Genomic DNA, 136,717 nt, shown 5'->3' with positions numbered 1-136,717 from the left:
ATTTAAAGCAGCTTGAATCTCCAACTTTTCCGTTTCTGTCTACTTCCGTCTAATTCATATTACCATAAAATATCATCAGATTGCTATTAGAAATATCTGGGTATTCACATTTTGATGAGAAGAAAAATTTGGCTCTTCTCCCACTTAAGCACAAACTCAGCATATTTGTTAAGTCACCTTTAACAATCTGATATAACCCTTCCTATTAATGCTTAACAGTAAATCCATCTCACCCACACACTGGGAATGTGAAAAAAGTTACTTTTAGACATGCGTTATATGCCGAGGTTAAAGTGACTTAGTAGATTCTGTGCACTCGAGTCAAAACAACCAATCAGAGAAGGAGCAGACGAGAAAATTAGATTTTATAGATGCAGTTATGGTGAACCAGACTGGTTTTCTTTTACCCAGAAAAAGAACCGGTTTCACAAAATCACATCTAATCTATATTTAGGCATTTTAGTGGATTTCAGCGGATTTGGTAGTCAGTGTGAAATTGTTTCTCCTACGGCTCCTTCACTTTTTCAGTCCTCGCACTGCGTGATGCTTCGGGCCGAGGTGTCAGCTCCCATCAAAAGAAACACATGTTGTCTGACACAAATAGAAAACACCACCAGATGAAAGAGTGACTGCTCGTGGTCAAGTCACGTCACTTCATTTTCAAATCACTGTCCTCTAACAGATCCTCTGCACTGATCCCTCACCGGAAACTTGGGCTTACGTTTTTCATCCCTTTGGTTCCTCAATTAGATGATTATGTTAGATAAAGCTTTAACCATTCCTGGAAAAGTCCAGGGAATCCTGTGTGTTTCTGATGTATATGCCCCTTCTTCTCAATGTGGATGAAAATACTAGCATAAGGTACATTTTAAACAGAGTTTACTGTGAGAACAACGTTTTAAAAAAAACTACATAAAGTAATTGGCTCACAGCACAAGATTCATTAGTTGCTCATTTCCTACTTGTGCTTTCTGACAAGAAGGGGACAAGTGCCTTTCACTGGGCTGGGGCTTGGACATCATTTCACATTGAATTTTTTTCAAACCTCTGCTTGACTTTGACCAAAGAATGACAGAAATGAAGTGGGAATAATCATAGGGACTGCAGAGCCCACAGTGTGACGACGACTGACTGACCTCAGCTCCACAGCTCAGGTGTTCCTCTGCTTTACTGAAATAACCTTTTATTTAAAAAAAATCAGCTCTTTTATAGACAAAGATTTTACCGAAGCGCCACATAAAAACAGCATTTAATGTTTAAAATTGACTTAAAAAGCTGGCAGACAAACCAAAGATTAGTCATGGCGGAAAGATCCCAATAATCTTCAGGATAAACAAATCTAATGCATGAGCAGGAGACGATCGAGTGGTCAACAAACCCATTGATTAATTGATGCTGAATGCTGCTCCTTGCAGACTTAACAAAGAGATATGTGGTTATGCATATTTCAGGGACTGACAATGGGAAAAATTAAAGTTAAGCAGCGTGCATTAACCCAGCAATAAAAAGTGTCCAAAGCCCTTTTTATGCATACCAAGCTAAGACTTGTACACACACTGGTGTCATCACACAATGCCTTTGAGATTATTTATCGCAAAAGTAAAAAAAAAAATAATGACGCTTTTTAATACAAAATAACTTTTGGTCAAGTAAGAACTTGGGATTTGCTGAAGTATCAAGAGAAAGACAACTAAGTCTGCGTTTTAGTCTGGATGCTGGAATTCTGCTGCATAGTTAATGAGTACAAAATCTAAATTATTCACCCGTGTGTGTACCTGTCTAGATGAATAAATTGAGTTCAAACCCATGGCATGGTTTGAAAAGCGGTGAGACAAAACGTTGTTTACTTTTATTTAAAAGTTTCTTGCTTTGTGTTTTTATTGTACCATTACATCTAATGTGAGCACATGGGTTTTTTAAAGACTTGTGCATGAACAGACAGGTGGATGGACAATATCCTCCTTTTTTATAGCAGAAAACACTAAAGAAGCAGGTTTGTGTTGCTGTCAGTCTGTGTCCTTCCTTCCCATTGTGAGCTTGTTTGTTTCCATGAAGACATAAATCTTCTAAAACGGGTCTCAAACAGACGGTTTTGTCTTTGTTAAGGGCTCAATAATTTTCTGGAGCAGCTGGGCTCTGTATATTTAAGTAAAGGTTACTCAACGTCGCACTTGTTCAAGACAATATTGTCATCGTTTATGGTGTCTGCGCAGAAGGCCATGTCCATTTTGAAGAACGAGCAGAGCAAAAGCGAGGCTTTGTGCAATATTTCATGTTTTCTCACACCCTGTCATAAAGGCACACGATTTATATCATTGTGTTTGAATAATGGCCAGACTTTCAGGTCAGCCAATCATCAATTATAGTAATTTCAGGTAGTCAGACATTATAATTACATTATTTTGTTCTTATTTGGAAGTGAAGATTTGGAATAAACCAAAGCTTTCATTGGTGAACTGCAGCATTGTAATACAATAAATGCAAAACACTCCAAAATGTCTTTTGAGAACTCTTCATTTTAGATGTTATATTTCTCAGAACAAATTTATTTTGCCCTAAACTAATAATTTAATGCCCATAGGTTTTCAATCTGTTAAGAGAGTTATGGTTTTGTTCATTAGAATGATTTTTTGTAAAACATAAACTGTAGGAGTGATGTTAAACTTAAAGAGAGCAAGTCAGAAGCACATGGTTCAGAGGGAGAACAATTGGCGTTTCAGTTAAAATCTGGGGCAAAGCCATTTGCAACCCAGTTTTTCTTCTTTGAAAAAAACATTTTTGACAATCATTTTAACATCAATAATCTGAATTTTCATTGCAGATTCTCCTTTCCCCTGGTACTGCTCAGCTTGGATTTCATTTGTTTCTGCGGTAGAAGCCGTGTCTCAAAATAACTCATTCAGAATGATTGACACATATCACATGAATTGATGCTTACAGACAACATATGGCCAAAGTGACGAGAAATTCAAGAAAAAGAGACTATTTAAGAAGCTTTCTTGATTCAAAACAGAGGTTGTCTTTGAGCAACAGACAGCCTAATATGTTGTCGGCGTCAGCCCTCAGTTCTGTGCAAAAATCCGATGCGTGAAAGCTGAAATAATTGAGTGGTTTTCCTCCTCCTGTCGGTGTGAATGTCTGTCACTGCAGCCTCCTCAGACATTTATGTAAGGTAAAAAAGTTAAGAGGAAACTAAAAGTTGGGTCAACTGAAATGATTAAGCCTGAAGGTTTTTTTACGTGCAACTAAAAATTTTCACCACTTGTGTGTTTTTTTTAGATAATCTCTGAACTAAAAATATATTTTTGCAAATATATTAAGACACAAAAAGAAACATTTTAATGTGCAATTGGGCACTCTTGTGTTTACGGCTTACTTTAAGACTAAAAGAAATGCATCAAAAAACGGCCATTTCATTTTCACATTTCAAAATTAGCATTGGAGATCAATCAGTTTGCGTTGCACGTTTTGTCTGTTGAGGATCAAAGTTTTGCTCCTCTTATAATGCTCTGTCTTCATGGAGCTGACTGCAAGTTCCCAGAAGAGCATTGTTCTGTACAGACAAAGAACAGGCTCCTGCTTCCTTTTCATGTTGTGCACAAAAGCCCAAAGTCCTCTAGCATCACACAGCTTGGACCATTTGCCTCACAGCACATATCAACATGAAGGCTGGCCACTGCATTAGACAGGAGGGAGCCAGCAAAGATGGGATGAAGTCTGCTGTAAAAACAGCAAGCATTGTGGGAATGTGCATAATGAGGATAAACTGACAGAGCAGCAAACTAGGTCAAAACGTGTTTCCTAGCCTCTTGTAAAGCCAGAAAAACACAATTTTGATTTCGGGTGTTTATTTCATTATGTTGGAGTGTCTGGGCAGTGAACTAACTTTGAGAATTTCCCCTCCAGTAAATCCAGTGACTCATCCTGTGTGTTTTGTTCTTTTATGAAATCGGCTGAGAGATTTCAGTCAGATGAGAAGTGTACCCCTCTGCTAATTGTTTGTGTAGGTGTCAATATGTCCTCTTTGATTTCTCTCACACCCTTGATGTGATGCTTACACTCTACTCCTCACATCCAATCAGACAAAAAGTTCCGATATGAAGAGATGCAAACTCTTTCGAGAAACAGGACTAAAGAAGACAAGCAAACTAATTACGGCTGGAAATTTAGCCCCAGTTATGCTGCTCGTCTCAAAGTGTGTTTTCACCTTTTGTTCTTCTGTAATGAATAATATGTTTTTAATAAATACGTTGCCATGTTGAGAGCATTAACTGTGTCAGAGCATCATCGCCACAGAGTGAACCTTGTTCTTTGTGATTAATTCAATTGAGTGGCTGTAATTTAAAAGCTTCCAGAGCTCAGCATCAATCTACTGTAACCCAGTTGAATAAAACTAATGTAATGAATCAATCAGCAGAGATAAGCACATTAATCTGGAGCGCACCTCTGTCAGAAGCCTTTCAGCACCAGGCTTAACCCTGTCAAGTATAGCAGAAGAGTGAATATACAGCAGGGATCCTTGGCTAAGAGGAGATCCTGGTTCAGTATGACAAGCAGATGAACATACATGCAAGTCTTGCTGAATAAATTTATCAGTGTGAGTGATTGGCTTTGTGAGCTGAAATTTCTTGGGGGTTAAAAATCTTAGAAGCAGCTTTCAGGCAGGGGGGAGTCCTGCCAGGGACTGCACTGTCCTTCACTGCTTCCTCTTTTCTTCAGCACTGATGGGAGGTCATCCAAGCATTTAGCAATATGGCAGATTTGATGTAAGTGTCCGTCGTGAGGCTAATGCGGGCAGAAAACGCCTCCTCTGCCGTAAGCAGAGGGAAAAAGGTAAGCGGGGATGACGTCTTGAAGATGACGTCAAGAAACGTTTCTGTCAGCGTCCGTAGAGGTTAGGAGTCACTGGAAAACGAGGAAGCATTCCAACACAACTACACAGATTAAAAATAGAAATGCATTCATCCTCTTTTACTTTTTCACTGGAGAACAACGTAATCTGACACTTTTCATGGCATAAACATAACATTGTAAAATAAATTTAGGAGCAATGATGGCTACAAAGGTTGGGCCAAGTGGCTCTGCTCTGCCTTCAAGTCAAGGAAACACAGTCAATTCTAAAAATCACTTAAACTTTGAAAAAACATTTTACAACAAACTGCTCTCAATATTACTAGTAGATAATTGCAACATCTAAAAAGCGTGTAATAAATCAAAAGCACAGAAAGAAAAAAAATGGACTTCTAAAAAGGCAAAGCCTCCAGGCTGAGGATATGGCTACTCGGTCTGCAGGGTCGCCATTGTGATTCCCCTTTTCCGGATTGTCAGGGGGCAAGCCCTGCTTCTGGATCCAGCCTGCATTGATCTTTGTGGTTTTTGTTCGAATCAAACCAGGAAGCATCAAATATCGCAGTTCCTCAAAAGACCACTAGAGGCATGTTGCAAAAGGGAGCAATTTCCAAATAATTCTGATGATAAAAAGTCTGCATTGCAGCAAAAGTCCACCTATGTACTGTTTCATTTTAAAATATCAATATTTCTGTACATGACAGCACTGAGAGAGTTAGTGTTTCCGCTGTTCAATTTTATTAGAGCCTTGAAAGGATGCACGGTGGCATAGTGCATGGCACTCTGAAGGGCCCTGTTCAAATTCCGGCAGGGACCTTTCTGTGTGGAGTTTGCATGTTCTCCTCGTGCATGCATGGGTTTTCTCCAGGCACTTCCTCCCACAGTCCAAACATGCTTCGTAGGTTAATTGGTGTCTATAAATTGGCTCTTGGTGTGAATGTGAGTGTGTGGCCCTGCAATAGACTGGTGACTTGTTCAGGGTCCACTCAGCCTTCATCTAACAGTAGCTGGGTTGGCCCCAGCAACATCGTGAGTGAGAATCTGAAGATGGAAGGATGGATGGAAGAATAGAGCTTTGATTTGTGCATTCAAACCTAATGTTATATTTGTTTTTTTAGTGAAGAAAGCAGAAACTAAAAGGTCAGAGTTTATGTTTTTGAGAGTAGAAATAAGATTTTAATCAAATCTCTAAAAAAATGAAATACTTGTGAAAACTCTAAAGCTATTAGTTTTTGGTCCCGCTTGAAAACTGTTTACGTTTGTTTTTTTTAACCCACTTTTGGTTCAAGCCCCTTTTGTATTCAAAAAACATTATGATTAAAATTTGACTTAAATTAAATTGCCACTGCAAAAAAACAAAATAATTAACTTAAAATATATTTTCAATAACCATGATAAAGCTGTTTCAGGAGATGGGATGTAGGCGAAACAAAAAAACTTTTTTGTTATCATTTTCAGGCAAGACTGGACTGAAAAGAACCACAAACAGTCTCTCAGTTAAAACTCAAACCTCAAGTGAACTACTGCATTTCTGTGACATCACGTATAAAAAAAACTCATATTTGTTTGTCTCAAAAAGTATTTTTAAACAGTTTGCTTTTTTTAAAGTTAGGTCAGGTTAGTTCATCTTCTGTCTCTGCCTGAGCTGGTTCCATAATACAGACTTCTACAGTTCAGTTGTGATTTTACTCCATGCGTCACATGTTCAAGTTCTTTAAATGTATGTTTCTACGACTTTAGCTTTAGATTTCCTTTAGCTTGCTCCATTGAAGTTGTGTAATTTTGAATCCTCTCTGTTTAAATTTAGCACTTTCTGTTAATGCAGTTCTCTCCTTAAGCTTCTTAACATTTCCCTCCTCACCCTCTAAATCTGCTATGTTGACTTCAAAAGATGCAGATTACACTCTTTTCTTCATCTTTTCAAATTCTTTTGGAGTTTAAAAAAATTTTTAAACTTGCAATTTTTTTAATTGCTTAAAGGTTTATTCCGGCTTCCCACTCATTCTTTTGAATGGATATTTAATAATTAAAATGTTTTTATTTTGACTTATTACAGGGAGAAGGGGTTTTTTAACAATACAATTTAACAACACTTTATTCTTGTCAGTCAGAAGCTAATACGACTGTTTTGTCAGAAGAAATTAAAAAGTAAGAAAAATGGGATTTAAGAACATAGAATGCAAGTCTAAAATAAACCTTAAAAATGCTCACTTTAGAGGAGGATGTGAGCCATCATGAATTTAATATTACATTTTTTGGAAAAAATAATTTTATTTCTTTATACCTGATGTTTTAGTCATAAAGTTTGTAGTGAGACAAGATGTTTACATCTAAACCTGATAGCCTTTTAGAAAATGGGGCCACTGAAGGGGCCCACAATTCAACATCTTTGCAAATCTTTTGCAAACTCACTAAACTAAGTTCATCATCAAGTTTTCTTCTGCACAGTAACCAGCATGGAAAAGACCCACTCTGATGAAAAAGGTGTTTTTGGTGTCATTTCCTCCCAATCTACGCAATACTGACTCTCTGCTACTGTTCAAGGCCAAACTCATCTCTTCAAACAGTCATACAGTTAATCCATTCAGTTAACACAACTTCATTTGTCTGTTTTTCTATCCTGTTTTTATGCCTTATTGATGTTTATCTTTATGTTTATTCATGTTTTACTCTGTTCAAATGGTGTTTGCAGTGGCAAACACCATTTGGTTCCATTGCTGATACCACCTCATCTCGTTTATCAGGTCAAACTTATCATGGAGTCTGTCAGGACTCTCTATTTTGAAAAAGAAGGATCATTAGTAAGTGAATAATTGTTTCCTTTGAAAGGGAAGCTCAAATTCAGCCAATAAAAAGAGGTCCGCTGCTTCTTTTATATTGACAACATAAACCAGGTTTTGCTTTCCTAAAATAGTAATAAGACAGTCAGAGTTCTTTGCAACTGAAAGAATAAAAGCAAATCAATAATTGATTCTTTACAATTATAGATGAGAAACATCATGGTCCTGCCAACTGACATCTGAACATCTTTAATTATAAAAATGAATATGTAATCGTTTTTTATGGATGAGCCTTACAGCCATTTACTGAACTTGTCTGATAGTTATTTGTTATTTAACATTGTTTGGAGCTTCCCAATGAGTTCTGAGTTGCGCAATTTTTTTTTTTTTTTGCAAGTTTGTATGGCCAAGAGGTAAAAGTAATTTTAAAGGCCACTTTTGCCTAATTGTAGCTAAACTTGCAAAGATATCAATCTATGCTTAGTTGCAGCACACCGCAAAAACTGTAAGGATTCTGGGCTTTAGTTTGGATTTTCAGCTGTGCTCTCTGTTTTGGTCATCTTCTGTTTTATCTCCGTCAGCTGCACCAGGTTTAGGTTGCCAATCATTCACAACTGTCTTGATTTGTGTTAATGATCCTGAGAGTATTTAAGTTTCTAGTATTCAGTTCATCTTCGGGTTAATTTTTCTGTTCTGTCCCCTTTTGGTCTCTCTCTTCTCGCCATGGTTTTTGTCCTATTTAAGTTTATTTTTTTTAATGTTTAAGTATCTGCAAGTCTCCTGGATATTGGGTCCTACACCACCATGTGCTGGCAAAAACTGAATCTTTAAGTAAAAAGACTTTTATTTTAAAAAGGTCAAGAAAAAGAAAAAAATCTTATCAATACACTTTTTCAATAGCAAATAATTTTAAAGAAAATATGTCCTCGTGACAATAAGAATTCTTGGTAAGACATTTTCTTCTACCCCATTCTCGTGCTTGGAAGTTTGACTCATTTCTGTTTGCAAATTAAAGACACATTTTCTGCTGATCCATATGTTATATATAACTTAAAAACAGGACAAAGATCCTTATGTGCTCAACTGAGAGCAGGAGTGCTCCCCCTACAGGTGGAAGTAGGGCGTTTTAAAGGCATTCCTGAGGAGGAAAGACTCTGTGAGGTCTGAGCTGCGAGTGGTGGATGAATTTCATTTTTTGATTTATTGCCCTTTGTATGAGAAACAGAGACTTTGTATGTATGACGTCATAGAAAAGAAATGTCCAGATTTGTTTTGGTTATCTGAAGACAAAATTTTACGTTGACTTTTTGAAAATGAAATCTTTTGTTTGGCGAATTTTGTGTCAAATACATGGACAATAAGAATGGACACTATGTATTCTGTTAGACTCTGATTAGGGGGTTATTGGTTATTGGATTCCTTTTTCTTTTTGTGATGGGGATGTATCTTTATGTATTGTGTATTTTGTTTTGTTTTTCAGTGTCATATAAGCCCGTGTGGGCTGGGCACATTAGTGCATGACACTTAAATAAATCAATCAATCAAAAAATGTTGCTGTCCATTTACATTATTTCTGTAAATGCACAGATCTCCTTTTTCTGTGGGCATTGAATTCCTCCTGTCTCACATCCTTTGACCCCATTACATATGCTACTGATGTCAGGAAAAAAAAAAATTTCTTGAATGCTCCTGTGGTGATGGAAATACAATCTACCTGTTCCCCAAGCATCTCTGCCTTGTTTGCTGTTGGGGCAGGTGTGTTCAATTGAATAGAATCTATTCCAGTTCATCTGCAGCAAATTTATAGGGCAAAAACAAACAAAAGTGTTAGCTTTCGAGATTCAGGGTTTTTTTTCTAGTTTAACTTGAGATTCACTGATGATTTTAAGTTACAGTTTGACATTTGGGGTTCAAATCTGCTCCTTAGTAACAAGATTCGTAGTTTTGAGGTTGTGTTTTAGCAAGAAAATTCGATACCGAATTTCAGATATGCTCACAAAATCTCAGCTGTTTTTATTGACCAGTCATCTAAGACACAGAGATGATTATAGAAGTGGTTGATTTCTGTTATGCAGCCGCTTTACTGATAATGAAGGAACACAAGAAGCAGCCGTGGTGATTCTGATTCAAAACAGATGTGAAGAGAACGAGACAGCACAAAAATGTGTAACAAATAAAAAATTTTTTTTTTAAATGTAAAAAAGCAATTTAACAATTAATTTGAAAACTATTTCTTCTTATTTATTTAAAAATTTTCACCAACAGGCCAAAGCTCATAAATAAGCGAATTTAAAGACTAAAAAAACTAAAAAAATAACATTTTCATGTGAATATACCAAATAAATAATAAAACATTTTTACCTAAAGGATGAAACAGAGGAAACAGAAATTAAGTCCCAGATTTTTGCTGTATCTTTCTAAAATGTTTAAATCGCATCAAATATGTGAGTGGATGAGTTAATTTCCAAGTAAAGAAGATGTTTTCACTAGAATCTTTAAGATTTGCTGAATTCCTTGATGATAATTAAACAGATTATTTTGTTTGCTTGATTATTTATGTCCACATGAGCAAAAATTAACACTTATTCTATAATTTTTTCTATTTATTAAGGCATTTTTTAATCTTGTAATTTTTTCATTAGTTTGGATTGGAGTTTTTTTATAAAAACAGGAAAATTAGTTTCAAATAATATTGAAAGTTGTGAAAATGAAATATTTTCCTTAGATCAGTGTGTCTATAATTATTTTTTTAGCAGATGGTCATTTGCATATTGTTATAAATTATCATGATGCCATTTAGACAAAACAGCATCATGATAACCTTTTGATCTTGACCTTTATTCTGTAGTACAGCCAACAAGAAATATATATGTATGAATGTATTTCTTCTCCAGTTTTAGTATTAATTGGGACTTTCTTTTGTAACAAAATAATGGTTTGCTTTCATGACAGTGCGTCTCAAAGAATTGCTGTGAATATTTCTGTTAAATGACAAAACATGAATGTAGCCAATGAAAACGATGCCCTATTAGCTTATTTGAAAGTAGCAAATGTCACATCATGGAAAAGGTTGCTTTAACTATGCAGATGTGTCATTTGCATTTGTTTTCATGACTTTTTTGCAATTAAACATCAGATATAAAGCATCAACCCCTGAGTAAGGAAGATGTTTTTTCTGGGGCAAAATTATGTTAAAAGACAAAAATAATTGAATCTCCGGTTATTGTAATTTTGAGTATCTGCATTTAAGAAAATTGCTTATTTCTCTCAAGTGAAATAAGCATAATGCGGCTTTAATTGCCTTTCCTTGATCTAATGCCATTTATCTTTGTGGATTTAGTATTTTTATCCATTAATAAATTAGGGCATTTTGAGACATGCAAATAACTGGAATTAGCCCAAAGTTTTGGAACTTTCAGAGAACTTTGATTTCCCAGTTGCTCTCTGACCAGTGTCTGATAATTAGGTGGCTGTTTTTTCCTGACCACTCTCAATCCCTCCCAATGTATCCGGCTCACTGGTCTGTGCATGCAACTCCCATACAGGCGGTTGTCAACTCAGATCGGCTTCCCCAAGCTCCTTGACCCCTTTCAACATGGGTTAGCATGAATTTCATTACCTGCAGTTATGTAAACATTAATTAGATAAGAGATTTGGTGACTGGCACCACACCAACCTTTCACTCTGGGAAGCTGGAAGCCCCTAATGTTCAAGTTAGATGAAACAACTAAAGGTGGGAAACATCACATTTTGCTGGCTGAAAATTATGCTTTGTTCTATCTTAGTAGGAGTAGGTTTCAATGACAAAACAGGAATCATAGAATTGAAATGCAAATGCCAAGAATCTTTTTTTTTAATTAAAATAATGCTATTCACTATAATAACACCAAAGTGTTATTACTCATCTTTGTTTCTGTGATGAGGTGAACAAGTTGGAATATTCATGTTTAAATTTGTTTTTATTGGGGAAAAAAAGAAAGAATATCAGATATTGACAAGAATGTGATCATTGCTGACTCTTAAAATTATTCAAAATAACGAATAAAGGAAAAAAATCTTTAAATTAAAAAATAAATTTTTCTCCTTTCTTTCGCTTTTACCTTCTTATTTTAAAGTCAGTGTTGCATTTTGGTGTACACATAGTTCTGCAATGACCTTTATTGTTGCACAAATGATGTGCGACAATAAAGGCCACAACTTAATAAATGCAGAAATCTGCCTGACTGGCTTGTTTGGTTTAACACCAAGCCTCCGGTTGGGGAAAGCTCAGTTAAACTTGGGTTGGCAATGACTTTGTAACAGCCTAACTAAGCACACATAAAATGTGTAAAGCCTGGAGGGGGTTTGTGCAACAAAAGTGTTGTGATGCAGCTGTGCACTTCCACAAAACGTGAGAAGTCATAAGTTGGATCTGTAGCTTTCTGGAAACCCGTGTCACTCATTCATCTCGTTTTATTATGCAGCACCTACAGGATCGAGGCTTTTGCATGTCCCTCTGCATAAATCTCAACTGACACCCTGTTGACAGGTAACAAGCAAAGAAACTGTATGACATATCCACAAATCCTTCCCCTGAAAAAGTATTTAAAAACAAACACACACACATTATTGCAGGAGTTGTTACAATCTTTTGCTTTTGTGGCACTCCCTTGAGGACAAAGTGCAAAAGTCAAAGCACAAAATCTTCTCAGAACTTCAATGTCAATTTGATCCCATCTCAGTTCAGTAACTTGCCTCACTTTCTGCAGAATCCAAAATGGCAGCAGAACGGCAGGAATCCTGCATTTCAAAAGCCCAGCGCAACCTCTGAGCCTGGGCGGCACGGTCAAAATAACACAGCGAATAAAATCCAGTACCTGGGAGGGAGCTGCGTCACACTTGGCTTTGAAAGCAAATTCTAACCTGTTTTAAGATGCTACCTAGGTCTGAAGTTGTGTTGATGCAAAAGAAGAATTGCCATCTTTGAAGGATGAAGAAGGAGAAAATCTGCTTTGCATGCTAATATCTGAAACTCCCCTGAAGCTTGGCTGTTCAGTGCTGAAGGGTGCCGATTTTCAGCTTATTGGTGGCTTCTCTTCTTTTCTGCAGGCGTTAAAAGTACCATGTGAAATACCCCTTTCTTACATTTATCTTTGTCGACTGAAGTTCAAACCAGTCGTTCTCTTGGGAACAACTCAAATGTTTGCTTTGTCTTCTGGTATAGAGAATGCAGCACATTTCGAACCCTTGAAGACCCACTCCGATCATCTTTTGATTCCTTTTAAAAGTGCTCCCAGTGGTCTTTTAATTAGGATTATACAGTTTTTAGCCAAAAAATTTAAATTTAACATTTTCTGGGACATAGTTTCTGCAGAGCTCCAGGAGTTCATTTGTGGGCAGAACAGTTGGTGCTGAGTAAGCCCATTCCCCAAATCCATCTGTTTACACTCTTTCCCACAAGCTTATAGCTCCTCAAACCCCAACCCAACATCAAAATGCAACCAAAAAATGCGACAAAATGGAGAACAATATTGGAGCTATTCAGCAAAACCGTTTTAAGCCAGATTCCAGCTCAGACGAGGAAAACGTTAACGCACATGGATCTAGTCGTCTACAAGGATACGTCAGAATGGAACGGATTAGGGAGTTTGTGGCTTTTTTAGTAGCTTCTACGCCACACCGACAAGCTTTTTCCAACGACATTTTTTCATCTGCTCCTGATTGACAACAATATAAATAAATAAATACTCATAATGTAATTTCAACCTGAATTTTCTCTATACATGTCTTCCATCATGAGAAAAATGCCACAAGAACATGTTAAAAACATGATTTTCATCTGAGTGGGTCCATTTAGTTCCAACAGTCCACTTGTGATGATGCTTGCCAATGTGTTCCAACCACAAAAACTACCAGTTTTTTCTCTTTTTGTTTACCATTTAAAAAAGACGCTGAGTGTTATTGTAACTTGAGACACTTGTGTGCAACTTCTTTTCACTTACTCGACTATAGAGCACTGCTGGGATAGAGGCTCTGATAAATTTGCATATCAAAGCATGCAAAGTGAGGCTTAAGGGCCCCATCATAGAAAACTGTGATCCTTATTATTTATAGCTCAGGAGCGTCCCCTGAGATCACGATGCTGCTCGGCCTCTGTCATGCTACAACACAGGGCAGTTGGGGAAATGCAGCTTGCAAACCAAACCCAACGGCGGCAGGAAGCGACACTTAACCGAGACGCTGAACAGACACTTTTTGGAAGAATAAAGCAAAAGAGGATAATTTGCAAGTATACAAGTATAGGTCAAGAAGGGCTCTCTTCTCCAGCATAAATCTGATCATACGGCAATTATTAGCATGCCAGTGACACACTGACACGGCAATAAGTGACAGAAGCCCTGAGGGTGAGTGGGGCAAGGTGACTTCTGCCCTTTAGCTAATGAGCAACTCTTGTCTTTCTCACCCAGCAGCAGCAGCATTGACTGATCTGTGAGATTTTGTGTTGAATGGCGCAGGAACAAAGTTACAAGTCTCAAGTGGATCTGTTGGAATCTGTTCAGATAGTGATGCCTTGCAGTGTTTCAAATGAGCACTCCAGAAGCATCCCATCATGCACTGCAGATGGTATGAAGAATTAATAGATGGTCCAATCAGAAAGTAAACTAGTGCTCCTTGATTCCCAGTCTGGCACAAGTTACAGATAACTTGTATGTGGTATTTAAAAGTAATCCCTTACTTTACACTACAACTGTCATTGAATTGTAATGCATTACATTTCCTGCTTTACTTTTTGGAAACTTTCCTTATGATCCTTATGACAGTATAATACAAGATTATAAAGTCTCAAATGTACCACAAAGTATTTTACACTTAAGAGTATCTGGGTATAACTATTCATATTAACAATGATTTGATTCATATCATAGTTAGGTAATGATATTGGTTCCTTTTGAACGATCCGATTCACTGACCTAAAAATTGATCCAGCCAAAACTTCAACCAGTGTGACTCAGATTAATACCTGGGCATTGAACAGTGCGGGTGAGGTTTTCCAGATTCCTTGTATTTATTGCAAGATGATCATGTCTAAATTCAATATGTAAACAAACAAACAAACAAGTAAACAAAACTAAACAAATCTATATACATTTTAGTTTCACAAAGTTCAGACCACTGTTTTTTTTTTCACCAAGAAAAAAATCCAAAAGGAAGAAAATTCAATCACTCTGTGTGTGTGTGTGTATATATATATCATGCCCCTCTCACCCTCCGCGGGTGGTTTCTCCTCCAAGCTCGGGTCCTCAACCAGAGGCCTGGGAGCTTGAGGGTCCTACGCAGTATCTTAGCTGTTCCTAGCACTGCGCTTTTCTGGACTGAGAGGTCTGAGGTCTTTCCAGGTATCTGTTGTAGCCACTCCTCCAGCTTGGGGGTTACTGCCCCAAGTGCTCCAATTACCACAGGCACCACTGTCACCTTTACTTTCCATGCTTTCTCCAGTTCTTCTCTGAGTCCCTGGTATTTCTCCAGTTTCTCGTGTTCCTTCTTCCTGATGTTCCCATCGCTTGGCACTGCCACATCCACCACAATGGCTTTCCTCTGTTCTTTATCCACCACTACAATGTCTGGTTGGTTCTCCATTACCATCCTATCAGTCTGGATCTGGAAGTCCCACAGGGTCTTTGCCCTCTCATTCTCTACCACCTTCGGAGGTGTTTCCCATTTTGACCTTGGGGTTTCCAGTTCATATTCTGCACACATGTTCCTGTATATTATTCCAGCCACTTGATTGTGGCGCTCCATGTATGCTTTCCCTGCCAGCATCTTACACCCTGCAGTTATGTGCTGGATTGTTTCAGGGGCCTCTTTGCACAGCCTACACCTTGGGTCTTGTCTGGTGTGGTAGATCTGAGCCTCTATCGCTCTGGTGCTCAGGGCTTGTTCCTGGGCTGCCAGGATGAGTGCTTCAGTGCTGTCCTGTAGGCCAGCCCTTTCTAGCCATTGGTAGGACTTCTTGATATCAGCCACTTCAGTTATGGTCCGGTGGTACATCCCATGCAGGGGTTTGTCCTCCCATGAGGATCTGTCCTCCAGCACTGTATCCTCTGCTCTCCATTGCCTGAGACATTCACTGAGCACACTGTCAGTTGGGGCCTTGAGCTTGATGTACTCATGGATCTTGGATGTTTCATCCTGGATAGTGGCTTCTACGCTCACTAGTCCTCGGCCTCCTTCCTTGCGGCTAGCATACAGTCTCAGGGTGCTGGATTTGGGAGGGAACCCTCCATGCATGGTAAGGAGCTTTCGTGTCTTAACATCCATTTTTTCATTTCATTCATTCATTCATTTTCTTGACCGTTTTTCCCTTTCGGGGTCACGGAGCTGCCGGAGCCTATCCCGGCCACTTGTGGGCGAAGGCAGGGGACAACCTGGACAGGTCGCCAGTCTGTCGCAGGGTAGAATGTCCACAAACACACACCCATTCACTCTCACTCTCACACCTAGGGACAATTTAGAGTTGCCAATTAACCTATGAAGCATGTTTTTGGACAGTGGGAGGAAGCCGGAGACCCCGGAGAAAACCCACGCATACACGGGGAGAACATGCAAACTCCACACAGAAAGGTCCCCCATTGATCTTGTGTTTTTTCATGTCCCCCAGCCGGGACTTGAACCGGAGGCCTTCTTGCTGTGAGGCAAGAGCGCTAACCACTGCGCCACCGTGCAGCCCCTTAACATCCGTCTTAACATCCGTGGTCTGTATCTCTTCCTTTGGCCATCTTATTATTCCTGCAGGGTATCTGATAACTGGCAGTGCGTAGCTGTTTATTGCCCGGGTCTTATTTTTGCCATTGAGCTGGCTTCTCAGGACTTGCCTTACTCGTTGGAGGTATTTAGCTGTTGCAGCTTTCCTTGTTGCCTGCTCCAGGTTGCCATTTGCCTGTGGAATTCCAAGGTACCTGTAACTGTCCTCGATGTCTGCTATTGTTCCTTCTGGGAGTGAGACCCCTACTGTGTGGACTACCTTGCCTCTCTTTGTCACCATCCGGCTGCATTTCTCGAGCCCGAATGACATCCCAATGTCAGTACTGTAGATCCTGGTGGTGTGGATCAGGGAGTCAATGTCACGCTCGCTCTTGGCATATATATATATATATATATATATATATATATATATATATATATATATATATATATATATATATATATATATATATATATATATATATATATATATATATATATATATATATATATATATATATAGCACATTTTAAACAGAACATTTTGAAGTTTTTATTTTTAAACTTGCTGCGTTCATGGGCTGTTGGGATGCCTGTCCGACTCAGAAAGCACATGTATGTCAGAGAAACAACAAATCTTCTAACACCGCATGAATGCAGAATAACTTTCTGCACCTAAACAAAAGTCGGTGTTTCTGTAATGAACCATCTTTGGGGAGGAAATCTGAAATACAGGGAAAATAAAACAATAATTAGGATTATCATTATAATTTATTCTAGTTTGGCAGGCCAGATTAAATAGTTTAATGGGCTGCATATGGCCCCCAAGGTTTTATTTTTTGCCCATCTTAAATGCAGATCGGGGCTGCATTCTTAATATTTCACGCTCCTAAAATTGCTCATAAGCATTTTTTTTTTAATATATATTAAAAAAAATCTGTTATGTTTGACATCCTTGCTAAAAGAAAAATTACAGTCGCTCTGCACGAATTAAGTTCAGGATTAGTCCAATTAGAAGCTAATTTTTCCCTATGAGGATCGTTAGCAGAGAATCAATAAGGTTTTTGGATTCTCCTCGATGCTGCAGCAGAGCTCGGGTCTCTAAAAAGGTTGTTTTTTTCAGCACTACAGGAGTGGATGACACATGAAGCTTCAAGTTTAAAAAAAGACGTTTCTTCTGTGCGCTGGAGGAGCTAATTGTATTATAAAGTTGAGAAAATACCGGAGGCTGTTTGAGGGATGAAAAGCTATTTAAAGATACTGTACGACTCATGAAGCCAAGTGGAGACTGGATTGTAATGTAAAAGAATGGAGGCCCCTGACAGCACAGATGGATGATACGTTAGCACAGCAGGTGAGGCATAACCATCTGGTTAAGGCTGGTGAATTTTCAAAAAGAAATAACTAAAATGTACTCCTGTGTCGGCTGCAAACTCACTAAATATCTGGTATGCTTTAAGGATGCACTTGATTCAGCGTTTACATCTGGAGAAGTGAGAGCTTCATTGACAGATTGTGTTTGAGGGAGCTTTTCAAATGAAACTTCTTTCATCGCAGCTCTGTGACACATCCAGCTTTTAATACCAACCTTTGAAAGATCCAGTCCCAAAGCTTGGGCACAGTTTAAGCTATATCAGCGATTTCTTGGAGAGCTTAGAGCCCAAAAATGCATTTATGCTGAGCTGATGCTCTCTGGTTAACAGATTAATTTGTTGTAGGCTTTTATTTTTGGATACAATTGACCACAATGAGGTAAAAACACTCAGGCTTCATTTGTGCTCATTAGATTTAGCCTTTTCACATATAAAAGTGGTGCTAATGCAGGAAATTGAAGCAAATAGGGTATTTGTTGTCATTACAGCCACTTTTGTGAGCCCTTGATTTAAAATATAAACAGCACAATTTGTACACTCAAAAATTACTCTGCTAAACATCGCAAGTGAGATGCTTATGTTTTTTTACAACAATTTTAGGAGCTTTTTACAACATTTTTAAATAATTATGTAACAAAAAAGGACTAAAATCAGAGTTGCAGCTTTCTAGGATTTCTCCAAAACGTCAGTGGAGGATAATAGTCTGGAAATAACAGATTTGTGCTTTGAAGGAAATTTCAAATATCCAGAGAATAATAAATTGAAATAGAAAGTGAGAGTCGATTTAGAAAAGGAAAAACAAGATCTCTTCTTATTTTAAAATACTGCCTACACCCACCAACTTCTGCTTTTTTGTTCTCCAATGAAAGGGTGCAATTTGCATTTAAAATTTTAAGTCTAATGACTTTCTCGCAGTAACTGGTATTTGTGAGGCTATTGGAATTGTCAGCGCTACCAGTTCTTAATAACAAAGTCTGCAAGGATGGAACCAGTGGGTGGAAACGCGAATGCGTACTTGTGCAACTCAAAATAATGACAGGAAGGGAATTAGTCCATAACAATGAATGAGGTAGTATTCGCCTATGGAGTAGTTTCCAGTAATGAAACAGTTATAAGATAGGGTGTAGATTGGAAAATATTTCCAAATCTGTTGTCAATTAAACAGTCAGGTAACATATGGAGTGACTGAACTGGTTCTCTCAAGCTTTCCTTCAAACAAAATTAGCTACCATTTTAACCCTTTTTCAGCAGAGATGTCGCTGAATAATAATAACCATGCACCTGAATAATAAGCGCTCTTTGACCTACTGTAACTCCTCAACTGTTCACACGATCACTGTGAATCAGCTGATTCTGGAAAACGGCTTTTCATAAAGGCTATATGCCGATATGCAACACATGAACGTAAAGTGTTGGATATCAGGACACATCCAACAAGCGCATCTAAGGGACAATTTAGAATCATAAATTAACCTATGAGGCATGTTTTTGAACTATGGGTGGGAACATGCATGAGGAGTACATGCAAACTCCACCCAGAAAGAACCCAGATGGATTGAAACCAGGGCCTTTTTACTGTGAGGCGAGATTGCTATAAAGATTTACAAAATTTACAATAGACGGCAATGACCAACTTTACCCAGAGTTTCTATTCTAAATTATCCTATGTGAAATACACAGCGTACCCTGTCTTACCTGTCCATAAAAGCCTTCCACTCACTCCAGCACAAGCAACACTTTGCTGCTCACAGACACTATTGGCACATAAGAGGAGGATCATGAGGAGCATTCCCAGTACTTCCCCAGAATCTGGTGATTTGTCAGCTCGCCAGGCTTCCACCAGGTGCCTTCAGTTACGTAATCGAGGAAAGAATGCAGGTGAGACACAAACACATTAACAAAACAAAAAAAGGATCCACAAAAAGCATGTAACATGCACCATATCACCAAAGATCTTTAACCCAGAGGACAGTCAGGTCACCAGCACAAATGGCCCATTTGAACAAAACTGAACATTTGGTCTTAGTCTTTTTTGCAAGTCTTAGTCCACAGGACTTGATGTTGCTCTAATACAATGTTGAAATGTAGCTTTTTGTATTGTGTGATAGCATTTTAGTTTGCAGCTTCGGGGCATATACAGGAGTGTTGTTTACCCAGTTTTGCCCAAGTGAGCAGCCATCATTGGTATGCCCGAAGACTAAATAAAAACTTCACCCTTGTCCGCAGCACACAGAGATTTCTCTAAATCTCTGGCGACATTATAAACCGAAAATCATGGTATTTGAGAAACATCTTTAATTTTATGTTGATTAAGTTTTTTAGAATATTCCACAATCATGTAAGCACAAATTAAAAGAGGTCTTCTATGTGGTAATTTAAGATGTTTACCAATCAGAAAAGACCCAGTGTCAGAGGAGGCGGGGCATCCTCAAAAACAGCTTAAAACTGTCACAGTGGGGAAGGAAGACCTGTGTAAGCAAATACATCAGAATAAGATGGTAAATAATATTGACACCGCTAAAATATCTACGGATTCTGGAGTTCATGCTCCACTCTTAAAGAATGCTCCCATAATTCAATCCAACATCACTCCTCCAATCACTTAGTGTGGACTCTCTGGATAATGAAGTTAAACTGAGCGCCTGACAGGTGCATCATGGCACGGATGCCAAGGAACACCTTATGTATATTGGAGAAGTTTGGAAACTTTGATGACACGGTTCCACAGCATCCGTTTCATAAAGTTTATTATTTAGAAAACTGCACCATACTTTCCTAATGATGAAATGCCTCAAATGTGTTTTTTTATAACACTGCTGTAGATTGTAAAATTTACTTTAACGCTGCAAATTTTTTTACGATTTTTTAATGTTTTTGTGAATTCGCTTTCATGCAATTTTGAAAAGACAACACTTGAGAGTCACTGTCTGCATTTCAGGAAAATCCCTGTCTCGGTTTAATATTTAAAAAGTTTTTTGGAGCATATTTCGAAATAAGGGATACACCAACATTAAACAATATTAAAGATGACAACTCTCAAAAGCTTTTAGCGGAATGAAACAGGGAGAAAAGTTGAATTTACCCCCAAAAAAATCTTGATTTGGGACAAATGTTGTTTAGCATAGAAGGAGGACAGAAGCTGAGGCCAAGTTTTAACAGCATTTCAGCTTATTGTTTGCTCAGAGTTCCTTTTTGGGATGCTGGAGCTAAACTGCAGGTTACAATGAGATTTCTGGATACAAGCTCAAAAAGAAGAAGAAGAAGTATATCAAACTTTTTGTAGATTCTGGCAGGATTTAGTGATCTGAGGGGAGTGAATGGACGTTATAAAGACGTGAGCTGGGCAGGTAACTTTTTGCCTGGTAAATAAAAACTTTAAAGCATGATGAAATAACGAAAAATTAAAAATATGACATTAAAAATGTATGTAACAATGTTTATTTTACGAGAACGTTTATTTCTATTGATACAGAAAGATCAAAAGCAAAATAATTTTAGTTCAAGAAAACATTTCTTAGGGACTAGAACTTTGTTTTCTAATAGTTAGATTTCTTTAGCAAAACCATTGTTCTTACCCCATTAGCAGATCTTTTAGCTAATTTAAAGAAAGTTTGCCAATGGAGCACCAATGTTTTACTTATTTTAGAGGCCTTATTTTGCAGTACATCCATCCTCTTAACCTGCTTAAGTTCTATACAGGGTCATGGGGTACTGAAGCCTACCAAGCAAATGAAGGGCATTAGTGGGGTACACCCTGGACGGACTGCCAGTCCATCGCAGGGCTACAAAAAGACCCAACCAAACTCTTTCATACATAAAGGACATCTTAGAGTCACCCAAATCATGTTTTTGTACCCAGAGGAAAGTACCACATTCCTCTTAAAAGTGATTAGATTAGACAACATGACGGAGGCTGTGCTCATGAGACAAACTGATGATGTCACCACCACAAGCTTCCAAAGAGCTGCTGAACAAACTGAGGGACGACCTCTGTAAGCCGCCATGACACCAGGCACTACCAAGCTCCATTTGCTTCCAGCAAACAGCATGGAGCCACTCCAGCACACCCACACTCCCACCAACACATGCTGCAGCTCATAGGCTCACACCACCTCCCGCACACACACACACACACACACACCTACAGTTACAGTCTGGTTGGAATGATAACTCAAGGACTCTCCACGCCATGCTGGGTCCAGGAAGTCAGCCAGGTTCTTTGGGAGCTGCACTGTTTCACTCATGTCAACTTCTTGGAGACAACCTGGACCTCCAGGAGACCAGAGCTCTGGGTCCTGCTCCTCTGCAAATTGCAGGAAAGCTGTTTCTGAGGTCCAAAACAACAACTTTGGTCATGTTTTAATAGAAAATGTGTTGCCCTGATGTCAGCTGCCCCTCCAATGGAAAAAGTACTGAGGCCAAACCGTGCAGTTTATCCTCTGGCCTCTCAGAAACCACGCAGGGCGGTCGATAGTTTAGCAGCAGGTATCTGTGAGGCATTGCTGCACGCCAAATGCTGTTTCTGTCCTAAATACAGCAGGTGAATAAAAGCTCTGACCTCAACTGTCAGCCAACAAAACTCCGCTCACAAGGGGACACTGGGTTCCTGATGGCAAGGAAGCAGATATAGGGAGTACAATTTAAAAGATTATTTACGCTCCACTTTTATTTTTTTTTGTTTTATTTTGGTTTGCATGAGCAGATTGGATGGAGAAAAACACGCCCTGTTTCAAATTCCTGCTTGAAAAATAACATCAAGCTGGGATTTACCTTGATACAACACACTGTTAATGCACAAAAGTAGCTTTACTTTCTTTTGCAGAGAAAAAAAGGACATTTTTCTAGAAACTACACTGTTCTTAAAACATGTTAATCTCCGTTTTGACAAAATATATAGGCAAAAATAATTTCTGCCCTCCAGCCATATAGGTCAACAAACTTCATGTAATAACTCAACAACTAAGTACACAAACAGCGAACTGTCAGCGGCTAATCGTGTCTGATTTATGCCAGAACGGTGCTGATAAGATTATTTTGCTCTCCTGAGTCAGGGCCTCCAGCGCGTTCATCTCTTTGATGCTAACAGGTCAACTTTTGAAAGAAGAAGGTTTCGTGCCTCGGGCTGGTTTTTGCATGATTGAAGGTTCTTTCTGCTCCAGCGAGATGTGTGAATCCTGGTGACTACCAGAAGACTTTCTTTCTGCCTTCACAAACGGCTTCTCTTCGAATAGATGAACAACAGAAAAACCACTTTGAAAAAAAAAAAAAACTTTAAATACTTCACATAAACAGAAAAATGAAACATTTTGAATGCACATGCATTCAGTAGATGGGATGGCGCTACAACGTGCAGCTCGAGCGAGCGCTGAAGCCCTCTGCATAATTCAAAACACTGATCCTGTTAGGGGTTTGTCCCTGCCTGCTGAACCATTCACCACTTGTATTCATTCATAAAAATCTGAGTTCTGCAAAGCCGCTTAAAGTCTTTATTTTTATCACAGGCATTCTCTTACATGAAAGGGCATTTTTCGCAGATGCTAACAATTAACTATTGCCTTGATTTCAAATTCTTGAGGCTATGTTTATAAAGAAGCATTAGGATGAGCACATTTTGCTTTTCCACATGACATTTATGGTATTTTTATATCACACAGAGATTACACTTAAACAGGCTTGCACCTGCAAATTAATCATCGGCACGTTGCAGGAGGTACAATAATAGATCAGGCAGACTGAAAAAGAAAAAAAACATGGAAGTTTGTGTAATTTAATTTTTGTGCTCATCTGAGAAGGAGAAATAAATTCACATTTGCAGCAGCTTAAAGTGTCAGACGTTTCACACTTTAATAAAATCATAAAGGGAAAAAATAAGCATGAATCTACAATATAAACAGTATCAACTGTCATTTTCAATAGTTTTGAAAGTACCAAACCAGTAAAAAAATATTTAAATAAACCCCTGATGAAGGGTCCTACAAATATATGTTCCAGCCAGATGTAAACAGAAAAGGGAGGCTTTAATTATGCACAAGTTTTAAAAATTAAAAGACAAAAATCAAAGCGTTCAACAACTAGGGATTGTTTCCAAGACTGTGATCAATAAACCAAGAGCTGCTTTTTTACTAAAGAAACTTTATTTTCTGCTTCCTCTCACTCTTTTTCAAACAAATAATTAAACTCTTTTTGACAGACTTCACATGTAATGGATTTAACATGTCATGTACTGTATGTATAAGTACAAATATGTCCATTTATGATTACAAATAACTGTAATTGCATCATTTAAATGTGTAGGTGGATGTATTTATGGATATCTTTCTTCTTTTAATTATTTTTTTCCGATTCCCCGACCAGTCATCCATAGTTTGACATATCCATGTACAGATGTGTGTTTCCTTTCTCTTCTTTCTGCTTTTATTGCTTGAAATAAACCGATTTCACATTTATGCTGAATAATTGGGTTTTTTGTGCTTTTATTTCCCTGCATTTATCTATAAAGTCCAAATATTATTGGGTTAATTTTGGCTCCCTGGAAATGAAATGTACATTTCAAGACTTATTTTCCGGTTGGAAAATTTTAATTAAACGCTACATCATAACTGTTGTTATTGTGGCATTTTTATGGGTTCCGTTTCCACTCCCAACACGTCAAACCACACGTCACGCGCTCTTGAAGTGAAATATTCAAACAATTATAATATCTTATATCTTGTAAGGTGCTTTTACTCAATTAAGGGGCCTGAATCTTTTTCGTAGCTTCCATTAATCATATTTGCATTCATCCCACGGGAAGCTCAGGTAGGATTTGGCGTCTTGCATAATACCAAACACTCCTGCAAAGTCTGCAATATCTTCTTTTTCTGGGACACAACGAAGGATTGAGCTCTTCGGGCTGAAACTAAATATATATAAAAAAGAAAAGCTAAATCTGCAAAGGGTTTGCACTTGAAAGCAGTAATATGCTATGAAGAAAACTGCTTCTGAGTCTTATCCTCTAAGCACATTTAAAGGCTGCGGAGATGCACAAACTGGAAGTGGGAATATATCTCTGCTTCATGGTCAAAGCTCATGGAGAACTTTATCCTGTCTGCACTGTGTATTTTTTCTTACAGGAAAAAAATGGGAACCATGGAAAAGTAATCCTGTTTGGCTGAATTCTCCTTGGATCAAAAGTCAGCAAGAAATGACACAAAGCAGACAGCTAACAAGTGGACTAGGTTTAAACTGAACGATGTTAGAAGAAACAAGTCCACGTCAGTGAGGACCTTATAGCCCTCACTAAATCATGTCGGGGCTTTGAGCCACTAATTACGCTTTCCTGCTCACATTTCCAAACACAGTATCACTTGTGACCTTATCTCTGTGCTTGTCAGCGTTAGCATTTTGATGGCAAGTGTGGCGCTGAATGTAATTACTGGAACCCAAAATAATAACGCCGTGGTCTTCCAGCCTGCCAGTCGATGAAGAACACAACCCTTCCTCTTCCAAATTAGACAAGACGAGGATCAAAATAGAGTCATTACAGACCCGGGTTGATGGGATGGGTTACAGAGAGTTTTGTGTAATTAATATTTCAGGAGATTTAATCTCTCGTGCAAACACTTGTGCTTCAATCCTATTACAGTTTATTACATCTCCAGAAGTTGTGTGCAGATGCTAAAGGAGTCACAGCACGGAAGCCTGCAGAAAAGGAACGTGAAGACTATGATATATTACTAAACTCTTTAAATAATGCATCCTCAAAAAAAGGGTTAGGGTAAACATTTCTTTTTACAGCTCCCACATGGCTTTGTCTCTGATTGTTAGCTGTTCCAACAAGAGTGTGTTAGCACAGACAAATTACTACGAGTTCTTGTTAAATTATTTACCTTTCCTTCTATCATGTTCACCACGAGGAAGTGAAATACCCTGACATTTTAGCCATTCAGTGTGCAAACATTTCCCATGATAGGATGAAGGCAGAGCTTTTTCTTTTTTTTTTTCCTCTTTTTTTTTTAAGAACTTCATTTACAAGAGAAAAGAATTGACATTAAAAGGTCATTTGTGTTTCTTCAAAAACCACCAAGTGCTAGTTCTTCAGTTATTGATGGGATCTAATCAATCATCTGAGATATATGCCACCTACTGTTTTCAATGTAAATATTTCCTGGACCAAAAGCCTGGAAAAAGCTGCAGGTGTGAAAAAGAGTAGGCATGAGTGCATTAGCTTTATAGATCGGTGTGCAGATTGTGTTGAATGGAAAAACACAAACATTTTATAAAGTTTTTTGTTTTTTGCTGTTCCGGTGTAATTCAGTATTATTCTTTTTTTTTAGGTCAAAGGTTAAAATGTGGGCATGTTTTTGTTGTTTACCGTCACTCACAAAAACTCAAACAATCTTCCAAATAAATTAAAAGCCCTTCGATTGTTCCAAAATGAACAGACAAAAGCCATTTGTATCATTTAATTTGTAATTGTAAAAGTGTGTCCTTACACATTGACTACAGAATGTTGAAATTTTCACTTTAATACACTTTGCTGTAGTGTTATTGAGCATTGTTGCATTTCCCTTTTATTTTTTTTATATCTGTGCAACAAAAGTTTTAAATACTTTTAAAACTTATTAGTAATTAACTGTCACTGATCCACTAACCTGTCCAGGGTATATCCCACATTCAACCAAAAGTCCCGTTGTGACCCCCAAATTGGATGAGGCAGGTTTGGAAGATGGATGGATGGATTTGGCCCAATAATTAAAATGCAACAGACATGTCTTTGAGATGAGGCAGTAGTTTGTTAGAAATCTACCTCTTAGTTGTGGGCGAAACCATTGGTGCACCCCCACATCCCATCATTTCTCTGTTTCCACTCTCTACCACTATCTTACAGCCCCTCCCAAGCCCAACCTAGTATTAGCAGTGCAACAGAAATGGCGAGCAATCTTAGATCTATCTAGCCATACAGTTTGGAGCCAGATGCCAGCTCCGGCGAGGAAAACTAAGACGTACATGGATTTGGTCGTCCAAGGTGGGATGTATCGGAATGGAGCTTGTGGCCCGCCGATTATAGCTTCTACGTTACACCTACGAGCTTTTTAACACTGCATTTTTTTGTCTGCTCCTGTTTCACAGCAACTTGAATAAAGAAATGCTCAGAAATGCAATGGTACGCTTAATTTTCTTTATATAAGTCCTTCATCATGACCCCAAAAACACAATTTGAGACATCATTTGTGTCTCTTTGGAGGAAATATATCCGAATGATCCATGCACATTCAGTTTTTTGGGGGGATTTTCAAGTTTTATTAAAAACATTAAATAAGTTGGCCTAGTTGTTGTAGAGTTCTGGACCTGTTACATCACAAACACAGATCGTCTCCAAACTTTCCATTTTTCCAACAGATGTGCTGCATCTGTTGCGTGATGTGTTCATCTTGTTTTTATAGCTTGTTTTTCACTGTCTCTTATACTTGAGGGAGCATGAATTAATGAACATCTTTGAACTTTGAAGACTTCAGGCACATGAATATGACGGATACTCCATGATTTCCATGTTAAGCTGCGGAAACAAACTGTTTGCTACTTCTGCTCATTGCAAACGTGCCGAAATACATTACATTACATGTTAAAAAGTCATCTTTCACTTTCACAAAATATTCAAACATTTTAATCTGTGTACAATAAACTGAGCTGTAAAGTTATGATATGAGGAAAATTTAAAGTAAACTGTTGTAAAAATCCCTGATTTAAAAAAGAATATCTAGTACCTATTTCGAATTGTTCTCCTTAAATCCAACCTCCTTAAATCCAGTTTCTAATGAGCAAACAACATCTGTTGCACTGGACAATTACTCTCTGACATCAGGATTTTGAACTGCAAAAATGAAATCCAAAATGTGTCTGCCACATCAACTGCACCAACCCGCTAACAACATTTTGAAACTTAGCAATTGATGAAGAGTTTTGCAAAGTCAACAAGAAAACAAGCCCCTCATAATAAACAAATCCCCCCCTAGGATGTTTGAAATGCAACTAGAACAAATAAATGTTGAAAAGCTTTTCTTAATCAGGCTGCACACAGTTTATTTTAGTGTAAATTTGAACTCTTTAACATGGAAGTAGATGGACAGTTGCTCCCTTCTGTGCAACCAGTCTCCAGTGGTCTTTTGAGGAACTGCAACACTTCCTGCTTCAGATGTGGGAAGGAAATTGGAGGCTTGGTAACACCTTAACCATGCATAGACACTATTGGCTCCATGAAAAATGCCCCTACTAAACATATCAATCCCATCAGTCTGTCTCCATCAAAGTGCCAATCTGTCTCCATCAGTTTCCAGACAATCACTCCAATTAGAAAGGATTATTGTTTCCTAAAGATGGATTGATAAGATATTATGGAAAACAGTTCTCTCATGTGTGATTTTTTTCTAGACTAAATTTAGCTATATAAAACTTTTTTTGAGGATATAAAAAATCCGATTGACCTCTGATTGAAGGATCATATTCAGTTCCCGCACTAAACTCCACATTGTTCCTGGTGGTTAGACTTGGTTTGGCGCCATGTATGTAGCAGAGGCAGCACCAGTGTGGGAATGTGAGTGTGTATGCGACTATAAAGCGCTTTACACTTCAATTAAGGTAGTGAAGCATCATATGATGAGCACCATTTATCATGACAGTTATTGTAAGAAGGTGTTTGCAAAAGTGTCCTGCGACAGACTGGCGACCTGTCCTGGGTGTGTCCCACCTTCGTTCAACAGTGGCAGGGTTAGGCTACGGCATCCCCATGACCCAGAAAGGGTTAAAGCAAGAAAAAGAATGGATGGCTAGATGTGTAAAATTATTTTTTGATATTAATATTGGCAAGAAAAGTCATAGAAGTTTTACCTTTTTTCTGAGAACAAGTATTCCCTTAGTCAGGTGTGTATTGTAGCCATTTGGCTAACATTATATATTGTATTTATATTCCATGCATGGATGCTCCTGTCCTGCCTTGGTCATTTAGCCATTTGAGTTCCCTGTTGATGGGTGCATTTTGGAGATTGCCATGTCTTTATTAACATGCGTTTGGATTTTAGAACTTTGGAAGCATGACATTATATTATTCTTAGGCCATGTTCAGACTTTTGAATGCTATTTTGGGGGGTTTTATTGTAATTTTTCACTGTTTGAGTTCACAAAATATTTGACAAAAAAGGAAGAACATTGACCGTTTCTTATGAAGCAAGCATCAGATACGAGGCAGTTCCTGTTCCCCAAAACACCTGAATGACAGCAGTTATAGTGTTTTGTAACCTACAAAAAATATTGAGGGATAAATTAGGCTTATATTTTTTAAAAGATTAATATTTTAAGCTCTGCCAGGTGACACAACTGAAGGAAACCAAAATTATCGATGCCAACTCACTTTAAATGTGTATTTAAATAAATATCACAACTGAATGTCCATAAAATTCAAAAACAAGTATTGCAAACATGGTTTTATTTTGAAAAATTTTGCATATTTCTTAGCTTGACTGTATTTTGACACATAGAGTTGAAATTTTGTTGAACTGTCACCGATGAACTGTAACTGACTTTTTACCCCAAAAAAAATGCGTTTACATGTTTTTTTCTGTCTAGTTTAGCTAAATATATATCTTTTTAAATAATGTATATACACCCATCTGGAGCTTCTGTGACTGTCATCATCTGTGGTTTGATGTCTGTAGTCCACCTGTTGAAGCGCCCTAAGGCTACAGACTGAACTTAAACTTGACCCTAGTGTTCATTGGTGTGAAAAAGAGAAAAGAGCTTAAAAATGTTGCATGAATGTGGCATGAATTTAGATTTTTTTTATTAATATAGTGTATTTTATGTGTGTGTTATTATAACAAGTTGTATACATTGCATTAATTTGTTTGTTTTTTATTCAAATTTAAATGTCAAATTAGTGGAACAACATTGCCCTCTGGCAGCCAAATTCTGTATTATACAAGAAAATAAAACAACACTTCCCCCTGATGGTTACCGGTGGGAATTAGGCAACACTGCCTCGTGCGGTGAGACAATGAACTACACCGTGACCCGGAAGAAGACTCCTGTTGTTGCCCCACGTGTGTAGTGGTCGAAATCATGGCTGCGTGCAGCGTGGAGGAGCTGTTAGCGAAAGCCGAACAGGAGGAGGCTGAAAAACTGAAGACCATCTCCGTCCAGAAGGAGCTGGATTTGGACTTTGACGTGGGAAACCTGCTAGCTTGTGACAAAAACCGCATCGAGTCCAGGGACTTCAAAGAGCAGAATAAGGAAGACTTTCTCCGGTCGCTGGCCCGCGACAACACGCAGCTTCTTATCAACGAAATCTGGAAGGTGCCGACCGAGAGGGTCGAGGAGGCGATCGTAGCCAAACTACCGGAGCCGACGACCCGGTTGCCCAGAGAGAAACCTCCTCCGAAGCCCAAACCCCCGACGAAATGGGAGCAGTTCGCCAAACTGAAAGGCATCCAGAAGAAGAAGAAGACGAACCTGGTGTGGGATGAAACGGCCAAGGAGTGGAGGAGGCGCTGGGGCTACAAGAGGGCCAACGACGACACCAAAGACTGGCTGATCGAGGTTCCGCAGACCTCCGACCCGAACGAGGACCAGTTCGCCAAACGCGCCCATGCCAAGAAGGAGAGGGTGGCAAAGAACGAGTTCAACAGACTGAAGAACGTCGCCAGATCTCAGAAAATAAAAAACCCCGGTGTGGGGCTGCTACCCCGAGCCAAGCAATCCAAAGACGAGCTGAGCAAAGCTGTGAGCGTGGCCAAAACCTCCACGGCATCCGTGGGCAGGTTCCAGGATCGCCTCCCAAAGGAGAAGCCCCCCAAGAACGCAGGCAAGAGGAGGAAGTTTGAGCCCCTCATCGGGGACTTCTCCAGCGAGAAGCACAAGCAGCTGGAGCTCCTGAAGGTCATGGACAGCAAGAGGCCCAAGCTGGACATCACCAAAGCCGTCAACAAACAGATGAGAGAGGAGGACAGGGAGGAGGCTGCGTCCAGGAAGAAGGGAGGCAAAGGGGGAGCCACCCGGAGGCCCAAGGGGAAGGGGGGCAAAGGAAAAGGAGGCAAAGCTGGAGGAGGGAAGAGGAGAGGGAAACCTGGGAAGCGCTGAAGAAATTCTCTACATCCTGCTGCTGCAGAGCTGAACTCTGAGGACCGATTCCTGCTCCCCATAGCTTTTTGACTGTACTGTTGACAGAAAAGCAAATATATTCTACAATTTAAATACAAAAGTCTGCCGTTTCAGTTTTTTTTTACCTCCAATAAATGTCATATGGTTTTCAAAAAAAACTTATTTCCAATGAAAAGCTAATTTTAAGATTAAAAGAAATTCTGTTGCATTTTTCTCATGATGGAGGACATAAATAAAGAAATTTTAGATTAAAACTGCATTATTGAGTATTTCTTTATTCAGATCCTTGTGAATCAGGAGCAGACAGAAAATGCTGTTTGATAAATCCCTCAGTTGTAACGTAGAAACTGAACTGGGCAGACCAAAGTCTCCCTGCTCCGCCTCCACTTGCACACAAAGATGTAGAGAAATGTGAGGCGCTGTAATCTAGTGGGAGAGCGTGTAAACATGGATGACGGAAAGTGGGGGTGGACATACTCTGCAGCAATAGTTCCACCTACTGATGAACTGCTGCTCTGCACAAATTCTTCTCTAGAAAACAGCATTTGATTTTTCTATTTAGCCTAAAAACGGCATAGTCATAGTTGAAAAGACCGCTAGGAACACCCTGACAAAAGCGGATTGGAGTGGGAATTTAAAATCAAACTGGAATAGAATTGCTTTCTTTTTTTATCGTAAATTGTCTCAAGAAGGCTGCCTATTTTTCTTTTGAAAAGTACATATTTGCAGTTCTTTTTTTAAATATCTGAAAATTTTTATTTAATCTTGATTGTTTTTATTTATTTCCAGAGAGATCCTGTAGTAGATTTGTTTTCACAAGTCTGAAAATTATTTTCTTTTGTTTTTTAAAAAGAAAAACAAGCATTTTATTATTTATTTTTTTTTAAAAAGCATGGAGTGGCAACACAAGTGGGTGTCATCTGGCCCATAGCATAAACCAGTCATGTCCAAAGTCCGGCCCGTGTTTCAGTTTCCCCTCATAAAATCAATAATATGCAGCCCCCAGCATTCTCTAAACAATATGATTTCTTGATGGTGAATCACAATACTTAATTTATCTCAGAGGAAATTGTATTTTCAGCAGAACAACATGCACAAACAAGGAAAAGCTAATATACAAAAAACAGTGCAGTGCAAACTTAGAAGTGTGTAAAATAAACAATGTAATACTGTCAGGTGGTTCTAAGAAGAAAATTTCACCTTTCCAAATCTGGCCCTATGCAAATAGTATGGACACCCCTGTTATAAACCATAAAGTAAAAAAAATTATAATAAATATCTTTAGTTTTTAATGACACCACATGATGCCATTTCAAGCTTGGCACACATGAAAACATCTAAATATGGAACAGATTTCCTGTAGCATTTCGTAATAAGCTTCTCTGTCTTCTGCATCATGTCTGAACGATCCATGCAGTGATTTTCTGACTAACAAATGTTCTGAGCTAGCGGATGGGATCTCTTTGCACACTTTGAATGATTTCCGATTTCGGAGAGGGAAGCCTAATTTCATATCCTTTTATGGATCATCAGGTTTGTTTTGTTTTGTTTTTTTATAATCATGCAGTCCTGAGCCTTCTTCCTGAACAAAGTTTATTCCTTACCCTTGTCCATTGAATGCAGTCATATCTGAGTTTTTCTTATATGCTTCTTTTTTTCCAGACAAAATTGGGTGAGAGAGCCCCGGTTCAAATACCTGCTGGGATTCTTTTTGTGTGGAACTCTTCCTGTGCATGAATAGGGTTTTTTTTGGACACTTCATCTTCCTCCCACAGTCCAAAACATGTTTCATAAGTTAATTGGTGAGTCTAAATTGTCCCTGTGATAGCGTGGTCCTGCTACAGACTTGTGACATCAGGGAGTGATCTGCCTTTGCCCAGCAGTAGCTGGGTTGGTTCCAGCAACCCTGTGATCCCGAAAGGGATTCAGCCGGTTCAGAAGATTCTACTTTATTTATTAATAGACCTCTTTTCCTGTTGCAGAACACCTTAAAGTGCTTTACATGAAATAAATGATGTCTAAAAAAAAAACAATAGTAATTAGAATAAAAGCCCCCAACACACTTACAGATTCTACTAGTACAAACAGGGAAAACAGTTTATAAAATCATATCAAAACATAAGGAAATGTAAAAACTTCTTAAAAACTTATGTCTAAAATGATCAATTCTTTCTTAAAAACCTCCACAGTGGAATTAGGCCTTACATCCTCACGCAGGTCATTCCACAGGAGAGGCTTACATTCCTGGAATGACTGTGGACTTCTGGGACCACTAGCATATCTGCATCATAAAATAAAAATAATTCTGATAAAAAATGGATGGTTAGATTCCATTAAGACATTTATAAACTAATTAAAGGATCTTGAAATCGATTCTAAAGCTGACTGGGAGCCAGTTTCTAAAATGGAGTAATGTGCTCCTTTTTTCCTGATTAAGAGATGCACAGCTGAGTTTTGAACAAGATGCTGCCAATGAAATTAGATTTTTCTTAACACCAGAAAGAACCATAATCTATTTTAAAAATGATAAAACCATGAGTTTATATTTCAGCATTGGCTCTGGAGGGGAAGGGTCTCACTCTGACCATATTTCTGAGATGATAAAATGCAGTCTGTGTAACTTGGCTTGCGTCTGCTTCAAAAGGTAAGATCTGCATTTAAAATCTCGCCTTACTTTCATTTGATATGTAAAATTTGACCCTCTCTCTCTCTTTTAGATTCAAGACCAACAAATAAAAAATCGTTGTTTTGTCTTGATTGAACTTCAAAATGTTTTTTTATCAATGCCTAAAATATAACCTAAAAGGTTCCATGTCAGCAGGAGACACAGCCACACATAAAAACCTTTCCAAAAAATCTTGAACATTATAAAGTGTGTTTATTTTCATAATTCCATTGAAAAAATTAAACTTCTGCAGAATATAAATTCAGGTCCCACTGTTTGATTGATTTCAAGTATTTATTTTACATAAATTCCAATGTGATGGGTTTCATGGGCTGGAACCCAGATTTATGTAAAAAATCAATCAATAAATCAAACTGAAGCCATATTCTACTGACATTTAATTTTTTGAATGGAATCATGGAAATGAATACACGTTTTTCTGAAAGAGTCTGTAATTGAGTGTCATCAGGATAGTTGTGAAAACTCATGCCATGTTTCCTGATGACATCACTAAACAGAAGCGTGCACAGGATATGAATTGTGGGACCTTGTGGCATGGATAGATGGAACAAAACTGGAGCAGCTGTGTTCTAGTACAAAATGAAGCTGCACTCATGAATCGCTTGAGCTGCTCCGTTTATCTGCTTCAAACTGAGCATCAGAGTGTTTTAACTCAAGAGGCTTTATGTTGGTTTTTGGTCATGTAAAGACTCGGCTTTGGTTTTCTTTAGTCAAGAATTGAGGCATGAATCAAAAGTAGAGGGTAAACTCCTGGGATTTACACCATCATGAAATTCTTTTTTTCTTCACAAATCTGCTCCATCATGTCCTGTACTTGTGTTCTGAAGAACTCCAGCCACATAAAATGAGTTTCAGTCATTTACAGGAGTCTTCCAAACCTTTTTCCTGCTAAATTCTCACCAATCTTGGGAGGATTTTGTGGTCTTTGTTGGAGTTCCCGTGCAGACCGCTTTTCTTCTCATGTTTGCATGACCTCCGATATGATTGTTTGGCTGAGTGATTGTCCTGGTGTACATTTAGGGATGCTGTTTAATCTCTGACACAGCCAACTCTCCATACCAGAGAGGGGAGGTGGAGGAGCTTCAATCACAATCTGTTGAGCTCCCCCCACGTTCATGTTCGTCTGCTGGACTGAGAAACGGGATAGTACTTCCATGTAAACCCTGCTAGATGAGGTGAAATGAAGAATGATCATCCATGTAATGTCATGATCTAGAAGTTTTTTTTAAGACGGTTAAAGATTGATTAAAAACTTATTGATCTGACAAATGATTGATAAAATTGTGTTACTTTTAATCTCACAAATAAATTCAAATTCTATGCATTTTCTCCCATAAAATGGGTGTGTTTGTGTGCATGCGCTGCTGCAGCCAGTGCTGCAGTGGATTAGTCAGCTGCTTCTCTTCAAAGGAAGTGCAGCGAGAGTCTCCTTCAGTGGGTCAGTCATTTTCAAGATGCAGCGTATCTACGTGCGCAGCAATGAACACTTTGAGGTTTTCACCACTGTCCTTGCTCCTCAAGGTGAGTGGAATCAAACCTCCAGACATTTGTTAGGTTATTTAAAGTAGGGCGTTGTTGTTCTGCCTTCACAGACGAATGCAGTTGAAGTGATGCATGTGCATGCAAATGTCTTCTGGGACTACTTTGCAGATTGTTTAAGCTTTTTATGCTGATTCATGATTACTGTGTTTGGTTAACAGGAAGGTATCGATACAGGGTAGAAGCTGAAAAGGCAAGCATGTTTTTGTTTTTTTCACCTAGATAGTCATCATGTGTTCTGATTAATCAGACCATAAACATATATAATAAAAAGTGAAGAACACCTGTGTGGAATCAGTGCACCATTCTTTTTTTCTCTGCATTTTTACAATAGATCTGGTTTATTTGCTAAGGAATGGGGGTGGACCAGGTTAAAATACAAGTACAAAATTCAGGGTTTTTTATTTCCCTACTCAGTTATTCTCATCTCAAAACACTTTTTTTCCCACTCTTGCAGCTCTTCATGGAAACGTGCTCTTTACGCCTGATTAGAAGCTGTGTGAATTAATAAAAATTCTAATCTAAAAATACTTTAAAATAGTTTGCTTTCATTGTTTTTTTTTAAAACACATTTTGAAGATTTATTTTTAAAAATAACGCAGTGCTCTCCCTGTCCTGTAGATGGTAGCGGTGCACAGATACAGGCCTCATTGGCCAGATGAGCTGGAGTTGTTTCCAGGTGACGTCATCCTGGTGCAGTCCAAACATGAGGAGAGGTGGTTCGGGCGGCTGCAGGATGGACAGCAGGGATACTTCCCCGCCTCCTGTGTGATGGAGCTCAGCCAGGTGGGAGGGCTACCTGCATGTCTGAAGTGACTGACTATGTTGAAGGGATGCAGTGACCTAGAAACCTTTTTGTACTGCTTTCTTAGGGGTATTTCCTTACATTAATGGGATGATGATATTACCACGATGTGTCACATAAGAGAAGAAAGCTTGAAGTTAGAATGTTTTTTTTTTTAGTATTCTGGTCTGTCTTTAGCTTTTTAAAAGGGATATTTGTATTAGTTTCTTTTCAACTTCACTGAATGTTGAAACACTGCAGAGAACCTGGTTGATTTAAAAACTCTTTATCCCTTGTGCTATCTTAAATGACCCCACCCTTGCATTGACGTGTTCTCCCTACCATGGCAAAGGTGGATAAAGGTGGAAAAATTTCATGTAATCCATGGACACCAGTGAAGATCACAAATCATTGAAGAAAAAAGGTACAGCGCACTGTCTAGTGGGTCTAGATGACCCAAACTCCCAATGTTAAAGTGCCTAGGATAGCACAAGGGTCAATGAGTGTGGTTCACATTCAGTTTGAAGTCTCCTTGGAGTCCAAATCCCTTTCAGATGGTTATTTAACGTTCTCTAAGAATAAAGCTGAATTCATTAAAGAAATAGAATTTTTGTATTTAAAAGAAAATTTTCAGAAAAGTACTTGAAATACTTATTCAGAAAATATCCAAGGGTTTGCTAACATTAGTTGTTATGGGCAAACCTGAAGTATTATTAACTTTGAACTCTGGAAAAATTGGACAACTAGAAATAAGCCAAAAGAATTTATATTTGAAAACGTTTCTTTAAATAAGCAAAAAAAAAAGTTATAACTCCAAATGAAGTATTACCAAGATTATTTCGCTTTTAAAATCTTTATAGATAAGATTATTTTTCTTGCAAGACAGAAAATAAGAAATTTTTTCTTGAATCTTTCTTAAGATTCACTTTTTGCTGTGCCTACTGCAGTCAAAAATCCAGAATTTTAAATAACTATTTTTAGTTGCGGTCAGGTATTCTATTTTATATTCAGACATTGCTGCTTCTTTTCTCCCTGACATTTAAAACATTTATCCGCTGGTGTTTTACTGAGACACACTGACCTAGTTCATTTTTCTGAAACCTTTGTATGTATTTTGAAAAGGTTTTCTTATTGTTGTTCATTTAAAGTAATCTGTTTGCCAAAAAGCATTCTGTAAAATGGATTTATTCTGAAATGTTCTTTTGTAGACAAACTTGTTTTTATTAATATTTTCCTCTAAAAAAAATTCTGAATATCATAAAAGAAAATGTTCCAGAATGTTGAATAGACTTTTAAAAACTTTTCCTGCCTTTAATTTTGAAATTACTGTTTTTTCTGTCCATTAATTAGATTATTTTGTTTGTTTGCTCAATAAGTCACTGAACTTTAACCTGTAAATGGTTTAAGCATGATCCATTTAGCAAGACTGAGAAGTTTACACAAAAATGTCACCCCTTAAGTAGAAAGTAAAGTAGAAATGGACAGAAAATGAGAAATCTTTAAATAACAGTGGAGTTTATCTGAGACATTTGAACCCATTATGTCTGCATTTTCAGGCTCATCTTCTGCCTAAAGTCATTCAAAGGAGTTTATCTCTGAGGATTACAGCCAGGGACAGTGAACGCAGCAGATATGGAAAGTAGGTGCATAAAACAATCATATCGACCATTGCACACGCAATCCCTCCCCCTTTCACACGCCTGTGGACACACGCTCAGCATCCGGCAGATGTTCCCCACATCCCCCACATCTTCAAATCCATCTCGCTGCTCTCCAGTCAGCGGCCCTGAACAGGTGGCCCCTCTCGTCCCTCATTAGATGACAAAGAACTGATTACACACATAAACACACACACACCCACACACACATATGCAATTTTAAGAGAGAGAGAGAGAGAAAAAAAACATTCAATTTTTAATTATCTTTAGAAAACCTTAAAAGTATCCTCATCACTGGGATTGTTTATCATAATTTAGCAGATATCTCCATAAAAGTGCTGGAATATTTTTTTTTTATCCTTATCTACCACTGGATTTTCTGTCACGCACTCAAACACACAAACTCACAACTTCAGTCCGGCTCTCTTTACTGTACACAGTGGAATTCAGGTCACAAGGAATAAACAGGGCCTTTGTGTTTGTTATTTCCTCTTTGTCCCCCAGTGGACACATTCTGCAGGCATTCAGAAGGGGGAGCAGAGGAGGAGGAGGAGCGGAGGGAGGCTTGAATGGGGGCCAGGTTGAGAGCAGGGACCCTTTCCTGGTACAGAGGCCGCAGGTCCCTCCAGCCCAGCCTATGGCCCCCCAGATACGCAGATCTCCAAGTTTGCTGCATAGGATCTTATCCAAGTGCCGGAAAAAGAGTGAATGCCAGGGAGCCACCAATAGGGCCTTCGAGAGCGACTAACAAGTCGTTGTCTTTGTCCTGCTTTTCTGAGAGAGGTTCATGTTGTTGGGGCTGCGGGGGGGGGGGGGGATTAGTTTGGTCCACAAATGAGCTTCTGATTCATGCAAATTGCGTTATGACTCTCCTGATGTCAGTCTGCTAGTACCCCAAAGATTTTTTTGACTTTGCTGTGCTTTTTGTGACAGACACTAAGCCGACATGAAGAATGTAAATGCCTTAGTCGGGCAAGTTGCAGAAAAGATTTTATTGAAGAAAATATACGCTAAAACGTACAATTTGTCAATTATTTGCAGTGTTCTTTCAATGTGCAGTTAAACCCCAAACCCAGCTAAAGCATAAATGCAGTAAATGCACAAAGTTAACCATCATAGTGGGAAAAATGCTGCTTTTCAATGTGTGAAATGCTACTGTATATGTATAAAAGTGAAATACCTCTCCTGGATAATGTAGTTTTCTTCTGTATAATTTACAGATAAATGCATAAACTTGTACCTAAAAGTTCACTGAAGGATTTTTGGTTGACGTCAGGGAAATTCTCGGGAAAACAACAGCAGTTGGGCGAGTTGTCCCAGCAACACCGGAGCAGCCCTCGGAAACCGCATGCTTTCTTCTGCAGCACCTCCCAGCATTCCCCTGAGAATGTTCTCTATACAGAAGGCTGCAAGTTACCTCTTTCTGCTGGAAACAGCAAACCCTGTCAAAATCTTGACCTTGACGTCCTCTGGAAACTTTCCTCCTGCCCCCCTGCAGTCGGATATTCAGATAATCTTTTGTTGTGAAGGCTGCAGGAGGCTGTCACTCTGGGGGGCCAGAATTTGAGGGGTGCTAGGGAGAGAAATATTGCTCCAAATTTCATCTATTAGGAGCAACTGAAACCACATCTCAGACTTGTCCCTGTTATCTAATGTTAAAGTCCCACTCTGATCATCCCCGGTGTTTTTTAAAATAATGCTTTTAGCTAAAATAAATCGTTTCTGCAGGGCAGCAGGAGTTCATCAGGAATTTGGGTTGTGGGCAGGACTGTTGGAATAAGCTCTTACCTGCTACCCCACTAGCTTACAGCCCCTCACTACCCCAACCTAACATTGCTTGTGCAACAAAAATATTTCACTATATTGGAGGTCTCAGCCATTACAGTAATGAGCCGGATCCCAGCTCAGGCGAGAAGAAGGAAGACAGACGTGTGGACTCAAAGCAGGGAGCGACACAGCTTCAAGCTTTTTCCAACTGCATTTATTTTGTCTGCTCCCGATTCCCGACGATTTTATTAAAAAATTATTCAGAAATGCAATTTTAAACTCAGTCTTTCTCTATCATGAGAAAAAGGCCACAAGAACATGTTAAAAACACCAAAAAACAAGATTTTCATTGGAGTGGGTCTTTAAAAATACTGAAAGAAAACATTTCCCTCAATTTTGTAGAAATTTAGAGATTTTTTTTCTTTCAAAATTGTGGTTGCAGATATTTTTTCTCAAAACGTAAACATCTGAAGTCCAAATCCAAAAGGGCTCCTGCTGACGTTCCTCAACAGTGGAAACAGTGACCTATTTAAGGCGGAAAGACCAGGATTCACACACACTATTTCATTGCTGTGAAGTCTCCCGCCTAAAAGCTCCTGTGCCTGCTGTGTTGTATTGGGCGTCTTTTTTTTTTTTTGGGGGGGGGGGGGGGGGGGGCGAGGAAGGGGGGGGGGGGTAACAGGGTGCCTGCCAGATGACTGCCCCATCAGCCCTAAAATGGGCTGCCATCTGCTGTCTAGCACACACAAAAGCAAATGGTGTGTGCGCTTACACTTGGAGGAAGAAGAGTCTGCAGGATGTTTCACTTCTTCATTGTTCGTCGCTCAGTCTGTGCAGACTTTATGAGTCATGCAAACATTTCCTGTGTTTAACAAAAACACATCAAAGCAGCATATGTATGCAATGATCCCTTAATTGCAACTAAAGCATTCTTTTTTTTAATTGCCAAAGAAGTATAAGGTCGATGGGCTGCAAACGATCGCCCTGAAGACTCCTGACATCCTTCATGCACTGGTCAGCCAGGAACAAAGGAACCTGTTGAGGACAGATTGATTAAGTGGACATGGCGTGCTTGTGGCGCCTGTGTCTATGTGTAAATTGTTTGCATGCACACGCCCAGATGCTTCTCCAGCATAAGGCAAGTTCTCGTGTTTTTGGCCTCCTTCTGTTTTTTTTAATTCTTTCTCCTTTTTTTAAGGGGGGGGGGCAGCTGGGTGTATGGGTCTGTAAAATCAACAGCCTTCAGGGACAAAAGAACCCAGGGGCATTAAGTCACGCCTGAGTGGGCCCCTTTTGGGGCAGCAGCTGACCCTGTGGAGAGACCTCTTGTTATGATGGAGGGGGCTCGTGTCCCTCGACCTCGAGTTGACAGCATGCCAAACAAATATATGAAGATATGAAAGAGCCCTCCCCTCACCTGCTAAATGGTCAAATCTATTTGAAGCAAATTCAGATAGCTCTGATTTTAATTTTTACCCCCCCCCCTGAGGAACCAGTAAATCAAATCTGGACTGTTGCTGTGCATGCTGGGAGAATGCCATAGGATCTATGGGGTCAAAATATATAAGAAAACTGGACTAAGTGACCGCTCCCTGCTTGCATTCCAAACAGGAAGTACCCACTGCCTCTAAAAAGCCCAAATCCAGGAGACATCTTTTTAAAAAAATAAAGAGTTATTTCTTAGTCATTATATTTGTCAGAATAACCATTCCTGCCCTGCTTTCTTTTTTTGTATGTTTGTTTTTTACATGCTCTTGTTAATACTATTTTTTTCATATTTTTTCTTTTGTGCAAGTTTTTCAAGTTATAAACTGAGCAATCAGATGCCTCAATGAAAGTAGGCAGTCTCACGTTATTCTCCTGGACCTGCTTTCAAGTGGTAGGAGTATGGACTTCCAACAAGCTCATTTCTGATTGGTGTGAGTGGTTGCCATAGAAACATTGATCCAATTTTGGACCAATCACTGCTTACTGACGTTTGGCTCCAACAATAATAAATCAAATTAATTTCATTGTAGACAGAAGTAAGTCATTTTCTAAAGGTCACTTCATCCTGTTCTCATATGCCAGGGGTCTGCAACATGAGGCCCTCTTTGGCCCCTGCTTCTGGCTCCATAGTTGATTAAAAATAAAAAGACTTTAGAAAGTAAAGTATTTTTTTGGAATACAAGGTGTATCAAGTAAAATAAAACTTGTCAGACTATTAAACATTATTCAACTCTTTCAAATACATTTAAACCACAGTACCTATCACTCAATGAGGTTCCTGACTACAGTACCCATAATCCTCCAACAATCCATCACACGGTGAAGTTTCACAGTTTACCAAAGTTGAATATTTTGACAAATTTTTAACCTCAATGTACCGCAGAGAATCAATTTGAGGTCGTTAAGCACAACCACAATTCATATTAGGTGCACTGGATTATAAATCCAATTTCCTAGTTATTAAAAAATTCAAGTATTTAAGGGCAGCTTATGGTCTTAAAAACAAAGTCAGGGTCACTAAGTTAACTGATCTAATTTTAGTTGGTTCAGTTGAGCAATTCCTGTCTAAGAGGCACCAAGAACAAGATTTTTATTTATATATAAAACTATTTCATATTTTGAAAAAAATGTTTCCTTTTTACATTTGTTTTATTTATGCCCCTCAAAAAAATAATTGATATTTATCAGAATAGTAACAAAAATAAAAATCAGTTAAGTAGATTTTAAAGGGTGAAGCAGGACTTTCTGGCTCCTCCTACTGGGTTGTGGTCAGTTAGAAATCCACCCGAAGGCTCTTTCAGTGCTGAGGGTAGAACACCCCTTTCATTTACAGTGAATGAGGAATTTTATTCGTATGAACAGAAACCTGGGAAACCATGAAATGACACAAAGCAGGTCATGCAATAGATGTTTTTATTCTCAAAATTAAGTAGATGGTTACAAAGACAGCCGGCCGGATTGCTATGGTACCTCGGTTATGACTTTATATTAAATAACAAGTGTTACATCTGCAGTTTATTATGCAGCGTTGCAATACATGACCGCAGTAGTGTTTGCATCTATCCTGTATAAGGTACTTGATTCCCTCAAATCCTATGGTTTTGTTAAATAATCCTGGACTTTATAGATGAATGTATACACCAATGAACACAAATATATACAAGTTAAACACCCCCAATCCCCAAATTCAATCAACTTCCATCTGACCCAGACGTGGGCACTGAGGGCCGCATTCCTGCATGTTTTCCAGCATACCCTGCTCTGGCATGTTCTAATTGGCTGGACACACCTGAACCAGGTAATCAGCCATGAGTAGGGCAAGACTATCTGGAAATCATGCAGACACACCGGCCCTCGAGGCCTGGAATTGCCCACCCCTGAGTCCTGTACCAAATAATTCTGATCTTTCAACTTGCCTTCATGAGATTCCCTTCTTTCCCTCACTCCACGGCTTAATCCAGGATAATCCAGACTAAACTGAGTCCACTAATGCAGCTATAGTGCAGATTATGGAAAGTTTGTTTCAAGAAAAGTGTCATAAACACGGAAGACAGTGCAATCCAGCCTCTTTGTCACACCCTTTGGCGTGTGAAGGCCTCCTTCTGGAGGCTCCAATGCAGAGAGGAGGTTCAGCAGGAAACATGGAGACCCAGGCTGCTGTGGTAATGCTCTTCTTACCCACAGCCATCCCGACAGAGCTTATTGCAAAGCTTTTTTTTAATGTAGTGTATTTAAAATACACGCGTTTTGCAGCCAAACCGGAAAAAAAACCCCACATTAAAACAAACATCATACAAATAAAGCAGCACGATACTCATGTTAGGAAAACCATTCTCCTAAAACACACACAAGAGCTACATTGTGATAAACAAAATGAGTTTTAAAAAAAGTGCAATTTGTCTATGATTAGAGGTTGGAGATGGAATTTTGCTACCTAAAAGCACAGAGAAAAAAGTCCTACCTATATGTTACAAGATCACATATGGAAATGAAAAAATGATTATTTTGCTGATGAGCAAGAGAAATGACGTTACTGGCAGTACATGTTCTTTTGACTCCGAGTAAAAAAATCCAATCCAGGTTCTGAGAGAGGAAAAATAATAAAAGAATCTTCAATAATTTCTCTTAAATGTTTTAAGAAATAAATAAATTAGTAGATATTAAATAAATAAAACCTAAACCCTTCATTCTAAAGTAAAATCCTTCCGACCCAAAAAACCTTGATGCTCCTAAGAAAAACATTTATCAGCTATTGAAACATCTGATCAAAGTAAAGGTGGTCATTTATTGTTATTCTTTCAATTTAGGCCAAAAGAATCTCTGAGTCCAATTTATATTATTATCTAAGCTTTAGAGCGGTCAGAAAAATAAATAAGATGCAAGCATTAAGGTACCCTTCAACCTTCTGAGGTTCTGTCAATAGAAATACATTCAATAGAGGTCTCCACTCGATGGCCGCTGAAATAGAAAACACAAAACAGAGAGCACGTGACCCAGAGATGCACTGCAGCTAAACCAGCTGAGGAGTGCATCACAGAGTGCCTTCAATGAAACCTTCACATCACCCTGGACAAAATAAACAAATAGCAACAAAAGATTGCTGTCGTTTAAATTAAAAAAATGCGGCAGCCTTTGCATTCTGTAACAATCTAAATTGACTTGTTGAAAATCTAGCAGTGACTTTAAAAGTACCTGATTTTCAGTAAGATATAAAGTTTGTTGCCTTTTTGTGGTTTTTATCTCCTTAGAGCACTTCTGTTCAAGGAGTTTAGTTAACATAAAAATGGTTTGTGTCGTTTTAACAGTAGAACATCCAGAAGCAACGACTACCAGTAATAGGAATTCAGGAGTCTTTGCACGTCTGCTGCTGCAGCAGGTTGACTGTAGTGACTGGAGCAGACATTAGCTGCTAACAAAAGCTGAGTGTTAAAAATAATAATAACTGAATCTGAGCACCTCTGAGCAGAGCTTTGGGGCAGGGAAACAGTCATAGCAGCTTTGCCTTTAATAGGGTTTCCTTAGTAAAGAGTTTTTGCGTCTTTGTGTTTTTGCGTTCGCTGGATTGTCTCTTACAGGACTGGAGGTTTTCATTGTCAGACGTCTGTGCAGCTGCTTGAGCGTCTGACTTTAGAGTACGATGGCCCTCGAGCCACACAAGGGAGTCAGGTACTGACGAGCCTGTTCGGTCATGATCAGCTGGTCCTCCGTTTTCCCATAAATCACGGCTTCCCACTCGCTCACCTGCAGAGGAAAAAGGCCTGTAGTAAATGCACAGCTGGTGTGGATGGAGCTTAATAACAGATTATTGTCATACCGGCGCCATTTTTGTTGTCTTTAGAGAAGAGGAAGGCTTCTTCAGCTGCAGGTTTGTTGGACGTTGGGAAGGAAGATGAACCCCTAAGGAGGAGGACTCTTTCTCAGAGGTCAAAGAGCGGCTTTCCTCTTGCTCGGCGATGGAGGTGATCAGTGAAGAGCTCATCAGCAAACTTTCTTCTGCCAGCTGCAACACAACGTTGGGATCAATTATAAGGCAACAATAACAAAAGTTTTAAGGATCTGCAGTTTGTTTTAGACAGCTTGCTTTGGTACAATCAAATAAGTACAGCTAAAAATGCCAATTTAAAAAAATAAATGTTCTCAAGTTTCAGCACTTGATTTTAAAATACAATATAAACATATTCCTTTTATTTTAGATTGCTTATACATTCAAAAAGTGCCTGAACTCTGCTCCGCCCCTCATCTTAAATACCAGGCAAAGCATATCTTAAAAACCTTTACTTTGGTGTAAAAGCATAAAATATCTATACATAGGTTCTTTCCCTGTCCAATCACAAATTTTCTCTCATCTGAGAGGTTGCCACGGTGACCCACCTGTGCATTGTTGAGCTGCTCCTGGAACAGTTGGACATCGAAGCCGTCTTTGTCCCAAGTGTCGAGTACAAGAGACTTGCGCACTTTTCTTGCGGGGCCGTCCATCTAAATGCACAAGTTCATGATTAGTGGACAAAAACACGCACAGCTATGCATTCTTAAAGTGAAACATCTGAGCGTATCCCATTAAAGAAAATAAAAAAAGTCTTCTAATTTAGCACATTTTGGCTTCAAGTAGCCAGACTTTCTTCTAAATATTTAAATTTATCATCAGGAAGGAACTATAATATTGACTTTTTAATTCCTTTGGTTTTTTTTGTGGATATCTCCTGTTTTATTCAGTCTTTAAATTAATAAAAATCTACAAAATAAAAAAAAGTCTTGTCTCTGTCACAAGAAAAAGTGTCTGACGCTTGCATGAAACAGTTTCCTAAAACAATGTTCTAACATGGAACAGTAAAGTAGGTTGAGGTTCTGCATACGAGATGCTTCCATGCTCTGTGTTCGGGCTGGAATTCGGTTTTGATGAAGATGTCAGTTCCAGTCTCCTGCTTTAGAACCTCTCGGATGTCTTCTTCTAGAAAAGCCAAAGGCTGAGGCTGCAAAAAAACAAAAAAAAACAGCATCTTTAGTATTTACGCAAGCAGCTGTTCAGAGTTTATATTCAAATAAAAGAATTCCCACCTCAACCTTCAGCGGCCCGTGCATTTTCTCCTGGGCTGCCAAAGCCTTCTTGAAGGGCGTTGGCGTCCTTGGGGTTGAAACTGGGGCATTTTTATGAAGTTTGGGGGTCCTGGAGCTACACAGTTGACATGGACGTTTCAATAAATCTGTCCATACAGTTTAGCTACACGATTAACTAAAATTGGGGTGTTTTTCCTCATTTTTTTTACCCATGATTCTCTTTCTGGTACTTGTGTGAGGACTCTTTTAGGATGGGGGTGTTGAGAAGGCCCCTCTGGCCGCACACAGGTGTGGAGGTCAGGGCGGGATCTTCCAGATTCAGATGCTCCGTTCCTGATATGTTGCAGAACTGAAACAGAGACGCAGTGCAATACATACCTGAAAAACAATGTAGGGGGGGGGCATAAATTAAATAAAAGAAAAAATATTTTACTCTTGATGGGGTGAAGGGCAGAGACTTTGTTGGTGTTTTCTTGGGTGAGTTTGTGATGTTTTCCAAGAAGGAGCCCATTCTGCCGCTCAAAATCCCCCCCTTCTCTCTTCTCCTCTTCCCTGTAGATGGCTGGGTGCGTTTGGATGAGTTGGGGGGTGTCAGGGAGGAGACCCCTCTTAAATCAAGAGGTGCACAGTTCCTGGCAGGGGAAGCATCCAGTGCAAACTCCAATGGATTGTAAACAGTCCGTTCTTCCAAGACAGTGCTGTAACTCGGCTGATTATGCCTGGGGGGCGTCCCCGTCTGCGGCATGTCAAAACCAGCCATGCTGCTCCATGTGACAGCGTCCTGCAGAGCAAAACACAGTTACTGTAGAGCTTTCATAAATTCAAGGCACGGTGTGTAGATTCTGTCAGTTTTCCTCTTCTGTAACTCACTGTATCGATTAGCTCCATGGTTTCTGCAAACTCTGGGAAGGTTTGGAGGTTGGAGAGCACGGCGCCGGCCTCAGCAGCCAGAAACTTGCTGGGGGAGATAGGAAGATGTGCTTGAGGACCCGGTGGGATTTCAGGGCCCCTCCAGGATCCTTCTTCCAATCGCTCATCCAGACTGCTGTTGCTAGATGCTAAATTGTCTTCTGGTAAACTGCCTGACCAGGCTGGGTATGGCTTCTGAGGACAGGAGAAACAAGAACAACCCATGTTTGGTTGAAAGAGCAAAATAAATCCACACTGTTGTCATACTTGAAACTGCAACACTTGGGTGATTCTACACAAACACAGGAAAAACCACTAACTGCGAAGATGGAACTCGTGATGTATTTGCAATGAATGAAGGGTGGAAAAGGAGACAGTGGGGTCAGAATAAAAACAAAAACCAGACAAATAAAAGGCCAAAGCCAAGTTGCTTGCCGACAGATTATGGTGTGAAGATGGAGAAGAAGGAGGAATGGGAGCGGCTTTTCATCAAACCACATTATCTGCAGAAAGGAGTGCAGCTTCAGCCCATTCTGGGTAAGCAGTGAGATGGGGAAAGGAGTTACTATAGCAACACTACAGCAAATCAGGCTACAGGTTTTCACACATGGGTACCACTCTCGTTTTGAAGTGCATACACTGCAAAAAGAGCATTTTTGTCATCAGGATAGTGATATATTAACAAAAAAAAATAATTTAAAAACTATTTTAAAAATTGAATGCCTTGTTTAGATTAGGAATGCCTTTTTACAGTGTATGCAAGCTACAAACACGCAGACTAAGCTGACTAACGATGCCAACACACATCTGAAGTGTGTTCTTACACATAAACCTCTGCACTGCACTTGTCGTTGAACTTCACTCTCTGCTGACATAAGCAGCAGCTCAAGCTCCTTTATTCTCTGTTCCCTGTGAGGATCATCAAGGCAGGACTGGAATACACAAACGTCAGGAAAGAGCGGTTGAGGGGAAAAAGAAGAGAGGCACAAGTTATGGTAGTTAACAAAATAATCAGAAAAACACACACAAAGACACAACAAAATTGACAATTAATATTTTTCTGTTAGCTGAACATGACAGGACAGTCAAGTATTTGATTTGCTTGATTTGTCCAGAGTTAGCAATCACAAGTACAACTGCAGAGAGAAAGAATAGAACATAAAGCGTTCCGTTCTAGCGTGCAAAGGCAAAGAAACACAGACTCACAGATGGGAAGGCTGGATTTTCAGGAAGACTGTTAACTGTCTGTTCACTTTCAGGATCAAACTGATAGTCTGCAACCTGAAAAACGGAGAACTGAAAAGGTAAAACAGAACAGAAAAGCAGATTCTAGAAAAATGACGAGAAGACTAAAAATCCACGGACCAGGTTGGATCCTGCAGGAGCCACAGGGCTGCAATCGTGCTGCTGGAGTTTTGTAGTAGATGTAGGGCATTGCCTGTTTAGGCGCTTCTTCACAGTAGAAGTGAAAGTCTTGTAGCTGTCTTGGAGGTAACCCTCATGCTCCACCTTTCTTCTCATGGTAGAATTCCAGTGGTTCTTGATAGAGTTATCTGTGCTGTTAACAAGAGGAGGTTTTTTAGGCAAACTGCTTGCTTTAAAACCAAACATGCAACAGTAGTTTCAGATTACCGTCCAGGGAGAAGCTTGGAGATCTCTGCCCAACGGTTGCCAAGGCGTTTGTGAGCTTCGTAGATGATCCGGTCCTCCTCCTGTGTCCATGAGGACTTCTTCACTTCTGGGTTCAGGTGGTTGTGCCATCGCTCACGGCACTGTTTTCCAATCCTTCCCTGGAGGTGCTTTGCAATCACTGACCAGCGCTTCGGCCCATATTTGCGCACCAAATCGATAACCTGAACAAATCAAATTAAAAGTAGCTTAGAGCAAATTGACTTGTGATCCTTAATCTTAATGATAATAATAATGCATTGGTTAAAAAGCATAGAGAACAGCAGCAGCAGAACTTGTTGAAACGTTTTTCTCAGAGCAGAAAAATGTTGTGAAGTCATAGTTGGCTGACTGCACTTCTATTTATAAAGTATGATGTCAGAAATATAAAGCATGAAGACGGACAAACTAAGCTACAGTTGAGGAGTGTAATGCTCATACAAACACACATTCAACTCTAAAACTACAGAATGTCTGTTTTGGTGTATTACACACACAAACTAATAGAAAAAGAACGAGGATAAAGTTAGCACATTTGCAAAACCATGTTAGATTGAAGCTAAAAGTTGCATTGCTTTTTGTGTCACCCGTGTTTCCTCCTGTACCCTCCCCAGGGTTTTCTTCTTTCCCCCTATCATTTTTCTCCTCAGTCATCTGTCCAAAAGAGACACTCCCAGCTCTTCTTACCTTTTGATCTTCTTCTTTTGTCCAGGGTCCTTTCACCAGCTCTGGATTGAGCACCTTCTGCCAGCGGTGCTGACACTGACCATCTGTCCGCCCCTGAGTCACAGGAACACAGAGTGCAACACTTCATCCCACCGCAGGACCGGCTACAACCGTTCTTGATGGAACCGTAACCAGGTGGACTCAATACTTACAGGGAAAAAAGTAGCTACTAGTTTCCATGCCTCAGTTCCGTGTTGCTCCACGAGTTTTTTCAGCTTTTCATCCTTTAATTATGAGTTTAAAAAGAAAAAACTGATAATTCCACGCTTTCAGCAAACATTTTCACAGTGTGCTTTCATTTAGCAGGTGCATAAATAAAAAATATGGTTAGAAATGTCTTCCAAAGATGCATAAGTTTCACCTTTTTTTGGTTTCTATAATAAACATACCTCTTCTCGTGACCACTTTATTTTGCCCAGTCTTTTTTTATCATTGCTTTTTTCTTTACTCTCTGGATCTGTGGACACCAGCTCTTCATCCTCATCAGTACTGAAAACACAACAGGAAAAGGGGAAAAGAACCATAATCATGTTATTATTCTCTGTTCTAATACCTATTGTTTCCTCCTAACCCATTCTTAACATGTAGACCTAAATATGAAAAGTAGCTGTGAAAGTTAACAACTTTAGCTAAAAGAAAATTTATCATAAGCAACAACAAAAAAAATGTTTTACTTCCATTTGGAGTTTTGAAATTTATAAACCAAAACCTGGCAGCAGGAAAAGATCATTGGAGGATGGATTAGGGTTAACCTTAACCTTGATAAACATCTTAATGAAATTAGGCCTACCAATTAAAGGTTCATAAATAATTTAAACATATCATGGGAAAAGCAAATGTGCAAGTATTTCCTAAAATTCAATATTGAATAAGTTATTTTCTTAACACATAAGAACCCAGATCTATTTTCCTTGAAAGAAAATGATGCAATATTTAATGTTTTGCTGTTACAGTGAGGTAGTTCTACAAAACAGAACTAACACATGTTCTAAAGAGCTGAAACGTGCCACCCACAAATATACTAAGCAGTTGTTTTCCGTCTTTTTAGTGTCAGAAAGTCCATGAATGTCTGTTCTTTACTGTGCAAACGTGTCATTATAAACCTAAGTCTGGCCAAACTTCTTCACTGGGGCGACTGTGTGTAAAAACAGAAGGGAGGGGTGTAAGGTGACAAGCGGAAAGGGGCAATCTCACATCAACAGACTCTTTCACTAGCAAAGTGCATTAGTGTGTGTGTTTTTAGGTGTGATGATGTGGCCGCAAAAGCCCACATACATATTTTTTTTCATTGAATTCAATTGAATAGCAATAAAAACTCAATGAAAAATTAATTTGCATGATATAGAAATGCATTTAGAACTACAGTATAACCTTTATGTCGCACGTGAAGGTTACCGAAATTAATTAAATTAAAATTAAATTTAAAAAGTGAAAAGAAAATGTAATATTTTGGCATAACACTACATGTGAATTAACTATATTTTTTATCTTAAAATATGCCGCCATAATAGTGTCAGTGTTGTTACAGAAACTTTTTTATTAGACTGTAATCGTTTATTTTTATAAACAAACGCTAAAATGTTAAATAATGTCAGTATATTCATTTATTTTTAATTTCTATTAAGTATAGAAACAGGAGAAAGGTAGTCGACGAGCTTTGTGACGTTTGAGTATTAATCAGTCTTACCTGCGTGATTTCACTTTGTCCATAACAGCCGACAGCAGAACCGAAAGTTCTCGAAGACAACCCTGTGTTTGGCAGTTCTGTGGAATAATCGCGCGTGAACAGGTGTCTCTCCATAAAACTGCTTTTTGGTCATGAACGACGTCTTCTGAGATGCGGCGACTTGGCGTTTCGGCTAACCAGCTAGCTAACTCCACGCAGAAGAACTCATAACATTACCCAGAACAGGCAGCTGTCCATGAAGATATCATCTCTAATGAAACGCAAACCAACGGTCGCTCTTTATCATATGGGCGCCTCTTACAGATCACGTTTGAAACGCTAGAAACCAATAGTATGCCGACGGGTGTAAATAAAATTCTTGAATAAATTGTCACTGCTACCGCACCTTCCGCTCATAATGTGGGGCTTCTGTACGTCTGCATGGCGTTATAGAGTTGGGTTGGTTTTTTTTGTCCATCCCGCCGATTCTGGCGCTCAGCTCTCTGCGCAGGCGGCTTCGTTCCTGATTGGTCAGAATTAGGGCCGTGTAACACGAGGACTGATACTCAAAACTGATTGGTCCAAATGAGGACGACGAATCTACGGCTGAATGGTCTAAAAGTCCGCAAGGTTTTTTTCAGTGGTCAACGTTCTAAAAGGCGGGTGCTTAAGGTGACAGTGACAGAATAAGCATATTCGGTGTGGGAACACAGTTTACACAACTTCTAGTGATGATAAATATGGTCTGCATTGATGTAATAATAATAATAATAATAATAATAATAATAATAATAATAATAATAATAATAATAATAATAATAATGAGTTTCCACAAATATACCTGAAACCAAATTGCTTGAAACAATTTGGCTTACGGTTTATAATTAAAACATAAATATGAATAAAACATGAAAAACTGTTACATCCATTACATCTCTTCAAGCTGACATTCAGTCTAAACACGTCATCTTACTGCCACCTTGTGGACACAACGTCCATCTGCAGTTGTGTGATGGTTTCCATCACACAACTGCATTTTTTCCCACATTAAAAAAGGTTTTCCTATTCACACCCTGATCTTTATCCTAAAAATTTGCAGAAATATCAAAAAACAGAGGGGAAAAAAGTCTAAACTTCTAGGAGTGGTTTGTCTTTGGGTGACACGTGTAGTGTTAAATTAACCCGTTTTTATTACAAACTAATATATGGAGGGAAAAGCTGATATTAGAAAATGGTGATGTTTACTTAAAAGCCTGTAGATGACTGTTTCACTTGTTGATGCAAGAGTGTTGTCATTGTAAAAAAAAATGCACGGAGCCGGAAGTTGATTACCTTACAAAAATAAGAGCACAAGAAACTTTTGAACTTAGAATGAATAAATGTGTCCGTCACTTTGATTCCAAAATCTACTAAACAACTTAGAACTCTACAATTATTATAAACCTATTTTAGTCAAACATATGCTATTAATTTAAATGACAATGTTATCTTTTAGCAGGATATTGATTTTTAGTTTTAGGATCCAGGTATTATTGAGAGGGAAGAGATAATGTGTTCAAGCTGCATGTTGCAAAAAAATTAAAGATTAAATAAATTATTTATTTGATACAGAGATTGTGACAAGGAAAACAAATTTAACAGGTGGCCAAAAATAATCTCAAATACACGAGAAACATATCCAACCACATCTCCAAAAACTACATGTTAAAACCAGTCTGTGTGGGTTAATCCGGTTAGTTATAGATAAATAAATTTTTTTTGTAATGCACTATGGCTACAGTTTGCAAACCTATTTACACATGGTTTGAAAGAATCTGGAGGTAAACAAGATGGCACAGGTATTTAAACTTAAATTTTGTAATGAAGGTCAGATATGGTCCTGGAAAGTCTCAGGCACATTTCAAGTCTTCATCTAAAAAAAATCTCTGTGAACATCTGAGATTCTAATTTTTTGTGAACAAAGAAATGTGTAAAAGCTTTAGTTTTAGCTAGAACACGTATTAGTTTGTGGATTTATTAAATTAAATTATCTTGTATTTGTTAGTAATCTTTACATTAATACCAATTACAAGTTTGTAATTTCAAAGTGTTGGGTGCTGTTGGTATTTGTTGACATCATTAATTGCTTTCTCTATTAGGACTTACACTCAAATGTTACACTTGTTAAAAACTCATTGAATAATTATTTGATTTAGGCATACCTATTTTTAAATTGAGGTTTATAGTTTGTGAAATATATGTAAACTGTATTATTATTATTATTTACGGTGGCCCAGAAGGGTCACAACACAACACAATAACTTACCTCACAATATTTTTGTAATGAATAAGCAATCTGATTAAGGTGATCACTATTAAATAATAAGGTGTTTTGTGAAACATTTTCCTCCAATATTGTTGTATTGGTGTAAACATTGTCGAGCATCAGTTAGAAGCAATAGTTTGTATTTAAGTCGGATACTCTTGCAGAAACCAGCATGTTTTATTCAATGTGAACAGTATTTCCACCGCTCATCTGATCATATCAAAGGTAAATTGGGACGTTTCGTTTTATTTTGAAAATCTGTATCGGAAGTCCACATCGCCGGGGATGTGCGGTGGATGCAGACTTTGTGGTCCCGTGACAAATTCATTGGAACTTTCTATGGTAAGGAAAGACCGATGTTTCCTGCTTTTGTCGTGTGTCAGCGACGAGACTACAGCGATCAGGTGGAGAACTTTCCCAACGTTCGGTCTGACGGGGACCGGATGAGGATGGCTGGAATGACGGTTAAATAACCCAAACGAAAACCACCCTCACCGGAGCCGCGAAAATTATTGATGGCTGGCATTGGCAGAATCAAAATACAGTAAGGTACGTGATGTTCACCTTAACGGCTACCTTTGTCAGTGATTGCTGGCGTCCCGCCGGCTAGCTAATTTGTAGCAACAAGAGGTGTATTTCAAAATAGAACCCCAACTGTTGTCAATTATTCTAAGATAACTCGCCGTGATTTATTTACGAAACTTTCTCGACGTTGAGAGAATTTGGCGTTTAAAAAAACTGCATTAAAAGTAAGGGAAGCTAGTTAGCTTATTTAGAAACGCCAATTGTTTACGTTAATGTAGTGTATAGTTTTCACGTGTGTGCTTGTTATGGTAGTGATAGATCTATTTACTACTATTATTTACCGTTTGAGGCCCCTCCTTCCTCTTCAAGATCGTTTTTCCCTACTTTAATTGTGTCACGTGACCCTTTTTTTTCTTTTTAAAATTGTGCCCTTGGCGCTGCCCACACAGTTTGGGTTGGGAATCCCTGTAAATTTAGTAGACTGTTCTAAAAAAGTAAAGGAGAAGGCTGCATGTAAGGACTGTGTTTGGGTCTGTTCTAATGAGTCAGCACCTTGGGTTTCGGTTCATCTGTGAAATAGTGACCTTTGCGGTCTATTTTTTGTTATTTTTTCTGCTTTTTAAAGCACATCTTTACTGATAATAGACGTGTGTTTTTTTTAGGGACTTCCTTGTTTTCTGGTGGGATGTGGAAGTTTTTAGTGACTTAGTCCTCCTAGTTCCACAGGTGGTTTGGTGTCAATAAGCTTTCATAAAATGCCAACAACGTCCTGCTTATTTTAAGCCTGAAGGATTAATTCACACTTGGCAGCGTTTCTTATATTCCATGTGGTCCGTCTCAGTCCAGCTGTGAACCTTCTCAGGATAAATTAAACAATTTTAATACCAACTAAAATGTTTGCTTGGCTAAATACAAACTAATGTCCTATCTAAAACTAAATAGAGAATGATGTTGAGCTGAAAAACTACCACTGAGACACAAAATGAAAGGGAAAAGAAATGCTGCTAAGGAGTGGACATTCCAACATTTTTTCTAAATGAATAATTCCAACCAAAGCTTCTGCAAGAGTCTCACATTGCAATAGTAGTCAAACTTGCTAAAAAAATAAAAATAAAAAGTAAGTTGTCATTTGTGCAGAACCTGATGGACAGTTTTCAATAGGGAAGTCTGTGTGTTTATGTCAGTTTGTTTGGTCTGGATCACTTCAGGTTAGAGAACGGATTTGGTTAAAAGCTGAGGTCAGCTGCTCTCATCCTGGTTGACTGAGTTCGTGCTGATCAGACTTTTAAATTCCCACACCAATGAAAATCGTGTTTTTTAACATGTCCTTGTAACATTTGATGATGGAGGACATATATAAAGAAAATTAAGTTTAAAACAGCATTTCTGAGTATTTCTTTATCCAAATCGTGGTGAAAAAATACAGTTTGAAAAAGCTTGTTTTTGTTGGTAAGGACAAACTACATTCGGTTCCCCATCCTGCTCAATTCCGGTGCAATCCCCTTGCAGACGACCAGATCCACGTCTTTGTTTTCCTCGTCCAAGCAGGCATCTGGCTCAAAACTGTATGGCTGGATAGCTCCAATATTGCTCACTGTTTTCGTTGCACCGGTATTGTGTGGTTGGGGATGTGAAGGGCTGTAAGCTAGCGGGAGAGCATGTACACACATGGATGATGGTAAGGGTCATGGCTGACTTCACGCCATACCAGCCACAATTCAGAGAGGAATTTCTTATGAACTACTGCAGTTCTGCAGAAACTACGTCCATGAAACGACACAGGTTTTTGGGACTAATCATAATTAAAAGACTACTGAGTGCTTTTACAATAGATCAAACATATTATTGGAGCAGGTCTTTAAAGGAATGCATCTTCTCGATTAAAGATCTGTTGCATTTTAATTGTAATGCCACTTTTTAAGAACCCCAGGTGCAATGAATATCTGAAATGTTTGTGCAGGATCTTTTTTTTTTTAGTGTTGTCATTGAAGGTTTAGAAATGGTTATCACCTGACCCTACAGGCTTCATGCCTTCCATTCTTCTTTTTTTTTGTCTGCCTGGCTGATCTTTAGTGTTGGATTTCCTGTGTCATTTTGCTTTGTCTTCACACATGGATATCTTGACATATGTGCTATAAAGCCACTTTAACAGAATACAAAGAAGTCTATGAAGGATATTCACTGACGAGCATTTTTGGATCGTGTGCAATCGCCCGTCTTACTCCTCCCTGTCAGTACAAGTTAAATCCAGTTGAGCTCATCTTGCTGTGAACGCCGAACATGCTAGACGTAAACTGCAGTATGGGGAGAATGTGAATACCGCAAGCCTCCTTTAAATACTCTCCTTTTTCATAGTCATTCTGGCTTCCAGGGTTTGTTTAAGTCATCATAATAAACTCGACAATGTCTTTGTGGGTGCGGTTAACTACAGCGTTCCATCCGTGGGGGAAGTAACGTGCAGAAAATGTAAGTTTCACAACATGGTTGCTGGAAATCTTGCCCTTAAGGGAAAATATTTGAGGAATGTTCAAAAGTGGGTCCTACCCAGTGGCATCCAGGTTCATTTCAGCGTAAAAGCAGGAGCAGATGTGCGACTTCTCTGGGATTGTGTGTACCAGCATATGAAAATAGGAAACCAGGAAATGCTCATTTACAGAGGATCACTTCAATTGTAACAGACATACACATTGACTTGAGCTCTGACATGTCAAGGTAAAAATCTAAAAGTTACATTTTTAGGTGCTTTTTTTTGCTACAGGTGACCTTGTGGCTTGACTTTGTGACTTTGGATGAAAACAAACTAGCAAACTTTAACCCAGACACCGGGGGGTGAAGGGACGCTGACTGCCTACATGCATTTTAAAGAGGGACGCTCTTTTGCAGTTGCCTTATCCCAAACGTGAGCGGAATGACATCTCCCTCCAGGATGCGCTGAAGATCAAAAATCAGGCAGAGAAAGTGGACACAAAGCAGGATGTCCATGTGCTCTGAGCAAACAGCAGGGAGACTGTTGAGATTAAAAAAAATAAATAAATAAAAAAACTACTAAACAAACTGAAGCTGACATCACCAACCTCAAACAATGGACGACTCAGAGCAGCAGACAAAGATCTTTGTTGCAAAGCTGACATTATGCAACCCCCAGTGAGGAGATGCTTTACAGTGTCGGGTTTTGTTACAGTAAAAATAAGAGATTAACATCAGGGGAGGCTGGACACGAGATGTTTAAAATAATAATGAAGCATAGCAGTTTTTAGAGAACAATAACTGGCTCAACGTGAGGAAAATACTAGAAGAAATGCTTTTATGCAATGTCTGAGCAAACATTGACTGAGTGAGGAGGTTTAAGTATTTGTATGCTGGAGAAAGGAGTGAGTATGAGGTGAATCCATGTAGGTGATGATTCTTTTTTAGGAGGTGCAGGAATTTAGAAAGCAGCACTAAGCTAACGTATATGCTTTCTTAATATTAATAGGTTATTTATTGCTTAAGCTGTGAATGTGATGCTAGACTGAGCGAGTAAACTGGTTCCCTGTAGGATAGAGGCCGCCTGATGTCATGTTTCAGCTCGCTGATCCATCAAAATATCTGCTTTTTTTTTCAGAAAAACGACCTCCATGCAAGGCTTCATCCTGAAGGGCCCTTCACATTTGACAACAAAACACTGAAATGTGTGTGTGAAACCTTTCTGCTGAAAGGTCCATCACTGCTATCAGCTCTGTTGTTGCTTGATGGCTCTCACTGAAGGGTCCATTATGTTCCACGCTGTGCCATTATTACCTCGTGTTGAATTAATATTCATAACGCCAAGAGCTGAGTGATGATTTTCACAGAGCACATCAAAATGAACAAAGCTCAAGCATGTTCCAACATGAGCACAGCTTAGACTTAGAGCTTCGACTTAAAATAAAGTTCAAGTCAGAAATGAACTGGGAATTTCCAACAAGCTCACTCCTTATTGGAGAGGGTGTTTTCCATAGAAACTCTGACTCGGACCAATCACTGCTTACTGACGATGTCTGGCTCCAACATGGTGGCATCCATATTGCCAAAAAACAGCAACTGAATTGACTTCAATTAGTTGGAACTGGAAGTAAGCCATTTTCTACGGGTGACATCACACTCACTCGATCCAGTTCTCATATAGTCGATGACCGTAATCCAACCAAGCTTCCTGTCATGTATTTTTGGATGTTCTAAACACACAATCAATGTGTGTATTTAAGTGTGAGTGGGCTTGATTGTCTACAGCCACTTTCCACAAAACCTTTTGTTGATCTTCCAGCCTTTGTTCAGCAAAGAAACTTTAGAATGAACATCTGAGGACACACAATTATGCTCCTTTTCATGCATAAACAAATCCTCATGAACAGGATACAGAGTTACTCTCTTTGTCTTCTTCCACTGTGAGCTCAGAAATAGCTTTCACTGCAACAATCTCATGTTTTGAATATGCAGATGGAAGTCTCATCCTACTGATCTGGAGAAAAAGTCATTCTTTTCCTTTTCTGTTTTCAGCAGCGGCCTATTATGGAACGTGGACAGTTGCGTAATTGAAGCCTTCTCCTGCAGGACTCCGGACGTATGTCTTTGCTCCTTTGAATGCTGTCACATGCCGAGATGGAGGAGCGATCCAGTCTGCCCAGCGTCAGTATACCCTGCCACAATGAGCAGAGGGATAAGAAGAAGAGATACACGGTGCGTTTATGGACTCATCGTTATTTTCCTGTGATGCATACAACCTTAATGCTTTTTAACCTTATCAGTCTTTCAAAGGAGCTCAATGAAAGCTTATCTTTTTTTAGGTTTACAAAGTGCTGGTGTCTGTTGGACAGCATGAATGGTTTGTCTTCAGGCGGTATGCAGAGTTTGATAAGCTCTACAACACAGTGAGTGATTCAATAAACGTAAACACGTAGTAGCATTTCAGTTGCTTACTCATTTTTCTTGATTGAATTCATTTGTAACTCCTTTTTTTAATGTATATGCAACTTTTTATGTGTCTTTCTCATTCTTAACATAGTTAAGGAAACAGTTTCCATCTATGAACTTAAAAATCCCTGCGAAGAGGATATTTGGGGATAATTTTGACCCAGGTCGGAGCGTTTTTTTACATTCTAACCAAAGCAAAGATTTTCTGAAAGGTTTCTATGCTCACTTGTCCATCTTTCCAACAGAGTTCATCCAGCAAAGACGGGCAGGCTTGCATGAGTTCATCAAGCGGCTCGTTTCACATCCTCAGCTCTGCAACCAGTAAGTGTTGTTTTTAATGCATATATATATATATAGAAACGTTTCACATTTTTTTATTTTGCACTCTCACTTCTACATTTAACAGTCCAGACGTGAAATCTTTCCTGCAAATGGATAAACGACAGCATTTAGCAGACGCCTCTGAGGATGAAGATGACAAAGTAAGTCGTCACTGCATCCGTTATTTCCACTGATATATTGTTTATAATGTGTTAAACCGGTCATTTCTACTGTGTTTGTGGATTCAGATGAAGCCTAAAGAACGTCATGATGTATCTTACTGTATTGTGCTGCTTATATTTGCAGAATTTTGCAGCAATAACATTTTATTCGGCTTGTCCACTGCTTTACAGAACAGTTCTACCTCCAGGGACATTAATTTGGGACCCTCTGGAAACCCACAGTGAGTTTATTCATCAAAGTTATCTTTTAAATCAACATTTAAAGTAGTCAACATTTCCCTTTCTGTAATGTTTTTTTTAGAGCGAAGCCAACAGATTTTGACTTCTTAAAAGTTATAGGAAAAGGGAGCTTTGGGAAGGTATGTATAGACTGGATGATGACAGCGTTGGAAAATGGGTTTATTAAACTATAAATGTTGTCATTTACTTATTAACAGTTTGCCTTGGAGATAACTGTCTGAGCTTGCTGTCAACTAAACGTTTTGAAATGTGGAATTTTCCGCTGGAAATGTCACAAGTTTTAGTTCTGCATGTGCCGTCTTCACAGCAGAAGTGAGATTCACATAGGGAATAGCTATGGTTACCCGCGTGTTTGATTGACGTGGCATGTTTTCTCCACAATACAGGTTTTCCTTGCAAAACGAAAGCACGATGGAAAGTTTTATGCAATCAAGGTCTTACAGAAAAAGGTCATTCTCAACCGAAAAGAGGTAACTATCTTTGACACATTTTGACATGCTAATGTGTGCAGAAGTGCTTATTTTTAAACATGATTCCCTTGCTCAGCAAAAGCACATCATGGCAGAGCGTAATGTGCTGGTGAAGAATGTTAAACACCCCTTCCTGGTTGGGCTTCATTATTCGTTTCAGACCACAGACAAGTTATACTTTGTCTTGGATTTCGTCAACGGTGGAGAAGTGAGTGGTTTCATTTTTGTGAATAATGTGATCATGTAGTGATGACTTACAAAATCAAGAGTTGTGAAATACAGTAACACTCAATGTCATTACAGAAGATGGGCTTTGAACTAACGTAAAACCATTAAAGACATACTTTGATCATCTTTTGATCTACATTCAAAGCATTCCCAGTGGTCTTTTAGTTATAATTATGCTGCTTTCAGCCAAAATCCTAGGACATAATTACCACAGAGCACCAGTGGTTCATTAAACATTACCTTTTGAGTTATGAGTGGGACCATTGTCACGAAGTAACCACACTCCCCCTTCCTGCCACCCATAAGCTAGCTCTCGCGCTAGTTTACAGCCCCTCACACCTCCAGCCTAAGATTACAGATGCAGCAGAAATGGTAAGCAATATTGGAGCTATCCAGCTATAGAGTTTTTAGCCAGATTCCAGCTCAGACGAGACAATCTAGTCATCTACGAGCGCATGAAATAGAAAAAAAATACAGAAATGCAATTTTAAGTTTAATTTTCTTAATACATGTCCTCCATTGTGAGAAAAATGCCAAAAGATCACGTTAAAAACACAATTTTCATCAAAGTGGGTCTTTATAAACCAAAGTATTTTCAATTATTGAGATTGGCCGTGAGTTTTATTTCCTTTGAGACTTTGATTGTGAGAATGACCAATGCAATCTACAAAACATGACCACAGAAAGAGAAAAGTGAAACAACCTTCACATTTAATCATTTGAATCCATTTTTTTATTGAAAGGTTTACAGATTAAAGAAAACTTCCTGGAATTGTTTTCTTTTCAGCTTTTTTTCCATCTTCAAAAAGAGCGGACTTTTCCAGAACCCAGAGCAAGATTCTACATTGCTGAAATGGCAAGTGCTCTGGGGTACTTGCATTCTCTCAAAATTGTTTACAGGTAAATTTTACTGGTTAGTTTTTTACCATAATCCATATTGTAAGTTAGGTTATACAAGGAAAGCCTTTAATCAAGAAATGTCTGACCAGAGTCAAAAGTTTAAAATAAAGACTTCTCTTGCAGGGACTTGAAGCCAGAAAATATTCTTCTTGACCATGAGGTGAGTGCTAAACTCCCTCCGACATCAGACACGGATGGTGTGGTGTTAATGTAGCTCTGGATTATGTTTTACTCTCAACTTACCTTCTTTGTAACCCCAGTTTAATTTTCTGTTCTGGCTGTGTAAAATGTGACTTGGTTGAGTCCAGGCAGTTTGTCTTGTGCGCATCACACAAGACTAGTGAACAGAACTCACTCAGCTGCAATGCAGCCAGCATTCCTAGAAACAATTGACACTTGAAGCTGCTTGTGTGGCAAAAGTTGTCTGCAATCATCTGTTTCCTTTCTTAAGGGACACATCGTCTTAACAGACTTTGGATTATGCAAAGAAGGTATTTCTCAAACAGATACCACAACTACATTTTGTGGAACCCCAGAGGTAAGTTTTTTTTTTAAATGCTACATCTCAAGTGGTCATTTTTTTATGATCCAACTCGTAAATACATTTACATTAAAATATCTTTGTGTTGGTGCGCATGTGTTGAACAGTACTTGGCTCCGGAGGTCCTGAAGAAGCACCCTTATGATAATACAGTGGACTGGTGGTGTCTGGGATCAGTGCTGTACGAAATGCTGTTTGGCCTGGTGAGTTTGACCTTCTATCTGCTTTTCCTTAAATATTTAAAGAAGAAAATCTGGCTGCAGTAAATATTTCATCAGTCACACTAAGGTGCTTCTATTTTTCCTCTGTCCCAGCCTCCATTCTATAGCAGAGACACGCATGAGATGTATGACAACATCCTCCATAAACCGCTGGCGATGCGTCCTGGTGCATCCAGCACAGCCTGGTCTCTACTTCAGGGTCTGTTGGAGAAAGACGGCACACAAAGGCTGGGCTCCAATGGTGACTTTGTATGTCTGCTTTTTAATTTGTTTAATTTATTAATTTATGTAATGCATTTTCACTTTCTACAATTGGAGACTTGTTGATGTGCGGCTCCCTCTGGTGGCTGTTGTGCGTATATTGTGTTATTTCTTCCATAAAATCAGACATCAGCTGCTTTTATAAAATGTTCCTAGTTTCTTTCAGTAAAAATGTATGTTCTGATTTATTTATTTTTTATGTTTTCAGAATGAGATCAAAGTACACAACTTCTTTTCTTCCATTAACTGGGATGATCTTGTACAGAAAAAAATTCCTCCTCCATTCATACCCAACGTGGTAAATATTTCTTTTTTTTTGTCGTTGATGAAACTACATTAGACTTTTTCACCCAAACTTACAAGAATGAATATGCTGTGCCTTATCTAATTACCTATTTTTTATATAAATGTCTTTGTAGTTATTCAGTACTTTGAATGTATACTGAACAAATGTCCAAAATACAATATATATAATTAAAATAAAAAACTATTATAACCAAGATCTTTAAAGCAAAGACAGTCTGAACTATTATCATCTCTTTATAAACAAGAAAAAATAGTGTGCTGTATTTAAATGAGCAAAATATATAGTTGCATGGAATTTTAAAACAATTTTCGGAGACATGATTCTGTCCTTTAACGGGACGTTAAAGTGCATATACCATGCAAAATCAATTTTTGAGCGTTCAAAACATGAAAAAAAACATGTTTCAAAACATGCAACATTGCGAATTAAATGGGCAGCACCCACAGGGAGAGAAAGGTGGTTTCTCAGAGACTGAGTCGTCTTACTTACTGTTTGGAAAAAAGCTTAGGAAAATAACCAATTTTTAATTTTTTACAAATACTTTTGTCTGCCAAAAAATGTATTATCATATAAGTGGATATTGTTTCCTATAAAAGGCTGAAGAATAGAATTGTATAGGCCATTTAAACTCCTGTTTTCCTGAAGAACTGAACCCTGTGATAAGAAGGACCCTGCTAGTCTTCACAGCCTTATACAGTCATTACTGGTAATTTGATCAGTGTTTTTTTATGTCCTACTTTGTTTTTGCAGACCTCTTGCTGCGATATCTCAAACTTTGATCCAGAATTCACTGAGGAGAATGTTCCCAATTCCATCTGCTGGACTCAAAGCCATTCCGTTGTCAATGCCAGTGTTATGGAGGCTGATGACGCCTTCTTGGGATTCTCCTATGCTCCACCTTCTGATGACTCCTTCCTATAATACATTCCCAAAATTGAATGGCCTCAACTGATGCATAATTGGATGTTTTTTTTTTTGTTTTTTTTTACTAAAAGGAGAAAGTTTGTATGAAGTAAAATTTGTTCTGTAGAACCAAAGTAAACAGCCGAGAACAAAATGCACTTAAAACAAAGCTTGATTAAAAGAAAGTCTATATTTTACATATTTGTATTTATATGAAAATGATATAAAACAGATTATATTTTTAGCATTAGCGACAGCTGCATTCTAGCAATGTTAAGCCGGGCCCTTTTAAAATGAGCCTTAAAAATGCCTTAAATTTGCCCTTAAAATAAAGCCTGCAAAATTCAAACAGTTCACTGAACTTAAAATATTGCCATTTTATTAATAAAAAAAAGTAATTTGTAAAGGTATGTACTGTAAAAAAAATAACAATAGCAACAATATGTGTGCCATTTATATAAAAAGTTTGACTGTATTAAAAAACCACTGTAGTTACAGCTGAAAACTTTTACTGTCTTTTTGTGTTTTCATTTGCCTTTGAATTTCTCAGATTTCTTTTTCTGTTTGAAGATTGCCCTTTTTTTTTCTTTTACCCATTTATCTGTTAATATAAAAAAATTACATGTTCACAGCATCTGTGTTCTGATAGCAGTTAGGACGAACTGTACTCCTGCTCCATAACACAAAAGAAAATAAACAAATGATCAAAGAAAATAAACCTGATTCTGGTTGGGCTTTTATTTTGACACGCCATATGGGTAGTTGCCTTGACAACGCATCGGAAATTAGCGCGGGAACGTGATTATTCATTGACGCAAAGTCATGGTAAATAAACATGGCGGATGTTTTATCGTTGAAAGAATCAGTTGTGGTCTACTTAGACAGAAGTGGCGGATTTAAGAGACTAGCGGACGACTGCAAACATCTAAATGGTATGTTTTCTGTGGGATTTGAGGTGAGGTAAAGGCATTTTACAACATTTATTAAGCTAGTTTTCCAAATGACCAACTGTTATTCCATTTTTCCAGACCCACAGCGGACCGAAGCAGTCTACAAATTCTCCATCCGCGTCAATCCCTCTGATTTGATGGAAATAGACCCCCTGCTGGGGGATTTAGTTCTGCACAACCCCCTTAAGGCAACTTGTCTTTTTCAAACTGTAAGTGAAATATGTTAATCCGACTGAAATAAAATGAGAAAACATAATTTGAACGTTAAGAATAGCTTATTTTCTGATTTAAGGTTTGCTTTCTGGCCATAAAAACACTTTCACTTACTGAAAAAGTAGACACGGAGAGCCAGGTATGACTACACTGATACTAGAGCGACCCCTGTCGGCAGGTTACACACCCTTAAACAGAGACTGTTGCTTTCACCAAGGGTGATTGTTAAACCCCCACTCCAAAGAAAATCATGTTTAATGTTTTTTTAGCATTTTTTTCTTTTATGATGTAAGAAATTTCTAAAGTAAATTAAGTTATAAAAAGTATTTTTCAGTATGTTTTTAATTCATATTTTTGTGTATCAAGAGCAGACCAAAACAGCATGTTTTAATGCTTTTACAATGAATCAAAAAATGATTGGAGTGGAACTTTAAGTCAAAATAAAACCCATAAAATTGGGGAATTTCAGTATACATTTCAAAAGTGTTTTTGCTGAAAACCTTTTTTCTGCATTAGGTGAATGTCACTCTGAACTTCACACACCTTCCTCCTTTCCCTGAGTACATGTTGGACCTTAGTAGATTTCCTCGAGTGTACGGCCCCATGAGGCCTGTTTGCATGGAAGGCTTTGTAATTGCCATGACGAGGGTCACAAAGTACACACAGGGGGCAAGGTTCCTCTGTGTTAATGATGACTGCCCTTGCTCCACAGGTAAAGTTCACCTGAAAAATGGATTTTCCACAATTAAGAGGGATTTATAAACACACTAGACTAGTTTTATTTTGAAAAACATGTTTTTATGGCTTAAGGGTTCCACCACATTCGAGTACACACACCAGGAGCAACCGAGTCTGCCACTGTGAGAAATGATTTTACATGCGTGATCTGCAGCTCCCAGCTGAAAGAAGATGTGAAGTTCAGAGTTTTGGGAGGTGAGGGTGTCCAGATATATTTATGAATCCTTTTTATTTTTTTTTTGTGTGAGTACACATGTGTTCTTTTTGGGACAGATAAACAGCTGGTGGAGCTGATTCATGCTAAAGCACTGGAGGCTCTAAAAGGGAACCAGCAAAGCCCGCTCAGATACCAATCTGTTACTGTGTTTCTCAGAGGTGAGTTATCAGCTGTGTTTGGAAAACTATCAACCCCCTGATCATTGGTGCAATTAAACAGTCTTATTAATTATTGATGCAACATTTTAAATGAACCTTTATATTATTTAAACTGGAATCTGTACTTAAATGTTACCAAAAGGAAACTAATGTTCTTAAAAGGGAGTAAAGGTCACAAAAATAAATAGCTATACCACAAAAATAGCTAACATTTGGTTTTTATTAAAAAAAAATATTTATTAAAAAAAAAAAACGAAAAAAATCAAATAATCCTCCTCTGAAACTAAAAATAAATGCCTCACCTAAATATTTCAACATTTCATCGATATGAAGGTTTTCATATTGGCCCAGCTTTAGCTAGCTTCAGATAGCACATTAGCTGGCACAAACTGGAGTTAATATGAAAAACAATTTAACAAAAATAAATGCACATTTTGTCTGCTCTTTTGCAGCTGACAAAACTCTGGAAGGCACCAGACCTACTTAGCTCACTTGAAACGGTTCAGTTAAAAGTCTAGGTTCACATTTGCAAACCAACATCTGCAGCTAAATCACCCACAACTGCAAAAGTGTGTTATTTATTTTCAAAATCAGATCATTATGCATTATATCACTCCCACACTTAATTAACATGGGAACTGCTTATATTAGAAGTCTTGTAAATTAAGTTTGCCATTCATTTTCTGTAGATTTTAACAAATGAGGCTCTTTTTTTTGCAAATCTACCTCAGTAGGGGATCGGAATGTGTGCGCTGCCCCGTGGTGGGATATTAAGCATTTCTGTCCCTTTTAATAACATTGTCCCACCAGCACCACTGAGAGTTCGGCAAATCCCAGCACCGGGATTTACATATTCTGTTGACTCAGTCTTGTGGAGGAATTTAATACAGCAGGTTCCTGTTACTAAACATATATGTTAATGAGTGAAAGGAACACTCATTAGTCGCCTGCGAGGTGCACACACAGTGAGATCTTTGTTCAGAGGACTTCGCCGTGTTTCTCTTGGCAGAGGTTGCTAGTATCCCAAATGTTTCTTAAGTAATCACCAAGCGGCAGGAAAGCTCCTCATCGACACAACCAAGCGTCACTGCTTTGTTTTCCTTTCTCACACAGATGAGTTGTGCAACTCCATGAGAATTGGCCGGCTCTACTCAGTGCTAGGCATCCCCGCCCTTGTGCACCAATGGCCCACCATCACCTGGAACATAGAAGCCAATAACATCCAACAGTCTGAGCCAAAGAGTAAGGAAAATCGATCGAGCTTTGAGTTGCAGATGTCAAACTCATTCTCCGCTGTCCCTACAGGCTGCTGCAAACTCCCCACCAAATTCCTGGAGCTGCTGAATGCCACGGCCTCCTCTCCATGGAGGTTTTCTGCCATCGCAGCTCACTGCTTTGGGTTGGAGGTGGCTCCTCCAGGATTGTTCAACACTGTTAAATTAATCTTGCTGCTCAGTTTAGCCCAAACTAAAACAAATGCAAATGACACATTTCAGTACCTGGACCTCCTTGTTGTCACAAATGACCCACTCATACTGGACAGGTAAAAATATAGATGTTCTCTTTTAGTGTTAGCCTTTTAAAGCTCGAAACTTGAATTTTGAGCCAATCTCTTCTAGACTCATGGCGCACAGCTTGAGGTTGGCGTGCCACGGGGTCAGACATCAGGCCTCAGGGGAGATGTTTGCATCTCTGTCTCGGGATGAGCACGGAGCAGGTGCTGCCAACATCCACGCCGGCTCCGCCTTATTGGCCACTGGGGGCATTTGCATGTTGGGAGACATCAGCTGCTACAAGAAGGACAAACTAGATCACATTCAGTCAGGTAATAGACCAAAGAAGTAAAGAGAGATGTCAGCAATAACAGAAAAGATTAAAGGAGGTTTTGTTGTGTTTGCTGCAGTTCTGGAAAGCCACACAGCTTCTGTGTTCATCCCTGGTAAGAAGTTTGGTGAGGATGCTGACCAGCTGCTGTCTTTGCCAGTGCAGTGCAGCTTCTGGGCCTTCACAGACTCCTCTCAGAGGTCTGGGAAACTGGACTCTTCTGCGCTGGGAACCGTAGTCAGTCGACTTCTGACAAATGCATACAATATCTGGAACTCAGATGATTGAACAACCCTTTAGTTTAAGATTCATGTCTAGTTTGTAGGAGGTATCTCATCCAATCTTTTCATCGTGGACAGGAAACGGGTCCTTTGCCACTTCAGTTTTCTGAGGCCTTTGGCCTCGTCGTCGAGTGCAGGGAAAGGGTAGGTCAGCAGGCTCAGCTAGCCCAGACTCTGCACACCCTCCAGCAAGCAGTCCATCCTGGAATCCTGAACTATCCGCTCTGCTGGGAGTTTTCTACCCAAGATTACACAGAGGTTCATCATTTCTTTTTAAGAGTAATTAACATCCTTCCGATCACATTAGGTCATTTATCTGAGCTGCGTATTCTGTTTTACAGTTGGTATCTTATGCTCGGGATTTGCAAGTAGAACTCCTCCCTGCAGCAAAGACGTTGATCCACGGTTACTACATGGCAAGCCGTAGAGCTCGCACACAGAGTCAAGGTGTCAAGATATCTTTGTCTTCCATCAAACTGCTGTGAGTTCTGGAAACCAAAATACCCATTTTCTGTGATAGTCGCTCCAGTCACTGTTCCTGGTATAATGATTTCAGACCACTAGAGGGCACCCTGACACCTGTCCAGTTTAAAATGACCATCTGTTCTCACATGAGCATTTTTCACTGACTTATGACAAGAGTTTACAATATCCTTTCCTGCTGTGACACTTATGGCATTTACTCTAAAAATAAATCTGATTTCAGCAAGATGGCAGAGTAAGACAAGGTATATTAAGCTCTCATTTTAAAACCTGTTATGTGTTTTGATTTATCCACTTACCAGATAAACATTTACACTAAATCTTAATAGGTATGAGCTTTCACTGGTTTCTCTCAAATGACAGGATCTCACTGGCCGAGGCTCACTGCAAGTTAAGCCTCAGGACTAAAGTGCTGGAGGAGGACGCTGTGATTGCTGTCCTGCTTTGTGAAAACGCTGTCACCCTAAAGCATGGTAATTTCTAGGCAGTTACATTTTCTCAAATATTTTGACTATACCCCACAAAGATCGCCCCTTCTGTATCGGAGCCAATAAATTAGAAGCAATGGATACATGCATTTTTCTGCAGGTGCCTCCACACTCTTTCTTCCGCCTGAACCCACGTTTCCCAGTGATGTGGGGGAAGCGGATGGCTTGCACAAAAGAGACATGATGCTGGATGAGCTCCACCAAAGTATACTGCGTTTCACCTACACTTATGCTCCTGGAGCCGACACGTACATCACAGAAGAGTAGGACATTCAAGAAGGCTCAAAAGTTAAGGTAAGCTGCAGAAAGCATGACAAAAGCAATTTCTGCAGAATGTTTTGTAAATGACATGAAAAACTAAATTTTTGGAATAAAGAGTAAATATTTTACATCTGTGTCTAAAATCTCAGAAATCCTTCAGTTAAAAACAAACCACCACAATGTTTGTAGAAAACAAAAATCACAGTCACACAATCTGAGAAAAACAAATCCTTTATTGAAAGAAAAAAAAAGTAACTTTACACCTAGTAATCAAAACATGAAATTTTGCTTAAAAAATTAACAGACCTACAATCTGACATACAGTCCAACACTGCATATTTTCAGTTACCCTTCTGTTTGCCAGTGATTAGGCCATGAGGTCTGTAGTATGTCTCTGTTCTTGCCTCCACCTAAAAAGAAAAGTGTAATAAAAAAGCTTTTTAATTTGTAGTATTTTTTTACCAACAAGGTAAACAAAACAAAAAAAAGTCTGAGGATGCTGGTTGGATGCAATCCTAAGATTTCAGCTGGTCAGTTTTCACAATTTCACCACTTTAACGTCTGACGGGTAAACGGCAAAAAGTGAACTCATCACCATTCCAGCCTTTTAAGACCCCACTCAGACTTCATGCATTATGAAAAAATGATTCTATGGATAATATCAAAGTAGTAAAAAGTATACATTTTATTGTATAGATAAAAAGGGAATAATAAATTCAGAGCCATGTTGGTCACCAATTTCTACTGTATATATTTGCAGAATTTATCAAAAGCAGCATAAAGAAAAGTCACTCACCATAAATCCAGTGAACAAGAGGTTCACTACTTTGAGATCAGATGGAGCTGAAACAAATACAGGAATAATAAATGTTTTATGGATTCCTATTCACAACATGTTTTATTGCATAAAGGCTTTTTAGTTAAGGTTGTGCTGGAAATTCAGTTAGGCACAAATTCACCATCTTAGTGTCTGATGGGTAAACGGCAAAGGTGTGAAATCATCACTATTCCAGCAACAGGACTGTACTGCAGTCATGCAGACCAACAGGACTGTGCTCACCTTCAGGTCCACACAACAGAGCAGATGCAGTTTGTCTTTGTGGAAATGCATCTGAAAGAAATGCACAGCATACTTCAGTATATAATCCATTACTTTAAAAAAAACTACAGTTGATTTTATCACCAAAGTAAAAAAGCATTACAGCACCTAACAAAATGCTTTCAGCAGTGATGTTTTATTGATCACAGAGGTAGAAAAACTCAAATTTAAACGAGTAACCACCAATACATGGAAAACAGATGACTGATCACCTGAAGGTCAAAGGGTGCTGCATCACAGCTTGGGAGCACAGATAACGTTGTATGTCTAAAGACAGGTTCAACAGCAGGTCACAACCTCTGCCATGACCTGCTATGACTTCTGCCATGACCTGAAATCCTCTGTGGGGGCTTTGATAACTTTGCTCTGAAATAATGGGAGGCTAGTGATTCTCTGACCAGAGCTACTCCTCTGCTGACCTCTGGTCGAAATCAGCTAGCCAACCCAAAGCGAAATGACACCAAAGCACCTTTTCCCCTTCTTAGCTGTCAACACGAATGATTTATGACTGTACTTAAGGAAAAGACATGAGTATAATAAGACATTAACTTCGATTGTTTTTGAGTTGCACCAAATACATCAACAAGCAAATGAGAGACGATTTTTTCAGCCAAATAACAATAAGTGAAAAGACTACATTTCGATTGACAACATTATAGTACAAAGATATGCAAATATTTCAACAAGGATTTGGACGATCGCATGGAAGCCCACGTGGTCATGTCTGTCGAAGCAAAATTTCATTCCAAGAATATTTTTAAAGAAAGTGTTCGGTATTACTAATTGGCATCAAACCACGGTCCACGCTCCCCGTCTTACAACCATGAGGGCAGTTCCATTGTTGTAAATTTTTAAAAAAATTGGGAAACCACGCTGTGCTCCACGTGGTCACAATGCTATGACTAGCTTATGCTAGCTAGAAAATCAAAAGCCAAAAGTCGCTAAAACCAACTATTTAAAGTTTGATCCTTCAGCTATATGTTAACTATATGTCTGTAACAACTTACCAAAGAGCAGCAACTGGATCTAAAAAAAAATGCCAAATAGGAGGCAAACGTCTCCTAAGCTGCTGAGTCGCGGCCGTCTTCTTGTGGAAAGAGAGACCACTTCCTGTGTGTCTGCACTCGTGTGTCTACGCTCTCGTTTCTGCGCAGTCGAGCTGCGCATTGCAGCACGTGCACCATGCGCGTGGCTGTGTCTCAGCGGCGTGCAGAGCGCGCATGACTCTTAAATACTGGGAAATGTTCAATTAAAGGCCGTAGAAATACCCGGTTAAAACCAGAACACACGAGTACATATTTAGGCAATTTCATTAAAAATTATTTGAAGAGCAGCGAAATGATATATAAATTCAATGCAACAATTTTCTTGTTTTATTGTTATGTCGACTTTTTTTTATCTTCAACTATCCAATTTTGGAGAAAGTTTAATAAAAACACCGACATAAAAATTATGTTAATGCATCAAATACTTGTAATGAGTGAGTGTGTTTTGTTTGTTTTTCATGAGTAAAAATAATGTTTTTTCTGTAGTTTAATCTTTATTTTTAAAGTGTGAAAAGTCTAGTATTGTTTATCATTTATTTTGCACGATTGTTTTTGCATGTTTTTATTCAGTATAGCTGTATAGTTTTATGAGATTACTTCATTTATTTAGCATATATTTTCCACACTTTAACAGAATTAGATTAGTCAACGGAGTGTATTTCCTTTTTCAAATTTAGAGACAACTTTCACTTTTCAGTATCCACATTTTCCTTATTAATGTACATTTTTTAAATTAATTCTATTCATGTCATGCTGTGTATTTTCAGTCTTTGCTGATATGTACTGCATTTATTCTGTGCTTCATGTGACTTTTTTAATTACAAAATCGAATAGTGACATGATAGTGTAAAATTCATTGATTAAAAATAATAATAACGACAACAATAATAATAATTACTCTGTCGTTCGAGGAAAAATGTTATTTGACATTTTCCTTAAAATTTTTAGAAACTGCTTTCAATGCCATTGAATTTATTCAGAACACGTTAAAACCATGCATGTCAGAAGAGGGAACACGAGCAAGAGTCTCCATTGTCGACCCTCTGACAGACCACTTCACATGACAGATGTTAAGTTATTCACACATGCATTTAGTGCAAATGTCTCCAGTCAAAGTGCACGCTCAAGCATGACGGGCTCACCCCGCAGAATTTCTGCAAATATACTTGGGGCATGTGTGGGACTGCACAATGCAAACAAGATAGATCCAGACAACATCAATAAAGAACAAAAAAAAAGGACATGCATCTACAGTATTTGAACAATAAAATTTAGGAAATATATTAATTTACAACGTTTATGGTGGGGCTTTCTTTAACGAACGTGTTTCTTTTGCAATCGAAATATGAAAAGCATGTTGATGCAGGGCAAGCCTCTCATTGGGAGGTAGAGGATGATGATGAAGGGCCTTGATTCTCTGACTCTGATGAATTGTTCAGGAACTGTCCGCTTGCTCCGACGTACAGTCTGGAGCGCATTGGCCATTTCTGCAAAAGAAAAATAACAAAACAAATTAAAAAAAACGAGATTAACTGTTAAAAAGACAAAATATTAGTTGCTAAAAATAAATGCATCAATTAAACCTCAAATAGTTGTTGGAACATGTTTTATATATTTTGCTTAGAACAACATTTTCACAATAAAAGCAGAAAATAATAGACATTATTATTATTATTATTGTTATTATTATTATTGTTGTTGTTGTTATTATTGCACTGACCTTTACAGGGTGCAGATAGCCTTCGCCTTTGAGTGAATGTAACGCCTCTGTTTGTTTTGTGCTGTCTCCCTCCTCCGCGCCTTCCTCTTGCAGAGTTCGAGTCAAATGGGCAATATAGGTGGTGGCTAGTATCAACACGTCGAGTTTGGACAGCTTGGTATCCGGGGGCACGGAAGGCAACGTCCTTTGGAGTTCCAGGAAGGCGGTCCTCAGGGTTTGCACCCGACTCCTCTCCCGGGCTGCGTTTGCAGCTGCCGGGCGTCCTCTGCCGCCGAGCCCGCCGCTCTGGAGCCCTCTGGCCCGGTGGAGTTCGCGACGGCGACCGTCCGGACTGGGACTGGAGCTGGGACTGGAAGCTGGGCTGTCATCCACCACCGCATTGGAGCAATTTCCGCTGTCCATTCGGAGCGTCTGACCTCCAAGCATGCAGCAGGCGCTTATAGATCTGGAGATTTAGGACAGACCTTAACTTATTGTTCTGAAAACGAATTCGAGTTGTAGAAAAGCATATTTTAAAGTTCTTGCTGTATGTCACTGTTCTATATTTATTAAACATTTAACTTATTTCAATTTACCTCCTAAAACGCGTTTTTGTTTCCATAACTTTTTAGTCAAGTTCAGCAGCTCACTAAGCAGGAAAAAAATCCAACCAACTACTAATCACTCATTTAAAAAAGAAGGGAGGGGGAGCTTAAATAAATGTAACAACCCAAAAACAGATGCTCACATCTGCTTCCTCACAGAGCAACTTTTCAGCAAATTAGTCTCCAATTTGTCAGCTTGATGCTGCATTAAGTTTAATTTGGAGTTTACCTCTAATATTTCTCCAAGGTGCTGTCCTGAAAAGCGTCATGAAGGCGGCACACGTCCGGGGTGCAGAATTGTCTCCTAATGCGCCACGGCCCCCGGTTTACGCGCACCCCACACCTTACCTGTGTGCGTAAAAGACTCAGAAGCTCTTTAATTTATTGGTCTCGCAAAGCGGCGGACAAGTATTTGTTTCAGACGTAATTAATCACCCCGCCACTGCTCAGAGGAGCGCGCAAACCCTCAACTTCTTTTCTGTCGGGGGGCAGTGAAAGCTCGTTTGGAGCGTCAGGGGCAGGACTCTGGCTTTAACCCTGATGGCTGATTCTCTCTCTCTAATTGGCTGCGAACATGTATCCTATTTCTGTGAGAGCCTATAAAAAAAAAACCTTTCACTGCGCAGGTATCCTGTAAGATATCCCGACAAAGACTTTCCCCATCAGAAATGAAGGCAACTAAAAGGCAACGAACAACTTGACACGTGTAAGGTGATATGCAAAACATCTGACTAATTGCCAGAGTGTCTTGAACTGCAAGGTCGTTGGAACAGCTAATAAATAAACTCCAGCGCTGCAATCAACAGGCAGGCATTTAGGAAATTCTTGTGAGAGTCATGAATTAATCACTCTGATTTTCAGGGCTCCAAACGGAGATGTCGGCAAATTAATGAAAGGAATTATTCATATTAGGGTATGTATATCCTCCAACTGTTCTCATAACCTTGTTTTTGTAAGGATGGAGTAACAGGATTGCTCTGGGCTCATTACAAGGAGGTTAAGTAAGCTTGTTTCCTTAATTGTGCCTCATCTTTCAGGGGTTAAATGTCCACGTGGGTCTTAAAACTCATTCAAACACTTGGTAACAATGCTGACTGTAAAGATTGTTCCTATGAATGCAACAAAGGAGGACCGGATCATCTATCACCGTTGTTTGGATGGAAGCATAAGCTGTTAGCTTTGGATGGTGTAAAGACTTGTAGTAATGGGTCAAAGTGATCATTTAGATTGTGCCACTCTGAATCTAGCAGCTCACTTGTTTTAACGCTTGTATTTAGAAGAAACAGAGAAATGGAGCAATCTGTGGGGAATTATTTAACAGGAGACAAACACAAGCTGTAGAATTGACAAGAAGAAATGCAGTTTGAATGAAGTTTTTTTTATTCAAAATAAGTTTCCAAGTGGTCATCTGATGCCTTAAAATAAACCTTTAGGAGGTAATCGACCAGTTTAATACTGAAGCGACTCTTGTGGGGGAAAACAAAAGATATCACATCGAGACGGAACAGACAGCTTTTTCTAGACTCTATTTGTTTTTGTGCATCAGTTTTGCTGAGTTTTAGGTTTTACTTAAGATATTTCTATGACAGATAAGGAGTAAACATATTTCAAATAACGAGAATTTCACAATCAAACATATTTGTACATAAATATATTCAGAAGCAGACGAAAAACTTCCTAATATTCTAAAAAGAACAATTTAGTAAATTTTTATAATAATAATAAGAGTCAGAACAGAACTTATGAAATAAAGTCAAATAAACAATCGATACAGAGAGCAAAAATCAAAAAAGGAAAGCAAACAAATTTGATGTTTTCATTTTCAGTTTCTAAACATAAAAGCAATCATAAAAATAGTAAAATCTATGACTTTAAGTCAATTTTATTTGTTTTGAATCATACCTTGCATTAATAAACTGAGGAGGTGAGATTTCTCGTCATAAATTTCTTACATGCCACTCGTTTGTTAACCTGTTCTTTTAGAAAATACGCATTATTGAGACTGCAGTGGCTCCCAGTTTTCCATGTTAGCTTGGCTGCAGATGTGGTCAGGAAATGGACCCTGACCCGTGTCAAAGTCATCTGGAACACAAACAAAGTCAGGCCCACACCAAAAATTAAAGCAGGACAAAACACAAGCAGGATAAAGCAAATAATAATTCATTCACTGGCTCGTTTAGGAGCACCGTGCCTGTAGTTTTACTGTTAAATAACACAGAAAAACGATTATATGACTAATTGTGTGGTTAATTTGTGAAAACACAAATAACGACCAATAAAGGAAAATAAAAATGACATAAAATGTAAGATTGCACTTTGAAAAAAAATCTAAACAGACAAATCAAGGACAGAGTTCGGTATCATACCTGTTAAAAAGCAGGTGATCATTGGCAGAAAGTGTATGAACTTGTTTTTTTTCTTCAAGATGTTTACGGCTCTTCTTCCAAAGAAGGAAGCGTCTGGTTGCTTCACTGACTTTCCTTCCATCAAACATCTCTACAAAAAAAGCAAAATTTTTAACAAGAAGCTCGTGAGCATTAGTGATGAAATAGCAGAATTGCATTTCCTTCATCAAATTAAATCCGTTTTTAATGAAAGGAAGTAGTAAAGAACATTTATGTGTGGCAATACTGCTAAGCCAGAATCTGTACCGAGGCTTTTGCACGCCGTTATTAATCGATCTCTGTACTTCAGCTCTTTGCAGACAGGGTTTCCTCTTAGATCCAGCAGGAGCAGCTGCGGCCAGAGCCGGAGAACCTCCTCTATCTCCTGCATGTGACAAAGCAGAAGCATAGATGATATTTATTATTATTGAAACTTCAGAATAAACAAGAATATTGTGTCTTTAAAAAGAAAATCACAATCTGCTCGCAAACAAGCAGAGATTATGATGACTAATCAGAGAACGCAATCAGGCATTAAGGTTGGATGAATGTGAAATTCAAGGGCCAATAGAAAGTGCATAAACAACACATCAGTCCGTTTTAATAAACAGTGTCGCCGGTGTCGTGTAACTACAAGTTTTCTCCTGGGGCAATGAGGTTGGCTCCTCCAGCGAGTTGCCTGCAGTTGTATGTTTATCTAAAGGCACATTAATCCAAGGCTGGAAATATGAATACCCTCTAGACACGCTCTGATTGTTCATTGCCTTCCTGTCTTGGCCAAAGCGCTTCCACTTTTCCAGCCCGAGCTGCAATCAGTTCAGAGGGGACCCCTGAGCACCACGCGCTCCCAGGCTTTGATAAATGATCGTGTCAGGGCCGTCACTCAGAAGGCCCTCAGTGAAGAGGAGCCCAGCGCCAAATTGCCCCCCATGCGGGGGCGTGCAGTGCAGGAGAGTCTGGATACTCCCCGGCTTTCTTGTCTGGGCTAATGACGAGCCAGTTATGAACCTGTATTTGACCAGAGCTTCGATTCTGCAGTCCTCTTTGCCCTGCGCACAGCTAACAGCCTCCAAAGATGCCCCCCATTTGTCACCCTGGCTGACTGCCTGTCATAATCTATTTTAAAAAATCCATAATGTTTCCTCGGAATTCTGCCAAAATGCTGCAGGAGAAGGAATTGATTCTTCAGAGAGCTGTCTTTGCAGAATCAATAATGGCAGACGGGTTGTATAAATTATTGGCGATATTTTCCCAAAAAATGGCACATGAACAACAATTACCTATCAATCCCCTGCAAAGAAATCATTTGATTTTAAGAAGTGAACTTTCCCCAGATCATTAATTGTATTGAACATGTAGCCAGTTTTTTCTTTTTTCTTATTAGTGTCCAAGTCAGACTGCATAAATAGGAAGTTATGGTCCACATAAGGCTGGTTTAGGACATCAAAAACAAGATTTTAAAGTTTAGATGGGAAAGCAATCGTCTAAGGAAACACAGAAACTTGTGCTTGTTTAAAGCTGTCAGAGAGAGTTGTCTCATGGGACCGGCTTGCTGATTTGTTGAATAATTTGGACCCCGAGCGCGTCGTGCAGACTGGGAACCTCTGGCAGGATTTGCAGGATTTGCTGCTTTACAATCCTCCCCTCCATATCCTTACACACATCTGCAGAATAATGTTAACGTTGACCCGATCCCCCCTGATGGAGGCAGATTTCAAAAGTGATGTGGCAATATTTACTTCAACTGCACCGATGTTACAAAGCAGTCTGCTCCACCTTGTGTTAGGCTGTTCAAATCGGAAACAGCAGCTTTACTTTTTAACCTGAACTCACTGGTGAGCTGAATGAAACGACCCCCCCATTAGCACTGTTTTCATTCAAAATTTAACATGTTTAACGGTTTCATAAAGTTTTCAGCTTTGAAAGTTTAGTTTAAAACAAACATAACAGGAGTTGTGACACAAAAAGTGAACCTCCTTGGGACTTCGTATGCAATTCAGTGGAGCTTCGCCTAGTTTTTTAAAACATTTTTGTCTTTGTTTTGGCTTTTTTGGGGGGTTGGATTTATACATTTTTATGTTGTCACTACATGTTTGATCGTTGTTATAAAAGATAAAACTATTTGATCTTAAATATCAAGATTTTTCCAGTTAAAAATGTCTACATGTACCACTCACAGTTGAGTTTTTTTAAAGATAGTTTCAGGTTGACTGTGGAATTATTGTGAAATACTTGTAAAAATATATCCCAAAAAAGCAAAAACAGTGTTAAAGGTAAATTAATAGAGCAAATTGTAAATTTGAAGAAATAAGCTCAAAAAGGCCCTGGACAGTATACAAGAGGGCGGTGAAGATTAACTTACCTCAATGCTCTGCAGTTTGTTAAGAGCAGCAGAAAAATGCTGGAGATTCTTCAGAACTGAGAGCTCTGTGATGTCATCAATGTTGTTGTTATTTATATTGAGTATACAAAGAGTTTCCTGTGCAGAAAAGTCAAATTAATAAGGACAGATTAACATTTAATGCATCACACTGTGGTCATTATTGTGTCTGCATGATATTTGAACCAGTTACAAGCAAATTGGAATTTTTAAAGTTTTCTAAGAGGAAAATCTGCTTCTTCCAGTGCAGTCTTGTGCATCTGCTTTAAATTCTGATATTAAAGTTCTTCGCTGGTCATTCTGCTGCATCTAGTTTGTTCTGTTTACATGTCTGCACTGCTGGGATCACATCCAGTCTGTGGTGCTGCGGTGTTGTTGAATATGCATTTTCGTCTACCGCTCTATCATGCTTTTGGAAAGTTGGTACTCCTAAAATTTGCACAGCACTTTCTTTAATTTATCCAAACAAACAAACTTTTTGGGTGTTTATCCATAGCTTGGTCAGTAAACAAAGACGGAGCTGAATTTATCAGACCAGTGGAGCCACAGAGGTCCCGTTGATATTATTGAATCGTTGTGCTCTTAAAAGGCTTGAAACATCCAAGGTATATGACGTAAATTCCTTCTTACAGGTGGAAAAAAACCACTAAAGAATTTTTAACGCTTCAGAAAATAGATAAGTGAATGAAAAGGTTGTATGGAGCTTTACTTGTTCTGGTAGGGTTTTAGCAGTGAACTGTTTAAAAGAAAAGTAGGTCATACAGCAAGAGAGAGGAGGGTCCTTGAGTCAAAGAGCAACTTCTCTCCAGGCCCCAGCCTTTGGTTCTCCAGATGAAGCTCCTTTAGATGGTGAAGCTGCTCCAGACCCTCCACCGCTGCAATTCTGTTCCCACCCAGATACCTGCAGAGGAGGAAATGCCATTCATTTCCTCACGTGTTTCTTAACTACTGTGCAATCTTAAGATTTGGTTGACTCCCCTGATCCCGAGGGTCAAAAGCTATCCACCTTACCAAAGCCTAAAAAAAAGCAACTTTATTCAATTTTAAATCTAAAATGTGTAAAATGAAACATCATGTTACTTATAAATTCAACTCGATTTAATTTTATTTTTCTATAATTTATTTTGTTACACATTACATACAATCATCAGTAAACATTATAAAACTACCACTTCAACTATATATTTTTTTTGTAAATTCATCCCCTGTGCTCTTTTATTATTACGGTAATTAGTAATTATTAATTATGATGATGCAATATTTAGTCAAAAAAAATTTTTTTTTGTAAGAGTTTTTTAGAAAATTTTCCTGAGTTGACTGCTGGCGCGGAAGTAACCCTCCGCTGATATCCCATCATCCCTTTGTTTACACTCTCTCCCGCTAGCTTACAGCCCCACACAACTCCAACTTAACATTACTGGTGCAACAAAAAAAGGCGAGCAATATTGGAGCTATCCAACCGTACAGTTCTGAGCCAGATGCCAGCGCGAAAGAGGAAAATTAAGACATTAATGTGACTATTTGTCTGCAAGCAGGGAGACTTTGGCCCGCCCATTGAGCTTTTTAAAAAAATATGTTTTCATCTTCTCCTGATCCATCACTATGTGGATAAAGAAACATTATACCTTGAATATCTTAAATCCTTTTATACATGTCCTCCATTATGAAAAAGAAATGCTACAAGAACATGTTGAAAACACCAAAAACCATATTTTCTTTGGAGTGGGTCTTGAAAATGTTTTTTTAAACACAAAACAACCATCATAACAGTTGTTTTTTTTTTTGTTTTTTTTACAAAGTAAAGGTTTATCATTGCTATTATGTGAAGTAATTCCTTCTTAAACTGTTCTATTGAAAGGGAAGTAAACAGTCATGAGTCAGGAATTTCTTTGTCTATGTCTCTCTTTTGTTTATTCTTTTACTGTTTTTTAGGAAGGGAATTATAAAAGTACTTTTCTCATTGCAGAAAAACATCAACTATTTAATAATAATAATCACAATCATAATCACAATCATAATAGTAATCATAATCATATTCATCATATATATTTTTTGTTTGGCGCTTTTCTCAGAAGCCAAGGTTAGCACATGTATGTGCAAATGTAAAACTGGCCTTTGCAGATGTATTTCTCACATGCACAGCTTTTGTCTTGCAGCCCTTCTTCCAGGGGCACCTTTTTTGTTTTGATTGACCCAACTGCAGCTTTAGGTGGATCTGGTGTGTGTATGTGTGTGTGGGTGTGTGGGTGCGTGTACCTGGGAATTAGAAAGCATTTGTGTGTGGCCTTTAAACTTTTCCTTATGTTTAAATGCTTTTATAATTCATGGGTCAAAACTGACTCATAAGACAATCTTTGTACCCTACTGGTTAAAAAACAAAAACAAGGTATCGGTTTTTCTAGTGATGGAGTTTCTTAGAAAAAGTCGTAAAATTGGAAGTTGGAAAATAATAGTTTAAGGTTCTTTTTTACAACGAAACATTTTAGTGGGTCACTTTTTACCCGCAGGACAACACAAGGGTTAAATCAACACAGAGAAGATATACGTTAAAAAGAAAAAAAGCTCCTACTCACAGATTAGAGAGTTTCCGCAGATTGTGTAGATTATCTATATGTGTGATGTTGTTGTTTTGCATGTACAGATGGGTAACGTTGGAGGCAAAGTCAAGGTTGCGAATTTGTGTGATGTTGTTGTCATACAGATAAAGAACGGAGAGGTTTCCACACACGGAGAGATCCCCCTAAAATGACATTAACACAGTCACCAGAACTAACAGTATAGAAGAACAAATAAGCATGCAGGTACTTACAATTTCTTCAATGTTTTTGTTGGAAAAGTGTAGATGGGTGAGGGTCTTTAGGTACTGGGCAAAAGATATACCTCTTTGCTTTTTAAAGTGGTTTGATTTGGAGATCAAATCCACAGTCAGAGACACCATGCTGGCTCATCCAAGATTTAGCTTTAGCCAATTTACTGTTGGCCAAAGAAATACAAAAACATTATTTGAAACAAAATGCAGACACGTGATTTCATTAGCAGCTGTATTATGACACTATTTTTGTTCTTAAATATAATTCACTGTGATCAATTATGAAAATAAAGAAAAATGAACACTCAGCCACGCTATTGCATTAATGATTTTGCTGTTGTTTTCATGTTTTCATTAATATTTCATGTTCAACTTAAAGGTATTTTACCAGTTAAACACCTAATATAACATTTAAACTGCTGTCATAAATGTTGTGTTGCATCAGATTTCAGGAGCAACCTCAAGGCCAAAATGAATTGAAAGTTTAAATCGGCCTCGAAAAAAGGAAAACAATTGGAGAGAAGAAGACAAAATAGGATTAGGTGTAAAACCTGCAAAAGTATTATGAAGTTTGACCCAACACCAAATAAAAATCACATTAAATAGAAAAAGGTTGCTAAACCAACAGGAAGGACACAAAAATGAGGGAATAAAACTGAAAAAAAACAACACAAGGTGACATAAAAACACATTTTACAATGACAATAACTAAAACAGAAAAAAGAAATGCACAGTGAGTATTTTTGCATACATTAACTTTATATTAGAGTTTATTTAAATGTAAATGATTAACCTTTAATATCAATGCAGTGACAGTGAAATCTCTGATTCATAATAACATAAAATAAATAAAAGGTAAATGGCTTTAAAATGCGCTTTATTTATAAAGCTTTGCTGTTAGCATCTGTGTCCCTAAGCTAACTTTAAGCACTGTTTTGTTAAGTTCATATTAAAAATAATAAAATAAAAATAATAATATTTGCTTTTGATCGTCTCTCTAACCTAACGAGGTGAGCAGAATTTTAAGAAGTTTGAGCCAAAAGAACAAGTTTAAAGAAAACGAACCTTTAAAGCTTGGTTTGTTTGTGACCGGCTTCTGGTTGCTATGGGAACGAAGTAACGACAGTCGTAAACTTTTTTGTTCGTTTTAATTATATAATTTTAAATAACTGTAAATAATTCGTGGTTTAATTAAAACTAACTACTACTAATATTATTTTAAATAAAAATGTGCGTTTGAAAAAAGTAAATAAACGCAAACTTTATTTAAAAAGTTCAGCGGACAGAAGCCGAAAGAATTATTCATCTATATTTATGTCAGTTTGGGTTTCCTGTAAAGAAAAGCTTACCTCCATAACGCAGAAGCAAATCTTAACAAAGAGTACTGCCTCAATTCAGACTGACACTTGAAACTATATTTATGGCTTTAAAATCTCTACGTGCCAATAAGTCACACAAAGTTATGAATAATGTAATCAATCTACAAATCAATACCAAAGCGCTTGTTGTCATCTGTTAATACTTGGCAGTGCAATTGAGCATTAGATTTCTCAAATGAATTTTAAGCTGCTCAAAGGTTTTACTTAGTTATGATTTACATACATTTTCTTTTTACAGCTTTATTCATGTATGCAAATGTCCATCTGGGGATAATCATAATATTTATCAATCCCATATGAGTCAAATATGATTCAGTTTCTCCAAGTACATCTTGAAAGACAAAGCTACATTAGATGTTCATTTTTAAAAATATTTCTGAAGCACCCTGACATTCATCCATGTAATGTATTTTAATATCTGCCACCAATAATTACATTTTGTAGAGAAGAACTTAGCTCAAAAATGTTTCTGAATAACATGAATTACTCAAATTGAGCTCACTCCTTCCACTGAAAATTACATTTCAGGAACAGAACCTAAATAATGGTACAAGAAAATCGTTACGAACGGCAGTGCCAAAGATTATGTGCATGACAAAAAACAGACGCCCCTACTGTCCCAGTGGGATTCAAACCTCTGCCATACATGGCACTAAAAATATACATTCAGCCATTACAATACAATAAAAACAAGACATCATGCAAGCGGCTGTAAGGAAGAAAGAAAGCATACTTGGTGAGTGTTTGTGCTGATGAATAGCAGATACATGATGTGAATAGATTTCAGTGTGTACAGCTTCTGCCTCTGCGCTGCATCACTGCCACAGCCTGCCGAGGCTGACCGCTGGGCCAGAGCACGTGCCGCAGAGTCTGAACGAGCAGAGAGGAACTCTGCAGAGACGTTCAGTCAATCCCAGCTGAACCTGTGCAGATTCTTTGTTCCATTTGGTAATACTGTGACAGGCCACACTGAAGGACTGACCGTCACCGAGTTAGGAGGCGTTGTGTCCAAACCAGAAGCTAAATTGTGTCAAAAAAGCTGGGCACTTTAACTTTCTCTAAAATCTATAAATTCCTATTTAAAATGGATTACACAACCACACATACTGCATTTTAATATTTTATTATTTCTGCTACGTCAAGGAAAAAAAAACAGGGGAAAAAACCAAAAACATTCTCACATTCCCCCCACAGACGATGCAACTTTCAGCAGCTAAGCACAAGAAAACAATTCAAACTGCTCCGTGGTTCTGCTTTAATTAGCCGATGTGTTGATTTGATTGAAGAGTTTGTCTTTGATGACTTGAGACATCAGGCCATGAATAGCTTCAATGGTTGTCTTGCAGCTAAATAACATAAAAACAAGCAAAATTAATTAATTACTTACATGCACAACTTCATCAGAAGTCTTTACAGGCAACAGAGTAACTGGCTTTAGGATGTCAATGTGCTTTATTTACAGGTTATATGAAGTATTTTAACAAAGTGCTTAAAATATTCAGGAATGGTACATTTTATATCTAGTTATTAATGTGTTTTTTAACAATTGTATTCGTAGTCTTCAGTTTTTAAAAATGTTTCCTAAAAGGATTTTAAAAATTTTTATGGATTGCAAAATGAAACATTTACTAGCTGTGGCTTTTTTATAGTTAAAAAAATTACACAAACACAATGAAATAGTTGATGGTTTTATACAAAGGAAGGTATTCCGAGGTTGTTTTACTCTGCATCACGGATTCCTTCCTCTCTGGAGGGTTTAACTTCGAGATGAAATCTGCAGGAAAACTTTTAAACGTCAGCTGGTGGAGAATTTCCCTTAAAAAGCCTCCAACCAAAACTTCTACTTCAGGATTGACTCTCATATATTAAGTTTTTCTTGTTGCTCCACATTGAGAACACTCGTGTCCAGCTTTGTCTCAAGGCCCTTTTCTGCCATTATGTCTCTTTAAACATTTTCATTAGCTTTGACTTTTTAAAAAACACCATTACTGCATTACCTTTTTTCTTTTATGACCCCAATTAAAACATATAAGGGATGGGTGAAAATAATAATAATAATAATTGCTTTGAACAATAGCGCAAATACTTTATATTTAAATTTACTATAAACAACAAAGGAAATAGACACTTCATGGGTGCTAAAAGCTATTTGTAGTGATTACATAAACAAAAATGCAATGCCAAGTTCATTTATAGGCCACCTAATGTTTACCATAATATGTATAATCTGCAGTAAAAAAAGGAAAGCAACAAATTTAAAGGCTTACCTGTCTCGAGTAGCTTTGGCCAGTTTGTCCTCTGACTTCCTGTCATGCGTGTCCAACCCGAGCATGAAGCTTCCTCTGCCCAGCTGAGCCTCCGACTGCTCCAGTTTCTCCGACAGGTCAAACACCTGACCCGTGGTGTAGTCCGAGTTCTGGCCGTCCAAGAGACAGAATAAACCAATGTACGCACACTTATCACACAAAAGCCAGATAACAGAGTGTTCCATAGAAAGAACTTGTTACAGACTAGCCACAAATCGAACCATCTCTGAGCTGTCCCGAAGGAAAAGAAGTCATGGAGAAGTTTGCTTAAGGTGAGGCTGTGTTTATAGTAGAGCAGGTAATTAAAACACAATGCCATGGGGGGGGCCTGACTAGGGTGACAGTGTAGCAACTGACAAAGCCCGTCACCTACTGAGCAGCTCCTTCTTGACATCTAGTCAATACATCTTCATCCAGAATGCCAGCGAGTGAACTGTTTAGATAAGCCTGGTGTCTATTTAACCCAGCTCAGGACCACAATGCAAATTCATGTGACGGCCTTTCAGTCTTTAGAAAAAACTGTGCTCGAGGGGCGGGGGGCTTCTGGATGAGTGGAGTCAAGTCCAACTTTAATACCCATCATCTTCTTCTGCTCCAAAGTTCACAAAGACCTTATTACTAAAAACAATAAACAAGCAGGGCCAGCTAAAAAGCAGCAATAAATCAACACATCACAACATGTTGACTCCATGTCTGAATGAGTTATAGAGTAATAATTAACCATAAATCAAAATGTCAAACAATTAGTGAACATTTTGAGTTTTGAGGTGGCTTACATACCGTAAGAAGGCTGGAGGAACTTAAGGTATTGACCCAATATTTGTTCCAAAGGAGTTCCAGGAGCTTTCGATCCAGAGAAGACTTGAAGTAAGTCACCTCCAAGGCGTAATATCTGAATAGAGACAATCATAAAGAGTTGAAAAAAAAGATAATTCAGGAGCATGTTAAATATATGCATCTTTGATACATAAAGTTTTGATAAATAAAGTTTGATTGATTGATTTATTAAGAGTGGTTTAGTGCTTTAAATTTACTCACTGTTTACAATGAACACCAAAGTCTTCTATCTTGTTCAGCGGGATTGTTTGATATTCTGATGGTCCTTCATCTGGAGGTTTGTAACCCTGAAAATCCACAAGGAAAATGTTAAAAAATAATACAAAATAAAAAAAAAGAATTAGCACATTTGTTTAATCATTAACAAGTAAACAAATTAAGACATTCTGATGTATATTTATGACAAATATTTATTCAGATCCCTCCTAAAAAAACTAACATCAACGATTCGAACTTAAAATTTAATTTATGACTTCAATAAGTCATAACACCATGTTTCTCTTGGTCTTTGCTGTACCTTTGGGTATGTTCTGAAGGCACCTAGATTGACTTTCCCTGCAGAAATAGTCCGAGTGGGGTCGATCTGTAGGACACAAGATACAGTAAAACAGGAAAACAAAGTCAAAGGTCGGAATCCTCCAGAGACCACTGGAATCAGTTCACTAGGAGCCTTTTTCCCGCAGCTGTCAGTGTGAAAAAAACACACACTTAATTATACGACGCCCCTGGCGTCGAAGCCCTGCTGAACTAAAGGACGTGTAAATAGCATATGGGGTTGCAAAAGGAAAATAGTCAGTAGTGCAATGCCAAAACATGCAGTGAATGCATTAATAGATTTTCATTTACGTTCTTGTAATGTTTTTTTTTTAAAGACGAAACAGGAACTTTCCTCCTCATTTTTTAAAAATTCCACTAGCAGGAAATTACATTAAAATAACGTTATAAAAGTTTATACGTACAACAACAGCAACAAAAGGCTCCTGAAACTGCTGGTTGAGCATCTGAGTGCTCACGTCGATCCCTGACAGCCAGCATCCGTAACCCGGGTGACTGTGGTACCAGCCAATGGCATTCTCCAAACGGCCAACCTGGGGGGTTAAAAAGATAAATATAACAAAATTATTCATAATTATTTATAATACAATATTATAAAGTGTTTATTGTTTAATACAATGAAAAGGTTTTACTAAATCTGACGTGGCTTGCTTAGTTTCTAAAAAATACGGAAACTATTTATGAAAGGAAATAGACAGACTTCAATAGGTCAGTCGGGGATAGAAGTTATTTTTAAGCTTTTAAAAACAAAAAAATGAATATTATAAATGCTCTGCTATCCCCAAAGATAACTGGAAACAGCGGGACAGCAACTCAAGAAAATCCAGGCTGGACTTATTCCGGCTACCTGTAGCCCACCAAAAAAAAAAAAAGAAGAACAGTCATAACGACAATAGAAACTAAATAAAAGATTAGAACACTTCAATAGACATATTGACATACTGAACACAGAACCTATGACTAATAAATCTTAATAAGAGACAGTTTTTCAACAATTCCACCAGGAACTGTGTAATCTGTCAAGAAGAAGTAATTGCTGCTGTGTCATTTCAGTGTTGGTGTATGTTTTTACAATAAAATAACATGATCCCACCTGTTTGGCGTTTTCAATGTAGGCAGCCATGTATTCGTATGCTGCAGCCTGCGCGTTCACCCTGGTTTCTGTTCCCTCCACAGGCAAAGCGAAGCTGTCCATGATGATCATGGTCTCCCCGTCCACCTTCCCCAGCATGAGACCCATCACCTCCAGGTTCCCCCCTGACCTGGCATGCATCACCATCTTCAGCAGGGCCAACGCGGAGATTTTGCAGTACTTGAAGTAGTGGTGACTAATGATTTGAGAAAAAGAAAACACAATTAGTTTACGCGACACAACAAATAGGAATGAAGTCAATCAGGTTGAAAGTACTCTTTTGTCCACGGCTTCGCCGCGAGGATTTCTTGTTGTTGTTTTTTGTCGTATTTGTAAATTTCATCGATGCTCTGGACTTCCTGCATGCTGTTCGACAGCTCCCACGTTTTCTGAGCTGTACTACTTCCAGCCATGATAAAGTGTCAATTCAAAATACGAAGAATAAGCGTTTCGAACGTCAGTGACAACAACACAAACAAAGAAATTGTGTATATCCGTCTAAAGTAACAGGGCCAGACGTTCTCTTGCAACGGCAGCCATGACAGGGAACGATACCAAAACAATGACGTCGAAAGATTGAACCTTTCTTTGTTGATTTGGAAAAATACAAAAGTCGAAGTTTCGTATCTTTATGTATTAAAATGGATCATTAATAATATATTGAAAAAATCAATACAATTTATGTAAGAGTTAAAAGTTCTGCTAAATGTACCCATCAATTCTGGTACTGTCACCCCTCTGATAATGGTTTAGTCCAAAAGAGACGTCAGCAGACACTTGAGGATGCACTGGCATCTAGCGGTGAGACTTGTAAAAAGCAGACAGGTTTGAGAATATTTTTTATCCTGTTTTTAGAACTTTGTTTTTTATTTAATGCATTGTATATCTAATAAAGACCCTAATGGGAGATAACAGTTATTAATGCTGCAAAAAAAAAAACTTCTCGAAAAAACACATTAGCGAACGTCATTGGTCAAGAGTAAAGGTAAAACATCAATGTTACTTCGTGTTTGTCATCTTATAAAGCTTAGAAAGCACGTTTAGGATTTTCAAAGATATTTTTATTGAAATGCGATTAAGTTTGTATGATTACCACATAAACTTTAGATATACGGAGTTTTTTGTGGTTTCGTGTTTGCTAACTTCTTTAGCCTGTGCCAACCTTTGTGTCACGGTTGCCCATAGCAACGCTTGCTGCGTTGCCATTTTAGTGCGGCGAAAACATTCAGAATAGTCATAAAAATGTCTAATTAATTAAGTATGTATCCTTTAGAGTTAGAGTTTCATCTAAGGTTTCATTTTTATAGCTTTGTTCACTGCCAGGTTGTGCTGTTTGAGTTTATAATGGAAAACACCTAACTTTCAATTTGCATGCACCTGTATGCTGAGAAAGTTCTTGAATCTGACCTTGGACAACTAACTTTCTGTATGAATGTTTTTCATCATTTGCAGGTGATGTGCATTTTGTAAAACTCTAGCATCCACAAAATATGGAACCATATAGCTTATCATAAACAAGATGAAGTATTTGTGGTAGTTTTAATTTTCAATCAGTCCAATTATACTGGCTATTTATTTGCTATGTTTTTCTCTCTCTCTAGGTTTTAACTGAGGCTTAGTATCAGAGCGTGAAATGGAGGAACAGAAACCTCTTCTGGATCTGCGGCTGGACTTCAAATATCATGCAGCCAAGGTCAGATATCATACGATTATTATAGGATCATTTAAAGAGAATTTTTGTTGACTGTGTTACCTCTGATTCTCCATTCTGCCAACTTATTTTTCTATTTTTTATTCTTACATGTACCTTTTAAGGAACACGATTTAAAAACCTGTGAACCTCATCCACAACACCAAGGGCTTTCCTTACCTATTGATGATAGAGCATCCATAAAGGTGTGTCCTTGTGTGCACTATTTTTTTTTTTATATTGCCTTGTTCATACCTTTTATTTATTTATTTTGGGGTTTTTTTGCAACAGAAAAGACTGAGAGACGAGCTGAAAAAGGAATATAATCAATTTCTTCAGGAGCAAGCTCAAATAAGGAAATTAAATAGGAGAGTCCTTCCTGTCACCTTTAAGGTAAAATCCAAGCTAACAAAGATATTTTTCCCAATATACAGGTTACCTGATAAAGAAATTGGTCTTGTTATTTGTGCTGTATAGCTGTGGTAGCTCTATTTAATATTATTTCTTTCAGCCTGAAGAAAGTCAACCATCCAAGGTTGTGAACTCAACTGGTGAAAATCATCACCTCTTGATTAAACCCAACACAAACACAGACAGGGAGCACACTGCATCCAGGACGGACGCTGCCACCCTGACTGAGGATGCAGGAGAAAGAAGCACAGGGACTCCAGGCCCACAGTCACGGAGGAGGTGGAACATCCCTAAAGCAAAAGGACGTCAAGGTTCTGAAGACGGAGAGAACACCGATGAAAGGGATGGTTTAGGTTGTCAGACAGAGAAGATCCGGATACCAGAAGAGCCTAAAAGCTCAGAGGTGGAGCTGAACACAGATAAAGGGGATCAAATTGATTTCAAAGCAAGGAGGAGACAAAACAGAAGCACCCAAGTTAGTGAGCACAGAGTGAACAGGTGTCTAATTATCTTCATAGGGATTTTAAACTATTGTTAATCTGGACTTGCTTTTAAGAGGAATTTGTTTGCATTTTCTGTATTTCTCATTTCTGCAGCGCTGACTTTCAGGAAATGGAGGCTTCTGCTGTTTGTAATAAGAACAGCAGTGATCAGGCTGGACAGACAGAGTACCGGTAAGTGACAATTCTGCTAATGAAGGCATAATTTGTGATGAGAAACTCATTTTGTTTACATATTTTTCAAATAGAAAACAAACTCCAGACAGGCATGCAGAATCCACCGTCAGTTCCAGCAATGTGAAGAAGGAATTTGCAACTGGTCTCATAATTGGTAAAAAAAAACCCAAATCTTTTTAATTTTAAAAATTTGATTCTGAAAATACTTTTAAGAGACTTTCACTGGACCAGGGGTCTACAACTTGTAACAATAAAAAAGTCATTTGGCCTAGTTTCTTACTGACCAACACCAGTAAAGACCCACTTTACCCTTCAGAAAATTACACTTTATTTAAGTTTTTGTGACCATTAAGCCATTCATTTATAAAATGTAGTTTTTTAAATAAATATAACATTAAATTATAACAGTGTTATTTTTTTATATATATATATAACAAATTAAACTTATTTTCCTCCTTTTAAAATAAAATACACCCTGTGTGAAGGGGCACACGCCTCTGAACCAAATCCCCATTGGTCAAAGTTTCTTCTTTTTTTCCGGAATCCGTTTTTTTAGGAGTTTTTTTCTTACCGAGAAAGAGGGTTTAAGGGCAGGGATGCCCAGTTTGTTTAGTTTAGTTTAGCCATTACCTGTTGAATTCTGTGAGTTAATGTTCTTTAGGATTCATGTTTATTAGTACAGAATTCACATGTATTTGCATAGTATATATCCATATATATATCGTATATAAAATGTTTTTTATAATCACTATTGCAGATATTACTGTTGACACCACATGAGTCCTTCTGAGGTTTTTTCATGATGCAGGGGCAACAGAAGAACCAACTGTCATTCAAATGAAGAAGGAACAGTATAGGCAGGAGCTGCTGAGGCAAATCGCTGAACAACGGGATAACAAACTAAAGTACTGGCGTCTTATTTTTAAACCATTCATTTCTAAACCATTAAACAGAACACTGTGACAGTATTTGCTCTTGAATTGTTTTCCAAGGGAGAAACAAATGGAAGTTGCTGCCACTGGAGCCACTGACCCAAAGAAAGAGGTAACAGAAAAAGCATTAAAGACTTTTACACAAAGCAAAATCTTTCTTGGATGAGATCATTACATTAGTCTCAGTCCTGTTTTTATAATTGACAAATTCATCTTCAATATTTACATCAACTAATAAATTTTTTTTTCCTCATTCTTTTGATTTATTGCATAATGTCCTCAAGCCTGACAGGATCAAGCGGTTTGGGGCGGAGCTTGAACAGACTGACAGCTTCAGACAGGATGTTCTTCACAAGCCCGGAGCAGACATGGAGTATGTTGGGGGGGTTTTAGATCCAACGCCTAAAAATGACAAACCCATTGAAGATTCAAGACAGAGTCCACCACCCTTAAGTTCAATGCTCAGGCAGATCCCGGAGAGGACGGCACCTTTGTCTGGGATGGCTGTGCCGCATGCTCTCCCGCCTCTGGACTGTTTTAGTGAAGACTACAACAGAGCTCTCATGCACCAACTGTTAGGGGAGGGGGACATCTTAAGGTAGCTAACAGCGGCTGCACGATCCCATTCATGAATGAAACAAACAAATCTGCTGTGATTTCTCCTGGTTTCCAGATTTACTGGTGTCCCTCCTCTTGCTCCCATTGTACCAAACACAAACACGATTCCCTATGATGGAGCCCATTTATACTACGGAAACGGGAACTATCCATTTCATCTGCATCCTGTTAGAAATCAAAGTACAGCATTATTTTTTTTTCAATCATTCATCAAATGTATCCGTATGCAGTAATTTTACAGACAGATTCGGATTCCTTTTTAGATGACCTCCCATCTAACGTGGAAGTTCAAAACGATATGAATGACATTTCCCCAAAGAGGCTGCCTCCTCTGAACGCCCACGACTGCATCGAGTAAGTGTTCATCTCAGCTTCTCAGTCAAAGCATTTATTTAGACAATAACCGAATGTAAAGAGGATACTCTTCCTCTTTTTGTGATAAATCACTCAAATTAAAACAAGTTATTTGAATTTCCCCCCTCAGAAGATGGTCCTCTGACCAAACTGTGTTTGTTCCTTTTTTTAATCTGTCCTTTTTTCTGGTTTAAGCTCACCCCCATCCCCCACTGAAGGGCTTCATGTAAACAAAAGTCCGCTCAGGAGAGACAATGCAGTGAACTACCAGGAAGCACTGAGACAGCAGGTAAAACTGCTGCCTCACAGTACGATACAGGTGATGTAAGCAGCCGTGTTAACATTTTCAAACATCCTTTTTCATTTGTCCAGATCAAAGAAAGAGAGAGTCATAAAAGAAGAGAGAAAGAGGAGAATGAGAGGTGTGATTTAAAGTTACAAGCTGAAATGAATTCATTCAGCCCCTGGGGAAGAGGTGGAGGTGGGGCTCCGATTAAAGACCAAAATGGAAACCTTATTAGTAAGTTGGCTTCAACTTTAAAATGTTGCATTTTGTGTATCTTATAATGAATGAATTGGTTTTATTTGCTTCTGTGTTTGAAGGTGACTTGTACCAAATGCACAGAATCAATGAAGAAAAAAGGTCGACGCCTGGAGCTCATGAAACCGGGGCTCAACTCCCAGGTATTTTCTGTCTTTATCAAGTGTATTTCATTGTCATTGACTTTGTAGTCATTGGCTTTACCCAATTCTTCGGGTTTTCTCTCCTTTGCTGCAGGTTTTAGTGATCAGTCACCTCAACAGCAGCTCAGTAGCAAAGAAAGACTCAGAGAAGAGCAAAAAGGACAGGTAAACAGTGTATTTTTCAAAAAAATCTGGAATCTGAATCCACAGACATAAGACACACACACCTTAACATTATATCTCAAACAGATTGAGGAAAAGAAGAGAAGGCAAGCGGAAGAACGAGCGAGGATGAGGATTATAGAGGAGAAAGAGGAGGAGAGGCTGGCAAAGGAGAGATTGTTCATGAAGCAGAACTACGAGGAGGAGCAAAGGAAATTAAAGGTGAGAGGCTCATCTCTTTCATCTTCCTTTTTCAGAGGGCTCCTCTTTTCTGAACGAACTGTTATGCTTCTGCAAAACAAGCCGAAGAACAAAACAGAGATCCAACTGGGACCCCAAATACCCCAGAAGGAGGAGGGGAAGAGTGCTAGGCTGGAAAAACAGAGGACACAGCCGATCACAGAGAAAACAGTGGGGAACACATCACAGTTGATTTCTGAGGTACAGTAAATGTGGAGAGAAATGTGTTCTGTAAAAACGACTACTTTTAGAGAGCATGATCATTGTTTTTCAGAGAGTACCAGCTCCTCCTATCCCAACTTTGCAAAAGAAACGGACAAATCTTGTAAACTCGAGGCCGCCTTCTGTCACTCCCAACGCCGTAAATCCCATAACTGCATTCATCTGTGTTTTATGTCCAATCCTAAAGTTAACAAAAATGACAGAAACGCCTGTTTACAGGAACAGGCTGTGTCAGCAGCACATGATCGGCCGACCCCTGAGAGAGCATCACCATCACACAGTAATGTTTTTAATCGCCTGGTCACATGTATTAACATAAATGATCACAGTCATTATTATTCCAAACATTGTTCACTCTTGATGGATTTTTCAGATGGCCGGGAAGAAGTGATCAGAGAGCTGTCGGCCCTCCGGAGGCTTCTGAAGACGGAGCAGAAAAAACTGGAAGTCCAGATGGGTCAGGCACTTCCACAGGAGAATCATCACTCCATCCCCAGCAGGTACTCTGGAGCACGGCTGACACTTCTGAAATGGATGAATCTCCTTCAATCTCTATTCAGACTTGTCTTATTAAGTCAGTGCTGCTGATGGGTAAAAATATGAGAAGAGCTCACTCTGGTCCAGTGCGTAAAAAGGGACTTAAATGTATTATACTGTACTGTGAAATGTTTTAAGTTTTGAATGTAACTTTTTATCTCTTTACATGAAGAAGACACCCCACTGTGGATGCCTCTGAAGGTGTGAGTAAAACTCCACAGTCATCTTTGGGGACCCCTTCTTCTTCTGCTGTTGCACCAGTCAATAAAAAAAAACCCCACTAAGGACTCACATGAATGACACAATGGATGAATAAAATATGTCTTAACTCACCGTGTTCTCCAATCCCGTTTTGTTTTTAATAATCCATCTGTTGGATGGATCAGCTTTTCCACAGTCAAGTCAGGTCTGTGATTCTCTCTGATCCCACGGAGACCCCTGATTTCATGAGGTCGTGGTGAAAGTTTAGCAGTGTTGTGCAGGTTGGCTGTCCAAACAGAGGGAAATTTAAGCAGCTGAGGAAATGGCTTTGGGTCGGCTCCCAGACTGAAGGATTGCTCCAATACTCAAGAGCTACAAACTGGAAAACAAGCAGAATTGGATTCTGTACGTGTCGAATCGACAACAAATCTTTCACAACAAAGAAGGTGTAAAGAAGACCTGCGTCTGAAAGGGGAACGTGATCCAAGATGCTGTGATTAAAAATTAGGCAAGGTTGTGGGCAGATAGAGGACAAGGCTGGAGAACAAAAGGTTTTCTACAACATAAATAATTCTCTTTTAAATGTAGATCTGTGTATTGTGGTTTTTCGTGTTAAATCGATTGCAAATGTTAAAAAAACCCAATCTTTCTGCTGATTCACAATGACTGAACACTTTCTCCCTTCTGAACCATCTGCAAAATTGTCATTTGTGTCTTATTTTGAAAAAAACAACATTGTGATGCGTTTGTTAGTTTGTATTTCCAAGTGATCTTTCATGTAAAGCTGCAGAGGGTTTTTTTTTTCATAAAAGTTTAAAGGGTTTCAAAACTATTCCATATCTTAAAGCTTTCTGGATGCCAGGTCATTATAGCTCTTTGTCTCAGAGCCAGTTTAACCGTCAGCAGCACTCATGTTCTACAGTGTGCCAACAAAACTGAGGCAGGTTTTAGGATCAAATGCATTAAGTGGATTGGAAATTTGTCTCTTTTATAAGCCTTTTAACTTTACAGATAAATATCTTTTTTTTATTGCTGTTTTAATTAACTTTTTAGTTTTTAATCTCTGCAATGTAGTAAAATGGTGTTTTTTGGGGATGATGCCAGATGTTAATAGCAGTATGAAGGGCAGAAGCAAGAGCAGCACTTGCCTCAGATTTCAGACGAGCTCTGCGTTTCATGAAAAAACACACATCTTTGAAGCATGACCCTGATAAGCAAAACACACCATAGCGCCTATCGAAACGCTTTGAACACACCGATCAGTCATTTTCGATCAAGCAGAGCACGTCTAATGAAGAGGTTCATGGTGGGGCGAGGGGGACAATCTATCAATCCTCCAGAACCTTATGTTTCTTCAAAACACAAGACTCTGACTAAGGTAATCACAGATTAATTATCTGCATGGAAATAAACCAAAAGCAGGCAGATTTGGCAATTATGAACAGCTTCATAGTAATTATTTACAATTTTAAATATTTAAAATCTTTATTTAACAAAAGGAAAAAATTAGAGGATAATCTAAATCTCTTTAAAACTGCTCACGGTGTGGATGATTTGTCTTGGCACTCGCCCTGGGGAGGAGCGTCTCCATGGAGACCGTTGCCACAGAGCCCTGGCTGCAGCCCAGAACAACACTGCAGAACAACAGGATGACAAACTGCCCCTTCAGGCTAGTTTCTATGGCGTACTTACAGATTAGTGCTTTCAGTGTGATCACTGTTTCTGATTACCAAAGATTAATTCTTTGAAATCATAAAATTCCAAAATACCATAAATGTAAGCACTTTCAACATTTAAGGAAATAAGTATTTGATCCATTGCTGAGTTTGTAGGTTTTCCCACTTAAATAGAAATCGACAGTCTGTCATCTTAATGGTAGGTTCGTTTTAAAGAATTCATATATATTTATTTGTATTTTACTGAAGTAAATAAGTATTTAAACCCTCCTGCTGGAAAGACTTAGTAATTTGTAGAAAAACCCTCATCAGCAGCACAGAGGTCAGACATTTGTTGTAGTTGATGTGTAGATTTCTGCACAGATCAGGAGGAATTTTGGTCCACTCCTCTTCTAAATCATTCCAATTTGTTGTCCGTTGCTTAACAACTCTGAGCTTCAGCTCCTTTCATAAGTTCCCTGCAGGATTGAGGTCTGGAGACTGGCTGGACCCCTCCATGACCTTGATATGCTTCTATTTCAGTCATTCATTCTTGGATGTGTGTTTTGGGTCATTATCCTGTTGGAAGACCCATCCACCTGGCATGAGGAGGGAAAAGGGTACATGCCTCCGCCCATCCACACGTTGTAGTAGCCCTGTGCAGAATAACACCCCCAAACCATAATGTTTCCACCTCCGTGCTTGACAGTGGGGATTGTGTTCATGGGGTCATAAGCAGCATTTGTCTTCCTCCAAACACGACGGGTTGAGTTGATGCCAAAGAGCTCAATTTTGGTCTCAGCTGACCACAGCACCTTCTCCCAATCAATGAAGGTGTTCAGGGGCAAACTTCAGGCGGGCCTGCACATGCCCCTTCTTAAGCAGGGGTACCACTGCAAGATGTTAAACCATTGCAATGCAAGGCTTCCTAATGGTATCCTTGGTGACTGTGGTCCCAGCTGCTTTACAACCATCAACCAACTCCTGCTGTGTTGTTTTAGGAGGATTTCTCACCGTTCTCATGATCATGGAAACCAGGCGAGATCTGGTTTGGGGCCCCAGACCTATAGGTGGATTGATGGTCATGTTCTTGTATTTTTGCACAATTGCACCAACAGCTGGGACCTTAACATCCAGCTTCTTACTGATGCTTTCCTGTGTTAAGAGAGTTTGGATTCTGACCGATGCTGTGGACAGGAGTCTTTTCTACAGGTGATTAGCTCAAACAGGCATCTTCAGTTCAGGTGACAGGTTGATTAGGAGAGCCTACCTGGTCTGTGTGGACCAGAACTCATTTACTAGATACTTATTCCCTCCACTGAATGTATGCATGCAAGTTTAAAATCAATAGTTTAAACTCCACATTTCAAATCAACCAAGTTCAAAAAGTTTATTGACCTAGAACCTGATTAGAATGCCAGATGAAGTATTGTACAGAAAGTTGTACATAATCTGTCGCAACATAGAAAACTTTACATTGCTTTTACATATACATTTTGTTTTCTACATCCGTGAGCAGGAATGCATCCCATTCGTACTGAAAGCACAGCAAACATTTGTCATTTTCTCTATACATTTCATCTTCCCTGTGAACAAAGGAAAAAAAAAAAGTTAAATATATTATTAACTTTTGATTTTGTACACAAGAGTGAAAACTAAAATGAAAAAAAAGAAAGTGACTCAAAAGCAGCTAGCATCAGTTTACTGTTTTTATCTTCCAGTTCAAGAAGCCCAGTTAACGTCGAGCAGTTAAAAACCTAACATAAAAAAAAAAATTGGAATAATTTAACCCTTCACTTTCTAGTTTAATTACAAATCGTACTGCGTAGGAAACCGCTGCAGGAGGTTTTGCAGTCAAATAAATTATCATAAAGTAAAATCTCCAGTGCATTCAGAAAACGAGATCAAAACTAAGAGAAAACCAAACCAAAATAAATGAAATCTAGTGTTGTGAGATTATATTACATAGCCACAGATCCGTACAGCGAGTTTCATCCAAGAGGCTCTTAGTACTAATGTTCCATCGTATGCAGATCATTGCTATCCAAGTGCCAGAAATGTTCCGTTTCATTGTTGCTGGAATCATTCATTTTTTCACGTTTCACATATACAGTAAAAAGCACGAGTTGGGGGAATATTTGCTTCTGATCACATCGCAGATATGAGTTTTGTCAGATGGGGATCAGTAGGTTTAATTCAGCAGAAAGCGTCACCACTTTTGTGATGCCAGGTCTCGTTGGTAGGAGGAGGTGGAGGGAGGAGTCTGTGTTTGTGTTTAATAAGTGGGTTAAGGAGGCAGGTGGGTGTTAACACACAACTGATCAAGATTTCAATCTTTGACTCAAGTCTTTGACGGGAAAACGCAGACGGCCCCCTGCGGAGGCCACAGCAGGAATTCTTTTTTTTTTTCCAGGTCGTTTGTAGTGCAGCATCACTGGGCCTCCTCCCCAGCCTCCTCCCCCACCTCCGTGTCAGTCTCTGGCTCCCGTGAAGGCTGGGGTTCGGGCTCAGGGAGCTGTGCGATGTGAAAAGCAACGCCAATCCGCAGGTAAAACTTCCTAAGGACGGTGCGCAGCTCGGGGATCAGGTCGAACTGCATGATCTCACACAGGAGGGGGTAGTATCTGGATGCATGAGCCTTGAACTGCAAAAGTAGACCAGACTTAAATCTGTCCTTCACGTTTAAAAGGAATCAAAGACACAGCAGAAAAGGCTTCGGCATGGCTGCTTACCCTCTCATCACTGATCTTTAGCACCTTGGTGAGGAAGAGGAGCAGCAGGTTGGTCCAGGCTTCTCTGTGACTTTCTGAAGTCAGAGCCAAGAAGTAGGCCAGAGCCTCGCTGCACACACTGCAGAGAACAAAAACATAAAACAGAATGAAGACAGATATTTAACCCCACATGTCCATTTTAAGCACATTTGATTAATGCATTCCAATAGCCCTGTTCATGTTTTATGCCCTGTTGTGGATTATCATTCCTTTTTTTTTACTTTAACAAACTTTTTAAAAACCTAGATGTAAGACAATAGGTCAAAGTAAATTACAAATACTATGCCAGCTGCACTTAACAATAAACATTAACAGACCAGAGGTTTACAATATTATTGAACTTAAAGAGCCACCCACTGAAAATTGGGTTTTTAACATGTTCTTGTAGAAAAATACACTGGCCGGACACAAAAACTACCTGCTCCGCTCTGTAGAAACTATGTCCAAGAAAACGACATAAGTTTTTGGATTTTGGCTAAAAACAACAAAATCATTATTAAACCAGACCACTGGGAAGACTTGAAAATAGACCAAAAGATGATGATCGGAGTTCGTCTTTGATATAGAAAAAAAAAAAAACTCTTGAAATGTTCTTACAGCGTTCAGATGTAGCACTATTCTGTTGTAGATCATCAATAGGACTTTTCCTGCTCCTTTCAGGAAATCTCAAGAACACTTTAGGTGGAACATTTTTTGAGCTAATTTATAAAACTTTATCGTGAAAATAATTAATCTATTGCTATTCCATTTTTTAATATCTACTTGCTGTAGTGAAAGAATACAAAATGTATTGATAAATAATTCTTTATAACACAGTTACAGCATATTAAAAATGTGAGACAAAAATTTGAGACAGGTGCTTTTTTCCCCCCTTAACATTCATATCAACATTTTTGCATCTTAAACTAACGTTGTAGTGAGAAAAAAACGTAAAAAATCACCAAGCGTATTATAATTTTTACGTTATCGTTTATCGTTATCTCCGTTTTTGTGGTTGATATAAAAAAACATGCTTTTTTTGATGTAGTGGGCTTTACAGGGTTTAAGTGATGGCTAATTTCCCACACCAGGCCATCTTAGCGGGTCGAGGAAAATGAAGGGAAATCATCTTCAGCTTTGCTCATTAAAGCTGCAGCTTTTGCCATTTATGAAAATATTTTGGTTTAAGCCAAACTGCTGCAGCCTCTGATCCTGAAGCCTTTTCAGAGTTCAGGAAAAAAATAAATACCGGTAGTGTTAAAAAGACAAACAAAAAGAAAATGTAATCAAAGATCCAGACATTAACCAGGCTCATGATGAACATGAGCAGACAGGTGAGGTTCTGTCCTGATGTCATCCACACACAAAGACAGGTGCTAAGGGAAGGGGGGAGGAGGCTGCTAGTTAGAGCTGACTGAGCAGTCTGACCCCCGCCTGCTGATTCCTTTGGATTTATGAAGCTGCAGAGATTGATGGAGCTCAAAACGATAGACTGAGGATCAAAAACAGCCTTTCAATCACAGCCTCACGCTGTAACACTGACGCAACAGTTTTTAATCAGGGTAAATAGTGGTGCACAAAAAGATGGCGATGAAAAAACAAACTAAGTCAGTGACATGGTAAGGACGCTCAAAATGATCACCAACAGCAGATTCAGCTGATGATTTTAGGACTTCAGCTGCTTTCTTTGCAACATACAAGCTATTACTAAAATATTGAAACCAATGCTTTGGGTTTGCAGAAGGAACCACAACAATATTCCCATGCTGCATTGCTGCTTGTTGGAGCCAGATCATGTTTAATTTATAGTCTGTAATTATGTTGAATTTATACATTTAAAACTATATCAAACCATGAAAAAGTGGATTTTTATTTCACATTTTTAGTAACAAGACTGGATACAGATGGATCAGGTAGGACGGAGCCTCAGGTGGGGGCTCTTGGGAGATTTTTGGAGGCAATAACCAAGAGGAGGAAAGGGTTTTTTTTCTTAGCTTCCTGAAGAAGAACACTTTTGGTTAAGAAGCCAACAAGTTTTTCTTCCTGAAGCGAGTTGGAACTCCCCCTCCCCCCATAAAGGCTATTGTGGCAGCAACACTGCTAGCGTTCCTTACTTGAGCAGTCGCCTCTGGACCTCCTCCCAGGCGTCCTGCCGGCTCTCGTCTGTGTACATGCGAAACAGGATGCGCATGCCGCATGCCAAACTGCTGGTCTCCTGCTTCAGCAGGTTCGGCTTGGACTTCCCCTTGAAACCTAGCGCACGGACAGTTGGAGGTGTTTTTAGAGGAGGTTTCTTTCTTACTTCCCCTAGTCGCTTTGAGTTTCTAGAAGCGGTTTCTACCTGCTTTCCACAGCAGGGTTCGCTGCTCGTTGTTGGAGTTGAAGGCTTTAGCAAAGCGGTGAGACTCCAGCAGGCAGTCCAGCAGCTTGAAGAGCTGCTCTGAGGTCAGGTATCGATACATGCCCTGATCCTGCATCTCCGCCGACACGTCTGCTTCACAAACCGCATCCCGCTTTGAAATAAAAAAAGACAGGAAACAATTGTAGCTGTTTAACGTCTCTGTAAGAAAGCATGAGTGGACAGTCGTGTTCTCTCTGAATCCTGGCTCCTTGTACCTGAGCAGCTGCAAAGTTCTCAGCATCTTCCTTCTTACTGGTTGCCGGGAAGAACACAATGTTATCGATGGTCTGGATCAGCTCCAACTGCACCACACATTTAATCAGCAAAGCTGAGAACAAACGCTGCTCCTGGATCTCTGTGGGATGTGCAGGGAAGCAGTCATTAGAAAAAAAAAAGATAAGAGGATGAAGATTAAACCATGAAATGAGTCCTTGTCTATGTCCCTTTTCCCTCACTACTCCCTGAACCCTATAAGACTATAGTCTATCGTGTGGAAGTCCCACACTATAGCCTGCAGTCTTATAGGCTCCAGTGTGGGATTATCTAGTGTCCTGGATTTTAATGCAATTCGGACACATGTTCACTAGTTTTCTTTTCTTTTTTTTTTAAATGGAAAACATGACATCACCCACTTGCATATGTAAAAACGGAATAATTAAGAACGTTTTATGAAAACTGTGAATCCAATGATGATGAAAAGTTGGATAATTTAATTTAAATACATTTTTTTCCAAATGACTAATTGTTCAACCACAATGTATTGTGATCTGTTAACTTCTGGGACTGGATTCTGGAACTGTAGATTCGGACACCCTTAAAAATGGCAAACTTACTGGTTGGCGGCGTGGCGTGCTGACTCTGACGACGGTTCTCTGTGCTAATCCTGTCTGCGCTGCTGATGGAGTGCTGGTCGTCAGGGCGGGACTGGATGTCTACAGACTTCTGGGAAACGGAGTCCTAGAAGACAAATTAGGGAAAGTTACAGCTATACAATTAACAAACTCACTTTATTAACAAGCAAAACAAAATGAAGTCATTCCCACCAGTTGTCTGTCAGACAGGCTGTGTGTCGCATAGTGTTCTCCTTCTGCTCCGGCTGGTCGCCATGTCAACAGCCTGAAAAATGGAAGACATTTGTTCACCTACCCCTCTTTTTTTTTCTGCCTTTAAACAGGAAGTAGTTTTATTTTGTCAGGGGAAAAGCTCACATATGTGGAATTGTGGTCTTGAAGATATCCAGCATGCAGTTGCACGTCTTGTCCCAGGTCTCTAGAGAGAACTTCTCTCCGTTCAGAATCACCACATTCTCCAAACAGTTGGTGCCAGAACGGGCAAGTTGCTCATTGTCTACAATCCAGGAGGGAGGAGTCACACAAGTGGATGAAAAAACCAACAACATAAACAAAAAAACAATAAAGAACGGAAGCCTGAGAACCTCTTCAGGTGTACTCACCTTGCTGCACACACCAATAGAGCTGAGCCAGGATGTCATCCAAGAGGATGTTGTTGAGGGACTCAAAGTACTGAGTGAAGACGTCACAGATGGCATAAAGTGCATGATTGCATGTTGTGGTCATCCACTCGGCTTTCTGGAAGGGAGGAAAACGGGTTCTAGCAACAGGGACAGAAACAAAAGCAAACAGGCGCTGACACGGTTAAAGGATGTACCTCAGTCTGCTGCTCGGGCAGCTTCATGTTGTCGAAGATCCTGAAGACGATCCGGAAAAGATCTTGCCACCAGTGCTTTTCAAATGTGTGTCCATAGGTCTTCATCACCTCAAACATCACTGTGAGCCCCCTGGAAAAAAGCCACAGTTAACACCGTCAGACTAGAAAGCCTGGAAACCAAATGAAACGATTTCAGAACCTTTGAATGAAAAAGCAGAGCTGACAGGTGTTAACGCCTGATTTACCTGGTCCTGACATCCAGTTTACACCTGTTGATGATGCAGGAGAGCTCAAAGAGTATTGGGAACCACCCACGCACCCACACACGGTCCTCTGGCGCTACATTCATGTCGTCACTGGTGTAATCCTTAAAGGCCTGCAGAAAAATAACGGTTATGCACACCGATATGGACTTAGGTCAGTCAAACATTCTGCTATGGGTTATCTGTCAACAAAAACTGTGCATAAAGAACAGCCTGATGGTGACCTGCGGCCTCTCGGAGACGTATTTGGCGCAGTGACGGATGAGGCGGATGGCCTCCATGCTGGTGTCTGGGAAAGAGGCATTGCAGGCGAACTCCGACAGACACTTGACGGCGTCCTGGAAGGAGTCGATTGTGGCTGCAAAGTGCTTTTCGAATACATTCGCTGGCAGGAGAAGTGGCGCAGGTTGAGAAATAAAACCAGACGTGAAGTTTGACCGATCACAGACACAAAAAACAAACTGGGGAACATCGGTGTTGCACTCACTGACGATGTGGCCTGTAGTTTGGAAGGCCAGCTCCACGATGCTCTCGTCCTGGTCAGAGGCAGCCAGGTGGAAGACGGAAAAGATGTTCTTCCATCCGGAGCGGATGTTGGCCGCCTGCGAGTTAACCATCTGTGCTATGCAGCGCACCACCATGTCTCTGATGGTGGGAGACCTTCACAGAATTGAGGTAGAGAAAAAAAAACAACGTGAGAATCAACAGAAGAAGAAGAGAGAACTCTGGGAATTCGCTCTGAATCTCACACGAGACCTGCTTCTGACTGAAGAGCCTCTTGAACAGCTATAAATGAGACATTCTCCGCCTCCTTCACACACACAGCAACACCGTTAGGTCTAATGCAGATCCTGCACTGTAAGGCTCCATTTCTGCCTCCTCCCTGCTGAAGCTCTCAGCCTTCTCAGTCTGTGGAGGATTTCCCTCTTCAAACTCCTTCACAAACTCCTGTTTGATGCAGGTCACACCATTTGGACAGGAAATCTGTTTACATTTTTTCAATTCTAACCAAACATGAAGGACTTTTATGGGATTTGACTGAAAGGACTCCACTTTAATATCAATCTTTTATCAATATGGAGAAAAAGAAAGACAAAAAAAAACAGAAACATACACGCGAGGTGCAGAGCTGCTTCGGCTCCTGCAGGGGGCGCTGTGCTTTTGCTCACCTGTTCTTCTTCATGATATGCTCAAACGGCCTCAGAAAGTCCTTCTGGAATCTGAAGTTGGCCAGCTCCCCCTTCTCCAGGAACTTCATCGACAGCTGTCTGAGGGAATCCACGGCAAAAATGGCTACATCTTCGTTGGGATTACAGCCAACCTGAAACGAGACAACATTCATGACGACCTCAGTACAACCACACCCGTGACCCGTCACTGCATTAAAAAACAAACAAGCAAACAAAAAAACCTTGCTGATTTCAAGTGAAGCCGGAGATAAAATAATCAGCATGTTTAACTTGGTTGAACACAATTCATCCATCTTAACCTTTGAAGAGTTATTTTTTTTCCAAGTATAAATCTGATCTTTACAAATAAATCACTTTTCATAAAATATTGAGAGTTTAAGCAAGAGAGAAAAGAATGAAAATGTTCCCGTCTGCCTGAGAAAAGTATATATATATATATATACAGTATATAGTGTGAATGGCCGTGGTGCAGCGGTAGGGCGGCCGACCCATGATCGTAAGATTACAGGTTCACTTCCCGCCTTGCACGCCCATGTGTCGAAGTGTCCTTGGGCAAGACACTGAACCCCACCTTGCCTCTGGTGGGAGGTTGGCACCAGTGTTCGGCAGCGGACCCGCCATCAGTGTGTGAATGTGTGAATGGGACTGTGACTATAAAGCTATATAAGTATACGCCATTTACATAACATACATGGCTCCTGAGATAAACTAGGGACCTCTGTGTATGTTATTGTGATGTGCTTTATTGAGCAACTATAATAAAAATGGAGCCATTATTAAAATGTATGTAAAAATTACTTTGGGCCAAACTGAATTTGACACATATTCCTTTTCTAAAACGGTCCATCCATGTCTTGTAAGCAGTGTGCGTCCCTCAGGTCTTCCTCACCTTGTTAAAGTGGTCTCCAATGACCTCCCAGATCCTGGACCACTGCAGCCTGATGCGCCCCATGTTGTAGTAGGAGATCTCAACTATTTTCTGCAGGCTGAACATGCGTGGGTGTGTGGGCGAGGCCAGCTCATCCATGGACACGGCACACAGCCAGCGCACAAAATCCACTGAAGAGCGGACACAAGAGGAAAGAAAGACGTTTAGAGCAGGAATCTGTGACTCATGGCAACCAAGTACAGCTGGACCGGGGACGTCCTTGGAGCGAAAAGAGAAAAGCAGCTGATCTCACCTATTGCATTTCCATCCAGTCTGGTAGAACCTGTGAATATCCTAACACAGAAAAACAAAATGGTCATGATTTGGCAAAGCTTTAGATGTTCTATCTAGGGAAAACAATCAGAGCACCTGTCCACAGCTACCACCACGCTCTGAGAGCTGGTCTCCCCAATGGACTCCTGAATGCTCGCGATCTGTTTCCGGTCCACCGTTCCTCCAACTGCAAAGAGGTTCAGAAGTTCTGAAACTGAAGCTGAACGATCCCGAGTGATGCCTTCGAGTGTCGCTCCTGACCTAGACCCAGGTACTCGTCGCTGCTCTGCTCCTTTATGCTCGAAAGGAAGCCGTCTTTGCCCCGCACTGTCCCTGAGATGTAGCGGGCCTTCACCCCGGTACCAATCAGCTGAGCCAGCTCCAACTGACTGATGCACTTCAGGATCTGAAAAGACACAAGTGATTGATACAACTCACGCGCTGCAACTCCAGTCTGACACAAAAGCTTCACTGGAAGTCGGAAAATGTAATAACACAGCTCCAGGATTTCTGTCTATTCTCATCACCACGATTTCTCCTCAGAAAGTGTCTGTTTTTTTTCATTTATCACACTAAAGTATTTTTTGCTCGTAAGAGCACACAGTTTTATTTTTCTCTGCTTGACTGTACAAGTTTTATTTAACCAAACATCAGTTCATGGCATTAAGCTGTGGAACTCATTGGATAGAACATTCAAACAATCCACAAACACAATTAAATCCCCATAAATGATAACTCTAATGATCGGATCGGTTTGGATCGGTTTGGAAATGGGTCATTATTTTGGAGAGAATGACTGTTAAGTAATTTTTGATTATTATTTGTTGTTGACGTGCTGATGCAGAAGGAGCAGATACAATAAGACAGTTTTCTTCTGTCTGACTCCTGTTGTTCAAGTAACTTGTTTTATTTTGAATTTTCTTGTATGAACAATGAACAATGAATATGAAGAAACCAGAAATCAGATGTTGCATTTCAACAGTTTTTCTGTACTAGATAGTGAAATTCACTGGTTAAACAAACAGCTGCTTTAATTGCTGGATTAACTTTAACTAAACTGTCTACAGGTGCATAAAGAGAGCACCAGTTAGGATCAAAATGAAGAGGGGAGCCAGGATTAAAGGTGAATCATAGAGATGAAGACCACAAACCTCATGCCAGGAGTTGCCCAGGTAGTTGCCATCAGTGTGAGCCACAGTGATGAGGGTCTTGATGGTGTCGATGTTCTTCTGCTTCATTTCAGCAATGCCAGAGCTGGCAGTGAGCAGAGTGAACCTCGCCAGAGCCTGAACATACGCGTCTCTCTCCAACTGTGGGCAAAAAGCAGTGAAGCTCTGGGTCAGAACACTACCAGATAAAAAACAAAAGCACTACAAGAGAGCTATTAAACACAACCTGTATGGAGAAGATGCAGGCTATCCGGATGGCACAGCGGATTCCTTCTAGACACAGCGAGGCCACTTCAGTGTCGTCACAGTCCTGAAGACCCACGCTAAAAGCAGCCAGGAAGGGCGTCCATGCGAGCTGCGGGAGGAGGAAAGGCTTTCAGCTGCAGCTTGCAGCAGTGCCTGCATCCTACGACGGATTTTGTCTGCGTGCGTCACCTTGAACATGGGCCGGACGTGCTCCAGATGCGTGGCACTGGTGAAGGGCGCCTGGACGTGGCTGACCGCCTCCATCAGAGCCTTAGCCGTCTTGGCCATCTGCTCCATCTCTACATTGTAGAGAAGGCGCCTCTGCTTCTCGCTAGCTACACCTGCACAGCCATCCAGAGAACAGTTAAATGGCCCAAAAAACCCACAAACCTTCCATCTTTGACAGCCTGCCAAAGTGGAACTCACTTTGCTTGTTAGACTTCATGGTGAGCTCTTTTGTCTCCTTCATCGCTATCTTCTTCCCCGCAATCTCATCGTATATGGCTGACAGATATTCCTCTGGCAGGTCTTTGCTGTCATTGATGCCCCGGTTCATTTTGATGTATTGCTCTTTTGTCATTTTATTCTTCACCTTTGGAAGAACAAGAGAAGTCAAAAGCTGCAACTGCCATCCCTGTGATTTATGCTGGACGGGCTGTCAGAACACACTCCTGCAGACGGCTGCGACTTGGTTTGAGGGCTTACCTGTGGACTGTGAAGGTCTGTTGTCAACATAATGATTGAGTAAGCGAGGACGTACGCAGTGTCTGCACTGGCAAAGAGAGTTTGCCTGCAAACAAAAAGAGGAGAGGAAAAAAAGGGTTTAGTTCTTTGACTTTTAAGGACACGACGGTCATTGATTTAAGTCTTACCCCTGGTTGCACTCCAGATATCGTGCTGCAAACTTCTCCATGAGCCGATCGATCTTCTGGGCCTCACCAGGGAGACGAAAGCCCTCCAGAAATAGCCTCAGAGCAGAAACAAAGTCTTTGCCCTGGAAGTCCATTTGATCCACGTAGGCGTACATCACCTCTTTATTGAAGCGGTCATTATCGCCCAGAAATTCTCCCACTTGAGTCTGAGCCGGAAAGAAAAAAATGGAGGAGTTTGCGCACAAACCACAAACACGAGAGGATCTAAAGAGAACAGAGTTCATTCAGGTCGACTAAAAGAATCGCTTTGCCTAAAAACCCAACATAGTAAGTCCTTGATGTGATCAAAACTGGGATTTTAGACAAAAACTGAGCTGATGCACTTCCTGCTGTAACACCAGCTAAACTTTTTATGTGGTTTTTGAGTGACAAGGCAATTCTCTGATGTATCAGTGAATCTTGATTTCCTTTTGGTTTTTGTTCACTATAATAATCTTGGCTGGTGCTTTTGAATATTTAATATAAAAAAAGAAAAGTTTTTTTGCTGTTTTATAAATGTAATCTGATCTGAGAAACAGCACAATCTAGAACATTTTTAGAATATTTTTGACTTATCAAATGATTTAAGAGAAATATCAGTAAATTAATATGTTTTTCTGAACGAAAAAGGTACGTTTTGTTGCATTAAATCACATCAAAGAGAGAAAAGTGCTTCTGTTCGAGCATTTTGAGCACATTTGAACAAAGCTGGAACTTCTGACCTTTACTTGAACTCTAGGGTCATTACCGAATCAAGTCTTTCTTCTTGATGCAAAAACTGAGCCAGGTCCTCGGGGGTTGTACCCAGCATGCCTTGATCTTGAAGATACTGAATTCCTCTCTTTGGCTTCTTGTTGAAGCTAAAAGATCAAACACAGGGAAATTTGTTGTGGCTCCGTTTTGTTGAGGAGATAAAAACTGAACATTAGGATGAAAGACCTCCACTCACAGGTCAATGCCTTGCTCGATGATCTCTTTCTGCTGTTTGAGGACTTCGAACTGCTCAGGGTTATCTGTTCCTGACATCTGGGTGCTGTAGCTTCCTATTCCGGATGAGGCGGTCGAGTCCAGGGAGTTGATGCTCCCGTAGCGGTTAATGGTCTCTGGAGCCTTCGTTTCTGTGCTTTCCTGCTCCGATGGTTTCTCCTGGCCTGAGGAGCAGAATGTGCGACACACAAGAGGGCAAATACAATGATTGCTTTAGGAATCCCCTTTGGGTACGCTACAATGAAGGTGAAAATCCTTCACACAGACTCAGCGGGGAAGGTGCGGGTTGAAAGCCAACTGTAAAGAGGGAAACTGCAACTCTGATCCAAAGAAACCTGAGGCATTTCTAATGAAAACTTTTTTTAGGGAGGGTAAAAATATGCCTATTTTATTCAAAAGCCACACATTTTTTTTCACAAATTCACAGAAAGCAGGTGTGGAGCAGGGCAATTGGGGATGGCTATCTAAAAGTGGGTTACCGGTATGTAAATAGCTCCAAGCAGTCAGACTGTAGGAGTTAGACGCCACTGGAGCTGGTTTTGTTAAGCAGACTGAAAGGAGATCAAGGATTCATGCATCGAATTACTTATCGGAAACTCTTTAAAACATTCAGTACAGCTTTAGAGAGACGGCGGCCGCTGATGCACTTCCCGTTCTATCACGTACACAGCAGGAGGGAGACGAGGGTTAAAGAGGGGGTGATTAATCATCCTGTTTTGTTGTTGCTGAAGCATTTTTATCCACTGACACCTGACAACATGACACTCCACATTAACAGACTTCCTAAGGGTTTCAACAGTCCAAACACAGTGGTGTCTTACAGCCGTAGCTTGTAAGGGGCGACTCACATCACAATTACGGTCATGTGACACACAAAACATTTGAACTGGACTACAAAAATGAATTACATTGTTTATTCCAATGAGATTTTTAGTTAGTAGATGCGTTAAAAAAAAAAAAAAAAGTTAAACTCGATTTAAATGACTGCAGATTGGAGAAGGTACCTGTGACTCTCTCGTCTTTATTTGTTTACACAAAGTTTTTTCTATTGACCTAATTGACTTGCAAAAGTAAATAAAAAATAAAGGGCATCCTGGTTAGGAAGGGAGGGATCTGTTTGATTCATGTCAGTCATTCCAAATTCATTAAATAGAGTGTTTTCAAATGTCTATTTGAGCCATTTCTGGTAGCAAAGGAAGCCTCAAAATATTCATCTAACTTGATGGATAGATTTAGATTTTGGTCCACATGTGGTGTTAACGCTTTGGGATGTGGGGGGAGCACTGCTTGTTGAGAATTGTCAAAATGGTGCATGCTTCACTTCTCCCAAATGCTAAAAACACCAGAAATGTGATAAATGTACTGCCAGTTATCTTTTAAAACAAATAATATCTGGCAAACGTATTTTAGATCCACACCAAAGCCTTCCTGTTCCTGATATTAAAGATGGAGGACGGCCATACAACGGCAGAAATCCTCACCAACAGACCACAGTCTGTGAGGCTCCAGGACTGCGTGTCTGCTCAGGGGGTCTGCAGCACGGGGGCTCCACAAGGGACAGTGCTCTCTCCTTTTCTTTTTACACTCTACACGTCTGACTTCCACTATGACTCAAACAGCTGCCAGATCCAGAAGCTCTCCGATGACACAGCCATCGTTGGACACGTGTCAGAGGGAAATGATCTGGAATATAAGAAGGTGATCAAGGACTTTGTGGACTGGTGGGAACTCAATCACCTTCACATCAATGCCACCAAAACAAAGGAGATGGTGGCAGACTTCCACAAAAAGGTTTCTCAGTCTCCTCCAGTGGTCATTCAGGGACTGGACATCGAGAGGGTGGATGTGTACAAGTATCTGGGTGTGCACATCAACAATAAACTGGACTGGTCAGACAACACATAGTCGCCTCCACCTCCTGAGGAGACTGAGGTCCTTTGGTGTGTGTAGGCCACTCCTCAAGACCTTCTTTGAAACGGTCGTTGCATCAGCAACTTTCTATGCTGTGGTCTGCTGGTGTGGAGGAATTAACGATGGGGACAAAAAGAAACTGGACAAGCTGGTAAAGAGAGCGAGCTCTGTCCTGAGCTGTCCCCTGGACTCAGTAGGTGAGAGGAGGATGCTGACCAATCTATCCAGTATCCGGAACAACCTCTCCCACCCTCTATATGTGACGGTTAGGACCATGAGTAGCTCGTTCAGCCGAAGACTGCTGCACCCCCAGTGCAAAAAGGAACGTTACCGGAGGTCCTTCGTCCCAACAGCAGTCAGGCTATACAACAACACGGTCTAGGACTGCTGATTTTTTTCAACTTAACTTGTTATTTTTGACGTGTACTTTCACTCCCACTTTCTATTATCACAATTTTATTCTTACTCAATGCTACTTTGTTTTTTCTAACTGCTATATTTCTTGTTTTGCTGCTGTGACAACTGAATTTTCCCCCGGGATCAATAAAGTCCTATCTTATCTTATCTTATTTTATCTTATCTTTGATTTAAAAGACGCTGAATTGAGCACAAGTGTAGCAATGTTTCCCAATGAGTGTTGCCCTTGAAAGTGTAACACAAACCTACAAAGTTACCCAACACATTGTTACATAAAACGGTCTACACACACTTAAACTGATTTTAATCACACGGTTGCAGGAAACACTGCACTCTTCTACCATTACCTGCTTTTGCTTTGTAGTCATGAAAGGAGGAGAGAAGATGACAAGTAAATGTTGAAAAAGTACCAGACATGTCACAATTTAACAACAGAACTCGCTCCTCGATGTTTTCTAACTCGTTCTGCAAAATCTGCTGAAGATAATTCACAGTAGCGAGCAGAGGCAACTTTCCAAACTTCAAATCCAAGCTGCCGCTTGGACAAAACCCAGGGGGCCGCTTGGACAAAGACGACATGCTAAGAAGGCTTCATCTCAGTTCATCCAAAAGGTACCACACTTCTGAACATCTAAACATCCTGGATTAACCTCCCTGAGCTCCAGAGTGTTATCCTGCACAGTTTAATCTGGATTTTAATTCGTCTGGATAAATCAAAAGTAAAATGTAAAGAATAACCATAAACACTCAAACAATAACCTGTCAAATCTGAACAAAAACATACATCTGAACGAGTGTGTAATTTAACCTCTAAATCCTGTGGGATTATATAAAAGATTAGCCCGTCCATCCATGAACTCCACAGAAAAGTTGATCGGCTCTTCGAGCATTAGCTGAGGGGGTCGAAAGTGACCCCCCTCAACCAGGATGTGTAACCAAAAACCCAAAAAGCAGGATCAAAGAGAGCCCCCAACTAACAGGGATTAGAGATTATGTTTATTCCAGTGTGGAGGAACAGGAGAATGAGCGGGCCCATCTCCATACAAACAGAATTTCTTTCCAGAAAGAGGACATTTACTTCTGAAATGTCCAAGAAAGGCTGCCCTTGATGCAAGATGGTCCGATATGAGAATGTGTGACTCACCGAGGCTGGTTTGGGAATTGGGATTGACGTATTGGTCTTTACTCCACTCCACCATACATTTCAGGATGGACACCAAACATTCAAGGCCCTTCTTTCTCAGTGTCAGCTCCTAAACGAAGACGAGCACAATTATTTTATTTGAAATCCAGACAAGGTGGCAAGCAGCAAAATTCCCATCCAGGAACAACTGATTAAAAAACTAAAAAGAAATCTAAATCACCTGCTGAGGTGTTATGCCGAGTTCGTGTCCTCCACGGCCCTGAGCTATTTTTGAAAGGTCGTTGACCAGACGTTCAAAGATGTTAGCAGCGTTTAAGTCACAATCATAGTTCACGTAGATGTCCACAACACTCTGAGCATCTGAAAGAGTCAAGCAGGATACACGTATAAGTATCTGCACACTTCTCTAACATGTTCTTTCATTTTAAAGCCAAAGTGATTCGGAAAAAGGGCGCACATGACCACTACTATTTTGTTGCAAAAAAAAAAAAATCAAAATATCTTACTGGTTTGATAAAAATCTGTATAAAAACTGCAAAAGTGCCAGACCTGCACATATTCTAGTGAGGGTTTGGATGACCATCCACTTGTGGTCATAGGAGCTAGTGGACGTCTCAAGGATGTAGAGGAAAATCTCTTTGAAGAACACCTGTGAGTGAGTAAAACAAAGTAAAACATCAAAATGTGTGATAAACAACTTTAGTTGTTCAGGAGGCGAACAATGGAACATGGTTTGGTCCTGATTTAGCTCTAAATTGACAGAAAATTGGGTTAGACGTTTGTGCATCATGCAGACTTCGGCTTTTTTCCCCCTAACTTCCACTTCTGTTCATAGAATTTCTATTTCCATTTTTGCTGCCCTGAATTCTAAACTAAAAAGATTATTTCTCAAAAAGCATGTTTAACAAAATATACATATCTACTTCGAAATGAATGTGTTTTCAAAAGAGACGTAAACTTTTTTTTGTATTACAAGTATTCTTACAAAAGAAAAATGTCCCTCATTTACGTTTTGCTCCGACATCATAAGTTGTAAAATTGTGAAATTGCTCTTATGTTTCTCCTGTAAAGAAAGGGGAGGTGTTTTTTTTTAATACAACAATGATACAGTTTCATGGTTTTCTTTCATATTTCTTTTTTTTACTCCTTTGTGTTCGAGGCATTCAGATCGACTGAGGCTGACAGAATTCCTTCTTTGAGGCTGCAAACTAAAGCCAAGGTGCTGGAAAACCCCCCCCAAAAAATCACCTCGATTTGCATCTTGAGGTGGGTCTTGAAGTGGGACAGAAGGGTGAGGAAAATGGAGAGCGAGAGCTCAAAGACTTCAGGCACGGAGGAGACGCCGTTCTTGGAGAGCGCCACGCACAGGTACTGCTTGATGGCGTTGATGAACATCTCATTGGTTTTAAAGATGGGCCCGGCGTTCTGCAGGATGGACAGCAGCAGCTGGAGGGACAAGACCTTCGACCGAAGCTCATGGGACCTGGACAGGGGAGAGATGTTCAAAACATGCATGAAACATTAGTAAAAGGTCTTAACACAAAACTAATTCATGATGATGAGCAAGAATCTAATCATTCTCTTCATCTTTAATAGTTATTAATAGTTATAGAAGACATTCATCTTAGATAACAGGACATGAAGAACCTATGAGTGAAATGAGCAGGTCCCACAAAGACGCACAGTGTGGGAGCACATCTCTGAATCAGCCTTTAAAGAATGCTCGGGCAGCTGAAGCAAAGGGCCGTGCACGCACAGCCTCAGCTTGGCTGAACACTTTTCTGCAGCAGCGGGGCAGAAAAACTGGATTTGAGAAGGATTGTATGTTTAGCTACTTTATATGCAGAGTTTGGCTGCTTTGCCTCAACAGCCCACTTTCCCTCTAAAGTAGGATTTAGGTGACACAACAGAGGTTTGCCATTACTTTCTTTACAAAAAAGCTTTGTCGTGCTTTGTGGGTCGAGATGCAGAGAGACCCTCATCTCTCCGAAAAGCCGGTTGTTCCCGAAGAAAAGACATGATTACGTTTCACTCCCAGTAACTCCCAGAAATTGGGAGATTAAATTAAAAAGAAGAAGAAGAATAAACAAAAATGAATTGAGTTTTAAGCAGAAACCAGATGTAGAAAATCCAGTTTCACTAAGAGGTCCAGGCATCAGGAGAAGCTGATCGACCGCGTTTCCCATGAGCAAAGCAGAGCAGAGCAAACCTTTAATTAAAGCTGAATCACGTCCTCTGTTTTCTGTGCTTAATTGAGCAGAAATATGGTTTAATAAATGTAGAGAGGCGCCTCATTGTCTTCTCCATTATAACTTTACAGAAACGTGACCACGCAATTGTGGAGATCAGAGACGATTTGATGTGTTCTCACACTAAAGACTTAAAAGGGAAAACAAGGAAATTTGTTCTGGATGTTTCACTAAGGTAAAAAGTATTAAATTGACAATGACAAATTTAAAGCCTAAAATAAAAAAAATAAAAAAAAAGACTTTCTCGTTTAAAGCTACGTTCACACTGGGCTCGGAAATGGGCATTCAAGTGACTAATTCCAATAAAAAGTCTATGTAGATGCTTAAATGCGCGTCTCAGGGCTCTGGGTTCAAAACTATTGCAGTCATGCATCGCTGGGCAAGTTTTTAGTCCATTTTCGCGCTCTACATTCAAAACATGCTCCCTTTAAACCCACATTAAAAGTTAAACCAATTGAACCAATCAGGGACTGAAATTTGGAAGTGATGTGTGGGTAGCGTCCTTTTCAAAATACAGAAGTGCCAACCGTTAATATGACACCAAGTCTTTCATACATCGGAATAGAGCTGTGAAACTGTGAGTACGTGCACCAGTATCAGGCTGCCACAGTCCAGTGTGAACACCTGCTTAAAGCGCGTTCAAGATTACTCATTTAGTCGAACGCGCATCACATGTCCCATGTGTACCGAGCATTGCATTTAAAAAGAAACATCCTAAAAAAGGAAATAAAACGGTCATTTTCGTCTAAAATTTTCCTTTAAACTTAATTTATACACAATTGGGCAAATAAGAGGAATTTTTCTGCTGTCATTACATTTAGTACTTTAACTCCCTCCAGACAAATGTGCAAAGAGATAAAATAGCCTGTCGAGGGAAATACAGAAAATGTGAATAATATGTTAAAAAAGGAGGAACACACTTGGGATCAGGTGGTCCATCTGACAGCGGCTTCATCGACAGCTTGCAGAGCGAGCGGAACACTAGAAAAGCATCTTTCTGAAGGATGTGGGAGAATTTGGCCCCCGCTGGCTGACCCGGTGCCGCCCCTGATTCCTGAGGTGAGCAAAGATAAACATCATTTCACATGATACTTTGTTACATTTAGATGATCAGGCTATTAAGAAGTCGCGTGATAAAAAGGAATTATTGTAAATAAATCTGAGTCAAGGTTTAGCTGCTATTTAGGCACTAAAAAACAGAGACACTAGAAAAAACCATCCTTGAATATGGCTGTTGACAATAATAATCAATAAATTGATAATAAAGTTAGTCAAAGCTTAATATAAATTTTGGAAAATACTTTTTCACCTGTTCATTTTTGATTCCTTACATCAATTTTTGTATATTCATTTCTTAATTTTCATAAGTAAATGACCCTTTTCTCAGATATTTAGCATCTTATATTTTAATTCCTTAAAAAAATAGTAAAGTCACTGCAGTTTTGGGTGAAAGATGATCTCACAATACATATTACACCCATTTACTGCTCATCCAGAAATGTATTTGTTCATTTTTCATAGCAAATAAGGCGATGCATGTCCATTTGAGGATATGCACATTTCAGGTGAGGGTCACAAGAAAACAAAAAGGTTTCCTTTTTTTCCCTTTTTGCTGGAGCTCACCTGAGTGTCAGTGGATGAGACGGACAGCCTGTCGTCAGGCAGCGACGGGGTGAAGCTGGCGGAGATGGGCGTGCCGGGGATCCCGTTGGCGTGGACGTGTTCGCTGTCGCTCCCCAGTGTGACCTCGTCATCCAGGGAGCTCTGGGTGCCCTCTGGCCCCGCCTCTGTCGCCTCTGCGGCCTCGCCCTCGCTGCCGGACTTCTTGGTGTCGGAGCAGAGGTTTGCAGGGTCCAGGCAGTGCCCTGAGATGAGGAGTGGAGTTAGACCCAGAAAAATGAACGTCTTTAGAAGACCTTGAGATAAATTGTTTTGTTTTTGCGAATGTGGCACATCAGTCCACTTGACTGCACCTAAAAGGATTTTTGACGCTATGATGCAGCACTGGAGTGCATTTCTGTTCAGTTCTTCTCCCGACTTTTAAAACGCATCGTTCAAACCGCTGCTCAAGGCTCAAAGATAGTTCAAAAAAAAAGACGAGAAAAACATTTCTTTAAAGCTAATAAAGCCTTTTCTGCTACAAGGGAAAGAAAGAAAGAGGATTTTTTAAAGCTTTTGCGCACAAAGAAAAAGGACTTTGACATACTTTCAAACATCTGAGGGGGATTTTAGGGGAAACTGACATGACATGAATTCATACTGTCCAAGAAGAGCTTATTGGTTGACTGAAGGCTGAAAGAACAGTTTGTCATTCAGACTTCATCTTCCCACAAGCATCAACTACAGATGTGGAAAATGATTAAGAGACATTCGTGCTGCAGTAAATACTTCTCACCTCCAGCAACAGTGTTGACTACCTCCTGTAGAATGCTCTGGACTATTTCCTGGGCTTTCTCCTCGTAGTTTGGCATCGCCTCTGCCTCTTCTGCTCCTTCAGTCTGCTGGGCTGCAGCACCTAAACAAAACAAGCTCAGCTTCATCACAAATATGGCCGTTTCTTATCTGTCATGGTAACTCAGACGCTTAAAAAAGCAGCAATTACCCGGCTTTGTGAGCATTGCTTGAAGTTTGAAAAGGCAATAATGTTATCAAGTGTGAAAAGAGTCACACTAATTCAAAACCGCTTTAACCGGCTGTAATAGAGGTTTCTTGTTAAAACTGGATATTAGAAACACATGAGAAAATATGTAACAAATTACAAACCAATCAGTTCACAATCAATCAGAAAATGACTCTCCAACTGATGTGGGAGCACAAACGAGAAGTCATTTCCCCGATTATTTTTTTCCTGCTTAGGAGAAGAAAGAGCCGTACTCTGTGCTGCTGCCGTGGCCTGGTCGGCTTCAGTCTGTTCGTTTTCAGTCGCGCAGAATTCAGAACCGTTTTCTGGATCTGGGTTCTCGCAGACAGGTCCCTGCTCCTCTGGCCCCTTCCGTCTGTCAGACTCCGGAGCCGGCGTGGAAGGAGTGGATGGGATGTTGATGCTGGGGGTTGGAGGGCTGATGGGCCCGTTTGCCTCCTGGGTCAGGGCCTTAGCCGGCGGGTGAGCGTGCGTCTGGAGCTGGGGGGAGTCGGGCTCGGTTTGCGGGGTGTTCGGGGAGTGCTGCCGGTGCCGCTCTCTTTCCAGCTGTTTGGCTTCTTGAAGCTGCGGTTGAGGCGGAACACAAACGGACAAAAATAGACATGAAAAGACAAACGGAGAACAAAAGGACGCACGGACGGCATGGGAAAACGTGTCGACACGTGACGCACAAACACACACAAAGAAAAAGGACCAGTTAGGAACACGTAAAACAAACTCATCAGCACTTCACAAGATTGATGATGTTTGCCTCCTTTCCCTGTGGACACAGCGAGTCCACAGCGGAGCCACCGCACTTCCAGATGTCAGGAGAACAAAACACATCACAGAGTGCGCAGAACTGTTTTTCCTACTGTGTCAGCATACATCAGCCGCGCAAACATATGGAAATGCACATGAATATGCCCTGAAAAAAATAAGGCATGCTGTTTAAGCAGGCAAACTTTGGGAGTGCAATTCATGCTGGCTGCTGCAAGCTCCATCTATTTTAGTCTGCTGGTGGCAGAAAGCATTACTGCGGGAAAATGGCTGGTACCGCCATGTCTGGGCTAATGTGTCACGGCTGACATATGCCGCCACCGTTTCTGATGGGCAGAGCGGCGGGAAGCGTTCCTGCGCTTTAGCTTGGCAGGTCACGAGGCTAAAAAGTGGGTCACAAGAAGCATTGTTGGGACCGTCAGAAAATAACATTCACTCCACCGAGCAACATGACCGAACATGTTAGAGAAATGTGCTTCGGAAAGGGACTTTTATCAGAAGAATGTATCCAGTATTTGTACAGTTTGACGTTGTTTCATAGCAAACAGAGACGTGCAAAGTCAGAAAATAAAGAACCAGAAATAATACGTTTCTCAGTTGGCCTACATTAAAAACAGTCCATGCTGCTTTTCCTAACGCCAGCTAAATGAGGAACGTTTATAAAGAAATATATTATACAGGTTAACATGAATAGACTAAAAATTTGTTTCACTTTTACAAAGTTTGATATATGAAGATTTTTTTTTTCCTTAAAGACCCACTCAGACGAAAATAGTGTTTTTCTTTCCGACCATTTCTTTATACAAATAAATGTGAATCAGGAGCAGACGAAAAACCGCTGTTGGAAGAAGAGCGTATTTGTGACGTGGAAAATAGGCTGGCCGGGCCACAACCTCCTTGCTCCAAACTCTGCGCAACAGGGAAGGGAAATGGGGGCGGAGTTGCTCAGCGCCAATGGTCCTCCTAGCAACTAAAGTGGAATTTTCTGATGAAATTCACCTGCTTTTTAAATTTCAACATTACAACTGCATATTTATAAATTACAAAAAGACTGGGAACACCTTTTAAAAGAGTTCAAAAGATGATTGGGCTGGGACTTTTAAGAAACATTTAGCACAAAATTTAAAAAAATCAACTTGGATCTTCTAATAAATACGATTCCATTAGGGGTTTCTCATGAAAATAAACTTTTGTCCCATCCAGTGTGGTCACATAAATCCAGCGATGGAGCCGTCTAAACTTAAGAGGGCAGACAAATGCACCTCAACCCGAGGGCGCGGGCGAGGAGGCGCGAGTATGCTAAGCTCATTATTTAAATGCCACCTCAGTCGGAGAGTGAAGATCTGAGTGTGCCCGACACAAACACTGCCAGAGCGAGTGGAATCATACCATGCTGAGCTGCAGCCAGCAGGAGGCACCTACACACGCAGACAGCGGATCTTCCCGCACAGCACCGCAGGAGCGGTGGTGACATGTTCACCCCATGACTTCCTTCCTTTATCAGTCTGCGTCTGACTCAAAAGTGCGAGCGTGAACTAAAAATGTGGCGGGAAAGCGAGATGAATCGGAAGGTCAACAGAAGCCGATGCGAGTACATGGTGGAGAGAGTGCAAAGCAAACGTGCTCCTGAGCGGCGTGGGAGCAAAAAGAACGGATGAGTGCGTGAATGGATGAGGAAAAAATAAAAAAAATAAAAAAGCTCAAAACACAGAGACACAGAGAAGAGCTGAAGAGGTCTGATCAGGCAATTTGACGGCAGGCCTGCACGCTTTACCTGGCGGTCACGCTTTCTGGAGGCCAGAGACCAAGATAGCTTGTGATTTGTAAGCTATGTGTCCAAAAGGAAGGGAGGGGGCCAGGTGAGGGGGGGGAAAGTGTCATTCAAAAAGAAAAAGATGACATTAGAGCAAGCTTTCTAGAAGGCAACATTAAAAATGTTCTTCTGGACACAAAGCAAACTAGATTTTGGTTAAATGAAGAAATGGAATTGATCACACACCGATTTCCAACTAGTTGTCATTTACAAATTGGTTTTAGCTTTTTTTAAACGCACAATTTTGAGAATTAAAGCCCATGAAAGTGTTTTCCCTTCCAGGAAAAATCTGCACTCTTGTCTTTTTTCTTGCCGTTTCCATGACAGCGTGTGAGTGTTTGCAAAGGTCAGGACGTACTGCTTGATTCTCCATGCGGGCAAAGATGACGTTGAGCATCTGGGTCAGGGTTGCCTTGGCTGTGGTCTGGTTGATGAGGTTCTTGCTGGCCAGGTAGATGTTGTAACAAGTGCGGACGGCTTGCAGCACCGTGCCCTCGTGGATTTCTATGTGCTGAGAGGTCACGGCCGTCAACAGTGCCTGAGGGGAGGATGTGGGGAAAACTATTAGGGATCCAACAATTCCCTATTGATTCAGTTCAAATCTCAATTTTTGGGTTGCTGTTTTGTTTTTGGTTCGATATATGATTTGTGTATTACAAAAAACCTGCTAATAAGCAAGTAACAATTAAAAGGATCCCAAAAGGAACCCCTTTAACTTTTATATTAAAGCTCTTTAAAAAAAAAAAAAAAAGTCTCGCACAGTTAACCAAGTAACCACTAGAGAGTTACTTCACAACAAGAATATTAAAATGTTATTTTTGCTCATCCTTTATGGTTGCGTATTATATTGTATACATATACTTCCTATTTGGAATGCCAGGAGGTGGGGTCACTCAGTCCAGTACTCGTATACAGTCAATATTATCTAACTGGACTGGGGGTGATTTTTTTATGCAATTTATTAGTTGTTTTTTATTTGACATTGAGACAGAGACATCTTCTGATTGACAGCTTCACATTAAAATATCTGCAAACGCGTAATAACTCCCTGACTGTCTGGGTTGTGTCTCATGGCTTTTTAACATTTTTGGAAAGGCTGGGATTGGACACGGCGGCTTCATCTTGTTATAAAATTATTTGGTGGGAAAACCGCTTTTGTCCCAGTCTGGAAATGGAGATGCTCCATGATGAAGCAAATCCAACCAGATGAAAAATGATTAGGATTTTCAGTCCCTCTCAAATGATTCCAAGTGACTATCCTCAACTGAAACCCAGCGGAGACCTGTGCTCAAAAGTAAAAAAGAAACCATTTCTCTTCATAAGTATCAACGTCCTCTGGCTCCAAAACCTCTGGCTCACAGTAACTGATATGTGTGATAACCAAATGGCAGCCTACCTTAATAATCTGTAGCTGCACGCCTTCATCAGTCTGTGGTCCTTGGAAACAGGCGCAGATGGTCTCAATGATTCTGTCGATGAGCTTCTTGCCTGGAGCCGTGTTGTCCGGAGCGCTGCCTGTCAGGTGGCCATATGCAATCAGCTTCTGCAAGTCATATGCAAATGAGGAGTTGTAAACACACACATGGGCGGTGCAAGACAAAGCAGGTGAAACAAGGTCTGCATTAAATCAAACTTTTGATTCCCTCCACACACACACACACACACACACAGTTTTCTCTGTAGCAAACTTAAACTAGGACATAGAACCAGACTTTCCCATCCACGGCATTATGCAAACATTTGGAAGTCTGCAGTCTTATCCATCTTGCCACTGACCTGTAAACAGTCGAGGGAGGTGATGACGATGCGGGGACATTTGGACTGACATGCCAGCTCAAACGGCAAGAAGTACTTGTCCGCTTCAATGAAGTTGGTCTTTGATTTGATGGGCGGTAAAGTGCTGGAGCCGGATTTTCCATCTCCGCTTGGTGGACTGCGACGGCGGAAAGAAGGAAAAGTAAGTCAGACGGAGAAACGAGAGAAGACGAGCACTGTGATCACTCTGTCAAACTGGGTAAAAGTGGAAGTGCTAGGAAAAAAATAAAAGTCAGCACACTTTAAAGTGCCGAGGGAAGTATGTTTTACCTCACAGAACAACCTCATCTTGGCTTAGGTGGGACATTAAACATGTTAAGCCTTCAATCCTGCATGCAACCTTTCTAAAATCATCAATTTACCGCTTCAAATTGTTGGCCTAATCCATCAGTGAGCGAACAGAGGTTTGGGATGCTGCCGTCCACATGTGTTTATGCTCCGGCCAGAGTGCATCACGTGACACGGCTGCAATTTCTACATTTTTAAAGACCTACAGAGGCAGCCATAAAATATGGAGAATTGCTTTCAGCAGCCATGTCTCTCTGCACAGCATCCCTGAGCACAGCCACCACACCCAGACTGCACAAGATGGGGGGGGGGGGGGCAGAAAAGGGGTGGGAGGAAGACAGACGGAGTGAAAAGGAGGGGGTGGCAGTGTTTATGTCTTGGTGTGCAAAAAGGACGACCTCAGCTCTTTTGTAGGAGCTATCACCTCTGCAACTTCGAATCAGAAATAAAAAAAAGGAAGATGGAGACCTCTCTAAGGACCCGCATGGAGGATGATACTGTTTTTTTTAAATGAGCTTTCTGAAATAGAATGCGTAATAACTGTGCTCCCAAAATAACATTACAACAAAACAAGCAAAGCCCCATGAGTCCTGTTGCTTCAACAGGATATATCTGAGTGGGAGGAGAGAACAGCGTTTTAAGAGTAATGTATTTTTCAGAGTATATAGTCGCTTTTTTGTTCTTGCATAGTTTGGCTAGAGGTATGACCTAAACTTAAGAACAACTTATATGTGATTTTTTTTTTAAATAATTACTTATTGGCTCATATACTTGTTGTTTTCCCACTAGCAACTGGTTGCCCTTTGGCGGTTGTTTCCTCGTAACAACCACAAGAGGGCACTGTAAGTGTGTGTTTCAGTATTTGTTACCGACAGAAAGATAGAAAAAGAAGCGCCATCGAAAACAGAGGAAAATTTGATTGTTTTCCTGAACTTTATATTTTCTTCTTTTTGCATCAAAACATTATTGTTCTTGTTTTTATTATTATTATTATTATTTTCTTAGATCAATGCAGGACAGGAAACTGGGTGACAGAGAGACAGAAGTACCACTGAAAGCGCCATCATTAAGACACGGCTCCTGCCGTAAAAGATCGACGTACAAAAAAAAGAAAAAAAAAAAGAAGAAGAAACTGATTTACCTCAGGAACCCATGCATGGAAAGGTGTTTACTAATTTTTTTATAGAGCTTTCAAAATAAATAAACCCATCAGCTGTTCATTGCCAATGACACATACAGCCAATGCTTCCATGTAGCTATGAGGCTAAAAACTTCTCTCCGAGAGTGTCTAGTTCATGAAAACACTTTTGGACAAGCATTGAGTATCGAATTTAACATATGAAAAGAAGCAGTGGACGCCAATATGATGAGTGAATCATGTGTGATGTGAAGGCAGCATTATGCCAGGCTTGGTTGCAGCTTTTACACCAGAGCGAATATATTTTTCTTTATTAACTGCGATTTATACTTGGGTGCGACTTATACTCCAGAAAATATGGGGTACATATAGTATTTTTACAGGAAATTTGGGGTGTTTAGAGATAAAAACTAAAAAAAAAAGGAGAGAGAGAGAATATCACAATACTGATCTTTTTGAACGATCATCAGACGGTAAGATTAAAGTTTTCTATTAGGTGTCAGATATTTTAGAGCTACTTTATCTTTAAGTGAAACCAACTTTTACTTTAGCTAAAGCTAAACTAAGCATTAGTTTTTTTCTCCAGTTTCAAGTAACGTTAATGTTCTGCCGGCTGCAGCAGAGCTTCATAAATCTTCTCTTTTCAATTTGAACAAAAACAGTCGTACACTATAGTTGTTCCCAGAAAACACAGAGAGGAAAGGCTTTTAGCTGGAGACTTCTGGAGTCCTTGAGCAAAATGCATAAAGAACTTTCAATATATATTCATTAAAATGATCCAAAAGGAAAACCTTTCCTTTTATGTTTTAGGCTTTTGTACATTAACAGGAGCGGCTTGTCAATCACAGTGCAGACACCACTAAAGCAGTAGAAATAAATGACTCAATCTGCACCATCTCCCACAAGAAGGATGGTAAGCCTTTCAAAGTGTGCATCAGGCATTTAATGCTTGATTTATTTAGTTCAATCACAAACTAAAGAAATGATTCCTGATAAAAAATGAAATCTGGTTTTAAACTTTGAGGTGCTTCCTCGCTTCTTTCCTATAATACTTTCTAGTGAGTCTTGCTCTACGCTGCAACCACAAATGCACTGGTAAATGGCAAATCTCCCTTTCTGCATGTATGTGGCTGCATGAATAAGGGGGAGCATCTGAGGTGAAATTTAAAGATGGCAGCATCTGTGTTTGAAGGGTGTGGCTGCAGACAGCTTCCACATCTACTCTTTGTTTCTACACGCTAAAATATGAATAAAAGTGGGAGATGGATGGGTCGAACAGGTGTGAGCGGAGAAATTAGCAAGAATATTGAGAAGACTTGAAAAGTTAGAGACTAAAAGCTAGAGAGTAGAAAGAAAGGTGGATGTTAAGCTCCAACATTCCAGAGGCGGCGTTACTTAGCAGCCTCTTCATGAGCGCAAGTGGCCCGGTCAAAAACAAGCTCGGGATCATGCTCGGCTTCATAAAGAAGGCCATAATGAGAACGCTGGGGAGCTTTTGAGCACAGGCCAGCTGAGACTCAAACAAAAATCACATTGGAGACTGTGAAGACAAGCAAAGTCACGCAATGCTTTAATCCCCTTTACGGGCCGAAACGCAGCAGAAAACCCCGGCGAGGCCGGCGGAGGAGCCGGGAATTTCAGACCCACTCCGCATGCTCACAGACGCAGCGTAGAGCCTTACCTTAGTTTTTCTGATTCCTGCTTGATTTCCTCTGAAAGAACACAAAAAGAGAAAGGGATATTTGTAATTACTCAGCAAAAAGAAACGATAAAAAGGAAACACAGTTTATATCATTTATTTATGAAGGAAGGCTTTTAGAGCATTCCTTGTTTTTTATAGACTAAAATAACCTCAATTACATCACAGTCAGACATTTTTAGATTCATTCACATTGAAATAAATCATATTTCATGTTTGTTGCATAGATCCTTGTTGTTAACATAACTGCCCTTTTGTCACTATGGCAACAGCCTTGCTTATACATCTCAACTACAAGCACAAAGAAGCCTCCTTTATTGCGCTGCCTCAGCTGCTGCATTGTGCCCAAAATATAATACTTTTTCACTCTGCGCTGTGACTGGGAGCCAGACTGCCGTCTGTCACCATCTCAGAAAATCTCCAGGCAGGGACACAAACAGGTGCATAAACTTACCCAAACACAAGAAAAAGATTTGTTCAAACCGAATAAAGACGCGAGACTGAGAGTAAGACGTAGAAAAACAGAGGGGATGATGGGTGTTCAACATGAAAACGGGTCGCCGACGAGGCACAACTGGCAGCGTTCCCACAGTAACACACCTGTGTGAACGATTTGAGAAAGCTAGTGCCAATTATTTCACTGCTGGAAGGCGTGGAGTCCTTTCAGAGATTGGTTGAAAATATTTCGAAGTTAGCCGTTTGTGGGGCTGAATTTAAATTCTTTTCAAACATTTCACTGCACCTTCTGTTGGAGGAGGTTGTTTGCATGCACATCATCTATTACTAAGCTCCATGAAATCAATGCTGCTGGCTCATAGGAGACGTTTGCTGGAGAAATACAGAATATTCAAATAAAAACCCAGTAGAGGACTGATGGGTTTAAACCAACTGTCATCAAGAAACACAGCAAATCCAAAGATTGAACGTGTTCAAAGTGAGATCAATTAACTCTAAAAGCCTAAAGTTATATGAATAAGTGAAAATATTTAAGGTATTTAAGGTGGAACTTATAGAATAAATGGTTTTATTGTGGAATGCTTTCCAAAGCCAAATCTTTACTTCTTTTTTTGTTCTTAATGAATTAGTTTCAGGAATTATTTTCCCTTATTATACTCCTTATTATCCTCTGTATGTTAAAATGTCTGTAAGTGCTCAAAGCATTAACATATCTAGAGGGGTTCAACCCTTTAGACCCCCCACCACTCAATTATGACAAACAGAGCAGTTAAAGAAAATCAAATGCAAATTTAAGAAACAAGAAATTAAAACCACAAACAAAGCAGCTTTAATGTTTCTTACTAAAACTACTGTTGAGAGGCTCACAAATAATAAAAAGATGTCCACCACACGTCTGTCCCATTCTGCTTTTCTACAGATTCCTGTTTTAGACTCTAGAATCAGACGAGCCAAAAGGTTCAATGGCCATCGAGACGCTGAATCAGAGTTGCTCATCTCTGTCTGCTTTATCAGTAGGTGGAACATATTTTACTTTAAACAATTTTTGATTTAGTGACAAAAAACCCTCTATTCTTTCTTCTGAGTTTTGCCCATTCTAAACAGAATTTTTTTTAAAAATTGGCAAAAACGTGAGTCCCGATTTTTCCAAAGACACTTCAAAAACTCAAAAACAAAAAACAACATTAAAGAAAAGTACACCTGCTTTTTATTTTATCAATTATCCTAAATTATGGGCTTGATTTGTTGCCAAGCCCCAATATCGTCCGTTTTATAAGGACCCAAAAATTAAACCAATGTTGCAGTTCCCTACAACACCACCAGAGGCTGGTGGCAGAAGAGAGCAATTTCCTTCAAATTACCAATTAACCCAAAAGAACGCAGAACGTTTTTCTTAAAAACAGAAATATGTGTATTTTACGAATAACCAAGTGGACCACAGAATCCATTTGTGATTTAATTCTGTTACACTGATGTCACAATGGGTTCCTATGAGTTAAAAATACATCAAAGTATGAGCATATATACAACTTGGTATCAAAACTTTTAAATGCGTACATTTCTTCTATTCATTACAGCTTTAGGGGAAATATCTTTTCTTAATCAGTTTTCTTTTATTGTATTAAAGTACATGCATGTTGTGGGCATGTCTTTTGGACTGGCATGTGGATGGACCCATTAATGGATTTAACAATTCTCTGGCTTTACTTTGAGTCGCCCAGTTGGGCGTTTATGAGACACTGATAAAGTTGGGTGGCTCCGCCCACTCCGGGCTTCATATTTCTTCACTGAGCATAACCTTGTGAATGACATCAGAGATTATCTGTCCAGTGTATAAAAGCTTGTTTTGCGCCAAAATAAATTGCATGAAGAATGCAGAAAGAAGCGTTGAAGAAATTTAGGACTGCTCCCACTAAACAGAATAGTTTTCTCTTATCAATAACACCTTAAAAACAATTACAAAAATGTCCACAATGTCTGGAAGCAGCTTACGAGACCCTGATGATTTGGGCATTAGCATGAAAAATAGCTCTATAAAGACTAATGGGTCAACTTGATGCAACAGTGTCTGAACTCTGATGTTTTTGGGCGTAGAATTACTACTAAAAGATGGGCTGTCAGTGCGAGATGTAGCAGATGTGCCCACACAGACCGGCTCACTTCTCCTCCACCTTTAGGCTGTCAGCCATCTAAATGATCCACTGAAGTAGCTTAAGCTGTCAAAAGCTGTCTGCACTCTGCTCTGGAGAGAGTGCAATTTGAAAGACAGTATAAAGTCCAAAATGTCCAAACCTGACAACATGTGAAAGTATAGATTAGTACATAGTTGCAGCCTACAAGTCAAAGAAATGAAAATAAACAAGAAACCTCAATGTCAGGAAGTTTTTTGCGTCTTCAAATCCAACATCACTGGTAGAAGTGTTTACACAATGAAAATGTCGTTTATTGTAATGATCTTATGACTGTGTGGACACAGGAAGAAACTTTACCACCTATCTCATCCTTTGGAGCCGAATTATTAAAGCAAACATAATAGCCTGAGTCTCTCAGCACAACAGGAGACTGATATTTGACCCCCACAACCAGACCGACGGTGAAAAATACATGAGCTCACATCGACAAGCCCGAGTGCCTCAAACTGAGGTCAGCTCATGCTGAACAAGCAAACACATTGATATTACATTACTGCACAGACATTCAAATAAAGGAGGGGAATAAAATGTGTACTTTTATTCGATTATGTAAAGACTGGGGTCTAATGAGAAGGATAACGTGTGTAGGGAGAAATAAGGGGACATAACCTAACAGCGTCAGGCGACAGCCTCTGAATGAGCTGAGGAGCACAGTCTGATCTAGCAGCATCACACTCCGTCGCTGAATCTGACAGTGAACCGCCAAAAGTTCCAGCCTGGTTTGAGACGATCTGTGTTTCAAAGGGAATTATTAGTGATCCCCTTTCAATCAAGCTGAAACGGAGCAACAAACGCCGATCATGACTTATCTTCAAGCAAACCTAAACCCCAAAATTCAAAAGAAATTAATAGTGAAACTGTAGTACGGATTTATGAACACAATTAAGTGGAGGACTCTGCTCCTGCTGACTTGGCTGCCTGCAGGTTAACTCGCGTCCCATGACAAAGCATTTCTCCTCGTGCTAGGAGAAGCCACTTCAAGTACAAGTCAAGAGGCCCGGTGTCCAAACTGGGTGAGAAAAATAATGAGCAAACAAAGCAATTAGTCATTTCTGATACATTCACTATCGATTGAAATATAACGTTCAATTGAGCCAGACTGAGCAGCCTTTGAAGGCTTTCCCTAATCGATCCCAAACGGCCTTTGAAGTTTTCGGGAGGGCTGTGAAATGATGAAGTCTCAACAGTTAATAGTTTTTAACAGCCGGTGAATCTAGAAGCTGCAGGCAGGGGTACAAAAGGACTGCAAACGCTTGGAATTACAACAAAAATAGCTTCCGGAACAAAGCAGGCCTTGAAATTGTTCCACTTTGAAACTGAGCTTTGCACATCATAAAATAGTTCTTTATTGATGCCGCCACTTATCTATGAGCTTAGAAAGAGCTACTTTATAATAATTAGCAGTATAAAAACACGACATCCTTTTCAAGTTGTGCTTGACCAGGTTTGCCATCATCTGATGGGCTACTGTGGTATTTTTGTACACTGATGGAATGTGAAATGTGCAGATCTGATGTGAAACCAGGTTGGGAGATCATTTGTATTCATCATGAGCAAAGATAAACATAAGAATTCCACTGCAAGCCATCTAAGCTGATTTTTTTCTTCAATGCTGCAGCAATCGGGGAAAATATGGTCTTATTTGCGCCGTCACTTCAATCCAATGTCATTTGTAAATATTGAGTCATTGTTCTCTTCCTTACCTCCAGCCAGGTCTTTTGAGTGCCACGCTGCACGCAAAGTGGATTTTTATTTACAATTTCATGATTGAATATGTTTATTGGCGTTTGCATACTGGTTAGCTCCAGCATTTGAGCCCATCGGAGAAGACGGAGCGGTTTAGAAAGGCTGCCTGGAAACCTATTTATAGAAACATGGAAGTTATCCATCTGTGTCGATCTTATCCCAGACAACAGGATATGGAATATGTCAACAACACTAAAGGGAGCGTGTGTCGTCCTCAAATGATAACACCAGATATTATGAGTCCTGATTGGTTTAGAGTTCACTTAGGCCAAGTCAGTGTAAAAGGAAGCACATTTTGAAAACAAGAATAACAGGAAAAGAAATAAAATTTCTGAATCAAGGCAACTATAGCTCAGGAGCAATGGGGAAGCTGGTATGACCCCCGGGTGTGTTGAAGCATTCTGGGAAATACTCAAAATCCCAAACTGACCTTTGATGTTTGAAGTCCCAAAAACAGGACTTGGTATATAATGTTTATTTTTTATGGATTTTCTTTTTATATATCTTGCACTGCGTAAAAGCCGTTTGTTTTGTTTTTTTGCTTTTAAATGGTGCTGTGTTTGCAGGAAACATGCCTTTTGGGGTTCAGCCCACAGATATAGACACTGGTGATCCCAGGAGTTGAGTATATGATGCTTACGGATAAGGTCAAATCATTTGGTTTATAAAAAAAACTAAAAAAAATGATCGCCCTCATCATAAAAAAAAACAATAAATATCCAATGATTTCAGTAACCAGGTTGTACATATGTTTACATTTCTGTGAAGTAGGATTTTGTGACACGGGAAACTCCACAAAACTCTTTCCTTCTGACATCAGCGGCCGTTTAAGGAACTGCAAGAGTTGTTTTTTATCTTTTTAAAAACAGAATGGGGTCTTGGTTCTCCCCCATTTAAATATATTAAATGTTCTAGGTTTTCCTCAGTTGTAGTAACTTCTTTGACTAATTAGAGAATACTACAAATATAATAAAGCCTGATACCCATCCCAACTCTTCTTAGTACTGTACTGGTTCATGAGTTTGAAACTATTGAGTTATAGAAACATCTAAAAACCATTAAGGACTGTAAAAACAGTTTTGGATAATAAAGAATTCATAATTGTTTAAAAAAAAGATCCCATGAGTTGAGGAGCTGCAAATGACAGTCCCACTGGTCCTTAAAGATACCATAATCGACCCTATTTAGGACGCCTTCCTATTTGAAGGGCATTATCATTTACTAAATATGAATTCAATAGAGACTTAATCTTCCATCCAGAAATTCAAACAAAGATACAGAAAAACCAAGAACATGTTTATCAAACGCACGTCTTTAAAAACTCTCCAGAGAGCATAAACATATTTTAGAACAACAGGGACAACACAGACTACACATGGATGCTTAACTGGTAGGAGGGGGCAAAATGAACAGACAGCTCCCAGGAGAGGCTGTGCACCACGTCGCAAAACCAGATGAAAGACAAACAGGCCGCTGGGAGGGACCGACAAGTTCATCCAGAGAAAAAAAGGACAGAAAATGGAGAAAAGGCCAACAAAGAAACCTCACATTCCTGTCTTTCACCAACTGTAATTTTGGCCCAAAGTGAAACAACTACATCATTAAAAGGTTAGTAGCATGACGCGGCATAGGACATATCATTTTAAGACTGTAGCGATACATATGCATCACAGGGAATAGAAAAGTGCCTACACGCAGACGCAGTGGTGAGGTTAGAGGTGAATCCCTGACTCACTTTTCATCATCTCAATGAGGAGAATGAGCCTGATAAAGGGCACCCAGCTCCTGCTGCACCATTTCCATTTCAAAGAGTTTAAAGCCATTTTCCATTAGACATCCATCCCATGCTTAGTGGCAGACACACCATCCACAGTGAGCTGCTTCAGACGGCATCCAGTACCTGAGTGAATTTACTTTATAAAGAAAAGTAGCAGACATGCTGTCTTTTGACACCTGGGGCAAACAAAAAAAAAACACACAAAATAGGGTAAAAACTACTTTGAAAAATAAATTGAAGTATCTATCACATTTTGAAAGCTTAAACGGAGTGAATGATGAGCAATGTCTTAAAACGTTATTTTAAAAAAATGTGAAAGGTTTTTATGTTGATTTAAAGCCCAAAGTTCCCTTTATTGTGTCTTCTATATATACTTTATATACTTTATATACTTTATATATATATATATATATATATATATATATATATATATATATATATATATATATATATATATATATATATATAAAATATCTAAAAACTGTTTAAATAAATAAAAAAATATAATGAAAACAGGCTTTTTATATATTAGAGGATATATTTTTTATGTCAACTTCACAACTTCTTAGGCACTAATAATTAAGAGCCAACTCCAATTACAGCAGACAATCTGATTAGAGCCAGATCAGAGACATTTCTATTGTTCACAGTGAATAGAGAAGTTCCACAACAGTAATCAACCTCGGGGGTGGGGGTGGGTGGGGGGCAGGTAATACTAGCAGAGGTTTGCAGAGACTGAATAGTCACATTTACTCGTTCGTTGGACATCTATAAGCCTCTCACATTTAAGCCAAAAGTGCCAAGCTTCCTACCCCTTCAAAACTTTTTATTTACCAGCCGAAGTAAAGGTATGTCTTTACTATTGCATTGTGGTTAAATGCTTTAGCGTCAAATATTTTTTTCATTGCTTTGTGAAACTGAGGTATTAATACATTGTTCCCCACCAGATGGAAATAAATGGTGAGTCATAGAGTACAGTGTTTGTAGACTTCACTGCAGCCTCCTCAACTCATTCAGGCGGAAAAACATTTTCTAATCCTTCTTACAGCATTTATAGACTAGCTGTTTCTAAGTCTAACATTACATACATACGGTTATGTTTCTTTGCTTTGAAAATTGTTGTTTTTTTGCTCCAAATTGCAAATAAAGTTTTTCTTTATTAAAATCATTGTGAATCAGGAGCAGACGAAAAAATGCCATTTGAAAAACATTGTGATGTATAAACTACAATCGGTAGGCCACAAGGTCGCTGCTCTGCTCCATTCTGATGCATCTACTTATAGATGACTAGATCCATATAAATCTTTCATTTCCTCGCCTGAGTTGGAACCAGGCTCAAAACTGGATAGCTCCAATATTGCTCTCCAATTTGTTTTACATCTGTAATGTTAAAGAGGGAGTGTAAGGAGCTGTAAGCTAGCTGGATAGAGTGTAAACAAAGGGATGATGAGAACTGAGGACAGGCCTACTCCACATGAACAGTTTCACCCACAACTAAGAAGCTAATTTCTAATAAACTTCTGCTGCTCTACAGAAACTGTGTCCAAGAAAACCAGTTTTTTTTTTAAATTTGGCTAAAAACTGCATAACCATAATTAAAAGACAGCTGGAAACGCTTTTAAAATAGATGAAAAGATAATGGGAGTGAAACTTCAAACTAAAAGAAGATAAATATATGCTGTATAAACACAACAACAGACTTTACATGTCTTTACAAAGCCTGATATTTTGTGTTTTTTAAATGTTACTACTCGTAAAAAATTCATGAGACGGGTTAGTTTTACCCTTCTGATGATGTGTTCTTGCAATGGTAATTCTGCTCACTGTATAAAGAAACCAGAAACACTAATATTTAGGTGGCTTACCTACAATTTGCTACTAGACAATACTAACCAAAGACTCAACCAGGAATTTTACAAAACCTATTTGTTTCCTAAAAGTAAAATAAAAGATGGAATAATACACCAAAATACAAGCTTCCCAAAATGACAGAAACTAAAATATTGCCAGTTTCCACTTGGGATTTTTCTTGGCTTGAAGAAGCCACCAGTGAAACTAGGACTTGTATCATTTATAGAAGCATCGGTGTAATAAAATAAATGACAAAAAGGAAAAGCCTGACTCAGCCTAGTTTTTGGCTGTCTCATGCTGTTAGACCTAAAGTTTGCTCTGCCATGTTATCTATTCCTCTACTCACCGAGTGATGAAGACATTTGGGGTTGGAAGCAGCTTAAGTTTCTGCACTTAGCCTAGAAAGGAGATATGCAAGACTGGAGACAACAAGCCTTTAATTTCTCCATTTCAGTCTTAAGGAGCGTCTTTAATGTGGAACAATTTGTCTCAAAACATTACAGCTACACTGTAACCCACAAAGGTAGGGTCTCTAATTGTAATCTGATGTACCAATTTAATATTGGACTATAATTGTTATTTTGTTGAGTATAATTAATGATGTATTAATATTTATTCCAGTACATTTATTATAGCTGGCTGTATCACTAAAAGATGGGAGACTAGCTTAACCCACAAAACATGCATATTTATATAAAAAGTCAGTTTATCGCTCAATCAACAACTGGACAGTGGGATACATAGATAAATGGTGGATCTCTCCTAGTTTTCTAGAATAAAATATTAATTACTGTATTCATCAAGCTCCACTTTAAGACAGAGGAACAGTCCAAGGAAACCGATTCAGCATCCTGAACATTCAGATGAAAAAAAGCAGCACTAAAAACGTCACTAACAACTTTCACAGATCGGCTCTCTCCCAACGCCTGAGATTTTACAGGTTAGCATCAGCCTGACAGCCATCTGTTTCCTAAGTGTTTCTCATGAAGGTGCTTTGAAAACACTGTCAGATACAAAAGTGATCACCGGCTCCACATGAATCCATGAGGAGTGCAAACATCAGCATCCACTTCACAAACCTTAAAGAGCGCTCACATCTTTTAGGAGTCACGGTCAACACTTCAATTAAAAACAGGACCTTCTATAACCCGGTGCTTTCCATGTGCTGATTGGAGATGAGCTTATCAAGGAGGAACATGCGTTCATCGTTCTGTCAGCCTTTCTGGACAGAGAGGATGGCTGATGCAGGCTGCGGCCTTGTGTTCTGTGCAGAAGAACACACTGCGGTATCTTTCTGGTTTTTATCAGTTTACAGCTTTAAATCAAGGTTCTTCTGACCTGGTTGTGACGGTGGAGGGGTTGGAATGCTAAAACGATATCCCTAGGTTGACCATAAAAGAAATTATAGAAGAAAAAAAACATGTTTTTTTTCTGAGTCATACTAGATATTGTTTCTAAAAAGAAATCGAGTTTTATATATCTGAAAAAGACATTCCAAGATAAAGGGCAATCCTGTAACACTAAAGATGAGTAATTAGTTAAAATATTAAATTTACATAAATGAAATCTTTAAACTTTTATTTTTAGGGTTTAATATAAGTCAAAAGACTTATATTAAACCCTTTTTTTAAATTGTTGTGCTTGTTTATTTTAATCATCATGCTTGTTTTTATATTTTGTTGTGTTTTAATGTAAAGCACTTTGTGTTCTTTTTTTAATGAAAAGTGCTTTATAAAAAAGGTTTTGATTGATTAATTGATGTCCAACTCGTGTAGCAAATGATCCCAAACACTAAACCTTCCATCAAACGAATTGTAAAATGTCTATACTGTCAACTTTTAAAATAAAAAAAAAGATGTCAGGTCAGTATAAAATTGCCTTCTGCTTTAAAACAACCATCATAAGGTAAAGTGTACTTGATAAATTCCTGTATTAACAAACATTAAACTAGGTTTTTAATCAGTTAGCTAATGGTTATAAAAATAGTGTGGTTTACAATCTTTTTCATATTTATTAAAAAGAAGCACAGAAAAAATACAGTTTTTGTTATTTTATACAAGCCTGCTTTTCCCTTTCAGTTTGTAATTCATGTCCTAGAGTCAACTGTAATTTGTCAAAACATTCATGGTTGATTTCCTTGTTTCTTACCCTTAAGGTAAGCATTTCTTCTGAGTAGACATTTGCAAGTTTCAACCTCTTGAATATTGCTGGGTAACACATCTCAACTCTGTTATTTAGCTTCAAGTTAGGGTGCTCAATAGACTAGGGGAGGGTAGGTCTATGCTGCCTGTAAACATTGTGACCATCCATATTCATAAATTAGGTGATTTTTACAGTGATACACCAGTCTCATCTTATTTGGATCCTTTCCTGATTCAAGGTTATGTCAGGAAGACCCAGTGACAAAAAACAAAATGTCACAAACCAAAGATTTTAAACATCTGATACAAGGAAAGCAGGTTTTTCAGTTCACCTTTAGTTTACAGATGAAGAATGTGAAAGATTTGCTAACATCTGTTATCATAACAGAGATTGGTAAAGGCACTCTCTTTAAGATTACTTAGATTACAAGGAGCTGAAGCGGATTATCTAAATCGCCCAGCATTATGGGTAACCCAGTTGTTTGATATGCACTACTCCATTACTGCACAGGTTCTTAGATTATGCATCACTTTGATCCATATAACTGACTTACTAATTTACTTAATTTAATTAATTATTTAAAAAGTAGTTACGTTTATTAACTGCAAATTCTACAGTGATGGTAATAATAAACCTCTGCAGAAAAAAAGAGGCAACTTTCTAGTACTTAGCACTGTTTTACAGGTAGCTGTACCAACAATTTAGCTTTCTACAACGCCATTCAGGTTTGCACGAGGCTAAGGACACCTGTTGGGACAGGTAGAATGTCAGTGCTATGAACACAGAGGCTTTGTTTGTTGGAGGGGCCATAATCCCTCATTTGGGCGAAAATAAACGGACACAACAAAACAAAGAAAACCAATAAATATGTACATATGTTTTACTTTGCTTTACGATTGCCTTTTTAATATTAAAAGATGTATATATTGTTTATCACTGTTTCCCAAAAACTGAAAATAGTCTCGAGTGCACCTGCTAGCAAATGGCTTAACAAAGCTAACACATATAGCCGCTACTAGCCGGATGTTGAAACATTTTTCAAAATAAAAGCAAATAAACTATTAGCGAATAGGTTTCTATTATCCTTAAAAAACACCAAATGACACTTGCTTCTCTACATCTTAGCAGTTGTATCAAATACAGATCTCAAATTCGTTGTTTTTCTTTACGATCTATTATTTTTTTTATAGAAACCCTACTTTATCATGACCGGAAATGCTCGCGTTGTTTCCGGCAATTGACATCTAGCATAAAGGTGCTACTGTCAACTGTCTAACAACACTTAATGTAAAATAAACAAAACAGAACCGATGAAGGCCCTGACTAACCAGTGATTGGGAAGGTGAAGGAATCATAGATGCCCCAAAGGACAAAGATCGTCTAGTTGGAACAGGAGCTGTTCCAGGAAGACGCTCGTACCTTTCACCCTTATGAGGTTAAGGAGGTTCCGTTGGGCCGTTTACATGTGTTCAGTTTAAACCCAGCTGCAGGGGAAAGTGTAGGGTTTGTTTGACATTTCCAGTAAAGCAAAGGAACGCCAATAACAACTTGTGGACAACGTTCGGCCTGTTCTCTCGTTTCGCAGCATCGTCTCGGCGTTACACAGCCACCCCTCCCCTCCTGCACCATTTCCGTGTTTCAGACACAGAATCGTTTCAATGGATCCCGTGCCACGTCAATAAAAAACACTTATTCTTGAATTGTAATGATGGACAACACTGCAGGGGGAGCGCGAGCCCCGGGATGAACCGAAAATATACCGAACGATGCCCGGTTAATAAGCGAAAGGGTGCATGACGTGCCGAAATCAGTCCAAGTCAGGAAGACCGTGACGCCAACACAGCCGAACTTACCTAATGCCACCTCGCAGGCTTTGCGCAGCTGTGAATGGTGAGCCTTTTTCACCTCCTTGTCGGCCAGGATCTTTTCCAAAGCTCGTGTGAGGAACATGTTTTTCGTTTTTTTGCCCTCATACATGTCGCACCGGAATCTATCTGGCGAGTTCAGCCTGGTCCCAGTGTGGGGTCTTCAGCTGCCTCGAATGGAGATGTATCCCTTTTGACGAATGTTAGCCGCTAGGGCCCCTAACTGACAAACATAAATAAACCCAGAAGGTGGGGTAAATCCCTCAGACTGTTCCTAACGACCTGCCTTCTGCGCCATGTTGGAGAGAGGAAACGACGTCACGTACGTTTGGGAACGGCCGCAGTGAGGCACGCGGGACAGGGGGAGGCGAGCGCGAGCTTCATCCAGCAACAGACCTTCCTACAGATTTATGAACGGAGATCATCTAAAACTCTACAACTCTTTTCATAAAAATATTACATGATTTAAATCGGTCTTAAAAAATGCTTTAGTCGTGTTCCATTACGTACTTTCGATTATTTATTCATTTTATAAACCCACTTCGATCATTTTGGATGTATTTTAGAGGCGTTCCCGGTGATCTTTTACTTACGATTACATTATGACTTTTTTTTAACGTGACGTTTTCTATGACAATGACATAGCTTCTGCAGATCAGTAGTAGAA

General features: G+C 39.4%; 10 protein-coding genes and 1 long non-coding RNA gene across 35 annotated transcripts; 5 read left to right on the top strand and 6 right to left on the bottom strand.

The window, feature by feature from the left end:
* The first annotated feature begins 28,549 nt into the window (after positions 1-28,549).
* On the top strand, positions 28,550-31,106 carry rrs1 (ribosome biogenesis regulator 1 homolog). Its single transcript, XM_004081037.5, has one exon. It carries the CDS (start codon positions 29,815-29,817, stop codon positions 30,829-30,831), a length of 1,017 nt encoding a protein of 338 aa, XP_004081085.1. The 5' UTR covers positions 28,550-29,814; the 3' UTR covers positions 30,832-31,106.
* A 3,674-nt stretch (positions 31,107-34,780) lies between these two features.
* LOC144988264 (uncharacterized) lies at positions 34,781-38,401 on the top strand. The gene is made up of 5 exons (XM_078938514.1): positions 34,781-35,059; positions 35,239-35,270; positions 35,699-35,863; positions 37,418-37,500; positions 38,024-38,401. Exons 1-5 carry the CDS (start codon positions 34,993-34,995, stop codon positions 38,265-38,267), a joined length of 591 nt encoding a protein of 196 aa, XP_078794640.1. The 5' UTR covers positions 34,781-34,992; the 3' UTR covers positions 38,268-38,401.
* Positions 38,402-42,170: 3,769 nt separating this feature from the next.
* Positions 42,171-51,356, bottom strand: mybl1 (MYB proto-oncogene like 1). Of its 3 annotated transcripts, none has more exons than XM_020712556.3 (17): positions 51,205-51,356; positions 50,820-50,896; positions 49,522-49,621; positions 49,285-49,356; positions 49,094-49,186; positions 48,371-48,591; positions 48,104-48,296; positions 47,945-48,019; positions 47,563-47,670; positions 46,700-46,933; positions 46,263-46,610; positions 46,039-46,178; positions 45,830-45,944; positions 45,628-45,744; positions 45,146-45,250; positions 44,589-44,774; positions 42,171-44,515 (listed from the first exon to the last, which is right to left on the bottom strand). In XM_020712556.3, exons 1-17 carry the CDS (start codon positions 51,274-51,276, stop codon positions 44,402-44,404), a joined length of 2,370 nt encoding a protein of 789 aa, XP_020568215.1. In that variant the 5' UTR covers positions 51,277-51,356; the 3' UTR covers positions 42,171-44,401. The 3 variants fall into 3 exon arrangements, with proteins under 3 accessions (XP_020568215.1, XP_078794639.1, XP_020568216.1); XM_078938513.1 differs by having other exon boundaries at positions 46,700-46,930; positions 51,205-51,355; XM_020712557.3 differs by lacking the exon at positions 47,563-47,670 and having other exon boundaries at positions 51,205-51,355.
* Positions 51,357-53,341: 1,985 nt separating this feature from the next.
* Positions 53,342-63,852, top strand: sgk3 (serum/glucocorticoid regulated kinase family member 3). Of its 8 annotated transcripts, none has more exons than XM_020712565.2 (18): positions 53,377-53,652; positions 57,233-57,299; positions 58,147-58,326; positions 58,434-58,517; positions 58,652-58,724; positions 58,806-58,881; positions 58,967-59,042; positions 59,235-59,284; positions 59,365-59,422; positions 59,690-59,773; positions 59,850-59,981; positions 60,789-60,901; positions 61,025-61,061; positions 61,353-61,439; positions 61,550-61,645; positions 61,757-61,912; positions 62,133-62,222; positions 62,982-63,852. In XM_020712565.2, the coding sequence occupies exons 3-18, from the start codon at positions 58,231-58,233 to the stop codon at positions 63,150-63,152; spliced, it is 1,479 nt and encodes a 492-aa protein (XP_020568224.1). In that variant the 5' UTR covers positions 53,377-53,652; positions 57,233-57,299; positions 58,147-58,230; the 3' UTR covers positions 63,153-63,852. The 8 variants fall into 8 exon arrangements, with proteins under 8 accessions (XP_004081084.1, XP_020568222.1, XP_078794637.1 ...); XM_078938510.1 differs by having other exon boundaries at positions 53,444-53,652; positions 58,150-58,326; XM_004081036.4 differs by lacking the exon at positions 57,233-57,299 and having other exon boundaries at positions 53,342-53,652.
* Positions 63,853-63,895: 43 nt separating this feature from the next.
* Positions 63,896-73,196, top strand: mcmdc2 (minichromosome maintenance domain containing 2). 7 transcript variants are annotated; one of them, XM_020712560.2, is made up of 15 exons: positions 63,898-64,066; positions 64,163-64,293; positions 64,377-64,436; positions 64,814-65,009; positions 65,108-65,230; positions 65,309-65,410; positions 66,524-66,652; positions 66,716-66,953; positions 67,030-67,235; positions 67,314-67,468; positions 67,594-67,773; positions 67,857-67,996; positions 68,362-68,471; positions 68,587-68,780; positions 72,706-73,196. In XM_020712560.2, the coding sequence occupies exons 1-14, from the start codon at positions 63,970-63,972 to the stop codon at positions 68,751-68,753; spliced, it is 2,034 nt and encodes a 677-aa protein (XP_020568219.1). In that variant the 5' UTR covers positions 63,898-63,969; the 3' UTR covers positions 68,754-68,780; positions 72,706-73,196. The 7 variants fall into 7 exon arrangements, 6 of the variants coding, with proteins under 6 accessions (XP_020568219.1, XP_020568218.1, XP_078794633.1 ...); XM_020712559.2 differs by having other exon boundaries at positions 67,314-67,471; XM_078938508.1 differs by having other exon boundaries at positions 63,922-64,089.
* On the bottom strand, positions 68,963-71,048 carry LOC110017262 (uncharacterized). The gene is made up of 4 exons (XR_002292611.3): positions 70,854-71,048; positions 69,808-69,858; positions 69,544-69,590; positions 68,963-69,157 (listed from the first exon to the last, which is right to left on the bottom strand). It is a non-coding gene; the product is annotated as an uncharacterized LOC110017262 (long non-coding RNA).
* On the bottom strand, positions 71,848-73,038 carry tcf24 (transcription factor 24). Its single transcript, XM_020712568.2, has 2 exons — positions 72,613-73,038; positions 71,848-72,379 (listed from the first exon to the last, which is right to left on the bottom strand). The coding sequence occupies exons 1-2, from the start codon at positions 73,036-73,038 to the stop codon at positions 72,269-72,271; spliced, it is 537 nt and encodes a 178-aa protein (XP_020568227.1). The 3' UTR covers positions 71,848-72,268.
* A 1,362-nt stretch (positions 73,197-74,558) lies between the features above and the next one.
* On the bottom strand, positions 74,559-82,283 carry ppp1r42 (protein phosphatase 1, regulatory subunit 42). Of its 2 annotated transcripts, none has more exons than XM_020712567.3 (8): positions 82,119-82,283; positions 80,770-80,933; positions 80,534-80,700; positions 78,723-78,861; positions 77,943-78,059; positions 75,848-75,965; positions 75,563-75,692; positions 74,559-75,278 (listed from the first exon to the last, which is right to left on the bottom strand). In XM_020712567.3, exons 2-8 carry the CDS (start codon positions 80,896-80,898, stop codon positions 75,275-75,277), a joined length of 804 nt encoding a protein of 267 aa, XP_020568226.1. In that variant the 5' UTR covers positions 80,899-80,933; positions 82,119-82,283; the 3' UTR covers positions 74,559-75,274. The 2 variants fall into 2 exon arrangements, with proteins under 2 accessions (XP_020568226.1, XP_004081081.1); XM_004081033.4 differs by lacking the exon at positions 82,119-82,283 and adding an exon at positions 81,835-81,952.
* A 972-nt stretch (positions 82,284-83,255) lies between these two features.
* cops5 (COP9 signalosome subunit 5) lies at positions 83,256-87,707 on the bottom strand. Its single transcript, XM_004081032.5, has 8 exons — positions 87,255-87,707; positions 86,940-87,174; positions 86,251-86,379; positions 85,809-85,874; positions 85,493-85,578; positions 85,235-85,346; positions 84,416-84,564; positions 83,256-83,494 (listed from the first exon to the last, which is right to left on the bottom strand). Exons 1-8 carry the CDS (start codon positions 87,389-87,391, stop codon positions 83,404-83,406), a joined length of 1,005 nt encoding a protein of 334 aa, XP_004081080.1. The 5' UTR covers positions 87,392-87,707; the 3' UTR covers positions 83,256-83,403.
* cspp1a (centrosome and spindle pole associated protein 1a) lies at positions 87,674-93,838 on the top strand. Of its 7 annotated transcripts, none has more exons than XM_020712553.3 (22): positions 87,674-87,803; positions 88,580-88,671; positions 88,794-88,874; positions 88,960-89,061; positions 89,180-89,577; positions 89,676-89,753; positions 89,828-89,910; positions 90,565-90,661; positions 90,749-90,800; positions 90,973-91,286; positions 91,362-91,486; positions 91,570-91,660; positions 91,856-91,949; positions 92,033-92,180; positions 92,264-92,344; positions 92,439-92,509; positions 92,594-92,728; positions 92,810-92,947; positions 93,021-93,107; positions 93,188-93,248; positions 93,342-93,468; positions 93,681-93,838. In XM_020712553.3, exons 2-22 carry the CDS (start codon positions 88,612-88,614, stop codon positions 93,787-93,789), a joined length of 2,532 nt encoding a protein of 843 aa, XP_020568212.1. In that variant the 5' UTR covers positions 87,674-87,803; positions 88,580-88,611; the 3' UTR covers positions 93,790-93,838. The 7 variants fall into 7 exon arrangements, with proteins under 7 accessions (XP_020568212.1, XP_011487198.1, XP_078794632.1 ...); XM_011488896.4 differs by having other exon boundaries at positions 93,678-93,838; XM_078938505.1 differs by having other exon boundaries at positions 87,739-87,779; positions 93,678-93,838.
* A 2,887-nt stretch (positions 93,839-96,725) lies between these two features.
* Positions 96,726-136,436, bottom strand: arfgef1 (ADP-ribosylation factor guanine nucleotide-exchange factor 1 (brefeldin A-inhibited)). Of its 3 annotated transcripts, none has more exons than XM_011488900.4 (40): positions 136,039-136,432; positions 124,004-124,034; positions 120,858-121,014; positions 120,478-120,624; positions 119,440-119,619; positions 119,043-119,096; positions 116,743-117,073; positions 116,264-116,383; positions 115,492-115,733; positions 114,789-114,922; positions 112,868-113,102; positions 112,169-112,268; positions 111,840-111,979; positions 111,620-111,728; positions 108,110-108,311; positions 107,909-108,020; positions 107,122-107,327; positions 106,955-107,039; positions 106,676-106,841; positions 106,439-106,590; positions 106,230-106,358; positions 105,986-106,144; positions 105,096-105,240; positions 104,931-105,021; positions 104,815-104,855; positions 104,523-104,692; positions 103,613-103,764; positions 102,931-103,103; positions 102,668-102,828; positions 102,426-102,556; positions 102,181-102,310; positions 101,966-102,101; positions 101,721-101,859; positions 101,556-101,628; positions 101,346-101,469; positions 100,728-100,867; positions 100,453-100,624; positions 100,226-100,364; positions 98,094-98,211; positions 96,726-98,005 (listed from the first exon to the last, which is right to left on the bottom strand). In XM_011488900.4, the coding sequence occupies exons 1-40, from the start codon at positions 136,160-136,162 to the stop codon at positions 97,793-97,795; spliced, it is 5,763 nt and encodes a 1,920-aa protein (XP_011487202.1). In that variant the 5' UTR covers positions 136,163-136,432; the 3' UTR covers positions 96,726-97,792. The 3 variants fall into 3 exon arrangements, with proteins under 3 accessions (XP_011487202.1, XP_078794630.1, XP_011487203.1); XM_078938504.1 differs by having other exon boundaries at positions 114,789-114,927; positions 115,497-115,733; XM_011488901.4 differs by lacking the exon at positions 119,043-119,096 and having other exon boundaries at positions 136,039-136,436.
* Between the last annotated feature and the right edge of the window lie 281 nt (positions 136,437-136,717).

Source organism: Oryzias latipes, chromosome 20, assembly GCF_053564925.1.
Source record: "Oryzias latipes strain Hd-rR chromosome 20, Olatipes_Hd-rR_3.1".
Lineage (NCBI taxonomy): Eukaryota > Metazoa > Chordata > Actinopteri > Beloniformes > Adrianichthyidae > Oryzias > Oryzias latipes.
The sequence above is the reverse complement of the archived record's forward strand: the minus strand, read 5'-3'. Positions and strand labels throughout refer to the sequence as shown.

Excerpts from the sequence above, each read along its gene's own strand:
- rrs1 (XM_004081037.5), top strand. The coding sequence starts at position 29,815 with ATGGCTGCGTGCAGCGTGGAGGAGCTGTTAGCGAAAGCCGAACAGGAG.
- LOC144988264 (XM_078938514.1), top strand. The coding sequence starts at position 34,993 with ATGCAGCGTATCTACGTGCGCAGCAATGAACACTTTGAGGTTTTCACC. Across the intron at positions 35,060-35,238 it reads CACTGTCCTTGCTCCTCAAG|GAAGGTATCGATACAGGGTA; the intron begins GTGAGTGGAATC and ends TTTGGTTAACAG. Across the intron at positions 35,864-37,417 it reads GTGTGATGGAGCTCAGCCAG|GCTCATCTTCTGCCTAAAGT; the intron begins GTGGGAGGGCTA and ends CTGCATTTTCAG.
- mybl1 (XM_020712556.3), bottom strand. The coding sequence starts at position 51,276 with ATGGACAAAAAAAACCAACCCAACTCTATAACGCCATGCAGACGTACA. Across the intron at positions 48,297-48,370 it reads TCCAAGCTTCTCCCTGGACG|CACAGATAACTCTATCAAGA; the intron begins GTAATCTGAAAC and ends TCTTGTTAACAG. Across the intron at positions 46,179-46,262 it reads TGCCCTTCACCCCATCAAGA|TTCTGCAACATATCAGGAAC; the intron begins GTAAAATATTTT and ends TCTCTGTTTCAG.
- sgk3 (XM_004081036.4), top strand. The coding sequence starts at position 58,231 with ATGCTGTCACATGCCGAGATGGAGGAGCGATCCAGTCTGCCCAGCGTC. Across the intron at positions 59,982-60,788 it reads ATTTCGTCAACGGTGGAGAA|CTTTTTTTCCATCTTCAAAA; the intron begins GTGAGTGGTTTC and ends TTTTCTTTTCAG. Across the intron at positions 62,223-62,981 it reads CTCCATTCATACCCAACGTG|ACCTCTTGCTGCGATATCTC; the intron begins GTAAATATTTCT and ends TTGTTTTTGCAG.
- mcmdc2 (XM_020712559.2), top strand. The coding sequence starts at position 63,970 with ATGGCGGATGTTTTATCGTTGAAAGAATCAGTTGTGGTCTACTTAGAC. Across the intron at positions 65,411-66,523 it reads TGTTACTGTGTTTCTCAGAG|ATGAGTTGTGCAACTCCATG; the intron begins GTGAGTTATCAG and ends TTTCTCACACAG. Across the intron at positions 66,954-67,029 it reads GACCCACTCATACTGGACAG|ACTCATGGCGCACAGCTTGA; the intron begins GTAAAAATATAG and ends AATCTCTTCTAG.
- tcf24 (XM_020712568.2), bottom strand. The coding sequence starts at position 73,038 with ATGCTTGGAGGTCAGACGCTCCGAATGGACAGCGGAAATTGCTCCAAT. Across the intron at positions 72,380-72,612 it reads GCTATCTGCACCCTGTAAAG|AAATGGCCAATGCGCTCCAG; the intron begins GTCAGTGCAATA and ends TTTCTTTTGCAG.
- ppp1r42 (XM_020712567.3), bottom strand. The coding sequence starts at position 80,898 with ATGGTGTCTCTGACTGTGGATTTGATCTCCAAATCAAACCACTTTAAA. Across the intron at positions 80,701-80,769 it reads ACAAAAACATTGAAGAAATT|GGGGATCTCTCCGTGTGTGG; the intron begins GTAAGTACCTGC and ends ATGTCATTTTAG. Across the intron at positions 78,862-80,533 it reads CTGCGGAAACTCTCTAATCT|GTATCTGGGTGGGAACAGAA; the intron begins GTGAGTAGGAGC and ends CCTCCTCTGCAG.
- cops5 (XM_004081032.5), bottom strand. The coding sequence starts at position 87,391 with ATGGCTGGAAGTAGTACAGCTCAGAAAACGTGGGAGCTGTCGAACAGC. Across the intron at positions 85,347-85,492 it reads TTTGGTGTTCATTGTAAACA|ATATTACGCCTTGGAGGTGA; the intron begins GTGAGTAAATTT and ends GTCTCTATTCAG. Across the intron at positions 84,565-85,234 it reads GTTCCTCCAGCCTTCTTACG|AACTCGGACTACACCACGGG; the intron begins GTATGTAAGCCA and ends TTGGACGGCCAG.
- cspp1a (XM_011488896.4), top strand. The coding sequence starts at position 88,612 with ATGGAGGAACAGAAACCTCTTCTGGATCTGCGGCTGGACTTCAAATAT. Across the intron at positions 89,754-89,827 it reads GCTGGACAGACAGAGTACCG|AAAACAAACTCCAGACAGGC; the intron begins GTAAGTGACAAT and ends TTTTTCAAATAG. Across the intron at positions 93,469-93,677 it reads CATCACTCCATCCCCAGCAG|AAGACACCCCACTGTGGATG; the intron begins GTACTCTGGAGC and ends CTTTACATGAAG.
- arfgef1 (XM_011488900.4), bottom strand. The coding sequence starts at position 136,162 with ATGTATGAGGGCAAAAAAACGAAAAACATGTTCCTCACACGAGCTTTG. Across the intron at positions 108,021-108,109 it reads ATCGAGCAAGGCATTGACCT|CTTCAACAAGAAGCCAAAGA; the intron begins GTGAGTGGAGGT and ends TTGATCTTTTAG. Across the intron at positions 101,470-101,555 it reads GCCTGTCTGACAGACAACTG|GACTCCGTTTCCCAGAAGTC; the intron begins GTGGGAATGACT and ends TTTGTCTTCTAG.